Source organism: Pseudophryne corroboree, chromosome 1 (genome assembly GCF_028390025.1).
Source record: "Pseudophryne corroboree isolate aPseCor3 chromosome 1, aPseCor3.hap2, whole genome shotgun sequence".
NCBI classification, from domain to species: domain Eukaryota; kingdom Metazoa; phylum Chordata; class Amphibia; order Anura; family Myobatrachidae; genus Pseudophryne; species Pseudophryne corroboree.
This window is the reverse complement of record NC_086444.1, coordinates 668,265,416-668,409,594: the sequence shown is the minus strand read 5'-3', so window position 1 is coordinate 668,409,594 and position 144,179 is coordinate 668,265,416.

The window sequence follows — 144,179 nt, the reverse complement described above, 5'->3', positions numbered from 1 at the left end:
CTCACATTTATCAAAGTTGTGTGAGTTGTTTTATTGCAGACGCAGGGTTTTGTACACGTGTCTCGGACAAAGTACAGGACTGCGCACGCAGCATAAGAGACACGCACGGTCATGTGTGTACGCAAAGTGCGTATGAGTTGGACGCTAAGTACAAATTACACAATAGTGTTGTTTAGTTCAAAGGTAGGATAGTAGACATTTAATACAATAGCACATAACTATCAGATTTCAAAAGCAGGTTACTCTAAATTTAGTTAAAAAAACTGTATTGCCTCTGGGGTAAAGCTGCCTATCTGAATGAAAATATTTTCTGTACAGAAAAACCAAAGTGTATTTGAGTGAGCGAACGTAGGAGTGAGTGGATATTCGAACCCAGGGAATTCGGGATCCTGTTGTGTGGTACACTGAGTGAGTGGAGGCTTGGTGGCGTGAGGTGGCTGACTCACGTTAGTATAAGGTTTAATATGTAAGTCGTGAGGAGACTTACACAGGAGCATGGTAGGGAATTGTGAATTGTGTTGTGACCCATATAGTTTTTTTTGATACGCTCCGGCTGAGGTTTCGCAGCTTGTAATTCAATTCCAGTGGTCGTACGGCAGATAAATAACAAGTACCTATATGCTGTGCGATTGGACCGTGCGTTTGTGGGTGCGATATATAGCGCAACGTGATATCCTTTTTACAAGCTTTTGCATAAAATTGCGGTATCATTAGCGCTGTATAGAGCATACGCAAGCGTGATTTGTGTATAATAAAGTGCATAGGGAGTTTTCGCTGGTCTCTCTCAGGAAAATCTCCAACGACCGATACTTTACTGGAAAGGGTAAGTTATTCCTAAAAACTTCCAGTAAATATAGGTCAGATAGGGCCCTAGGTTGGGTACATTGCCTTCGCTATCGACAGTGTATGGTAGTACTGGCCAATGTGGGCGGTGAGCGGGTGAAGAGCGCTCAGAGAACTTTCACCGTCACCTTATATTGAGTATTTTGGTGTTTGTGGGAAAAGGCCCACAATTATGGGAGCCAGTTGCTCAAGTAAGGGACGTTTAACCAGGGTTCAGGTTGAAGAGCCGCGGCCCAGGGGGTCAGCGAAGTTTAAGGGAAAAAGTATTATGTGTGGGAAATATTGTCCACACACTGAAGACTTTTTGTCTGAATGGGAATGTATGACTGACAAAGATAGGGAACCATTCCCTAGGGTGGGCAGCTTTGAACCAGAGGTATTGCAGAACTTAAGGATAAGAATATGTCTGATAAAATCTCGAAAACAAAGGGTCAGACATACAAATTGTTTAAACCTGTGACAACAAGAGGGGTTGGTGAGTTTGATCCTAAGGTATTGCAGGTGGTATGTTTAACCAAAGTCATATAAGACAAGAATGGAAATATAAGTACTGTTTGAACTTGTAGCAACAATAAATAAGTTAAAAAAGAAGAAGAAGAGAGAATGCAAATACACCGCCATATGTAGATATGGAAGCAGTTACGGCCAGCATACAAACTATAGAAAATAATAAAAATATGAAAAATATGACTGTAACCTATATATGTACTAATGAATGTTGAAGTTTTATTTAGGAGGAGAAGGTGACCTGATCGTTTTCAGCCATTTCTCATGCACCCAGAGGAGTATCCAACCGGTAAAAGAAGAGCAGTAGCCTGTGGGGGAAGTTGCTGAGACCAGTGGAACAGGTAAGTATGGTATCATTCGTGTACATATATAGTAAACCCCCCCCCCCCCCCAAAAAAAAAAAAATCAAGAAAGTAACGTCAGAAATGGAGAAAAAACCTGTCCGCACATTAGTATTTGCCAGTAGGAAAGCGTACAGAGACAAGGTAACCCCTGGGTATTTCTTTCAGTTACCATATAAGAAGTTTTAATTGCTAGTAATGCCCCTAGTCAAGATGAGCTTGGAAATGTTTGTGAGACCATGTACAGACCCTTAATACGGGATGAGAAGGATTGAATGAAATACTTCGCATGACCTAGAAGCTTGTTAAACTTTTTTTTCCCTCTTGCAGTAATAGAAAACTCTCCATCTGGATAAGACCACTGGTAAACACTAATTCGGCAAATGGGAGGTGGCTGTCTCTGTGCAAATGGACAGGCTCAATAAGGCATTGAGTGTCAGGGTGCAGACTTCTTTGCAAAATTGGAAAGGTCACAGTAGCTAATCTTAGATAGTGTGCTATTGAACATCACCAGAATAGTGCTAGGCGCAGAGAACAACAGGTGGAGAGGTTGAGGACGGTAAGTATACTGGCACATACAGGAAAGACCCATCAGTCCAAACCCCAGATCCCTAAGGGTCAATAATATGTTACCCTTGTAGGAAGGAAGGGCATTTTTCCAGAGATTGTAGGAGTTGTAGGACACATAGTCAATATAGATCCCCTAGACAGAAAACACAAGCCACATTATTAAACACATAGACGGGACCAAGGGACATATAGTAAGGAATAATAAGCCATATAGAAAACATAGATTCGGCTAATGGGAAGAACAAAATAAATACAACATTACCCTTTGACAAAACTTGAAGACTAATGTCGCATTCTGCTGTTCTAGATGCATGTCCATCACAGGTAGAGGAAATTATCTCACAGATACCGGGTTCCCTATGAACTTAGGATGGACAGGACACTGGATTGATGGGTGGGATAGTCCCAGTAGAGATAAGACACACAGACATTTTTTAAGGGGAGTAAACCAAGTAGAGAATCATTTCCCCTTAGTGCCCAATCCAGTTGTCAAATTTTTATAAAATCTTCTTCACCTCTACAAACTCATCTGTCACCAACCTCTATTCTGTTTCTCTACAGATTTCCTCTTCATCTTTTGATAGGCTTACATTGATAGTGGCCTGTGGATAGGCCTATGATAGGCTTACATTGATAGTGTAAGACCAACACCCTACCAACTGAGCTAACCAGAACTCTCATAAATGTCCTAAAATTAATCAGATATTTAAGTCAATAAGCTACAATGTCCAAGGTACTAAACATGATATATTCTATGGGGTTTCATAAGCAAGTCATTAGAATACTTTACTACTAAAGTTATAAAACATATGCATTCAATATTTGAGGAAACAAAGAAAAAATAAAACTTTTTATTGGGTTTCACTAAAAAGTCCATTGGAAGACTTGACTATTGTTTTTAAAAGACATATGCTTTACTTAGTATAGAGCAATAAATCACATGCTGACTAGTAAAATAAAAAATGCTTGTGTTAGATTCCAACCTATGATAGGCTTACATTGATAGTGTAAGACCAACACCCTACCAACTGAGCTAACCAGAACTCTCATAAATATCTTAAAATTAATCAGATATTTAAGTCAATAAGCTACAATGTCCAAGGTACTAAACATGATATATTCTATGGGGTTTCATAAGCAAGTCATTAGAATACTTTACTACTAAAGTTATAAAACATATGCATTCAATATTTGAGGAAACAAAGAAAACATAAAGCTATTTATTGGGTTTCACTAAAAAGTCCATTGGAAGACTTGACTATTGTTTTTAAAAGACATATGCATTACTCAGTATAGAGCAATTAATCACATGCAGAATAGTAAACTAAAAACATGTTTACATTGTATTCAAACCTATGATAGGCATACCTTGTTAGTGTAAGACCTACACTCTACCAACTGAGCTAACCAGTCTGTACATAAGTGTCAACAAATTTGTCAGAGATTTATGTAAATAACCTACAATTTCCAATGTACTAATCATGATATATTCTATGGGGCGTCATAAGCAAGTCATTAGAATAATTTACTACTAAAGTTATGACATATGCATTCAATATTTGAGGAAACAAAGAAAAAATAAAGCTATTTATTGGGTTTCACTAAAAAGTCAATTGGAAGACTTGACTATTGTTTTTAAAAGACATATGCTTTACTTTGTATAGAGCAATAATTCACATGCAGAATAGTAAACTAAAAACATGTTTACATTGTATTCAATCCAATGATAGGCTAACATTGATAGTGTAAGACCAACACCCTACCAACTGAGCTAACCAGAATGCTCATAAATGTCCTAAAATTTATCAGAGATTTAAGTCAATAAGCTACAATGTCCAAGGTACTAAACATGATATATTCTATGGGGTTTCATAAGCAAGTCATTAGAATACTCTACTACTAAAGTTATAAAACATATGCATTCAATATTTGAGGAAACAAAGAAAAAATAAAGCTATTTATTGGGTTTCACTAAAAAGTCCATTGGAAAACTTGACTATTGTTTTTAAAAGACATATGCTTTACTTAGTATAGAGCAATAAATCACATGCTGACTAGTAAAATAAAAATGCTTGTGTTGGAATCCAACCTATGATAGGCTTACTTTGATAGTGTAAGACCAACACCCTACATCCAGAGCTAACCAGAATGCTCATAAACATCCTAAAATTAATCAGATATTGAAGTCAATAAGCTACAATGTCCAAGGAACTAAACATGATATATTCTATGGGGTTTCATAAGCAAGTCATTAAAATACTTTACCACTAAATTTATAAAACATATGCATTCAATATTTGAGGGAACAAAGAAAAAATAAAGCTATTTATTGGGTTTCACTAAAAAGTCCATTGGAAGACTTGACTATTGTTTTTAAAAGACATATGCTTTACTTTGTATAGAGCAATAAATCACATACATAATAGTAAACTAAAAAATGCTTGTGTTGGATTCCAACCTTTGATAGGCTTACATTGATAGTATAAAAGCAACACCCTACCAACTGAGCAAACCAGAATGCACATGTATGTCCTAAAATTTATCAGATATTTAAGTCAATAAGCTACAATGTCCAAGGTACTAAACATGATATATTCTATGGGGTTTCATAAGCAAGTCATTAGAATACTTTACTACTAAAGTTATAAAACATATGCATTCAATATTTGAGGAAACAAAGAAAAAATAAAGCTATTTATTGGGTTTCACTAAAAAGTCCATTGGAAGACTTGACTATTGTTTTTACAAGACATATGCATTACTCAGTATAGAGCAATTAATCACATGCAGAATAGTAAACTAAAAACATGTTTACATTGTATTCAAATCTATGATAGGCATACCTTGTTAGTGTAAGACCTACACTCTACCAACTGAGCTAACCAGTCTGTACATAAGTGTCAACTAATTTGTCAGAGATTTATGTAAATAACCTACAATTTCCAATGTACTAATCATGATATATTCTATGGGGCGTCATAAGCAAGTCATTAGAATAATTTACTACTAAAGTTATGACATATGCATTCAATATTTGAGGAAACAAAGAAAAAATAAAGCTATTTATTGGGTTTCACTAAAAAGTCAATTGGAAGACTTAACTATTGTTTTTAAAAGACATATGCTTTACTTTGTATAGAGCAATAATTCACATGCAGAATAGTAAACTATAAACATGTTTACATTGTATTCAATCCAATGATAGACTAACATTGATAGTGTAAGACCAACACCCTACCAACTGAGCTAACCAGAATGCTCATAAATGTCCTAAAATTTATCAGAGATTTAAGTCAATAAGCTACAATGTCCAAGGTACTAAATATGATATATTCTATGGGGTTTCATAAGCAAGTCATTAGAATACTTTACTACTAAAGTTATAAAACATATGCATTCAATATTTGAGTTAAAAAAGAAAAAAAAATCTATCTATTGGGTTTCACTAAAAAGTCCATTGGAAGACTTGAAGATTGTTTTTAAAAGACATATGCTTTACTCAGTATAGAGCAATAAATCACATGCTGACTAGTAAAATAAAAAATGCTTGTGTTGGATTCCAACCTATGATAGGCTTACATTGATAGTGTAAGACCAACACCATACCAACTGAGCTAACCAGAATGCTCATGAATGTCCTAAAATTTATCAGATATTTAAGTCAATAAGCTACAATGTCCAAGGTACTAAACATGATATATTTTATGGGGTTTCATAAGCAAGTCATTAGAATACTTTACTACTAAAGTTATAAAACATATGCATTCAATATTTGAGGAAACAAAGAAAAAATAAAGCTATTTATTGGGTTTCACTAAAAAGTCCATTGGAAGACTTGACTATTGTTTTTAAAAGACATATGCATTACTCAGTATAGAGCAATTAATCACATGCAGAATAGTAAACTAAAAACATGTTTACATTGTATTCAAACCTATGAGAGGCATACCTTGTTAGCGTAAGACCTACACTCTACCAACTGAGCTAACCAGTCTGCACATAAGTGTTAACTAATTTGTCAGAGATTTATGTAAATAACCTATAATTTCCAAGGTATGAATCATGATATATTCTATGGGGCATCATAAGCAAGTCATTAGAATAATTTACTACTAAAGTTATGACATATGCATTCAATATTTGAGTTAAAAAAGAAAAAAAAGCTATCTATTGGGTTTCACTAAAAAGTCCATTGGATGACTTGAAGATTGTTTTTAAAAGACATATGCTTTACTCAGTATAGAGCAATAAATCACATGCTGACTAGTAAACTAAAAAAATGCTTGTGGTGGATTCCAACCTATGATAGGCTTACATTGATAGTGTAAAACCAACACCCTACCAACTGAGCTAACCAGAATGCTCATGAATGTCCTAAAATTTATCAGATATTTAAGTCAAAAAGCTACAATGTCCAAGGTACTAAACATGATATATTCTATGGGGTTTCATAAGCAAGTCTTTAGAATACTTTACTACTAAAGTTATAAAACATATGCATTCAATATTTGAGGAAACAAAGAAAAAATAAAGCTTTTTATTGGGTTTCACTAAAAAGTCCATTGGAAGACTTGACTATTGTTTTTAAAAGCCATATGCATTACTCAGTATAGAGCAATAAATCACATGCATAATAGTAAAGTAAATACATGTTAACATTGTTTTCAAACCTATGACAGGCATACCTTGTTAGTGTAAGTCCTACACACTACCAACTGAGCTAACCAGTCTGCACATAACTATCATCAAATTTGTCAGAGATTTATGTAAATAACCTACAATTTCCAAGGTACTAATCATAATATATTATATGGGGCATCATAAGCAAGTCATTAGAATCATTTACTACTAAAGTTATGACATATGCATTCAATATTTGAGTTAAAAAAGAAAAAAAAATCTATCTATTGGGTTTCACTAAAAAGTCCATTGGAAGACTTGACGATTGTTTTTAAAAGACATATGCTTTACTCAGTATAGAGCAATAAATCACATGCTGACTAGTAAAATAAAAAATGCTTGTGTTGGATTCCAACCTATGATAGGCTTACATTGATAGTGTAAGACCAACACCATACCAACTGAGCTAACCAGAATGCTCATGAATGTCCTAAAATTTATCAGATATTTAAGTCAATAAGCTACAATGTCCAAGGTACTAAACATGATATATTCTATGGGGTTTCATAAGCAAGTCATTAGAATACTTTACTACTAAAGTTATAAAACATATGCATTCAATATTTGAGGAAACAAAGAAAAAATAAAGCTATTTATTGGGTTTCACTAAAAAGTCCATTGGAAGACTTGACTATTGTTTTTAAAAGACATATGCATTACTCAGTATAGAGCAATTAATCACATGCAGAATAGTAAACTAAAAACATGTTTACATTGTATTCAAACCTATGATAGGCATACCTTGTTAGCGTAAGACCTACACTCTACCAACTGAACTAACCAGTCTGCACATAAGTGTCAACTAATTTGTCAGAGATTTATGTAAATAACCTATAATTTCCAAGGTATGAATCATGATATATTCTATGGGGCATCATAACCAAGTCATTAGAATAATTTACTACTAAAGTTATGACATATGCATTCAATATTTGAGTTAAAAAAGAAAAAAAAAGCTATCTATTGGGTTTCACTAAAAAGTCCATTGGAAGACTTGACTATTGTTTTTAAAAGACATATGCTTTACTCAGTATAAAGCAATAAATCACATGCTGACTAGTAAAATAAAAAATGCTTGTGTTGGATTCCAACCTATGATAGGCTTACATTGATAGTGTAAGACCAACACCATACCAACTGAGCTAATCAGAATGCTCATGAATGTCCTAAAATTTATCAGATATTTAAGTCAATAAGCTACAATGTCCAAGGTACTAAACATGATATATTCTATGGGGTTTCATAAGCAAGTCATTAGAATACTTTACTACTAAAGTTATAAAACATATGCATTCAATATTTGAGGAAACAAAGAAAAAATAAAGCTTTTTATTGTGTTTCACTAAAAAGTCCATTGGAAGCTTGACTATTGTTTTTAAAAGACATATGCATTACTCAGTATAGAGCAATAAATCACATGCAGAATAGTAAACTAAATACATGTTAACATTGTATTCAAACTTATGACAAGCATACCTTGTTAGTGTAAGTCCTACACTCTACCAACTGAGCTAACCAGTCTGCACGTAAGTGTCTTCAAATTTGTCAGAGATTTATGTAAATAACCTACAATTTCCAAGGTACTAATCATAATATATTATATGGGGCATCTTCAGCAAGTCATTAGAATAATTTACTACTAAAGGTATGACATATGCATTCAATATTTGAGTTAAAAAAGAAAAAAAAATCTATCTATTGGGTTTCACTAAAAAGTTAATTGGAAGACTTGAAGATTGTTTTTAAAAGACATATGCTTTACTCAGTATAGAGCAATAAATCACATGCTGACTAGTAAAATAAAAAATGCTTGTGTTGGAGTCCAACCTATGATAGGCTTACATTGATAGTGTAAGACCAACACCCTACCAACTGAGCTAACCAGAATGCTCATGAATGTCCTAAAATTTATTAGATATTTAAGTCAATAAGCTACAATGTCCAAGGTACTAAATATGATACAGGTTGAGTATCCCTTATCCAAAATGCTTGGGACCAGAGGTGTTTTGGATATCGGATTTTTCCGTATTTTGGAATAATTGCATACCATGATGAGATATCATGGTGATGGGACCTAAATCTAAGCACAGAATGCATTTATGTTACATATACTCCTTATACACACAGCCTGAAGGTAATTATACCCAATATTTTTTATAACTTTGTGCATTAAACAAAGTGTGTCTACATTCACACAATTCATTTATGTTTCGTATACACCTAATACACACAGCCTAAAGGCCATTTAATACAATATTTTTAATAACTTTGTGTATTAAACAAAGATTGTGCACATTGAGCCATCAAAAAACAAAGGTTTCACTATCTCACTCTCACTCAAAAAAAGTCCGTATTTCGGAATCTTTGGATAAGGGATACTTAACCTGTATATTCTATGGGGTTTCATAAACAAGTCATCAGAATACTTTACTACTAAAGTTATAAAACATATGCATTCAATATTTGAGGAAACAAAGAAAAAATAAAGCTATTTATTGGGTTTCACTAAAAAGTCCATTGGAAGACTTGACTATTGTTTTTAAAAGACATATGCATTACTCAGTATAGAGCAATAAATCACATGCATAATAGTAAAGTAAATACATGTTAACATTGTATTCAAACCTATGACAGGCATACCTTGTTAGTGTAAGTCCTACACACTACCAACTGAGCTAACCAGTCTGCACATAACTATCATCAAATTTGTCAGAGATTTATGTAAATAACCTACAATTTCCAAGGTACTAATCATAATATATTATATGGGGCATCATAAGCAAGTCATTAGAATAATTTACTACTAAAGTTATGACATATGCATTCAATATTTGAGTTAAAAAAGAAAAAAAAATCTATCTATTGGGTTTCACTAAAAAGTCTATTGGAAGACTTGACGATTGTTTTTAAAAGACATATGCTTTACTCAGTATAGAGCAATAAACCACATGCTGACTAGTAAAATAAAAAATGCTTGTGTTGGATTCCAACCTATGATAGGCTTACATTGATAGTGTAAGACCAACACCATACCAACTGAGCTAACCAGAATGCTCATGAATGTCCTAAAATTTATCAGATATTTAAGTCAATAAGCTACAATGTCCAAGGTACTAAACATGATATATTCTATGGGGTTTCATAAGCAAGTCATTAGAATACTTTACTACTAAAGTTATAAAACATATGCATTCAATATTTGAGGAAACAAAGACAAAAATAAAGTTATTTATTGGGTTTCACTAAAAAGTCCATTGGAAGACTTGACTATTGTTTTTAAAAGACATATGCATTACTCAGTATAGAGCAATTAATCACATGCAGAATAGTAAACTAAAAACATGTTTACATTGTATTCAAACCTATGAGAGGCATACCTTGTTAGCGTAAGACCTACACTCTACCAACTGAGCTAACCAGTCTGCATATAAGTATCAACTAATTTGTCAGAGATTTATGTAAATAACCTATAATTTCCAAGGTATGAATCATGATATATTCTATGGGGCATCATAAGCAAGTCATTAGAATAATTTACTACTAAAGTTATGACATATGCATTCAATATTTGAGTTAAAAAAGAAAAAAAAGCTATCTATTGGGTTTCACTAAAAAGTCCATTGGATGACTTGAAGATTGTTTTTAAAAGACATATGCTTTACTCAGTATAGAGCAATAAATCACATGCTGACTAGTAAACTAAAAAAATGCTTGTGTTGGATTCCAACCTATGATAGGCTTACATTGATAGTGTAAAACCAACACCCTACCAACTGAGCTAACCAGAATGCTCATGAATGTCCTAAAATTTATCAGATATTTAAGTCAAAAAGCTACAATGTCCAAGGTACTAAACATGATATATTCTATGGGGTTTCATAAGCAAGTCTTTAGAATACTTTACTACTAAAGTTATAAAACATATGCATTCAATATTTGAGGAAACAAAGAAAAAATAAAGCTTTTTATTGCGTTTCACTAAAAAGTCCATTGGAAGACTTGACTATTGTTTTTAAAAGCCATATGCATTACTCAGTATAGAGCAATAAATCACATGCATAATAGTAAAGTAAATACATGTTAACATTGTATTCAAACCTATGACAGGCATACCTTGTTAGTGTAAGTCCTACACACTACCAACTGAGCTAACCAGTCTGCACATAACTATCATCAAATTTGTCAGAGATTTATGTAAATAACCTACAATTTCCAAGGTACTAATCATAATATATTATATGGGGCATCATAAGCAAGTCATTAGAATAATTTACTACTAAAGTTATGACATATGCATTCAATATTTGAGTTAAAAAAGAAAAAAAAATCTATCTATTGGGTTTCACTAAAAAGTCCATTGGAAGACTTGACGATTGTTTTTAAAAGACATATGCTTTACTCAGTATAGAGCAATAAATCACATGCTGACTAGTAAAATAAAAAATGCTTGTGTTGGATTCGAACCTATGATAGGCTTACATTGATAGTGTAAGACCAACACCTTACCAACTGAGCTAACCAGAATGCTCATGATTGTCCTAAAATTTATCAGATATTTAAGTCAATAAGCTACAATGTCCAAGGTACTAAACATGATATATTCTATGGGGTTTCATAAGCAAGTCATTAGAATACTTTACTACTAAAGTTATAAAACATATGCATTCAATATTTGAGGAAACAAAGAAAAAATAAAGCTTTTTATTGGGTTTCACTAAAAAGTCCATTGGAAGCTTGACTATTGTTTTTAAAAGACATATGCATTACTCAGTATAGAGCAATAAATCACATGCAGAATAGTAAACTAAATACATGTTAACATTGTATTCAAACCTATGACAAGCATACCTTGTTAGTGTAAGTCCTACACTCTACCAACTGAGCTAACCAGTCTGCACGTAAGTGCCTTCAAATTTGTCAGAGATTTATGTAAATAACCTACAATTTCCAAGGTACTAATCATTATATATTATATGGGGCATCTTCAGCAAGTCATTAGAATAATTTACTACTAAAGTTATGACATATGCATTCAATATTTGAGTTAAAAAAGAAAAAAAATCTATCTATTGGGTTTCACTAAAAAGTTAATTGGAAGACTTGAAGATTGTTTTTAAAAGACATATGCTTTACTCAGTATAGAGCAATAAATCACATGCTGACTAGTAAAATAAAAAATGCTTGTGTTGGAGTCCAACCTATGATAGGCTTACATTGATAGTATAAGACCAACACCCTACCAACTGAGCTAACCAGAATGCTCATGAATGTCCTAAAATTTATTAGATATTTAAGTCAATAAGCTACAATGTCCAAGGTACTAAACATGATACAGGTTGAGTATCCCTTATTCAAAATGCTTGGGACCAGAGGTGTTTTGGATATCGGATTTTTCCGTATTTTGGAATAATTGCATACCATGATGAGATATCATGGTGATGGGACCTAAATCTAAGCACAGAATGCATTTATGTTACATATACTCCTTATACACACAGCCTGAAGGTAATTATAGCCAATATTTTTTATAACTTTGTGCATTAAACAAAGTGTGTCTACATTCACACAATTCATTTATGTTTCGTATACACCTAATACACACAGCCTAAAGGCCATTTAATACAATATTTTTAATAACTTTGTGTATTAAACAAAGATTGTGCACATTGAGCCATCAAAAAACAAAGGTTTCACTATCTCACTCTCACTCAAAAAAAGTCCGTATTTCGGAATCTTTGGATAAGGGATACTTAACCTGTATATTCTATGGGGTTTCATAAACAAGTCATCAGAATACTTTACTACTAAAGTTATAAAACATATGCATTCAATATTTGAGGAAACAAAGAAAAAATAAAGCTATTTATTGGGTTTCACTAAAAAGTCCATTGGAAGACTTGACTATTGTTTTTAAAAGACATATGCATTACTCAGTATAGAGCAATAAATCACATGCATAATAGTAAAGTAAATACATGTTAACATTGTATTCAAACCTATGACAGGCATACCTTGTTAGTGTAAGTCCTACACACTACCAACTGAGCTAACCACTCTGCACATAACTATCATCAAATTTGTCAGAGATTTATGTAAATAACCTACAATTTCCAAGGTACTAATCATAATATATTATATGGGGCATCATAAGCAAGTCATTAGAATAATTTACTACTAAAGTTATGACATATGCATTCAATATTTGAGTTAAAAAAGAAAAAAAAATCTATCTATTGGGTTTCACTAAAAAGTCCATTGGAAGACTTGACGATTGTTTTTAAAAGACATATGCTTTACTCAGTATAGAGCAATAAACCACATGCTGACTAGTAAAATAAAAAATGCTTGTGTTGGATTCCAACCTATGATAGGCTTACATTGATAGTGTAAGACCAACACCATACCAACTGAGCTAACCAGAATGCTCATGAATGTCCTAAAATTTATCAGATATTTAAGTCAATAAGCTACAATGTCCAAGGTACTAAACATGATATATTCTATGGGGTTTCATAAGCAAGTCATTAGAATACTTTACTACTAAAGTTATAAAACATATGCATTCAATATTTGAGGAAACAAAGACAAAAATAAAGTTATTTATTGGGTTTCACTAAAAAGTCCATTGGAAGACTTGACTATTGTTTTTAAAAGACATATGCATTACTCAGTATAGAGCAATTAATCACATGCAGAATAGTAAACTAAAAACATGTTTACATTGTATTCAAACCTATGAGAGGCATACCTTGTTAGCGTAAGACCTACACTCTACCAACTGAGCTAACCAGTCTGCATATAAGTGTCAACTAATTTGTCAGAGATTTATGTAAATAACCTATAATTTCCAAGGTATGAAGCATGATATATTCTATGGGGCATCATAAGCAAGTCATTAGAATAATTTACTACTAAAGTTATGACATATGCATTCAATATTTGAGTTAAAAAAGAAAAAAAAGCTATCTATTGGGTTTCACTAAAAAGTCCATTGGATGACTTGAAGATTGTTTTTAAAAGACATATGCTTTACTCAGTATAGAGCAATAAATCACATGCTGACTAGTAAACTAAAAAAATGCTTGTGTTGGATTCCAACCTATGATAGGCTTACATTGATAGTGTAAAACCAACACCCTACCAACTGAGCTAACCAGAATGCTCATGAATGTCCTAAAATTTATCAGATATTTAAGTCAAAAAGCTACAATGTCCAAGGTACTAAACATGATATATTCTATGGGGTTTCATAAGCAAGTCTTTAGAATACTTTACTACTAAAGTTATAAAACATATGCATTCAATATTTGAGGAAACAAAGAAAAAATAAAGCTTTTTATTGGGTTTCACTAAAAAGTCCATTGGAAGACTTGACTATTGTTTTTAAAAGCCATATGCATTACTCAGTATAGAGCAATAAATCACATGCATAATAGTAAAGTAAATACATGTTAACATTGTATTCAAACCTATGACAGGCATACCTTGTTAGTGTAAGTCCTACACACTACCAACTGAGCTAACCAGTCTGCACATAACTATCATCAAATTTGTCAGAGATTTATGTAAATAACCTACAATTCCCAAGGTACTAATCATAATATATTATATGGGGCATCATAAGCAAGTCATTAGAATAATTTACTACTAAAGTTATGACATATGCATTCAATATTTGAGTTAAAAAAGAAAAAAAAATCTATCTATTGGGTTTCACTAAAAAGTCCATTGGAAGACTTGACGATTGTTTTTAAAAGACATATGCTTTACTCAGTATAGAGCAATAAATCACATGCTGACTAGTAAAATAAAAAATGCTTGTGTTGGATTCGAACCTATGATAGGCTTACATTGATAGTGTAAGACCAACACCTTACCAACTGAGCTAACCAGAATGCTCATGATTGTCCTAAAATTTATCAGATATTTAAGTCAATAAGCTACAATGTCCAAGGTACTAAACATGATATATTCTATGGGGTTTCATAAGCAAGTCATTAGAATACTTTACTACTAAAGTTATAAAACATATGCATTCAATATTTGAGGAAACAAAGAAAAAATAAAGCTTTTTATTGGGTTTCACTAAAAAGTCCATTGGAAGCTTGAGTATTGTTTTTAAAAGACATATGCATTACTCAGTATAGAGCAATAAATCACATGCAGAATAGTAAACTAAATACATGTTAACATTGTATTCAAACCTATGACAAGCATACCTTGTTAGTGTAAGTCCTACACTCTACCAACTGAGCTAACCAGTCTGCACGTAAGTGCCTTCAAATTTGTCAGAGATTTATGTAAATAACCTACAATTTCCAAGGTACTAATCATTATTTATTATATGGGGCATCTTCAGCAAGTCATTAGAATAATTTACTACTAAAGTTATGACATATGCATTCAATATTTGAGTTAAAAAAGAAAAAAAATCTATCTATTGGGTTTCACTAAAAAGTTAATTGGAAGACTTGAAGATTGTTTTTAAAAGACATATGCTTTACTCAGTATAGAGCAATAAATCACATGCTGACTAGTAAAATAAAAAATGCTTGTGTTGGAGTCCAACCTATGATAGGCTTACATTGATAGTGTAAGACCAACACCCTACCAACTGAGCTAACCAGAATGCTCATGAATGTCCTAAAATTTATTAGATATTTAAGTCAATAAGCTACAATGTCCAAGGTACTAAACATGATACAGGTTGAGTATCCCTTATTCAAAATGCTTGGGACCAGAGGTGTTTTGGATATCGGATTTTTCCGTATTTTGGAATAATTGCATACCATGATGAGATATCATGGTGATGGGACCTAAATCTAAGCACAGAATGCATTTATGTTACATATACTCCTTATACACACAGCCTGAAGGTAATTATAGCCAATATTTTTTATAACTTTGTGCATTAAACAAAGTGTGTCTACATTCACACAATTCATTTATGTTTCGTATACACCTAATACACACAGCCTAAAGGCCATTTAATACAATATTTTTAATAACTTTGTGTATTAAACAAAGATTGTGCACATTGAGCCATCAAAAAACAAAGGTTTCACTATCTCACTCTCACTCAAAAAAAGTCCGTATTTCGGAATCTTTGGATAAGGGATACTTAACCTGTATATTCTATGGGGTTTCATAAACAAGTCATTAGAATACTTTACTACTAAAGTTATAAAACATATGCATTCAATATTTGAGGAAACAAAGAAAAAATAAAGCTATTTATTGGGTTTCACTAAAAAGTCCATTGGAAGACTTGACTATTGTTTTTAAAAGACACATGCTTTACTCAGTATAGAGCAATAAATCACATGCTGACTAGTAAAATAAAAAATGCTTGTGTTGGATTCCAAACTATGATAGGCTTACATTGATAGTGTAAAACCAACACCCTACCAACTGAGCTAACCAGAATGCTCATGAATGTCATAAAATTTATCAGATATTTAAGTCAAAAAGCTACAATGTCCAAGGTACTAAACATGATATATTCTATGGGGTTTCATAAGCAAGTCTTTAGAATACTTTACTACTAAAGTTATAAAACATATGCATTCAATATTTGAGGAAACAAAGAAAAAATAAAGCTTTTTATTGGGTTTCACTAAAAAGTCCATTGGAAGACTTGACTATTGTTTTTAAAAGACATATGCATTACTCAGTATAGAGCAATAAATCACATGCATAATAGTAAAGTAAATACATGTTAACATTGTATTCAAACCTATGACAGGCATACCTTGTTAGTGTAAGTCCTACACACTACCAACTGAGCTAACCAGTCTGCACATAACTATCATCAAATGTCAGAGATTTATGTAAATAACCTATAATTTCCAAGGTATGAATCATGATATATTCTATGGGGCATCATAAGCAAGTCATTAGAATAATTTACTACTAAAGTTATGACATATGCATTCAATATTTGAGTTAAAAAAGAAAAAAAAAGCTATCTATTGGGTTTCACTAAAAAGTCCATTGGAAGACTTGACTATTGTTTTTAAAAGACATATGCTTTACTCAGTATAGAGCAATAAATCACATGCTGACTAGTAAAATAAAAAATGCTTGCGTTGGATTCCAACCTATGATAGCCTTATATTGATAGTGTAAGACCAACACCCTACCAACTGAGCTAACCAGAATGCTCACGACTGTCCTAAAATTTATCAGATATTTAAGTCAGTAAGCTACAATGTCCAAGGTACTAAACATGATATATTCTATGGGGTTTCATAAGCAAGTCATTAGAATACTTTACTACTAAAGTTATAAAACATATGCATTCAATATTTGAGGAAACAAAGAAAAAATAAAGCTTTTTATTGGGTTTCACTAAAAAGTCCATTGGAAGACTTGACTATTCTTTTTAAAAGACATACCGTATATACTCGAGTATAAGTCGACCCGAATATAAGCCGAGGCACCTAATTCTACCACAAAAACCTGGGAAAACTTATTGACTCGAGTATAAGCCTAGGGTGGGAAATGCAGCTCTAGCCGTACACAGCCATCAGTGCCAGATATGCCCTCATAGTGCCAGATATGCCCCCACAGTGCTGCCAGATATGCCCCCACAGTGCTGCCAGATATGCCCCCACAGTGCTGCCAGTTATGCCCCCACAGTGCTGCCAGATATGCCCCCACAGTGCTGCCAGATATGCCCCCACAGTGCTGCCAGATATGCCCCCACAGTGCTGCCAGATATGCCCCCACAGTGCTGCCAGATATGCCCCCACAGTGCTGCCAGATATGCCCCCACAGTGCTGCCAGATATGCCCCCACAGTGCTGCCAGATATGCCCCCACAGTGCTGCCAGATATGCCCCCACAGTGCTGCCAGATATGCCCCCACAGTGCTGCCAGATATGCCCCCACAGTGCTGCCAGATATGCCCCCACAGTGCTGCCAGTTATGCCCCCACAGTGCTGCCAGTTATGCCCCCACAGTGCTGCCAGATATGCCCCCACAGTGCTGCCAGATATGCCCCCACAGTGCTGCCAGATACGTTCCCTCCCCAAGTGCCAGGTATGCCCCACAGTGCTGTTACTTACCCCTCCGTCGATCCCGCGCTGTCTTCTGGAGGGACACGAAGCACACAGCGTGCGCGGCTCTCCTGTGTCCCTCCTGCATCTTCGGCGGCCGCGGCGGGTCTATTATAGGAAGTGCCGGTTCGTGATCAGAGGTCACGAACGGGTATTTCCTGTAATAGAACCGCCGCTGCTGCCGCCGGAGATGCAGGAGGGACACAGGAGCGCCGCGTGCTGTGCGCTCCATGTCCCTCCTTCACACTGCTCTGCCTCTGCCTGCACTGACTCGAGTATAAGCCGAGGTGGCTTTTTCAGCACAAAAAAAAGTGCTGAAAAAGTCGGCTTATACTCGAGTATATACGGTATGTATTACCCAGTATAGAGCAATAAATCACATGCAGAATAGTAAACTAAATACATGTTAACATTGTATTCAAACCTATGACAAGCATACCTTGTTAGTGTAAGTCCTACACTCTACCAACTGAGCTAACCAGTCTGCACGTAAGTGTCTTCAAATTTGTCAGAGATTTATGTAAATAACCTACAATTTCCAAGGTACTAATCATAATATATTATATGGGGCATCTTCAGCAAGTCATTAGAATAATTTACTACTAAAGTTATGACATATGCATTCAATATTTGAGTTAAAAAAGAAAAAAAAAATCTATCTATTGGGTTTCACTAAAAAGTTAATTGGAAGACTTGAAGATTGTTTTTAAAAGACATATGCTTTACTCAGTATAGAGCAATAAATCACATGCTGACTAGTAAAATAAAAAATGCTTGTGTTGGAGTCCAACCTATGATAGGCTTACATTGATAGTGTAAGACCAACACCCTACCAACTGAGCTAACCAGAATGCTCATGAATGTCCTAAAATTTATTAGATATTTAAGTCAATAAGCTACAATGTCCAAGGTACTAAACATGATACAGGTTGAGTATCCCTTATCCAAAATGCTTGGGACCAGAGGTGTTTTGGATATCGGATTTTTCCGTATTTTGGAATAATTGCATACCATGATGAGATATCATGGTGATGGGACCTAAATCTAAGCACAGAATGCATTTATGTTACATATACTCCTTATACACACAGCCTGAAGGTAATTATAGCCAATATTTTTTATAACTTTGTGCATTAAACAAAGTGTGTCTACATTCACACAATTCATTTATGTTTCATATACACCTAATACACACAGCCTAAAGGCCATTTAATACAATATTTTTAATAACTTTGTGTATTAAACAAAGACTGTGCACATTGAGCCATCAAAAATCAAAGGTTTCACTATCTCACTCTCACTCAAAAAAAGTCCGTATTTCGGAATATTTGGATAAGGGATACTTAACCTGTATATTCTATGGGGTTTCATAAGCAAGTCATTAGAATACTTTACTACTAAAGTTATAAAACATATGCATTCAATATTTGAGGAAACAAAGAAAAAATAAAGCTATTTATTGGGTTTCACTAAAAAGTCCATTGGAAGACTTGACTATTGTTTTTAAAAGACATATGCTTTACTCAGTATAGAGCAATAAATCACATGCTGACTAGTAAAATAAAAAAATGCTTGTGTTGGATTCCAACCTATGATAGGCTTACATTGATAGTGTAAAACCAACACCCTACCAACTGAGCTAACCAGAATGCTCATGAATGTGCTAAAATTTATCAGATATTTAAGTCAAAAAGCTACAATGTCCAAGGTACTAAACATGATACAGGTTGAGTATCCCTTATTCAAAATGCTTGGGACCAGAGGTGTTTTGGATATCGGATTTTTCCGTATTTTGGAATAATTGCATACCATGATGAGATATCATGGTGATGGGACCTAAATCTAAGCACAGAATGCATTTATGTTACATATACTCCTTATACACACAGCCTGAAGGTAATTATAGCCAATATTTTTTATAACTTTGTGCATTAAACAAAGTGTGTCTACATTCACACAATTCATTTATGTTTCGTATACACCTAATACACACAGCCTAAAGGCCATTTAATACAATATTTTTAATAACTTTGTGTATTAAACAAAGATTGTGCACATTGAGCCATCAAAAAACAAAGGTTTCACTATCTCACTCTCACTCAAAAAAAGTCCGTATTTCGGAATATTTGGATAAGGGATACTTAACCTGTATATTCTATGGGGTTTCATAAACAAGTCATTAGAATACTTTACTACTAAAGTTATAAAACATATGCATTCAATATTTGAGGAAACAAAGAAAAAATAAAGCTATTTATTGGGTTTCACTAAAAAGTCCATTGGAAGACTTGACTATTGTTTTTAAAAGACATATGCTTTACTCAGTATAGAGCAATAAATCACATGCTGACTAGTAAAATAAAAAAATGCTTGTGTTGGATTCCAACCTATGATAGGCTTACATTGATAGTGTAAAACCAACACCCTACCAACTGAGCTAACCAGAATGCTCATGAATGTCCTAAAATTTATCAGATATTTAAGTCAAAAAGCTACAATGTCCAAGGTACTAAACGTGATATATTCTATGGGGTTTCATAAGCAAGTCTTTAGAATACTTTACTACTAAAGTTATAAAACATATGCATTCAATATTTGAGGAAACAAAGAAAAAATAAAGCTTTTTATTGGGTTTCACTAAAAAGTCCATTGGAAGACTTGACTATTGTTTTTAAAAGACATATGCATTACTCAGTATAGAGCAATAAATCACATGCATAATAGTAAAGTAAATACATGTTAACATTGTATTCAAACCTATGACAGGCATACCTTGTTAGTGTAAGTCCTACACACTACCAACTGAGCTAACCAGTCTGCACATAACTATCATCAAATGTCAGAGATTTATGTAAATAACCTATAATTTCCAAGGTATGAATCATGATATATTCTATGGGGCATCATAAGCAAGTCATTAGAATAATTTACTACTAAAGTTATGACATATGCATTCAATATTTGAGTTAAAAAAGAAAAAAAAAGCTATCTATTGGGTTTCACTAAAAAGTCCATTGGAAGACTTGACTATTGTTTTTAAAAGACATATGCTTTACTCAGTATAGAGCAATAAATCACATGCTGACTAGTAAAATAAAAAATGCTTGCGTTGGATTCGAACCTATGATAGCCTTATATTGATAGTGTAAGACCAACACCCTACCAACTGAGCTAACCAGAATGCTCACGACTGTCCTAAAATTTATCAGATATTTAAGTCAGTAAGCTACAATGTCCAAGGTACTAAACATGATATATTCTATGGGGTTTCATAAGCAAGTCATTAGAATACTTTACTACTAAAGTTATAAAACATATGCATTCAATATTTGAGGAAACAAAGAAAAAATAAAGCTTTTTATTGGGTTTCACTAAAAAGTCCATTGGAAGACTTGACTATTGTTTTTAAAAGACATATGTATTACCCAGTATAGAGCAATAAATCACATGCAGAATAGTAAACTAAATACATGTTAACATTGTATTTAAACCTATGACAAGCATACCTTGCTAGTGTAAGTCCTACACTCTACCAACTGAGCTAACCAGTCTGCACGTAAGTGTCTTCAAATTTGTCAGAGATTTATGTAAATAACCTACAATTTCCAAGGTACTAATCATAATATATTATATGGGGCATTTTCAGCAAGTCATTAGAATAATTTACTACTAAAGTTATGACATATGCATTCAATATTTGAGTTAAAAAAGAAAAAAAAAATCTATCTATTGGGTTTCACTAAAAAGTTAATTGGAAGACTTGAAGATTGTTTTTAAAAGACATATGCTTTACTCAGTATAGAGCAATAAATCACATGCTGACTAGTAAAATAAAAAATGCTTGTGTTGGAGTCCAACCTATGATAGGCTTACATTGATAGTGTAAGACCAACACCCTACCAACTGAGCTAACCAGAATGCTCATGAATGTCCTAAAATTTATTAGATATTTAAGTCAATAAGCTACAATGTCCAAGGTACTAAACATGATACAGGTTGAGTATCCCTTATCCAAAATGCTTGGGACCAGAGGTGTTTTGGATATCGGATTTTTCCGTATTTTGGAATAATTGCATACCATGATGAGATATCATGGTGATGGGACCTAAATCTAAGCACAGAATGCATTTATGTTACATATACTCCTTATACACACAGCCTGAAGGTAATTATAGCCAATATTTTTTATAACTTTGTGCATTAAACAAAGTGTGTCTACATTCACACAATTCATTTATGTTTCATATACACCTAATACACACAGCCTAAAGGCCATTTAATACAATATTTTTAATAACTTTGTGTATTAAACAAAGACTGTGCACATTGAGCCATCAAAAATCAAAGGTTTCACTATCTCACTCTCACTCAAAAAAAGTCCGTATTTCGGAATATTTGGATAAGGGATACTTAACCTGTATATTCTATGGGGTTTCATAAACAAGTCATTAGAATACTTTACTACTAAAGTTATAAAACATATGCATTCAATATTTGAGGAAACAAAGAAAAAAATAAAGCTATTTATTGGGTTTCACTAAAAAGTCCATTGGAAGACTTGACTATTGTTTTTAAAAGACATATGCTTTACTCAGTATAGAGCAATAAATCACATGCTGACTAGTAAAATAAAAAAATGCTTGTGTTGGATTCCAACCTATGATAGGCTTACATTGATAGTGTAAAACCAACACCCTACCAACTGAGCTAACCAGAATGCTCATGAATGTGCTAAAATTTATCAGATATTTAAGTCAAAAAGCTACAATGTCCAAGGTACTAAACATGATACAGGTTGAGTATCCCTTATTCAAAATGCTTGGGACCAGAGGTGTTTTGGATATCGGATTTTTCCGTATTTTGGAATAATTGCATACCATGATGAGATATCATGGTGATGGGACCTAAATCTAAGCACAGAATGCATTTATGTTACATATACTCCTTATACACACAGCCTGAAGGTAATTATAGCCAATATTTTTTATAACTTTGTGCATTAAACAAAGTGTGTCTACATTCACACAATTCATTTATGTTTCGTATACACCTAATACACACAGCCTAAAGGCCATTTAATACAATATTTTTAATAACTTTGTGTATTAAACAAAGATTGTGCACATTGAGCCATCAAAAAACAAAGGTTTCACTATCTCACTCTCACTCAAAAAAAGTCCGTATTTCGGAATTTTTGGATAAGGGATACTTAACCTGTATATTCTATGGGGTTTCATAAACAAGTCATTAGAATACTTTACTACTAAAGTTATAAAACATATGCATTCAATATTTGAGGAAACAAAGAAAAAATAAAGCTATTTATTGGGTTTCACTAAAAAGTCCATTGGAAGACTTGACTATTGTTTTTAAAAGACATATGCTTTACTCAGTATAGAGCAATAAATCACATGCTGACTAGTAAAATAAAAAAATGCTTGTGTTGGATTCCAACCTATGATAGGCTTACATTGACAGTGTAAAACCAACACCCTACCAACTGAGCTAACCAGAATGCTCATGAATGTCCTAAAATTTATCAGATATTTAAGTCAAAAAGCTACAATGTCCAAGGTACTAAACGTGATATATTCTATGGGGTTTCATAAGCAAGTCTTTAGAATACTTTACTACTAAAGTTATAAAACATATGCATTCAATATTTGAGGAAACAAAGAAAAAATAAAGCTTTTTATTGGGTTTCACTAAAAAGTCCATTGGAAGACTTGACTATTGTTTTTAAAAGACATATGCATTACTCAGTATAGAGCAATAAATCACATGCATAATAGTAAAGTAAATACATGTTAACATTGTATTCAAACCTATGACAGGCATACCTTGTTAGTGTAAGTCCTACACACTACCAACTGAGCTAACCAGTCTGCACATAACTATCATCAAATGTCAGAGATTTATGTAAATAACCTATAATTTCCAAGGTATGAATCATGATATATTCTATGGGGCATCATAAGCAAGTCATTAGAATAATTTACTACTAAAGTTATGACATATGCATTCAATATTTGAGTTAAAAAAGAAAAAAAAAGCTATCTATTGGGTTTCACTAAAAAGTCCATTGGAAGACTTGACTATTGTTTTTAAAAGACATATGCTTTACTCAGTATAGAGCAATAAATCACATGCTGACTAGTAAAATAAAAAATGCTTGCGTTGGATTCCAACCTATGATAGCCTTATATTGATAGTGTAAGACCAACACCCTACCAACTGAGCTAACCAGAATGCTCACGACTGTCCTAAAATTTATCAGATATTTAAGTCAGTAAGCTACAATGTCCAAGGTACTAAACATGATATATTCTATGGGGTTTCATAAGCAAGTCATTAGAATACTTTACTACTAAAGTTATAAAACATATGCATTCAATATTTGAGGAAACAAAGAAAAAATAAAGCTTTTTATTGGGTTTCACTAAAAAGTCCATTGGAAGACTTGACTATTGTTTTTAAAAGACATATGTATTACCCAGTATAGAGCAATAAATCACATGCAGAATAGTAAACTAAATACATGTTAACATTGTATTCAAACCTATGACAAGCATACCTTGTTAGTGTAAGTCCTACACTCTACCAACTGAGCTAACCAGTCTGCACGTAAGTGTCTTCAAATTTGTCAGAGATTTATGTAAATAACCTACAATTTCCAAGGTACTAATCATAATATATTATATGGGGCATCTTCAGCAAGTCATTAGAATAATTTACTACTAAAGTTATGACATATGCATTCAATATTTGAGTTAAAAAAGAAAAAAAAAATCTATCTATTGGGTTTCACTAAAAAGTTAATTGGAAGACTTGAAGATTGTTTTTAAAAGACATATGCTTTACTCAGTATAGAGCAATAAATCACATGCTGACTAGTAAAATAAAAAATGCTTGTGTTGGAGTCCAACCTATGATAGGCTTACATTGATAGTGTAAGACCAACACCCTACCAACTGAGCTAACCAGAATGCTCATGAATGTCCTAAAATTTATTAGATATTTAAGTCAATAAGCTACAATGTCCAAGGTACTAAACATGATACAGGTTGAGTATCCCTTATCCAAAATGCTTGGGACCAGAGGTGTTTTGGATATCGGATTTTTCCGTATTTTGGAATAATTGCATACCATGATGAGATATCATGGTGATGGGACCTAAATCTAAGCACAGAATGCATTTATGTTACATATACTCCTTATACACACAGCCTGAAGGTAATTATAGCCAATATTTTTTATAACTTTGTGCATTAAACAAAGTGTGTCTACATTCACACAATTCATTTATGTTTCATATACACCTAATACACACAGCCTAAAGGCCATTTAATACAATATTTTTAATAACTTTGTGTATTAAACAAAGACTGTGCACATTGAGCCATCAAAAATCAAAGGTTTCACTATCTCACTCTCACTCAAAAAAAGTCCGTATTTCGGAATATTTGGATAAGGGATACTTAACCTGTATATTCTATGGGGTTTCATAAACAAGTCATTAGAATACTTTACTACTAAAGTTATAAAACATATGCATTCAATATTTGAGGAAACAAAGAAAAAATAAAGCTATTTATTGGGTTTCACTAAAAAGTCCATTGGAAGACTTGACTATTGTTTTTAAAAGACATATGCTTTACTCAGTATAGAGCAATAAATCACATGCTGACTAGTAAAATAAAAAAATGCTTGTGTTGGATTCCAACCTATGATAGGCTTACATTGATAGTGTAAAACCATCACCCTACCAACTGAGCTAACCAGAATGCTCATGAATGTGCTAAAATTTATCAGATATTTAAGTCAAAAAGCTACAATGTCCAAGGTACTAAACATGATACAGGTTGAGTATCCCTTATTCAAAATGCTTGGGACCAGAGGTGTTTTGGATATCGGATTTTTCCGTATTTTGGAATAATTGCATACCATGATGAGATATCATGGTGATGGGACCTAAATCTAAGCACAGAATGCATTTATGTTACATATACTCCTTATACACACAGCCTGAAGGTAATTATAGCCAATATTTTTTATAACTTTGTGCATTAAACAAAGTGTGTCTACATTCACACAATTCATTTATGTTTCGTATACACCTAATACACACAGCCTAAAGGCCATTTAATACAATATTTTTAATAACTTTGTGTATTAAACAAAGATTGTGCACATTGAGCCATCAAAAAACAAAGGTTTCACTATCTCACTCTCACTCAAAAAAAGTCCGTATTTCGGAATTTTTGGATAAGGGATACTTAACCTGTATATTCTATGGGGTTTCATAAACAAGTCATTAGAATACTTTACTACTAAAGTTATAAAACATATGCATTCAATATTTGAGGAAACAAAGAAAAAATAAAGCTATTTATTGGGTTTCACTAAAAAGTCCATTGGAAGACTTGACTATTGTTTTTAAAAGACATATGCTTTACTCAGTATAGAGCAATAAATCACATGCTGACTAGTAAAATAAAAAAATGCTTGTGTTGGATTCCAACCTATGATAGGCTTACATTGACAGTGTAAAACCAACACCCTACCAACTGAGCTAACCAGAATGCTCATGAATGTCCTAAAATTTATCAGATATTTAAGTCAAAAAGCTACAATGTCCAAGGTACTAAACGTGATATATTCTATGGGGTTTCATAAGCAAGTCTTTAGAATACTTTACTACTAAAGTTATAAAACATATGCATTCAATATTTGAGGAAACAAAGAAAAAATAAAGCTTTTTATTGGGTTTCACTAAAAAGTCCATTGGAAGACTTGACTATTGTTTTTAAAAGACATATGCATTACTCAGTATAGAGCAATAAATCACATGCATAATAGTAAAGTAAATACATGTTAACATTGTATTCAAACCTATGACAGGCATACCTTGTTAGTGTAAGTCCTACACACTACCAACTGAGCTAACCAGTCTGCACATAACTATCATCAAATGTCAGAGATTTATGTAAATAACCTATAATTTCCAAGGTATGAATCATGATATATTCTATGGGGCATCATAAGCAAGTCATTAGAATAATTTACTACTAAAGTTATGACATATGCATTCAATATTTGAGTTAAAAAAGAAAAAAAAAGCTATCTATTGGGTTTCACTAAAAAGTCCATTGGAAGACTTGACTATTGTTTTTAAAAGACATATGCTTTACTCAGTATAGAGCAATAAATCACATGCTGACTAGTAAAATAAAAAATGCTTGCGTTGGATTCCAACCTATGATAGCCTTATATTGATAGTGTAAGACCAACACCCTACCAACTGAGCTAACCAGAATGCTCACGACTGTCCTAAAATTTATCAGATATTTAAGTCAGTAAGCTACAATGTCCAAGGTACTAAACATGATATATTCTATGGGGTTTCATAAGCAAGTCATTAAAATACTTTACTACTAAAGTTATAAAACATATGCATTCAATATTTGAGGAAACAAAGAAAAAATAAAGCTTTTTATTTGGTTTCACTAAAAAGTCCATTGGAAGACTTGACTATTGTTTTTAAAAGACATATGTATTACCCAGTATAGAGCAATAAATCACATGCAGAATAGTAAACTAAATACATGTTAACATTGTATTCAAACCTATGACAGGCATACCTTGTTAGTGTAAGTCCTACACTCTACCAACTGAGCTAACCAGTCTGCACGTAAGTGTCTTCAAATTTGTCAGAGATTTATGTAAATAACCTACAATTTCCAAGGTACTAATCATAATATATTATATGGGGCATCTTCAGCAAGTCATTAGAATAATTTACTACTAAAGTTATGACATATGCATTCAATATTTGAGTTAAAAAAGAAACAAAAAATCTATCTATTGGGTTTCACTAAAAAGTTAATTGGAAGACTTGAAGATTGTTTTTAAAAGACATATGCTTTACTCAGTATAGAGCAATAAATCACATGCTGACTAGTAAAATAAAAAATGCTTGTGTTGGAGTCCAACCTATGATAGGCTTACATTGATAGTGTAAGACCAACACCCTACCAACTGAGCTAACCAGAATGCTCATGAATGTCCTAAAATTTATTAGATATTTAAGTCAATAAGCTACAATGTCCAAGGTACTAAACATGATACAGGTTGAGTATCCCTTATCCAAAATGCTTGGGACCAGAGGTGTTTTGGATATCGGATTTTTCCGTATTTTGGAATAATTGCATACCATGATGAGATATCATGGTGATGGGACCTAAATCTAAGCACAGAATGCATTTATGTTACATATACTCCTTATACACACAGCCTGAAGGTAATTATAGCCAATATTTTTTATAACTTTGTGCATTAAACAAAGTGTGTCTACATTCACACAATTCATTTATGTTTCATATACACCTAATACACACAGCCTAAAGGCCATTTAATACAATATTTTTAATAACTTTGTGTATTAAACAAAGACTGTGCACATTGAGCCATCAAAAATCAAAGGTTTCACTATCTCACTCTCACTCAAAAAAAGTCCGTATTTCGGAATATTTGGATAAGGGATACTTAACCTGTATATTCTATGGGGTTTCATAAACAAGTCATTAGAATACTTTACTACTAAAGTTATAAAACATATGCATTCAATATTTGAGGAAACAAAGAAAAAATAAAGCTATTTATTGGGTTTCACTAAAAAGTCCATTGGAAGACTTGACTATTGTTTTTAAAAGACATATGCTTTACTCAGTATAGGGCAATAAATCACATGCTGACTAGTAAAATAAAAAAATGCTTGTGTTGGATTCCAACCTATGATAGGCTTACATTGATAGTGTAAAACCAACACCCTACCAACTGAGCTAACCAGAATGCTCATGAATGTCCTAACATTTATCAGATATTTAAGTCAAAAAGCTACAATGTCCAAGGTACTAAACATGATATATTCTATGGGGTTTCATAAGCAAGTCTTTAGAATACTTTACTACTAAAGTTATAAAACATATGCATTCAATATTTGAGGAAACAAAGAAAAAATAAAGCTTTTTATTGGGTTTCACTAAAAAGTCCATTGGAAGACTTGACTATTGTTTTTAAAAGACATATGCATTACTCAGTATAGAGCAATAAATCACATGCATAATAGTAAAGTAAATACATGTTAACATTGTATTCAAACCTATGACAGGCATACCTTGTTAGTGTAAGTCCTACACACTACCAACTGAGCTAACCAGTCTGCACATAACTATCATCAAATGTCAGAGATTTATGTAAATAACCTACAATTTCCAAGGTACTAATCATAATATATTATATGGGGCATTATAAGCAAGTCATTAGAATAATTTACTACTAAAGTTATGACATATGCATTCAATATTTGAGTTAAAAAAGAAAAAAAAATCTATCTATTGGGTTTCACTAAAAAGTCCATTGGAAGACTTGACTATTGTTTTTAAAAGACATATGCATTACTCAGTATAGAGCAATAAATCACATGCTGACTAGTAAAATAAAAAAAATGCTTGTGTTGGATTCCAACCTATGATAGGCTTACATTGATAGTGTAAGACCAACACCATACCAACTGAGCTAACCAGAAAGCTCATGAATGTCCTAAAATTTATCAGATATTTAAGTCAATAAGCTACAATGTCCAAGGTACTAAACATGATATATTCTATGGGGTTTCATAAGCAAGTCATTAGAATACTTTACTACTAAAGTTATAAAACATATGCATTCAATATTTGAGGAAACAAAGAAAAAAAAAAGCTATTTATTGGGTTTCACTAAAAAGTCCATTGGAAGACTTGACTATTGTTTTTAAAAGACAGATGCATTACTCAGTATAGAGCAATTAATCACATGCAGAATAGTAAACTAAAAACATGTTTACATTGTATTCAAACCTATGATAGGCATACCTTGTTAGCGTAAGACCTACACTCTACCAACTGAGCTAACCAGTTTGCACATAAGTGTCAACTAATTTGTCAGAGATTTATGTAAATAACCTATAATTTCCATGGTATGAATCCTGATATATTCTATGGGGCATCATAAGCAAGTCATTAGAATAATTTACTACTAAAGTTATGACATATGCATTTAATATTTGAGTTAAAAAAGAAAAAAAAAGCTATCTATTGGGTTTCACTAAAAAGTCCATTGGAAGACTTGACTATTGTTTTTAAAAGACATATGCTTTACTCAGTATAGAGCAATAAATCGCATGCTGACTAGTAAAATAAAAAATGCTTGTGTTGGATTCCAACCTATGATAGCCTTATATTGATAGTGTAAGACCAACACCCTACCAACTGAGCTAACCAGAATGCTCACGAATGTCCTAAAATTTATCAGATATTTAAGTCAGTAAGCTACAATGTCCAAGGTACTAAACATGATATATTCTATGGGGTTTCATAAGCAAGTCATTAGAATACTTTACTACTAAAGTTATAAAACATATGCATTCAATATTTGAGGAAACAAAGAAAAAATAAAGCTTTTTATTGGGTTTCACTAAAAAGTCCATTGGAAGACTTGACTATTGTTTTTAAAAGACATATGCATTACTCAGTATAGAGCAATAAATCACATGCAGAATAGTAAACTAAATACATGTTAACATTGTATTCAAACCTATGACAAGCATACCTTGTTAGTGTAAGTCCTACACTCTACCAACTGAGCTAACCAGTCTGCACGTAAATGTCTTCAAATTTGTCAGAGATTTATGTAAATAACCTATAATTTCCAAGGTATGAATCATGATATATTCTATGGGGTTTCATAAACAAGTCATTAGAATACTTTACTACTAAAGTTATAAAACATATGCATTCAATATTTGAGGAAACAAAGAAAAAATAAAGCTATTTATTGGGTTTCACTAAAAAGTCCATTGGAAGACTTGACTATTGTTTTTAAAAGACATATGCTTTACTCAGTATAGAGCAATAAATCACATGCTGACTAGTAAACTAAAAAAATGCTTGTGTTGGATTCCAACCTATGATATGCTTACATTGATAGTGTAAAACCAACACCCTACCAACTGAGCTAACCAGAATGCTCATGAATGTCCTAAAATTTATCAGATATTTAAGTCAAAAAGCTACAATGTCCAAGTTACTAAACATGATATATTCTATGGGGTTTCATAAGCAAGTCTTTAGAATACTTTACTACTAAAGTTATAAAACATATGCATTCAATATTTGAGGAAACAAAGAAAAAATAAAGCTTTTTATTGGGTTTCACTGAAAAGTACATTGGAAGACTTGACTATTGTTTTTAAAAGCCATATGCATTACTCAGTATAGAGCAATAAATCACATGCATAATAGTAAAGTAAATACATGTTAACATTGTACTCAAACCTATGACAGGCATACCTTGTTAGTGGAAGTCCTACACACTACCAACTGAGCTAACCAGTCTGCACATAACTATCATCAAATTTGTCAGAGATTTATGTAAATAACCTACAATTTCCAAGGTACTAATCATAATATATTATATGGGGCATCATGAGCAAGTCATTAGAATAATTTACTACTAAAGTTATGACATATGCATTCAATATTTGAGTTAAAAAAGAAAAAAAAATCTATCTATTGGGTTTCACTAAAAAGTCCATTGGAAGACTTGACGATTGTTTTTAAAAGACATATGCTTTACTCAGTATAGAGCAATAAATCACATGCTGACTAGTAAAATAAAAAATGCTTGTGTTGGATTCCAACCTATGATAGGCTTACATTGATAGTGTAAGACCAACACCATACCAACTGAGCTAACCAGAATGCTCATGAATGTCCTAAAATTTATCAGATATTTAAGTCAATAAGCTACAATGTCCAAGGTACTAAACATGATATATTCTATGGGGTTTCATAAGCAAGTCATTAGAATACTTTACTACTAAAGTTATAAAACATATGCATTCAATATTTGAGGAAACAAAGACAAAAATAAAGTTATTTATTGGGTTTCACTAAAAAGTCCATTGGAAGACTTGACTATTGTTTTTAAAAGACATATGCATTACTCAGTATAGAGCAATTAATCACATGCAGAATAGTAAACTAAATACATGTTAACATTGTACTCAAACCTATGACAGGCATACCTTGTTAGTGGAAGTCCTACACACTACCAACTGAGCTAACCAGTCTGCACATAAGTGTCAACTAATTTGTCAGAGATTTATGTAAATAACCTATAATTTCCAAGGTATGAATCATGATATATTCTATGGGGCATCATAAGCAAGTCATTAGAATAATTTACTACTAAAGTTATGACATATGCATTCAATATTTGAGTTAAAAAAGAAAAAAAAGCTATCTATTGGGTTTCACTAAAAAGTCCATTGGATGACTTGAAGATTGTTTTTAAAAGACATATGCTTTACTCAGTATAGAGCAATAAATCACATGCTGACTAGTAAAATAAAAAATGCTTGTGTTGGAGTCGAACCTATGATAGGCTTACATTGATAGTGTAAGACCAACACCTTACCAACTGAGCTAACCAGAATGCTCATGAATGTCCTAAAATTTATCAGATATTTAAGTCAATAAGCTACAATGTCCAAGGTACTAAACATGATATATTCTATGGGGTTTCATAAGCAAGTCATTAGAATACTTTACTACTAAAGTTATAAAACATATGCATTCAATATTTGAGGAAACAAAGAAAAAATAAAGCTTTTTATTGGGTTTCACTAAAAAGTCCATTGGAAGCTTGACTATTGTTTTTAAAAGACATATGCATTACTCAGTATAGAGCAATAAATCACATGCAGAATAGTAAACTAAATACATGTTAACATTGTATTCAAACCTATGACAAGCATACCTTGTTAGTGTAAGTCCTACACTCTACCAACTGAGCTAACCAGTCTGCACGTAAGTGCCTTCAAATTTGTCAGAGATTTATGTAAATAACCTACAATTTCCAAGGTACTAATCATTATATATTATATGGGGCATCTTCAGCAAGTCATTAGAATAATTTACTACTAAAGTTATGACATATGCATTCAATATTTGAGTTAAAAAAGAAAAAAAATCTATCTATTGGGTTTCACTAAAAAGTTAATTGGAAGACTTGAAGATTGTTTTTAAAAGACATATGCTTTACTCAGTATAGAGCAATAAATCACATGCTGACTAGTAAAATAAAAAATGCTTGTGTTGGAGTCCAACCTATGATAGGCTTACATTGATAGTGTAAGACCAACACCCTACCAACTGAGCTAACCAGAATGCTCATGAGTGTCCTAAAATGTATTAGATATTTAAGTCAATAAGCTACAATGTCCAAGGTACTAAACATGATACAGGTTGAGTATCCCTTATTCAAAATGCTTGGGACCAGAGGTGTTTTGGATATCGGATTTTTCCGTATTTTGGAATAATTGCATACCATGATGAGATATCATGGTGATGGGACCTAAATCTAAGCACAGAATGCATTTATGTTACATATACTCCTTATACACACAGCCTGAAGGTAATTATAGCCAATATTTTTTATAACTTTGTGCATTAAACAAAGTGTGTCTACATTCACACAATTCATTTATGTTTCGTATACACCTAATACACACAGCCTAAAGGCCATTTAATACAATATTTTTAATAACTTTGTGTATTAAACAAAGATTGTGCACATTGAGCCATCAAAAAACAAAGGTTTCACTATCTCACTCTCACTCAAAAAAAGTTCGTATTTCGGAATATTTGGATAAGGGATACTTAACCTGTATATTCTATGGGGTTTCATAAACAAGTCATTAGAATACTTTACTACTAAAGTTATAAAACATATGCATTCAATATTTGAGGAAACAAAGAAAAAATAAAGCTATTTATTGGGTTTCACTAAAAAGTCCATTGGAAGACTTGACTATTGTTTTTAAAAGACATATGCTTTACTCAGTATAGAGCAATAAATCACATGCTGACTAGTAAAATAAAAACATGCTTGTGTTGGATTCCAACCTATGATAGGCTTACATTGATAGTGTAAAACCAACGCCCTACCAACTGAGCTAACCAGAATGCTCATGAATGTCCTAAAATTTATCAGATATTTAAGTCAAAAAGCTACAATGTCCAAGGTACTAAACATGATATATTCTATGGGGTTTCATAAGCAAGTCTTTAGAATACTTTACTACTAAAGTTATAAAACATATGCATTCAATATTTGAGGAAACAAAGAAAAAATAAAGCTTTTTATTGGGTTTCACTAAAAAGTCCATTGGAAGACTTGACATATTGTTTTTAAAAGACATATGCATTACTCAGTATAGAGCAATAAATCACATGCATAATAGTAAAGTAAATACATGTTAACATTGTATTCAAACCTATGACAGGCATACCTTGTTAGTGTAAGTCCTACACACTACCAACTGAGCTAACCAGTCTGCACATAACTATCATCAAATGTCAGAGATTTATGTAAATAACCTATAATTTCCAAGGTATGAATCATGATATATTCTATGGGGCATCATAAGCAAGTCATTAGAATAATTTACTACTAAAGTTATGACATATGCATTCAATATTTGAGTTAAAAAAGAAAAAAAAAGCTATCTATTGGGTTTCACTAAAAAGTCCATTGGAAGACTTGACTATTGTTTTTAAAAGACATATGCTTTACTCAGTATAGAGCAATAAATCACATGCTGACTAGTAAAATAAAAAATGCTTGCGTTGGATTCCAACCTATGATAGCCTTATATTGATAGTGTAAGACCAACACCCTACCAACTGAGCTAACCAGAATGCTCACGACTGTCGTAAAATTTATCAGATATTTAAGTCAGTAAGCTACAATGTCCAAGGTACTAAACATGATATATTCTATGGGGTTTCATAAGCAAGTCATTAGAATACTTTACTACTAAAGTTATAAAACATATGCATTCAATATTTGAGGAAACAAAGAAAAAATAAAGCTTTTTATTGGGTTTCACTAAAAAGTCCATTGGAAGACTTGACTATTGTTTTTAAAAGACATATGCATTACTCAGTATAGAGCAATAAATCACATGCAGAATAGTAAACTAAATACATGTTAACATTGTATTCAAACCTATGACAAGCATATCTTGTTAGTGTAAGTCCTACACTCTACCAACTGAGCTAACCAGTCTGCACGTAAATGTATTCAAATTTGTCAGAGATTTATGTAAATAACCTACAATTTCCAAGGTACTAATCATAATATATTATATGGGGCATCTTCAGCAAGTCATTAGAATAATTTACTACTAAAGATATGACATATGCATTCAATATTTGAGTTAAAAAAGAAAAAAAAATCTATCTATTGGGTTTCACTAAAAAGTCCATTGGAAGACTTGACTATTGTTTTTAAAAGACATATGCTTTACTCAGTATAGAGCAATAAACCACATGCTGACTAGTAAAATAAAAAATGCTTGTGTTGGATTCCAACCTATGATAGCCTTACATTGATAGTGTAAGACCAACACCCTACCAACTGAGCTAACCAGAATGCTCACAAATGTCTTAAAATTTATCAGATATTTAAGTCAATAAGCTACAATGTCCAAGGTACTAAACATGATTTATTCTATGGGGTTTCATAAGCAAGTCATTAGAATACTTTACTACTAAAGTTATAAAACATATGCATTCAATATTTGAGGAAACAAATAAAAAATAAAGCTATTTATTGGGTTTCACTAAAAAGTCCATTGGAAGACTTGACTATTGTTTTTAAAAGACATATGCTTTACTCAGTATAGAGCAATAAATCGCATGCTGACTAGTAAAATGAAAAACGTTTGTGTTGGATTCCATCCTATGATAGGCTTACATTGATAGTGTAAGACCAAAACCATACCAACTGAGCTAACTAGAACTCTCATAAACATCCTAACATTAATCAGATATTGAAGTCAATAAGCTACAATGTCCAAGGTACTAAACATGATATATTCTATGGGGTTTCATAAGCAAGTCATTAGAATACTTTACTACTAAAGTTATAAAACATATGCATTCAATATTTGAGGAAACAAAGAAAAAATAAAGCTATTTATTGGGTTTCACTAAAAAGTCCATTGGAAGACTTGACTATTGTTTTTAAAAGACATATGCATTACTCAGTAAAGAGCAATTAATCACATGCAGAATAGTAAACTAAAAACATGTTTACATTGTATTTAAACCTATGATAGGCAAACCTTGTTAGCATAAGACCTACACTCTACCAACTGAGCTAACCAGCCTGCACATAAGTATCATCAAATTTGTCAGAGATTTATGTAAATAACCTACACTTTCCAAGGTACGAATCATGATATATTCTATGGGGCATCATAAGCAAGTCATTAGAATAATTTACTACTAAAGTTATGACATATGCATTCAATATTTGAGTTAAAAAAGAAAAAAAAAGCTATCTATTGGGTTTCACTAAAAAGTCCATTGGAAGACTTGACTATTTTTTTTAAAAGACATATGCTTTACTCAGTATAGAGCAATAAACCACATGCTGACTAGTAAAATAAAAAATGCTTGTGTTGGATTCCAACCTATGATAGCCTTACATTGATAGTGTAAGACCAACACCCTACCAACTGAGCTAACCAGAATGCTCACAAATGTCTTAAAATTTATCAGATATTTAAGTCAATAAGCTACAATGTCCAAGGTACTAAACATGATTTATTCTATGGGGTTTCATAAGCAAGTCATTAGAATACTTTACTACTAAAGTTATAAAACATATGCATTCAATATTTGAGGAAACAAATAAAAAATAAAGCTATTTATTGGGTTTCACTAAAAAGTCCATTGGAAGACTTGACTATTGTTTTTAAAAGACATATGCTTTACTCAGTATAGAGCAATAAATCGCATGCTGACTAGTAAAATGAAAAACGTTTGTGTTGGATTCCATCCTATGATAGGCTTACATTGATAGTGTAAGACCAAAACCATACCAACTGAGCTAACTAGAACTCTCATAAACATCCTAACATTAATCAGATATTGAAGTCAATAAGCTACAATGTCCAAGGTACTAAACATGATATATTCTATGGGGTTTCATAAGCAAGTCATTAGAATACTTTACTACTAAAGTTATAAAACATATGCATTCAATATTTGAGGAAACAAAGAAAAAATAAAGCTATTTATTGGGTTTCACTAAAAAGTCCATTGGAAGACTTGACTATTGTTTTTAAAAGACATATGCATTACTCAGTAAAGAGCAATTAATCACATGCAGAATAGTAAACTAAAAACATGTTTACATTGTATTTAAACCTATGATAGGCAAACCTTGTTAGCATAAGACCTACACTCTACCAACTGAGCTAACCAGCCTGCACATAAGTATCATCAAATTTGTCAGAGATTTATGTAAATAACCTACACTTTCCAAGGTACGAATCATGATATATTCTATGGGGCATCATAAGCAAGTCATTAGAATAATTTACTACTAAAGTTATGACATATGCATTCAATATTTGAGTTAAAAAAGAAAAAAAAAGCTATCTATTGGGTTTCACTAAAAAGTCCATTGGAAGACTTGACTATTTTTTTTAAAAGACATATGCTTTACTCAGTATAGAGCAATAAACCACATGCTGACTAGTAAAATAAAAAATGCTTGTGTTGGACTCCAACCTATGATAGCCTTACATTGATAGTGTAAGACCAACACCCTACCAACTGAGCTAACCAGAATGCTCACGAATGTCTTAAAATTTATCAGATATTTAAGTCAATAAGCTACAATGTCCAAGGTACTAAACATGATTTATTCTATGGGGTTTTATAAGCAAGTCATTAGAATACTTTACTACTAAAGTTATAAAACATATGCATTCAATATTTGAGGAAACAAATAAAAAATAAAGCTATTTATTGGGTTTCACTAAAAAGTCCATTGGAAGACTTGACTATTGTTTTTAAAAGACATATGCTTTACTCAGTATAGAGCAATAAATCACATGCTGACTAGTAAAATGAAAAACGTTTGTGTTGGATTCCATCCTATGATAGGCTTACATTGATAGTGTAAGACCAAAACCATACCAACTGAGCTAACTAGAACTCTCATAAACATCCTAACATTAATCAGATATTGAAGTCAATAAGCTACAATGTCCAAGGTACTAAACATGATATATTATATGGGGTTTCATAAGCAAGTTATTGGAATACTTTACTACTAAAGTTATAAAACATATGCATTCAATATTTGAGGAAACAAAGAAAAAATAAAGCTATTTATTGGGTTTCACTAAAAAGTCCATTGGAAGACTTGACTATTGTTTTTAAAAGACATATGCTTTACTTTGTATAGAGCAATAAATCACATGAAGAATAGTAAACTAAAAAATGCTTGTGGTGGATTCCAACCTATGATAGGCTTACATTGATAGTGTAAAAGCAACACCCTACCAACTGAGCTAACCAGAATGCTCATGAATGTCCTAAAATTTATCAGATATTTAAGTCAATAAGCTACAATGTCCAAGGTACTAAACATGATATATTCTATGGGGTTTCATAAGCAAGTCATTAGAATACTTTACTACTAAAGTTATAAAACATATGCATTCAATATTTGAGGAAACAAAGAAAAAATAAAGCTATTTATTGGGTTTCACTAAAAAGTCCATTGGAAGACTTGACTATTGTTTTTAAAAGACATATGCTTTACTCAGTATAGAGCAATAAATCACATGCTGACTAGTAAAATAAAAAATGCTTGTGTTGGATTCCAACCTACAATAGGCTTACATCGATAGTGTAAAACCAACACCCTACCAACTGAGCTAACTAGAATGCTCATGAATGTCCTAAAATTTATCAGATATTTAAGTCAATAAGCTACAATGTCCAAGGTACTAAACATGATATATTCTATGGGGTTTCATAAGCAAGTCATTAGAATACTTTACTACTAACGTTATAAAACATATGCATTCAATATTTGAGGAAACAAAGAAAAAATAAAGCTATTTATTGGGTTTCACTAAAAAGTCCATTGGAAGACTTGACTATTGTTTTTAAAATACATATGCTTTACTTTGTATAGAGCAATAAATCACATGCTGACTAGTAAAATTAAAAACGTTTGTGTTGGATTCCATCCTATGATAGGCTTACATTGATAGTGTAAGACCAAAACCATACCAACTGAGCTAACTAGAACTCTCATAAACATCCTAACATTAATCAGATATTGAAGTCAATAAGCTACAATGTCCAAGGTACTAAACATGATATATTCTATGGGGTTTCATAAGCAAGTCATTAGAATACTTTACTACTAAAGTTATAAAACATATGCATTCAATATTTGAGGAAACAAAGAAAAAATAAAGCTATTTATTGGGTTTCACTAAAAAGTCCATTGGAAGACTTGACTATTGTTTTTAAAAGACATATGCATTACTCAGTAAAGAGCAATTAATCACATGCAGAATAGTAAACTAAAAACATGTTTACATTGTATTTAAACCTATGATAGGCAAACCTTGTTAGCATAAGACCTACACTCTACCAACTGAGCTAACCAGCCTGCACATAAGTATCATCAAATTTGTCAGAGATTTATGTAAATAACCTACACTTTCCAAGGTACGAATCATGATATATTCTATGGGGCATCATAAGCAAGTCATTAGAATAATTTACTACTAAAGTTATGACATATGCATTCAATATTTGAGTTAAAAAAGAAAAAAAAAGCTATCTATTGGGTTTCACTAAAAAGTCCATTGGAAGACTTGACTATTGTTTTTAAAAGACATATGCTTTACTCAGTATAGAGCAATAAATCGCATGCTGACTAGTAAAATAAAAAATGCTTGTGTTGGATTCCAACCTATGATAGCCTTATATTGATAGTGTAAGACCAACACCCTACCAACTGAGCTAACCAGAATGCTCACGAATGTCCTAAAATTTATCAGATATTTAAGTCAGTAAGCTACAATGTCCAAGGTACTAAACATGATATATTCTATGGGGTTTCATAAGCAAGTCATTAGAATACTTTACTACTAAAGTTATAAAACATATGCATTCAATATTTGAGGAAACAAAGAAAAAATAAAGCTTTTTATTGGGTTTCACTAAAAAGTCCATTGGAAGACTTGACTATTGTTTTTAAAAGACATATGCATTACTCAGTATAGAGCAATAAATCACATGCAGAATAGTAAACTAAATACATGTTAACATTGTATTCAAACCTATGACAAGCATACCTTGTTAGTGTAAGTCCTACACTCTACCAACTGAGCTAACCAGTCTGCACGTAAATGTCTTCAAATTTGTCAGAGATTTATGTAAATAACCTATAATTTCCAAGGTATGAATCATGATATATTCTATGGGGTTTCATAAACAAGTCATTAGAATACTTTACTACTAAAGTTATAAAACATATGCATTCAATATTTGAGGAAACAAAGAAAAAATAAAGCTATTTATTGGGTTTCACTAAAAAGTCCATTGGAAGACTTGACTATTGTTTTTAAAAGACATATGCTTTACTCAGTATAGAGCAATAAATCACATGCTGACTAGTAAACTAAAAAAATGCTTGTGTTGGATTCCAACCTATGATATGCTTACATTGATAGTGTAAAACCAACACCCTACCAACTGAGCTAACCAGAATGCTCATGAATGTCCTAAAATTTATCAGATATTTAAGTCAAAAAGCTACAATGTCCAAGTTACTAAACATGATATATTCTATGGGGTTTCATAAGCAAGTCTTTAGAATACTTTACTACTAAAGTTATAAAACATATGCATTCAATATTTGAGGAAACAAAGAAAAAATAAAGCTTTTTATTGGGTTTCACTGAAAAGTACATTGGAAGACTTGACTATTGTTTTTAAAAGCCATATGCATTACTCAGTATAGAGCAATAAATCACATGCATAATAGTAAAGTAAATACATGTTAACATTGTACTCAAACCTATGACAGGCATACCTTGTTAGTGGAAGTCCTACACACTACCAACTGAGCTAACCAGTCTGCACATAACTATCATCAAATTTGTCAGAGATTTATGTAAATAACCTACAATTTCCAAGGTACTAATCATAATATATTATATGGGGCATCATGAGCAAGTCATTAGAATAATTTACTACTAAAGTTATGACATATGCATTCAATATTTGAGTTAAAAAAGAAAAAAAAATCTATCTATTGGGTTTCACTAAAAAGTCCATTGGAAGACTTGACGATTGTTTTTAAAAGACATATGCTTTACTCAGTATAGAGCAATAAATCACATGCTGACTAGTAAAATAAAAAATGCTTGTGTTGGATTCCAACCTATGATAGGCTTACATTGATAGTGTAAGACCAACACCATACCAACTGAGCTAACCAGAATGCTCATGAATGTCCTAAAATTTATCAGATATTTAAGTCAATAAGCTACAATGTCCAAGGTACTAAACATGATATATTCTATGGGGTTTCATAAGCAAGTCATTAGAATACTTTACTACTAAAGTTATAAAACATATGCATTCAATATTTGAGGAAACAAAGACAAAAATAAAGTTATTTATTGGGTTTCACTAAAAAGTCCATTGGAAGACTTGACTATTGTTTTTAAAAGACATATGCATTACTCAGTATAGAGCAATTAATCACATGCAGAATAGTAAACTAAAAACATGTTTACATTGTATTCAAACCTATGAGAGGCATACTTTGTTAGCGTAAGACCTACACTCTACCAACTGAGCTAACCAGTCTGCACATAAGTGTCAACTAATTTGTCAGAGATTTATGTAAATAACCTATAATTTCCAAGGTATGAATCATGATATATTCTATGGGGCATCATAAGCAAGTCATTAGAATAATTTACTACTAAAGTTATGACATATGCATTCAATATTTGAGTTAAAAAAGAAAAAAAAGCTATCTATTGGGTTTCACTAAAAAGTCCATTGGATGACTTGAAGATTGTTTTTAAAAGACATATGCTTTACTCAGTATAGAGCAATAAATCACATGCTGACTAGTAAAATAAAAAATGCTTGTGTTGGAGTCGAACCTATGATAGGCTTACATTGATAGTGTAAGACCAACACCTTACCAACTGAGCTAACCAGAATGCTCATGAATGTCCTAAAATTTATCAGATATTTAAGTCAATAAGCTACAATGTCCAAGGTACTAAACATGATATATTCTATGGGGTTTCATAAGCAAGTCATTAGAATACTTTACTACTAAAGTTATAAAACATATGCATTCAATATTTGAGGAAACAAAGAAAAAATAAAGCTTTTTATTGGGTTTCACTAAAAAGTCCATTGGAAGCTTGACTATTGTTTTTAAAAGACATATGCATTACTCAGTATAGAGCAATAAATCACATGCAGAATAGTAAACTAAATACATGTTAACATTGTATTCAAACCTATGACAAGCATACCTTGTTAGTGTAAGTCCTACACTCTACCAACTGAGCTAACCAGTCTGCACGTAAGTGCCTTCAAATTTGTCAGAGATTTATGTAAATAACCTACAATTTCCAAGGTACTAATCATTATATATTATATGGGGCATCTTCAGCAAGTCATTAGAATAATTTACTACTAAAGTTATGACATATGCATTCAATATTTGAGTTAAAAAAGAAAAAAAATCTATCTATTGGGTTTCACTAAAAAGTTAATTGGAAGACTTGAAGATTGTTTTTAAAAGACATATGCTTTACTCAGTATAGAGCAATAAATCACATGCTGACTAGTAAAATAAAAAATGCTTGTGTTGGAGTCCAACCTATGATAGGCTTACATTGATAGTGTAAGACCAACACCCTACCAACTGAGCTAACCAGAATGCTCATGAGTGTCCTAAAATGTATTAGATATTTAAGTCAATAAGCTACAATGTCCAAGGTACTAAACATGATACAGGTTGAGTATCCCTTATTCAAAATGCTTGGGACCAGAGGTGTTTTGGATATCGGATTTTTCCGTATTTTGGAATAATTGCATACCATGATGAGATATCATGGTGATGGGACCTAAATCTAAGCACAGAATGCATTTATGTTACATATACTCCTTATACACACAGCCTGAAGGTAATTATAGCCAATATTTTTTATAACTTTGTGCATTAAACAAAGTGTGTCTACATTCACACAATTCATTTATGTTTCGTATACACCTAATACACACAGCCTAAAGGCCATTTAATACAATATTTTTAATAACTTTGTGTATTAAACAAAGATTGTGCACATTGAGCCATCAAAAAACAAAGGTTTCACTATCTCACTCTCACTCAAAAAAAGTTCGTATTTCGGAATATTTGGATAAGGGATACTTAACCTGTATATTCTATGGGGTTTCATAAACAAGTCATTAGAATACTTTACTACTAAAGTTATAAAACATATGCATTCAATATTTGAGGAAACAAAGAAAAAATAAAGCTATTTATTGGGTTTCACTAAAAAGTCCATTGGAAGACTTGACTATTGTTTTTAAAAGACATATGCTTTACTCAGTATAGAGCAATAAATCACATGCTGACTAGTAAAATAAAAACATGCTTGTGTTGGATTCCAACCTATGATAGGCTTACATTGATAGTGTAAAACCAACGCCCTACCAAATGAGCTAACCAGAATGCTCATGAATGTCCTAAAATTTATCAGATATTTAAGTCAAAAAGCTACAATGTCCAAGGTACTAAACATGATATATTCTATGGGGTTTCATAAGCAAGTCTTTAGAATACTTTACTACTAAAGTTATAAAACATATGCATTCAATATTTGAGGAAACAAAGAAAAAATAAAGCTTTTTATTGGGTTTCACTAAAAAGTCCATTGGAAGACTTGACATATTGTTTTTAAAAGACATATGCATTACTCAGTATAGAGCAATAAATCACATGCATAATAGTAAAGTAAATACATGTTAACATTGTATTCAAACCTATGACAGGCATACCTTGTTAGTGTAAGTCCTACACACTACCAACTGAGCTAACCAGTCTGCACATAACTATCATCAAATGTCAGAGATTTATGTAAATAACCTATAATTTCCAAGGTATGAATCATGATATATTCTATGGGGCATCATAAGCAAGTCATTAGAATAATTTACTACTAAAGTTATGACATATGCATTCAATATTTGAGTTAAAAAAGAAAAAAAAAGCTATCTATTGGGTTTCACTAAAAAGTCCATTGGAAGACTTGACTATTGTTTTTAAAAGACATATGCTTTACTCAGTATAGAGCAATAAATCACATGCTGACTAGTAAAATAAAAAATGCTTGCGTTGGATTCCAACCTATGATAGCCTTATATTGATAGTGTAAGACCAACACCCTACCAACTGAGCTAACCAGAATGCTCACGACTGTCCTAAAATTTATCAGATATTTAAGTCAGTAAGCTACAATGTCCAAGGTACTAAACATGATATATTCTATGGGGTTTCATAAGCAAGTCATTAGAATACTTTACTACTAAAGTTATAAAACATATGCATTCAATATTTGAGGAAACAAAGAAAAAATAAAGCTTTTTATTGGGTTTCACTAAAAAGTCCATTGGAAGACTTGACTATTGTTTTTAAAAGACATATGCATTACTCAGTATAGAGCAATAAATCACATGCAGAATAGTAAACTAAATACATGTTAACATTGTATTCAAACCTATGACAAGCATATCTTGTTAGTGTAAGTCCTACACTCTACCAACTGAGCTAACCAGTCTGCACGTAAATGTCTTCAAATTTGTCAGAGATTTATGTAAATAACCTACAATTTCCAAGGTACTAATCATAATATATTATATGGGGCATCTTCAGCAAGTCATTAGAATAATTTACTACTAAAGATATGACATATGCATTCAATATTTGAGTTAAAAAAGAAAAAAAAATCTATCTATTGGGTTTCACTAAAAAGTCCATTGGAAGACTTGACTATTGTTTTTAAAAGACATATGCTTTACTCAGTATAGAGCAATAAACCACATGCTGACTAGTAAAATAAAAAATGCTTGTGTTGGATTCCAACCTATGATAGCCTTACATTGATAGTGTAAGACCAACACCCTACCAACTGAGCTAACCAGAATGCTCACAAATGTCTTAAAATTTATCAGATATTTAAGTCAATAAGCTACAATGTCCAAGGTACTAAACATGATTTATTCTATGGGGTTTCATAAGCAAGTCATTAGAATACTTTACTACTAAAGTTATAAAACATATGCATTCAATATTTGAGGAAACAAATAAAAAATAAAGCTATTTATTGGGTTTCACTAAAAAGTCCATTGGAAGACTTGACTATTGTTTTTAAAAGACATATGCTTTACTCAGTATAGAGCAATAAATCGCATGCTGACTAGTAAAATGAAAAACGTTTGTGTTGGATTCCATCCTATGATAGGCTTACATTGATAGTGTAAGACCAAAACCATACCAACTGAGCTAACTAGAACTCTCATAAACATCCTAACATTAATCAGATATTGAAGTCAATAAGCTACAATGTCCAAGGTACTAAACATGATATATTCTATGGGGTTTCATAAGCAAGTCATTAGAATACTTTACTACTAAAGTTATAAAACATATGCATTCAATATTTGAGGAAACAAAGAAAAAATAAAGCTATTTATTGGGTTTCACTAAAAAGTCCATTGGAAGACTTGACTATTGTTTTTAAAAGACATATGCATTACTCAGTAAAGAGCAATTAATCACATGCAGAATAGTAAACTAAAAACATGTTTACATTGTATTTAAACCTATGATAGGCAAACCTTGTTAGCATAAGACCTACACTCTACCAACTGAGCTAACCAGCCTGCACATAAGTATCATCAAATTTGTCAGAGATTTATGTAAATAACCTACACTTTCCAAGGTACGAATCATGATATATTCTATGGGGCATCATAAGCAAGTCATTAGAATAATTTACTACTAAAGTTATGACATATGCATTCAATATTTGAGTTAAAAAAGAAAAAAAAAGCTATCTATTGGGTTTCACTAAAAAGTCCATTGGAAGACTTGACTATTTTTTTTAAAAGACATATGCTTTACTCAGTATAGAGCAATAAACCACATGCTGACTAGTAAAATAAAAAATGCTTGTGTTGGATTCCAACCTATGATAGCCTTACATTGATAGTGTAAGACCAACACCCTACCAACTGAGCTAACCAGAATGCTCACAAATGTCTTAAAATTTATCAGATATTTAAGTCAATAAGCTACAATGTCCAAGGTACTAAACATGATTTATTCTATGGGGTTTCATAAGCAAGTCATTAGAATACTTTACTACTAAAGTTATAAAACATATGCATTCAATATTTGAGGAAACAAATAAAAAATAAAGCTATTTATTGGGTTTCACTAAAAAGTCCATTGGAAGACTTGACTATTGTTTTTAAAAGACATATGCTTTACTCAGTATAGAGCAATAAATCGCATGCTGACTAGTAAAATGAAAAACGTTTGTGTTGGATTCCATCCTATGATAGGCTTACATTGATAGTGTAAGACCAAAACCATACCAACTGAGCTAACTAGAACTCTCATAAACATCCTAACATTAATCAGATATTGAAGTCAATAAGCTACAATGTCCAAGGTACTAAACATGATATATTCTATGGGGTTTCATAAGCAAGTCATTAGAATACTTTACTACTAAAGTTATAAAACATATGCATTCAATATTTGAGGAAACAAAGAAAAAATAAAGCTATTTATTGGGTTTCACTAAAAAGTCCATTGGAAGACTTGACTATTGTTTTTAAAAGACATATGCATTACTCAGTAAAGAGCAATTAATCACATGCAGAATAGTAAACTAAAAACATGTTTACATTGTATTTAAACCTATGATAGGCAAACCTTGTTAGCATAAGACCTACACTCTACCAACTGAGCTAACCAGCCTGCACATAAGTATCATCAAATTTGTCAGAGATTTATGTAAATAACCTACACTTTCCAAGGTACGAATCATGATATATTCTATGGGGCATCATAAGCAAGTCATTAGAATATTTTACTACTAAAGTTATGACATATGCATTCAATATTTGAGTTAAAAAAGAAAAAAAAAGCTATCTATTGGGTTTCACTAAAAAGTCCATTGGAAGACTTGACTATTTTTTTTAAAAGACATATGCTTTACTCAGTATAGAGCAATAAACCACATGCTGACTAGTAAAATAAAAAATGCTTGTGTTGGACTCCAACCTATGATAGCCTTACATTGATAGTGTAAGACCAACACCCTACCAACTGAGCTAACCAGAATGCTCACGAATGTCTTAAAATTTATCAGATATTTAAGTCAATAAGCTACAATGTCCAAGGTACTAAACATGATTTATTCTATGGGGTTTTATAAGCAAGTCATTAGAATACTTTACTACTAAAGTTATAAAACATATGCATTCAATATTTGAGGAAACAAATAAAAAATAAAGCTATTTATTGGGTTTCACTAAAAAGTCCATTGGAAGACTTGACTATTGTTTTTAAAAGACATATGCTTTACTCAGTATAGAGCAATAAATCACATGCTGACTAGTAAAATGAAAAACGTTTGTGTTGGATTCCATCCTATGATAGGCTTACATTGATAGTGTAAGACCAAAACCATACCAACTGAGCTAACTAGAACTCTCATAAACATCCTAACATTAATCAGATATTGAAGTCAATAAGCTACAATGTCCAAGGTACTAAACATGATATATTATATGGGGTTTCATAAGCAAGTTATTGGAATACTTTACTACTAAAGTTATAAAACATATGCATTCAATATTTGAGGAAACAAAGAAAAAATAAAGCTATTTATTGGGTTTCACTAAAAAGTCCATTGGAAGACTTGACTATTGTTTTTAAAAGACATATGCTTTACTTTGTATAGAGCAATAAATCACATGAAGAATAGTAAACTAAAAAATGCTTGTGGTGGATTCCAACCTATGATAGGCTTACATTGATAGTGTAAAAGCAACACCCTACCAACTGAGCTAACCAGAATGCTCATGAATGTCCTAAAATTTATCAGATATTTAAGTCAATAAGCTACAATGTCCAAGGTACTAAACATGATATATTCTATGGGGTTTCATAAGCAAGTCATTAGAATACTTTACTACTAAAGTTATAAAACATATGCATTCAATATTTGAGGAAACAAAGAAAAAATAAAGCTATTTATTGGGTTTCACTAAAAAGTCCATTGGAAGACTTGACTATTGTTTTTAAAAGACATATGCTTTACTCAGTATAGAGCAATAAATCACATGCTGACTAGTAAAATAAAAAATGCTTGTGTTGGATTCCAACCTACAATAGGCTTACATCGATAGTGTAAAACCAACACCCTACCAACTGAGCTAACTAGAATGCTCATGAATGTCCTAAAATTTATCAGATATTTAAGTCAATAAGCTACAATGTCCAAGGTACTAAACATGATATATTCTATGGGGTTTCATAAGCAAGTCATTAGAATACTTTACTACTAACGTTATAAAACATATGCATTCAATATTTGAGGAAACAAAGAAAAAATAAAGCTATTTATTGGGTTTCACTAAAAAGTCCATTGGAAGACTTGACTATTGTTTTTAAAATACATATGCTTTACTTTGTATAGAGCAATAAATCACATGCTGACTAGTAAAATTAAAAACGTTTGTGTTGGATTCCATCCTATGATAGGCTTACATTGATAGTGTAAGACCAAAACCATACCAACTGAGCTAACTAGAACTCTCATAAACATCCTAACATTAATCAGATATTGAAGTCAATAAGCTACAATGTCCAAGGTACTAAACATGATATATTCTATGGGGTTTCATAAGCAAGTCATTAGAATACTTTACTACTAAAGTTATAAAACATATGCATTCAATATTTGAGGAAACAAAGAAAAAATAAAGCTATTTATTGGGTTTCACTAAAAAGTCCATTGGAAGACTTGACTATTGTTTTTAAAAGACATATGCATTACTCAGTAAAGAGCAATTAATCACATGCAGAATAGTAAACTAAATACATGTTAACATTGTATTCAAACCTATGACAGGCATACTTTGTTAGTGTAAGTCCTACACTCTACCAACTGAGCTAACCAGCCTGCACATAAGTACCATCAAATTTGTCAGAGATTTATGTAAATAACCTACACTTTCCAAGGTACGAATCATGATATATTCTATGGGGCATCATAAGCAAGTCATTAGAATAATTTACTACTAAAGTTATGACATATGCATTCAATATTTGAGTTAAAAAAGAAAAAAAAAGCTATCTATTGGGTTTCACTAAAAAGTCCATTGGAAGACTTGACTATTGTTTTTAAAAGACATATGCATTACTCAGTAAAGAGCAATTAATCACATGCAGAATAGTAAACTAAAAACATGTTTACATTGTATTCAAACCTATGATAGTCAAACCTTGTTAGCATAAGACCTACACTCTACCAACTGAGCTAACCAGTCTGCACATAAGTGTCAACTGATTTGTCAGAGATTTATGTAAATAACCTACAATTTCCAAGGTACGAATCATGATATATTCTATGGGGCATCATAAGCAAGTCATTAGAATAATTTACTACTAAAGTTATGACATATGCATTCAATACTTGAGTTAAAAAAGAAAAAAAAAAGCTATCTATTGGGTTTCACTAAAAAGTCCATTGGAAGACTTGACTATTGTTTTTAAAAGACATATGCTTTACTCAGTATAGAGCAATAAATCACATGCTGTCTAGTAAAATAAAAAATGCTTGTGTTGGATTCCAACCTATGATAGCCTTACATTGATAGTGTAAGACCAACACCCTACCAACTGAGCTAACCAGAATGCTCACAAATGTCATAAAATTTATCAGATATTTAAGTCAATAAGCTACAATGTCCAAGGTACTAAACATGATATATTCTATGGGGTTTCATAAGCAAGTCATTAGAATACTTTACTACTAAAGTTATAAAACATATGCATTCAATATTTGAGGAAACAAAGAAAAAATAAAGCTATTTATTGGGTTTCATTAAAAAGTCCATTGGAAGACTTGACTATTGTTTTTAAAAGACATATGCTTTACTTTGTATAGAGCAATAAATCACATGCAGAATAGTAAACTAAAAAATGCTTGTGTTGGATTCCAACCTATGATAGGCTTACATTGATAGTGTAAAAGCAACACCCTACCAACTGAGCTAACCAGAATGCTCATGAATGTCCTAAAATGTATCAGATATTTAAGTGAATAAGCTACAATGTCCAAGGTACTAAACATGATATATTCTATGGGGTTTCATAAGCAAGTTATTGGAATACTTTACTACTAAAGTTATAAAACATATGCATTCAATATTTGAGGAAACAAAGAAATAATAAAGCTATTTATTGGGTTTCACTAAAAAGTCCATTGGAAGACTTGACTATTGTTTTTAAAAGACATATGCTTTACTTTGTATAGAGCAATAAATCACATGCAGAATAGTAAACTAAAAAATGCTTGTGTTGGATTCCAACCTATGATAGGCTTACATTGATAGTGTAAAAGCAACACCCTACCAACTGAGCTAACCAGAATGCTCATGAATGTCCTAAAATTTATCAGATATTTAAGTCAATAAGCTACAATGTCCAAGGTACTAAACATGATATATTCTATGGGGTTTCATAAGCAAGTCATTAGAATACTTTACTACTAAAGTTATAAAACATATGCATTCAATATTTGAGGAAACAAAGAAAAAATAAAGCTATTTATTGGGTTTCACTAAAAAGTCCATTGGAAGACTTGACTATTGTTTTTAAAAGACATATGCTTTACTCAGTATAGAGCAATAAATCACATGCTGACTAGTAAAATAAAAAATGCTTGTGTTGGATTCCAACCTACGATAGGCTTACATCGATAGTGTAAAACCAACACCCTACCAACTGAGCTATCCAGAATGCTCATGAATGTCCTAAAATTTATCAGATATTTAAGTCAATAAGCTACAATGTCCAAGGTACTAAACATGATATATTCTATGGGGTTTCATAAGCAAGTCATTAGAATACTTTACTACTAACGTTATAAAACATATGCATTCAATATTTGAGGAAACAAAGAAAAAATAAAGCTATTTATTGGGTTTCACTAAAAAGTCCATTGGAAGACTTGACTATTGTTTTTAAAATACATATGCTTTACTTTGTATAGAGCAATAAATCACATGCTGACTAGTAAAATTAAAAACGTTTGTGTTGGATTCCATCCTATGATAGGCTTACATTGATAGTGTAAGACCAAAACCATACCAACTGAGCTAACTAGAACTCTCATAAACATCCTAACATTAATCAGATATTGAAGTCAATAAGCTACAATGTCCAAGGTACTAAACATGATATATTCTATGAGGTTTCATAAGCAAGTCATTAGAATACTTTACTACTAAAGTTATAAAACATATGCATTCAATATTTGAGGAAACAAAGAAAAAATAAAGCTATTTATTGGGTTTCACTAAAAAGTCCATTGGAAGACTTGACTATTGTTTTTAAAAGACATATGCATTACTCAGTAAAGAGCAATTAATCACATGCAGAATAGTAAACTAAATACATGTTAACATTGTATTCAAACCTATGACAGGCATACTTTGTTAGTGTAAGTCCTACACTCTACCAACTGAGCTAACCAGCCTGCACATAAGTACCATCAAATTTGTCAGAGATTTATGTAAATAACCTACACTTTCCAAGGTACGAATCATGATATATTCTATGGGGCATCATAAGCAAGTCATTAGAATAATTTACTACTAAAGTTATGACATATGCATTCAATATTTGAGTTAAAAAAGAAAAAAAAAAGCTATCTATTGGGTTTCACTAAAAAGTCCATTGGAAGACTTGACTATTGTTTTTAAAAGACATATGCATTACTCAGTAAAGAGCAATTAATCACATGCAGAATAGTAAACTAAAAACATGTTTACATTGTATTCAAACCTATGATAGTCAAACCTTGTTAGCATAAGACCTACACTCTACCAACTGAGCTAACCAGTCTGCACATAAGTGTCAACTGATTTGTCAGAGATTTATGTAAATAACCTACAATTTCCAAGGTACGAATCATGATATATTCTATGGGGCATCATAAGCAAGTCATTAGAATATTTTACTACTAAAGTTATGACATATGCATTCAATATTTGAGTTAAAAAAGAAAAAAAAAGCTATCTATTGGGTTTCACTAAAAAGTCCATTGGAAGACTTGACTATTTTTTTTAAAAAACATGTGCTTTACTCAGTATAGAGCAATAAATCACATGCTGACTAGTAAAATAAAAAAAGCTTGTGTTGGATTCCAACCTATGATAGCCTTACATTGATAGTGTAAGACCAACATCCTACCAACTGAGCTAACCAGAATGCTCACAAATGTCATAAAATTTATCAGATATTTAAGTCAATAAGCTACAATGTCCAAGGTACTAAACATGATATATTCTATGGGGTTTCATAAGCAAGTCATTAGAATACTTTACTACTAAAGTTATAAAACATATGCATTCAATATTTGAGGAAACAAAGAAAAAATAAAGCTATTTATTGGGTTTCATTAAAAAGTCCATTGGAAGACTTGACTATTGTTTTTAAAAGACATATGCTTTACTTTGTATAGAGCTTTAAATCACATGCAGAATAGTAAACTAAAAAATGCTTGTGTTTGATTCCAACCTATGATAGACTTACATTGATAGTGTAAAAGCAACACCCTACCAACTGAGCTAACCAGAATGCTCATGAATGTCTTAAAATTTATCAGATATTTAAGTCAATAAGCTACAATGTCCAAGGTACTAAACATGATATATTCTATGGGGTTTCATAAGCAAGTCATTAGAATACTTTACTGCTAAAGTTATAAAACATATGCATTCAATATTTGAGGAAACAAAAAAAAATAAAGCTATTTATTGGGTTTCACTAAAAAGTCCATTGGAAGACTTGACTATTGTTTTTAAAAGACATATGCTTTACTCAGTATAGAGCAATAAATCACATGCTGACTAGTTAAATAAAAAATGCTTGTGTTGGATTCCAACCTATGATAGGCTTACATTGATAGTGTAAAACCAACACCCTACCAACTGAGCTAACCAGAATGCTCATGAATGTCCTAAAATTAATCAGAGATTTAAGTCAATAAGCTACAATGTCCAAGGTACTAAAAATAATATATATTCTATGGGGTTTCATAAGCAAGTCATTAGAATACTTTACTACTAAAGTTATAAAACATATGCATTCAATATTTGAGGAAACAAAGAAAAAATAAAGCTATTTATTGGGTTTCACTAAAAAGTCCATTGGAAGACTTGACTATTGTTTTTAAAAGACATATGCTTTACTTAGTATAGAGCAATAAATCACATGCTGACTAGTAAAATAAAAAATGCTTATGTTGGATTTCAACCTATGAAAGGATTACATTGATAGTGTAAGACCTACACTCTACCAACTGAGCTAACCAGAATGCTCATAAATTTCCTAAAATTTATCAGATATTTAAGTGAATAAGCTACAATGTCCAAGGTACTAAACATGATATATTCTATGGGGTTTCATAAGCAAGTCATTAGAATACTTTAATACTAAAGTTATAAAACATATGCATTCAATATTTGAGGAAACAAAGAAAAAATAAAGCTATTTATTGGGTTTCACTAAAAAGTCCATTGGAAGACTTGACTATTGTTTTTAAAAGACATATGCTTTACTTAGTATAGATCAAAAAATCACATGCTGACTAGTAAAATAAAAATGCTTGTGTTGGATTCCAACCTATGATTAGCTTAAGACCAACACCCTACGAACTGAGCTAACCAGAATTCTCATAAACATCCTAAAATTAATCAGATATTTAAGTCAAAAAGCTACAATGTCCAAGGTACTAAACATGATATATTCTATGGGGTTTCATAAGCAAGTCATTAGAATACTTTACTACTAAAGTTATAAAACATATGCATTCAATATTTGAGGAAACAAAGAAAAAATAAAGCTATTTATTGGGTTTCACTAAAAAGTCCATTGGAAGACTTGCTATTGTTTTTAAAAGACATATGCATTACTCAGTATAGAGCAATTAATCACATGCAGAATAGTAAACTAAAAACATGTTTACATTGTATTCAAACCTATTATAGGCATACCTTGTTAGTGTAAGACCAACACTCTACCAACTGAGCTAACCAGTCTGCACATAAGTGCCAACTAATTTGTCAGAGATTTATGTAAATAACCTTCAATTTCCAAGGTACTAATCATGATATATTCTATTGGGCGTCATAAGCAAGTCATTAGAATAATTTACTACTAAAGTTATGACATATGCATTCAATATTTGAGGAAACAAAGAAAAAATAAAGCTATTTATTGGGTTTCACTAAAAAGTCCATTGGAAGAATTGACTATTGTTTTTAAAAGACATATGCATTACTCTGTATAGAGCAATTAATCACATGCAGAAAAGTAAACTAAAAAATGCTTGTGTTGGATTCCAACCTATGATAGGCTTACATTGATAGTGTAAAAGAGACACCCTACAAACTGAGCTAAACAGAATGCTCATAACTGTCCTAAAATTTATCAGAGATTTAAGTCAATAAGCTACAATGTCCAAGGTACTAAACATGATATATTCTATGGGGTTTCATAAGCAAGTCATTAGAATACTTTACTACTAAAGTTATAAAACATATGCATTCAATATTTGAGGAAACAAAGAAAAAATAAAGCTATTTATTGGGTTTCACTAAAAAGTCCATTGGAAGACTTGACTATTGTTTTTAAAAGACATATGCTTTACTCAGTATAGAGCAATAAATCACATGCTGACTAGTAAAATGAAAAATGCTTGTGTTGGATTCCAACCTATGATAGGCTTACATTGATAGTGTAAAAAAAACACACTACCAACTGAGCTAACCAGAATGCTCATGAATGTCCTAAAATGTATCAGATATTTAAGTCAATAAGCTACAATGTCCAAGGTACTAAACATGATATATTCTATGGGGTTTCATAAGCAAGTCATTAGAATACTTTACTACTAAAGTTATAAAACATATACATTCAATATTTGTGGAAACAAAGAAAAAATAAAGCTATTTATTGGGTTTCACTAAAAAGTCCATTGGAAGACTTGACTATTGTTTTTAAAAGACATATGCTTTACTCAGTATAGAGCAATAAATCACATGCTGACTAGTAAAATGAAAAACGTTTGTGTTGGATTCCATCCTATGATAGGCTTACATTGATAGTGTAAGACCAAAACCATACCAACTGAGCTAACTAGAACTCTCATAAACATCCTAACATTAATCAGATATTGAAGTCAATAAGCTACAATGTCCAAGGTACTAAACATGATATATTATATGGGGTTTCATAAGCAAGTTATTGGAATACTTTACTACTAAAGTTATAAAACATGCATTCAATATTTGAGGAAACAAAGAAAAAATAAAGCTATTTATTGGGTTTCACTAAAAAGTCCATTGGAAGACTTGACTATTGTTTTTAAAAGACATATGCTTTACTTTGTATAGAGCAATAAATCACATGAAGAATAGTAAACTATAAAATGCTTGTGTTGGATTCCAACCTATGATAGCCTTACATTGATAGTGTAAGACCAACACCCTACCAACTGAGCTAACCAGAATGCTCACAAATGTCATAAAATTTATCAGATATTTAAGTCAATAAGCTACAATGTCCAAGGTACTAAACATGATATATTCTATGGGGTTTCATAAGCAAGTCATTAGAATACTTTACTACTAAAGTTATAAAACATATGCATTCAATATTTGAGGAAACAAAGAAAAAATAAAGCTATTTATTGGGTTTCATTAAAAAGTCCATTGGAAGACTTGACTATTGTTTTTAAAAGACATATGCTTTACTTTGTATAGAGCAATAAATCACATGCAGAATAGTAAACTAAAAAAATGCTTGTGTTGGATTCCAACCTATGATAGGCTTACATTGATAGTGTAAAAGCAACACCCTACCAACTGAGCTAACCAGAATGCTCATGAATGTCCTAAAATTTATCAGATATTTAAGTAAATAAGCTACAATGTCCAAGGTACTAAACATGATATATTCTATGGGGTTTCATAAGCAAGTTATTGGAATACTTTACTACTAAAGTTATAAAACATATGCATTCAATATTTGAGGAAACAAAGAAAAAATAAAGCTATTTATTGGGTTTCACTAAAAAGTCCATTGGAAGACTTGACTATTGTTTTTAAAAGACATATGCTTTACTTTGTATAGAGCAATAAATCACATGCAGAATAGTAAACTAAAAAATGCTTGTGTTGGATTCCAACCTATGATAGGCTTACATTGATAGTGTAAAAGCAACACCCTACCAACTGAGCTAACCAGAATGCTCATGAATGTCCTAAAATTTATCAGATATTTAAGTCAATAAGCTACAATGTCCAAGGTACTAAACATGATATATTCTATGGGGTTTCATAAGCAAGTCATTAGAATACTTTACTACTAAAGTTATAAAACATATGCATTCAATATTTGAGGAAACAAAGAAAAAATAAAGCTATTTATTGGGTTTCACTAAAAAGTCCATTGGAAGACTTGACTATTGTTTTTAAAATACATATGCTTTACTTTGTATAGAGCAATAAATCACATGCTGACTAGTAAAATTAAAAACGTTTGTGTTGGATTCCATCCTATGATAGGCTTACATTGATAGTGTAAGACCAAAACCATACCAACTGAGCTAACTAGAACTCTCATAAACATCCTAACATTAATCAGATATTGAAGTCAATAAGCTACAATGTCCAAGGTACTAAACATGATATATTCTATGAGGTTTCATAAGCAAGTCATTAGAATACTTTACTACTAAAGTTATAAAACATATGCATTCAATATTTGAGGAAACAAAGAAAAAATAAAGCTATTTATTGGGTTTCACTAAAAAGTCCATTGGAAGACTTGACTATTGTTTTTAAAAGACATATGCATTACTCAGTAAAGAGCAATTAATCACATGCAGAATAGTAAACTAAATACATGTTAACATTGTATTCAAACCTATGACAGGCATACTTTGTTAGTGTAAGTCCTACACTCTACCAACTGAGCTAACCAGCCTGCACATAAGTACCATCAAATTTGTCAGAGATTTATGTAAATAACCTACACTTTCCAAGGTACGAATCATGATATATTCTATGGGGCATCATAAGCAAGTCATTAGAATAATTTACTACTAAAGTTATGACATATGCATTCAATATTTGAGTTAAAAAAGAAAAAAAAAAGCTATCTATTGGGTTTCACTAAAAAGTCCATTGGAAGACTTGACTATTGTTTTTAAAAGACATATGCATTACTCAGTAAAGAGCAATTAATCACATGCAGAATAGTAAACTAAAAACATGTTTACATTGTATTCAAACCTATGATAGTCAAACCTTGTTAGCATAAGACCTACACTCTACCAACTGAGCTAACCAGTCTGCACATAAGTGTCAACTGATTTGTCAGAGATTTATGTAAATAACCTACAATTTCCAAGGTACGAATCATGATATATTCTATGGGGCATCATAAGCAAGTCATTAGAATAATTTACTACTAAAGTTATGACATATGCATTCAATACTTGAGTTAAAAAAGAAAAAAAAAAGCTATCTATTGGGTTTCACTAAAAAGTCCATTGGAAGACTTGACTATTGTTTTTAAAAGACATATGCTTTACTCAGTATAGAGCAATAAATCACATGCTGACTAGTAAAATAAAAAATGTTTGTGTTGGATTCCAACCTATGATAGCCTTACATTGATAGTGTAAGACCAACACCCTACCAACTGAGCTAACCAGAATGCTCACAAATGTCATAAAATTTATCAGATATTTAAGTCAATAAGCTACAATGTCCAAGGTACTAAACATGATATATTCTATGGGGTTTCATAAGCAAGTCATTAGAATACTTTACTACTAAAGTTATAAAACATATGCATTCAATATTTGAGGAAACAAAGAAAAAATAAAGCTATTTATTGGGTTTCATTAAAAAGTCCATTGGAAGACTTGACTATTGTTTTTAAAAGACATATGCTTTACTTTGTATAGAGCAATAAATCACATGCAGAATAGTAAACTAAAAAATGCTTGTGTTGGATTCCAACCTATGATAGGCTTACATTGATAGTGTAAAAGCAACACCCTACCAACTGAGCTAACCAGAATGCTCATGAATGTCCTAAAATTTATCAGATATTTAAGTGAATAAGCTACAATGTCCAAGGTACTAAACATGATATATTCTATGGGGTTTCATAAGCAAGTTATTGGAATACTTTACTACTAAAGTTATAAAACATATGCATTCAATATTTGAGGAAACAAAGAAAAAATAAAGCTATTTATTGGGTTTCACTAAAAAGTCCATTGGAAGACTTGACTATTGTTTTTAAAAGACATATGCTTTACTTTGTATAGAGCAATAAATCACATGCAGAATAGTAAACTAAAAAATGCTTGTGTTGGATTCCAACCTATGATAGGCTTACATTGATAGTGTAAAAGCAACACCCTACCAACTGAGCTAACCAGAATGCTCATGAATGTCCTAAAATTTATCAGATATTTAAGTCAATAAGCTACAATGTCCAAGGTACTAAACATGATATATTCTATGGGGTTTCATAAGCAAGTCATTAGAATACTTTACTACTAAAGTTATAAAACATATGCATTCAATATTTGAGGAAACAAAGAAAAAATAAAGCTATTTATTGGGTTTCACTAAAAAGTCCATTGGAAGACTTGACTATTGTTTTTAAAAGACATATGCATTACTCAGTAAAGAGCAATTAATCACATGCAGAATAGTAAACTAAAAACATGTTTACATTGTATTCAAACCTATGATAGGCAAACCTTGTTAGCATAAGACCTACACTCTACCAACTGATCTAAACAGTCTGCACATAAGTGTCAACTGATTTGTCAGAGATTTATGTAAATAACCTACAATTTCCAAGGTACGAATCATGATATATTCTATGGGGCATCATAAGCAAGTCATTAGAATATTTTACTACTAAAGTTATGACATATGCATTCAATATTTGAGTTAAAAAAGAAAAAAAAAAGCTATCTATTGGGTTTCACTAAAAAGTCCATTGGAAGACTTGACTATTGTTTTTAAAAGACATATGCTTTACTCAGTATAGAGCAATAAATCACATGCTGACTAGTAAAATAAAAAAAGCTTGTGTTGGATTCCAACCTATGATAGCCTTACATTGATAGTGTAAGACCAACATCCTACCAACTGAGCTAACCAGAATGCTCACAAATGTCATAAAATGTATCAGATATTTAAGTCAATAAGCTACAATGTCCAAGGTACTAAACATGATATATTCTATGGGGTTTCATAAGCAAGTCATTAGAATACTTTACTACTAAAGTTATAAAACATATGCATTCAATATTTGAGGAAACAAAGAAAAAATAAAGCTATTTATTGGGTTTCATTAAAAAGTCCATTGGAAGACTTGACTATTGTTTTTAAAAGACATATGCTTTACTTTGTATAGAGCTTTAAATCACATGCAGAATAGTAAACTAAAAAATGCTTGTGTTTGATTCCAACCTATGATAGACTTACATTGATAGTGTAAAAGCAACACCCTACCAACTGAGCTAACCAGAATGCTCATGAATGTCTTAAAATTTATCAGATATTTAAGTCAATAAGCTACAATGTCCAAGGTACTAAACATGATATATTCTATGGGGTTTCATAAGCAAGTCATTAGAATACTTTACTACTAAAGTTATAAAACATATGCATTCAATATTTGAGGAAACAAAGAAAAAATAAAGCTATTTATTGGGTTTCACTAAAAAGTCCATTGGAAGACTTGACTATTGTTTTTAAAAGACATATGCTTTACTCAGTATAGAGCAATAAATCACATGCTGACTAGTAAAATAAAAAATGCTTGTGTTGGATTCCAACTTATGATAGGCTTACATTGATAGTGTAAAACCAACACCCTACCAACTGAGCTAACCAGAATGCTCATGAATGTCCTAAAATTAATCAGAGATTTAAGTCAATAAGCTACAATGTCCAAGGTACTAAACATGATATATTCTATGGGGTTTCATAAGCAAGTCATTAGAATACTTTACTACTAAAGTTATAAAACATATGCATTCAATATTTGAGGAAACAAAGAAAAAATAAAGCTATTTATTGGGTTTCACTAAAAAGTCCATTGGAAGACTTGACTATTGTTTTTAAAAGACATATGCTTTACTTAGTATAGAGCAATAACTCACATGCTGACTTGTAAAATAAAAAATGCTTGTGTTGGATTCCAACCTATAATAGGCTTACATTGAAAGTGTAATACCAACACCCTACCAACTGAGCTAACCAGAAAGCTCATGAATGTCCCAAAATGAATCAAAGATTTAAGTCAATAAGCTACAATGTCCAAGGTACTAAAAATAATATATATTCTATGGGGTTTCATAAGCAAGTCATTAGAATACTTTACTACTAAAGTTATAAAACATATGCATTCAATATTTGAGGAAACAAAGAAAAAATAAAGCTATTTATTGGGTTTCACTAAAAAGTCCATTGGAAGACTTGACTATTGTTTTTAAAAGACATATGCTTTACTTAGTATAGAGCAATAAATCACATGCTGACTAGTAAAATAAAAAATGCTTATGTTGGATTTCAACCTATGAAAGGATTACATTGATAGTGTAAGACCTACACTCTACCAACTGAGCTAACCAGAATGCTCATAAATTTCCTAAAATTTATCAGATATTTAAGTGAATAAGCTACAATGTCCAAGGTACTAAACATGATATATTCTATGGGGTTTCATAAGCAAGTCATTAGAATACTTTAATACTAAAGTTATAAAACATATGCATTCAATATTTGAGGAAACAAAGAAAAAATAAAGCTATTTATTGGGTTTCACTAAAAAGTCCATTGGAAGACTTGACTATTGTTTTTAAAAGACATATGCTTTACTTAGTATAGATCAAAAAATCACATGCTGACTAGTAAAATAAAAATGCTTGTGTTGGATTCCAACCTATGATTAGCTTAAGACCAACACCCTACGAACTGAGCTAACCAGAATTCTCATAAACATCCTAAAATTAATCAGATATTTAAGTCAAAAAGCTACAATGTCCAAGGTACTAAACATGATATATTCTATGGGGTTTCATAAGCAAGTCATTAGAATACTTTACTACTAAAGTTATAAAACATATGCATTCAATATTTGAGGAAACAAAGAAAAAATAAAGCTATTTATTGGGTTTCACTAAAAAGTCCATTGGAAGACTTGCTATTGTTTTTAAAAGACATATGCATTACTCAGTATAGAGCAATTAATCACATGCAGAATAGTAAACTAAAAACATGTTTACATTGTATTCAAACCTATTATAGGCATACCTTGTTAGTGTAAGACCAACACTCTACCAACTGAGCTAACCAGTCTGCACATAAGTGCCAACTAATTTGTCAGAGATTTATGTAAATAACCTTCAATTTCCAAGGTACTAATCATGATATATTCTATTGGGCGTCATAAGCAAGTCATTAGAATAATTTACTACTAAAGTTATGACATATGCATTCAATATTTGAGGAAACAAAGAAAAAATAAAGCTATTTATTGGGTTTCACTAAAAAGTCCATTGGAAGAATTGACTATTGTTTTTAAAAGACATATGCATTACTCTGTATAGAGCAATTAATCACATGCAGAAAAGTAAACTAAAAAATGCTTGTGTTGGATTCCAACCTATGATAGGCTTACATTGATAGTGTAAAAGAGACACCCTACAAACTGAGCTAAACAGAATGCTCATAACTGTCCTAAAATTTATCAGAGATTTAAGTCAATAAGCTACAATGTCCAAGGTACTAAACATGATATATTCTATGGGGTTTCATAAGCAAGTCATTAGAATACTTTACTACTAAAGTTATAAAACATATACATTCAATATTTGTGGAAACAAAGAAAAAATAAAGCTATTTATTGGGTTTCACTAAAAAGTCCATTGGAAGACTTGACTATTGTTTTTAAAAAGACATATGCTTTACTCAGTATAGAGCAATAAATCACATGCTGACTAGTAAAATAAAAAATGATTGTGTTGGATTCCATCCTATGATAGGCTTACATTGATAGTGTAAGACCAACACCGTACCAACTGAGCTAACTAGAACTCTCACAAACATCCTAACATTAATCAGATATTTAAGTCAATAAGCTACAATGTCCAAGGTACTAAACATGATATATTCTATGGGGTTTCATAAGCAAGTCATTAGAATACTTTACTACTAAAGTTATAAAACATATGCATTCAATATTTGAGGAAACAAAGAAAAAATAAAGCTATTTATTGGGTTCCATTAAAAAGTCCATTGGAAGACTTGACTATTGTTTTTAAAAGACATATGCTTTACTCAGTATAGAGCAAAAAATCACATACTGACTAGTAAAATAAAAAATGATGGTGTTGGATTCCAACCTATGATAGCCTTACATTGATAGTGTAAGACCAACACCCTACCAACTGAGCTAACCAGAATGCTCACGAACGTCCTAAAATTTATCAGATATTTAAGTCAATAAGCTACAATGTCCAAGGTACTAAACATGATATATTCTATGGGGTTTCATAAGCAAGTCATTAGAATACTTTACTACTAAAGTTATAAAACATATGCATTCAATATTTGAGGAAACAAAGAAAAATAAAGCTATTTATTCGGTTTCACTAAAAAGTCCATTGGAAGACTTGACTATTGTTTTTAAAAGACATGCTTTACTTTGTATAGAGCAATAAATCACATGCAGAATAGTAAACTAAAAAATGCTTGTGTTGGATTCCAACCTATGATAGGCTTACATTGATAGTGTAAAAGCAACACCCTACCAACTGAGCTAACTAGAACTCTCATAAACATCCTAACATTAATCAGATATTTAAGTCAATAAGCTACAATGTCCAAGGTACTAAACATGATATATTCTATGGGGTTTTATAAGCAAGTCATTAGAATACTTTACTACTAAAGTTATAAAACATATGCATTCAATATTAGAGGAAACAAAGAAAAAATAAAGCTATTTATTGGGTTTCACTAAAAAGTCCATTGGAAGACTTGACTATTGTTTTTAAAAGACATATGCATTACTCAGTATAGAGCAATTAATTACATGCAGAATAGTAAACTAAAATCATGTTTACATTGTATTCAAACCTATGATAGGCAAACCTTGTTAGCGTAAGACCTACACTCTACCAACTGAGCTAACCAGTCTGCACTTAAGTGTCAACTAATTTGTCAGAGATTTATTTAAATAACCTACAATTTCCAAGGTACGAATCATGATATATTCTATGGGGCATCATAAGCAAGTCATTAGAATAATTTACTACTAAAGTTATGACATATGCATTCAATATTTGAGTTAAAAAATAAAAAATAAAGCTATTTATTGGGTTTCACTAAAAAGTCCATTGGAAGACTTGACTATTGTTTTTAAAAGACATATGCTTTACTCAGTATAGAGCAAAAAATCACATACTGACTAGTAAAATAAAAAATGCTTGTGTTGGATTCCAACCTATGATAGCCGTACATTGATAGTGTAAGACCAACACCCTACCAACTGAGCTAACCAGAATGCTCACGAACGTCCTAAAATTTATCAGATATTTAAGTCAATAAGCTACAATGTCCAAGGTACTAAACATGATATATTCTATGGGGTTTCATAAGCAAGTCATTATAATACTTTACTACTAAAGTCATAAAACATATGCATTCAATATTTGAGGAAACAAAGAAAAATAAAGCTATTTATTCGGTTTCACTAAAAAGTCCATTGGAAGACTTGACTATTGTTTTTAAAAGACATGCTTTACTTTGTATAGAGCAATAAATCACATGCAGAATAGTAAACTAAAAAATGCTTGTGTTGGATTCCAACCTATGATAGGCTTACATTGATAGTGTAAAAGCAACACCCTACCAACTGAGCTAACTAGAACTCTCATAAACATCCTAACATTAATCAGATATTTAAGTCAATAAGCTACAATGTCCAAGGTACTAAACATGATATATTCTATGGGGTTTTATAAGCAAGTCATTAGAATACTTTACTACTAAAGTTATAAAACATATGCATTCAATATTAGAGGAAACAAAGAAAAAATAAAGCTATTTATTGGGTTTCACTAAAAAGTCCATTGGAAGACTTGACTATTGTTTTTAAAAGACATATGCATTACTCAGTATAGAGCAATTAATTACATGCAGAATAGTAAACTAAAATCATGTTTACATTGTATTCAAACCTATGATAGGCAAACCTTGTTAGCGTAAGACCTACACTCTACCAACTGAGCTAACCAGAATGCTCATAAATGTCATGAAATTTATCATAGATTTAAGTCATTAAGCTACAATGTCCAAGGTACTAAACATGATATATTTTATTGGTTTCATAAGCAAGTCATTAGAATACTTTACTACTAAAGTTATAAAACATATGCATTCAATATTTGAGGAAACAAAAAAAAATAAAGCTATTTATTGGGTTTCACTAAATAGTCCATTGGAAGACTTGACTATTGTTTTTAAAAGACATATGCTTTACTTAGTATAGAGCAGTAAATCACATGCTGACTAGTAAAATTAATAATGCTATTGTTGGATTCCAACCTAAGATAGGGTTACATTGATAGTGTAAGACCAAAACCCTACCAACTGAGCTAACCAGAATTCTCTTAAACATCCTTAAATTAATCAGATATTTAAGTCAATAAGCTACAATGTCCAAGGTACTAAACATGATATATTCTATGGGGTTTTATAAGCAAGTCATTAGAAGATTTTACTACTAGAGTTATAAAACATATGCATTCAATATTTGAGGAAACAAAGAAAAAGTAAAGCTATTTATTGGGTTTCACTAAAAAGTCCATTGGAAGACTTGACTATTGTTTTTAAAAGACATATGCATTACTCAGTATAGCGCAATAAATCACATGCTGACTAGTTAACTAAAAAATGCTTGTGTTGGATTCCAACCTATGATAGGCTTACATTGATAGTGTAAGACCAACACCATACCAACTGAGCTAACCAGAATGCTCACGAACGTCGTTAAATTTATAAAATATTAAAGTCAATAAGCTACAATGTCCAAGGTACTAAACATGATATATTCTATGAGGTTTCAAAAGCAAGTCATTAGAATACTTTACTACTAAAGTTATAAAACGTATGCATTCAATATTTGAGGAAACAAAGAAAAAAAACTATTTATTGGGTTTCACTAAAAAGTTCATTGGAAGACTTGACTATTGTTTTTAAAAGACATATGCATTACTCAGTATAGAGCAATTAATCACATGCAGAATAGTAAACTAAAAACATGTTTACATTGTATTCAAAACTATGATAGGCATATCTTGTTAGTGTAAGTCCTACACTCTACCAACTGAGCTAACCTGTCTGCACATAAGTGTCATCAAATTTGTCTGAGATTTATGTAAATAACCTACAATTTCCAAGGTTCTAATCATGATATATTCTATGGGGAATAATAAGCAAGTCATTAGAATAATTTACTACTAAAGTTATAACACATGCATTCAATATTTGAGTTAAAAAAGAAAAAATAAAGCTATCTATTGGGTTTCACTAAAAAGTCCATTGGAAGACTTGACTATTGTTTTTAAAAGACATATGCTTTACTTTGTGTAGAGCAATAAATCACATGCAGAATAGTAAACTAAAAACATGTTTACATTGTATTCAAACCTATGATAGGTTTACATTGATAGTGTAAGACCAACACCCTACCAACTGAGCTAACCAGAATGCTCATAAATGTCCTAAAATTTATCAGAGATTTAAGTCAATAAGCTACAATGTCCAAGGTACTAAACATGATATATTCTATGGGGTTTCATAAGCAAGTCATTAGAATACTTTACTACTAAAGTTATAAAACATATGCATTCAATAATTGAGGAAACAAAGAAAAAAATAAAGCTATTTATTGGGATTCACTAAAAAGTCCATTGGAAGACTTGACTATTGTTTTTAAAAGACATATGCATTACTCAGTATAGAGCAATTAATCACATGCAGAATAGTAAACTAAAAACATGTTTACATTGTATTCAAACCTATGATAGGCATACCTTGTTAGTGTAAGACCAACACTCTACCAACTGAGCTAACCAGTCTGCACATAAGTGCCAACTAATTTGTCAGAGATTTATGTAAATAACCTTCAATTTCCAAGGTACTAATCATGATATATTCTATTGGGCGTCATAAGCAAGTCATTAGAATAATTTACTACTAAAGTTATGACATATGCATTCAATATTTGAGTTAAAAAAGGGGGAAAAAAGCTATCTATTGGGTTTCACTAAAAAGTCCATTGGAAGACTCTACTATTGTTTTTAAAAGACATATGCTTTACTCAGTATAGAGCAATAAATCACATGCTGACTAGTAAAATAAAAAATGTTTGTGTTGGATTCCATCCTATGATAGGCTTACATTGATAGTGTAAGACCAACACCGTACCAACTGAGCTAACTAAAACTCTCATAAACATCCTAACATTAATCAGATATTTAAGTCAATAAGCTATAATGTCCAAGGTACTAAACATGATATATTCTATGGGGTTTCATAAGCAAGTCATTAGAATACTTTACTACTAAAGTTATAAAACATATGCATTCAATATTTGAGGAAACAAAGAAAAAATAAAGCTATTTATTGGGTTTCACTAAAAAGTCCATTGGAAGACTTGACTATTGTTTTTAAAAGACATATGCATTACACAGCATAGAGCAATTAATCACATGCAGAATAGTAAACTAAAAAATGCTTGTGTTGGATTACAACCTATGATAGGCTTACGTTGATAGTGTAAAAGAGACACCCTACCAACTGAGCTAACCAGAATGCTCATGAATGTCCTAAAATTTATCAGATATTTAAGTCAATAAGCTACAATGTCCAAGGTACTAAACATGATATATTCTATGGGGTTTCATAAGCAAGTCATTAGAATACTTTACTACTAAAGTTATAAAACATATGCATTCAATATTTGAGGAAACAAAGAAAAAATAAAGCTATTTATTGGGTTTCACTAAAAAGACCATTGGAAGACTTGACTATTGTTTTTAAAAGACATATGCTTTACTCAGTATAGAGCAATAAATCACATGCTGACTAGTAAAATAAAAAATGCTTGTGTTGGATTCCAACCTATGAAAGGCTTACATTGATAGTGTAAAACCAACACCCTACCAACTGAGCTAACCAGAATGCTCATGAATGTCCTAAAATTATCAGATATTTAAGTCAATAAGCTACAATGTCCAAGGTACTAAACATGATATATTCTATGGGGTTTCATAAGCAAGTCATTAGAATACTTTACTACTAAAGTTATAAAACATATGCATTCAATATTTGAGGAAACAAAGAAAAAATAAAGCTATTTATTGGGTTTCACTAAACAGTCCATTGGAAGACTTGACTATTGTTTTTAAAAAGACATATGCTTAACTCAGTATAGAGCAATAAATCACATGCTGACTAGTAAAATAAAAAATTATTGTGTTGGATTCCATCCTATGATAGGCTTACATTGATAGTGTAAGACCAACACCGTACCAACTGAGCTAACTAGAACTCTCATAAACATCCTAACATTAATCAGATATTTAAGTCAATAAGCTACAATGTCCACGGTGCTAAACATGATATATTCTATGGGGTTTTATAAGCAAGTCATTAGAATACTTTACTACTAAAGTTATAAAACATATGCATTCAATATTAGAGGAAACAAAGAAAAAATAAAGCTATTTATTGGGTTTAACTAAAAAGTCAATTGGAAGACTTGACTATTGTTTTTAAAAGACATATGCATTACTCAGTATAGAGCAATTAATTACATGCAGAATAGTAAACTAAAATCATGTTTACATTGTATTCAAACCTATGATAGGAAAACCTTGTTAGCGTAAGACCTACACTCTACCAACTGAGCTAACCAGTCTGCACGTAAGTGTCATCTAATTTGTCAGAGATTTATGTAAATAACCTACAATTTCCAAGGTACGAATCATGATATATTCTATGGGGTTTCATAAGCAAGTCATTAGAATACTTTACTACTAAAGTTATAAAACATATGCATTCAATATTTGAGGAAACAAAGAAAAAATAAAGCTACTTATTGGGTTTCACTAAACAGTTCATTGGAAGACTTGACTATTGTTTTTAAAAAGACATATGCTTTACTCAGTATAGAGCAATAAATCACATGCTGACTAGTAAAATAAAAAATGATTGTGTTGGATTACAACCTATGATAGGCTTAAGTTGATAGTGTAAAAGAGACACCCTACCAACTGAGCTAACCAGAATGCTCATGAATGTCCTAAAATTTATCAGATATTTAAGTCAATAAGCTACAATGTCCAAGGTACTAAACATGATATATTCTATGGGGTTTCATAAGCAAGTCATTAGAATACTTTACTACTAAAGTTATAAAACATATGCATTCAATATTTGAGGATACAAAGAAAAAATAAAGCTATTTATTGGGTTTAACTAAAAAGACCATTGGAAGACTTGACTATTGTTTTTAAAAGACATATGCTTTACTCAGTATAGAGCAATAAATCACATGCTGACTAGTAAAATAAAAAATGCTTGTGTTGGATTTCAACCTATGATAGGCTTACATTGATAGTGTAAAACCAACACCCTACCAACTGAGCTAACCAGAATGCTCATGAATGTCCTAAAATTATCAGAGATTTAAGTCAATAAGCTACAATGTCCAAGGTACTAAACATGATATATTCTATGGGGTTTCATAAGCAAGTCATTAGAATACTTTACTACTAAAGTTATAAAACATATGCATTCAATATTTGAGGAAACAAAGAAAAAATAAAGCTATTTATTGGGTTTCACTAAAAAGTCCATTGGAAGACTTGACTATTGTTTTTAAAAGACATATGCATTACACAGTATAGAGCAATTAATCACATGCAGAATAGTAAACTAAAAAATGCTTGTGTTGGATTACAACCTATGATAGGCTTACGTTGATAGTGTAAAAGAGACACCCTACCAACTGAGCTAACCAGAATGCTCATGAATGTCCTAAAATTTATCAGATATTTAAGTCAATAAGCTACAATGTCCAAGGTACTAAACATGATATATTCTATGGGGTTTCATAAGCAAGTCATTAGAATACTTTACTACTAAAGTTATAAAACATATGCATTCAATATTTGAGGAAACAAAGAAAAAATAAAGCTATTTATTGGGTTTAACTAAAAAGACCATTGGAAGACTTGACTATTGTTTTTAAAAGACATATGCTTTACTCAGTATAGAGCAATAAATCACATGCTGACTAGTAAAATAAAAAATGCTTGTGTTGGATTCCAACCTATGATAGGCTTACATTGATAGTGTAAAACCAACACCCTACCAACTGAGCTAACCAGAATGCTCATGAATGTCCTAAAATTATCAGATATTTAAGTCAATAAGCTACAATGTCCACGGTACTAAACATGATATTTTCTATGGGGTTTCATAAGCAAGTCATTAGAATACTTTACTACTAAAGTTATAAAACATATGCATTCAATATTTGAGGAAACAAAGAAAAAATAAAGCTATTTATTGGGTTTCACTAAAAAGTCCATTGGAAGACTTGACTATTGTTTTTAAAAGACATATGCTTTACTCAGTATAGAGCAATAAATCACATGCTGACTAGTAAAATAAAAAATGTTTGTGTTGGATTCCATCCTATGATAGGCTTACATTGATAGTGTAAGACCAACACCGTACCAACTGAGCTAACTAGAACTCTCATAAACATCCTAACATTAATCAGATATTTAAGTCAATAAGCTACAATGTCCAAGGTACTAAACATGATATATTCTATGGGGTTTTATAAGCAAGTCATTAGAATACTTTACTACTAAAGTTATAAAACATATGCATTCAATATTAGAGGAAACAAAGAAAAAATAAAGCTATTTATTGGGTTTCACTAAAAAGTCCATTGGAAGACTTGACTATTGTTTTTAAAAGACATATGCATTACTCAGTATAGAGCAATTAATTACATGCAGAATAGTAAACTAAAATCATGTTTACATTGTATTCAAACCTATGATAGGCAAACCTTGTTAGCGTAAGACCTACACTCTACCAACTGAGCTAACCAGTCTGCACGTAAGTGTCATCTAATTTGTCAGAGATTTATGTAAATAACCTACAATTTCCAAGGTACGAATCATGATATATTCTATGGGGCATCATAAGCAAGTCATTAGAATAATTTACTACTAAAGTTATGACATATGCATTCAATATTTGAGTTAAAAAATAAAAAATAAAGCTATTTATTGGGTTTCACTAAAAAGTCCCATGGAAGACTTGACTATTGTTTTTAAAAGACATATGCTTTACTCAGTATAGAGCAATAAATCACATGCTGACTAGTAAAATAAAAAATGCTTGTGTTGGATTCCATCCTATGATAGGCTTACATTGATTGTGTAAAACCAACACACTACCAACTGAGCTAACCAGAATGCTCATGAATGTCTAAAATTTATCAGATATTTAAGTCAATAAGCTACAATGTCCAAGGTACTAAACATGATATTTTCTATGGGGTTTCATAAGCAAGTCATTAGAATACTTTACTACTAAAGTTATAAAACATATGCATTCAATATTTGAGGAAACAAAGAAAAAATAAAGCTATTTATTGGGTGTCACTAAAAAGTCCATTGGAAGACTTGACTATTGTTTTTAAAAGACATATGCTTTACTCAGTATAGAGCAATAAATCACATGCTGACTAGTAAAATAAAAAATGTTTGTGTTGGATTCCATCCTATGATAGGCTTACATTGATAGTGTAAGACCAACACCGTACCAACTGAGCTAACTAGAACTCTCATAAACATCCTAACATTAATCAGATATTTAAGTCAATAAGCTACAATGTCCAAGGTACTAAACATGATATATTCTATGGGGTTTTATAAGCAAGTCATTAGAATACTTTACTACTAAAGTTATAAAACATATGCATTCAATATTAGAGGAAACAAAGAAAAAATAAAGCTATTTATTGGGTTTCACTAAAAAGTCCATTGGAAGACTTGACTATTGTTTTTAAAAGACATATGCATTACTCAGTATAGAGCAATTAATTACATGCAGAATAGTAAACTAAAATCATGTTTACATTGTATTCAAACCTATGATAGGAAAACCTTGTTAGCGTAAGACCTACACTCTACCAACTGAGCTAACCAGTCTGCACGTAAGTGTCATCTAATTTGTCAGAGATTTATGTAAATAACCTACAATTTCCAAGGTACGAATCATGATATATTCTATGGGGTTTCATAAGCAAGTCATTAGAATACTTTACTACTAAAGTTATAAAACATATGCATTCAATATTTGAGGAAACAAAGAAAAAATAAAGCTATTTATTGGGTTTCACTAAAAAGACCATTGGAAGACTTGACTATTGTTTTTAAAAGACATATGCTTTACTCAGTATAGAGCAATACATCACATGCTGACTAGTAAAATAAAAAATGCTTGTGTTGGATTCCAACCTATGATAGGCTTACATTGATAGTGTAAAACCAACACCCTACCAACTGAGCTAACCAGAATGCTCATGAATGTCCTAAAATTATCAGATATTTAAGTCAATAAGCTACAATGTCCAAGGTACTAAACATGATATATTCTATGGGGTTTCATAAGCAAGTCATTAGAATACTTTACTACTAAAGTTATAAAACATATGCATTCAATATTTGAGGAAACAAAGAAAAAATAAAGCTATTTATTGGGTATCACTAAACAGTCCATTGGAAGACTTGACTATTGTTTTTAAAAAGACATATGCTTTACTCAGTATAGAGCAATAAATCACATGCTGACTAGTAAAATAAAAAATGATTGTGTTGGATTCAATCCTATGATAGGCTTACATTGATAGTGTAAGACCAACACCGTACCAACTGAGCTAACTAGAACTCTCACAAACATCCTAACATTAATCAGATATTTAAGTCAATAAGCTACAATGTCCAAGGTACTAAACATGATATATTCTATGGGGTTTCATAAGCAAGTCATTAGAATACTTTACTACTAAAGTTATAAAACATATGCATTCAATATTTGAGGAAACAAAGAAAAAATAAAGCTATTTATTTGGTTTCACTAAAAAGTCCATTGGAAGACTTGACTATTGTTTTTAAAAGACATATGCTTTACTCAGTATAGAGCAATAAATCACATGCTGACTAGTAAAATAAAAAATGCTTGTGTTGGATTCCAACCTATGATAGCCTTACATTGATAGTGTAAGACCAACATCCTACCAACTGAGCTAACCAGAATGCTTACGAACGTCCTAAAATTTATCAGATATTTAAGTCAATAAGCTACAATGTCCAAGGTACTAAACATGATATATTCTATGGGGTTTCATAAGCAAGTCATTAGAATACTTTACTACTAAAGTTATAAAACATATGCATTCAATATTTGAGGAAACAAAGAAAAATAAAGCTATTTATTGGGTTTCACTAAAAAGTCCATTGGAAGACTTGACTATTGTTTTTAAAAGACATATGCTTTACTTTGTATAGAGCAATAAATCACATGCAGAATAGTAAACTAAAAAATGCTTGTGTTGGATTCCAACCTATGATAGGCTTACATTGATAGTGTAAAAGCAACAACCTACCAACTGAGCTAACCAGAATGCTCATGAATGTCCTAAAATTTATCAGATATTTAAGTCAATAAGCTACAATGTCCAAGGTACTAAACATGATATATTCTATGGGGTTTCATAAGCAAGTCATTAGAATACTTTACTACTAAAGTTATAAAACATATGCATTCAATGTTTGAGGAAACAAAGAAAAAATAAAGCTATTTATTGGGTTTCACTAAAAAGTCCATTGGAAGACTTGACTATTGTTTTTAAAAGACATATGCTTTACTCAGTATACAGCAATAAATCACATGCTGACTAGTAAAATAAAAAATGTTTGTGTTGGATTCCATCCTATGATAGGCTTACATTGATAGTGTAAGAACAACACCGTACCAACTGAGCTAACTAGAACTCTCATAAACATTCTAACATTAATCAGATATTTAAGTCAATAAGCTACAATGTCCAAGGTACTAAACATGATATATTCTATGGGGTTTTATAAGCAAGTCATTAGAATACTTTACTACTAAAGTTATAAAACATATGCATTCAATATTAGAGGAAACAAAGAAAAAATAAAGCTATTTATTGGGTTTCACTAAAAAGTCCATTGGAAGACTTGACTATTGTTTTTAAAAGACATATGCATTACTCAGTATAGAGCAATTAATTACATGCAGAATAGTAAACTAAAATCATGTTTACATTGTATTCAAACCTATGATAGGCAAACCTTGTTAACGTAAGACCTACACTCTACCAACTGAGCTAACCAGTCTGCACGTAAGTGTCATCTAATTTGTCAGAGATTTATGTAAATAACCTACAATTTCCAAGGTACGAATCATGATATATTCTATGGGGCATCATAAGCAAGTCATTAGAATAATTTACTACTAAAGTTATGACATATGCATTCAATATTTGAGTTAAAAAATAAAAAATAAAGCTATTTATTGGGTTTCACTAAAAAGTCCCATGGAAGACTTGACTATTGTTTTTAAAAGACATATGCTTTACTCAGTATAGAGCAATAAATCACATGCTGACTAGTAAAATAAAAAATGCTTGTGTTGGATTCCATCCTATGATAGGCTTACATTGATTGTGTAAAACCAACACACTACCAACTGAGCTAACCAGAATGCTCATGAATGTCCTAAAATTTATTAGATATTTAAGTCAATAAGCTACAATGTCCAAGGTACTAAACATGATATTTTCTATGGGGTTTCATAAGCAAGTCATTAGAATACTTTACTACTAAAGTTATAAAACATATGCATTCAATATTTGAGGAAACAAAGAAAAAATAAAGCTATTTATTGGGTTTCACTAAAAAGTCCATTGGAAGACTTGACTACTGTTTTTAAAAGACATATGGTTTACTCAGTATAGAGCAATAAATCACATGCTGACTAGTAAAATAAAAAATGCTTGAGTTGGATTCCAACCTATGATAGCCTTACATTGATAGTGTAAGACCAACACCCTACCAACTGAGCTAACCAGAACGCTCACGAGTGTCCTAAAATTTATCAGATATTTAAGTCAATAAGCTACAATGTCCAAGGTACTAAACATGATATATTCTATGGGGTTTCATAAGCAAGTCATTAGAATACTTTACTACTAAAGTTATAAAACATATGCATTCAATATTTGAGGAAACAAAGAAAAAATAAAGCTATTTATTGGGTTTCACTAAAAAGTCCATTGGAAGACTTGACTATTGTTTTTAAAAGACATATGCATTACACAGCATAGAGCAATTAATCACATGCAGAATAGTAAACTAAAAAATGCTTGTGTTGGATTACAACCTATGATAGGCTTACGTTGATAGTGTAAAAGAGACACCCTACCAACTGAGCTAACCAGAATGCTCATGAATGTCCTAAAATTTATCAGATATTTAAGTCAATAAGCTACAATGTCCAAGGTACTAAACATGATATATTCTATGGGGTTTCATAAGCAAGTCATTAGAATACTTTACTACTAAAGTTATAAAACATATGCATTCAATATTAGAGGAAACAAAGAAAAAATAAAGCTATTTATTGGGTTTCACTAAAAAGTCCATTGGAAGACTTGACTATTGTTTTTAAAAGACATATGCATTACTCAGTATAGAGCAATTAATTACATGCAGAATAGTAAACTAAAATCATGTTTACATTGTATTCAAACCTATGATAGGCAAACCTTGTTAATGTAAGACCTACACTCTACCAACTGAGCTAACCAGTCTGCACGTAAGTGTCATCTAATTTGTCAGAGATTTATGTAAATAACCTACAATTTCCAAGGTACGAATCATGATATATTCTATGGGGCATCATAAGCAAGTCATTAGAATAATTTACTACTAAAGTTATGACATATGCATTCAATATTTGAGTTAAAAAATAAAAAATAAAGCTATTTATTGGGTTTCACTAAAAAGTCCCATGGAAGACTTGACTATTGTTTTTAAAAGACATATGCTTTACTCAGTATAGAGCAATAAATCACATGCTGACTAGTAAAATAAAAAATGCTTGTGTTGGATTCCATCCTATGATAGGCTTACATTGATTGTGTAAAACCAACACACTACCAACTGAGCTAACCAGAATGCTCATGAATGTCCTAAAATTTATTAGATATTTAAGTCAATAAGCTACAATGTCCAAGGTACTAAACATGATATTTTCTATGGGGTTTCATAAGCAAGTCATTAGAATACTTTACTACTAAAGTTATAAAACATATGCATTCAATATTTGAGGAAACAAAGAAAAAATAAAGCTATTTATTGGGTTTCACTAAAAAGTCCATTGGAAGACTTGACTACTGTTTTTAAAAGACATATGGTTTACTCAGTATAGAGCAATAAATCACATGCTGACTAGTAAAATAAAAAATGCTTGAGTTGGATTCCAACCTATGATAGCCTTACATTGATAGTGTAAGACCAACACCCTACCAACTGAGCTAACCAGAACGCTCACGAGTGTCCTAAAATTTATCAGATATTTAAGTCAATAAGCTACAATGTCCAAGGTACTAAACATGATATATTCTATGGGGTTTCATAAGCAAGTCATTAGAATACTTTACTACTAAAGTTATAAAACATATGCATTCAATATTTGAGGAAACAAAGAAAAAATAAAGCTATTTATTGGGTTTCACTAAAAAGTCCATTGGAAGACTTGACTATTGTTTTTAAAAGACATATGCATTACACAGCATAGAGCAATTAATCACATGCAGAATAGTAAACTAAAAAATGCTTGTGTTGGATTACAACCTATGATAGGCTTACGTTGATAGTGTAAAAGAGACACCCTACCAACTGAGCTAACCAGAATGCTCATGAATGTCCTAAAATTTATCAGATATTTAAGTCAATAAGCTACAATGTCCAAGGTACTAAACATGATATATTCTATGGGGTTTCATAAGCAAGTCATTAGAATACTTTACTACTAAAGTTATAAAACATATGCATTCAATATTTGAGGAAACAAAGAAAAAATAAAGCTATTTATTGGGTTTCACTAAAAAGACCATTGGAAGACTTGACTATTGTTTTTAAAAGACATATGCTTTACTCAGTATAGAGCAATAAATCACATGCTGACTAGTAAAATAAAAAATGCTTGTGTTGGATTCCAACCTATGATAGGCTTACATTGATAGTGTAAAACCAACACCCTACCAACTGAGCTAACCAGAATGCTCATGAATGTCCTAAAATTATCAGATATTTAAGTCAATAAGCTACAATGTCCAAGGTACTAAACATGATATATTCTATGGGGTTTCATAAGCAAGTCATTAGAATACTTTACTACTAAAGTTATAAAACATATGCATTCAATATTTGAGGAAACAAAGAAAAAATAAAGCTATTTATTGGGTTTCACTAAACAGTCCATTGGAAGACTTGACTATTGTTTTTAAAAAGACATATGCTTTACTCAGTATAGAGCAATAAATCACATGCTGACTAGTAAAATAAGAAATTATTGTGTTGGATTCCATCCTATGATAGGCTTACATTGATAGTGTAAGACCAACACCGTACCAACTGAGCTAACTAGAACTCTCACAAACATCCTAACATTAATCAGATATTTAAGTCAATAAGCTACAATGTCCAAGGTACTAAACATGATATATTCTATGGGGTTTCATAAGCAAGTCATTAGAATACTTTACTACTAAAGTTATAAAACATATGCATTCAATATTTGAGGAAACAAAGAAAAAATAAAGCTATTTATTTGGTTTCACTAAAAAGTCCATTGGAAGACTTGACTATTGTTTTTAAAAGACATATGCTTTACTCAGTATAGAGCAATAAATCACATGCTGACTAGTAAAATAAAAAATGCTTGTGTTGGATTCCAACCTATGATAGCCTTACATTGATAGTGTAAGACCAACATCCTACCAACTGAGCTAACCAGAATGCTTACGAACGTCCTAAAATTTATCAGATATTTAAGTCAATAAGCTACAATGTCCAAGGTACTAAACATGATATATTCTATGGGGTTTCATAAGCAAGTCATTAGAATACTTTACTACTAAAGTTATAAAACATATGCATTCAATATTTGAGGAAACAAAGAAAAATAAAGCTATTTATTGGGTTTCACTAAAAAGTCCATTGGAAGACTTGACTATTGTTTTTAAAAGACATATGCTTTACTTTGTATAGAGCAATAAATCACATGCAGAATAGTAAACTAAAAAATGCTTGTGTTGGATTCCAACCTATGATAGGCTTACATTGATAGTGTAAAAGCAACAACCTACCAACTGAGCTAACCAGAATGCTCATGAATGTCCTAAAATTTATCAGATATTTAAGTCAATAAGCTACAATGTCCAAGGTACTAAACATGATATATTCTATGGGGTTTCATAAGCAAGTCATTAGAATACTTTACTACTAAAGTTATAAAACATATGCATTCAATGTTTGAGGAAACAAAGAAAAAATAAAGCTATTTATTGGGTTTCACTAAAAAGTCCATTGGAAGACTTGACTATTGTTTTTAAAAGACATATGCTTTACTCAGTATACAGCAATAAATCACATGCTGACTAGTAAAATAAAAAATGTTTGTGTTGGATTCCATCCTATGATAGGCTTACATTGATAGTGTAAGAACAACACCGTACCAACTGAGCTAACTAGAACTCTCATAAACATCCTAACATTAATCAGATATTTAAGTCAATAAGCTACAATGTCCAAGGTACTAAACATGATATATTCTATGGGGTTTTATAAGCAAGTCATTAGAATACTTTACTACTAAAGTTATAAAACATATGCATTCAATATTAGAGGAAACAAAGAAAAAATAAAGCTATTTATTGGGTTTCACTAAAAAGTCCATTGGAAGACTTGACTATTGTTTTTAAAAGACATATGCATTACTCAGTATAGAGCAATTAATTACATGCAGAATAGTAAACTAAAATCATGTTTACATTGTATTCAAACCTATGATAGGCAAACCTTGTTAACGTAAGACCTACACTCTACCAACTGAGCTAACCAGTCTGCACGTAAGTGTCATCTAATTTGTCAGAGATTTATGTAAATAACCTACAATTTCCAAGGTACGAATCATGATATATTCTATGGGGCATCATAAGCAAGTCATTAGAATAATTTACTACTAAAGTTATGACATATGCATTCAATATTTGAGTTAAAAAATAAAAAATAAAGCTATTTATTGGGTTTCACTAAAAAGTCCCATGGAAGACTTGACTATTGTTTTTAAAAGACATATGCTTTACTCAGTATAGAGCAATAAATCACATGCTGACTAGTAAAATAAAAAATGCTTGTGTTGGATTCCATCCTATGATAGGCTTACATTGATTGTGTAAAACCAACACACTACCAACTGAGCTAACCAGAATGCTCATGAATGTCCTAAAATTTATTAGATATTTAAGTCAATAAGCTACAATGTCCAAGGTACTAAACATGATATTTTCTATGGGGTTTCATAAGCAAGTCATTAGAATACTTTACTACTAAAGTTATAAAACATATGCATTCAATATTTGAGGAAACAAAGAAAAAATAAAGCTATTTATTGGGTTTCACTAAAAAGTCCATTGGAAGACTTGACTACTGTTTTTAAAAGACATATGGTTTACTCAGTATAGAGCAATAAATCACATGCTGACTAGTAAAATAAAAAATGCTTGAGTTGGATTCCAACCTATGATAGCCTTACATTGATAGTGTAAGACCAACACCCTACCAACTGAGCTAACCAGAACGCTCACGAGTGTCCTAAAATTTATCAGATATTTAAGTCAATAAGCTACAATGTCCAAGGTACTAAACATGATATATTCTATGGGGTTTCATAAGCAAGTCATTAGAATACTTTACTACTAAAGTTATAAAACATATGCATTCAATATTTGAGGAAACAAAGAAAAAATAAAGCTATTTATTGGGTTTCACTAAAAAGACCATTGGAAGACTTGACTATTGTTTTTAAAAGACATATGCTTTACTCAGTATAGAGCAATAAATCACATGCTGACTAGTAAAATAAAAAATGCTTGTGTTGGATTCCAACCTATGATAGGCTTACATTGATAGTGTAAAACCAACACCCTACCAACTGAGCTAACCAGAATGCTCATGAATGTCCTAAAATTATCAGATATTTAAGTCAATAAGCTACAATGTCCAAGGTACTAAACATGATATATTCTATGGGGTTTCATAAGCAAGTCATTAGAATACTTTACTACTAAAGTTATAAAACATATGCATTCAATATTTGAGGAAACAAAGAAAAAATAAAGCTATTTATTGGGTTTCACTAAACAGTCCATTGGAAGACTTGACTATTGTTTTTAAAAAGACATATGCTTTACTCAGTATAGAGCAATAAATCACATGCTGACTAGTAAAATAAGAAATTATTGTGTTGGATTCCATCCTATGATAGGCTTACATTGATAGTGTAAGACCAACACCGTACCAACTGAGCTAACTAGAACTCTCACAAACATCCTAACATTAATCAGATATTTAAGTCAATAAGCTACAATGTCCAAGGTACTAAACATGATTTATTCTATTGGGTTTCATAAGCAAGTCATTAGAATACTTTACTACTAAAGTTATAAAACATATGCATTCAATGTTTGAGGAAACAAAGAAAAAATAAAGCTATTTATTGGGTTTCACTAAAAAGTCAATTGGAAGACTTGACTATTGTTTTTAAAAGACATATGCATTACTCAGTATAGAGCAATTAATTACATGCAGAATAGTAAACTAAAATCATGTTTACATTGTATTCAAACCTATGATAGGAAAACCTTGTTAGCGTAAGACCTACACTCTACCAACTGAGCTAACCAGTCTGCACGTAAGTGTCATCTAATTTGTCAGAGATTTATGTAAATAACCTACAATTTCCAAGGTACGAATCATGATATATTCTATGGGGTTTCATAAGCAAGTCATTAGAATACTTTACTACTAAAGTTATAAAACATATGCATTCAATATTTGAGGAAACAAAGAAAAAATAAAGCTATTTATTGGGTTTCACTAAACAGTTCATTGGAAGACTTGACTATTGTTTTTAAAAAGACATATGCTTTACTCAGTATAGAGCAATAAATCACATGCTGACTAGTAAAATAAAAAATGATTGTGTTGGATTACAACCTATGATAGGCTTAAGTTGATAGTGTAAAAGAGACACCCTACCAACTGAGCTAACCAGAATGCTCATGAATGTCCTAAAATTTATCAGATATTTAAGTCAATAAGCTACAATGTCCAAGGTACTAAACATGATATATTCTATGGGGTTTCATAAGCAAGTCATTAGAATACTTTACTACTAAAGTTATAAAACATATGCATTCAATATTTGAGGAAACAAAGAAAAAATAAAGCTATTTATTGGGTTTAACTAAAAAGACCATTGGAAGACTTGACTATTGTTTTTAAAAGACATATGCTTTACTCAGTATAGAGCAATAAATCACATGCTGACTAGTAAAATAAAAAATGCTTGTGTTGGATTTCAACCTATGATAGGCTTACATTGATAGTGTAAAACCAACACCCTACCAACTGAGCTAACCAGAATGCTCATGAATGTCCTAAAATTATCAGAGATTTAAGTCAATAAGCTACAATGTCCAAGGTACTAAACATGATATATTCTATGGGGTTTCATAAGCAAGTCATTAGAATACTTTACTACTAAAGTTATAAAACATATGCATTCAATATTTGAGGAAACAAAGAAAAAATAAAGCTATTTATTGGGTTTCACTAAAAAGTCCATTGGAAGACTTGACTATTGTTTTTAAAAGACATATGCATTACACAGTATAGAGCAATTAATCACATGCAGAATAGTAAACTAAAAAATGCTTGTGTTGGATTACAACCTATGATAGGCTTACGTTGATAGTGTAAAAGAGACACCCTACCAACTGAGCTAACCAGAATGCTCATGAATGTCCTAAAATTTATCAGATATTTAAGTCAATAAGCTACAATGTCCAAGGTACTAAACATGATATATTCTATGGGGTTTCATAAGCAAGTCATTAGAATACTTTACTACTAAAGTTATAAAACATATGCATTCAATATTTGAGGAAACAAAGAAAAAAATAAAGCTATTTATTGGGTTTAACTAAAAAGACCATTGGAAGACTTGACTATTGTTTTTAAAAGACATATGCTTTACTCAGTATAGAGCAATAAATCACATGCTGACTAGTAAAATAAAAAATGCTTGTGTTGGATTCCAACCTATGATAGGCTTACATTGATAGTGTAAAACCAACACCCTACCAACTGAGCTAACCAGAATGCTCATGAATGTCCTAAAATTATCAGATATTTAAGTCAATAAGCTACAATGTCCAAGGTACTAAACATGATATATTCTATGGGGTTTCATAAGCAAGTCATTAGAATACTTTACTACTAAAGTTATAAAACATATGCATTCAATATTTGAGGAAACAAAGAAAAAATAAAGCTATTTATTGGGTTTCACTAAACAGTCCATTGGAAGACTTGACTATTGTTTTTAAAAAGACATATGCTTTACTCAGTATAGAGCAATAAATCACATGCTGACTAGTAAAATAAAAAATGATTGTGTTGGATTCCATCCTATGATAGGCTTACATTGATAGTGTAAGACCAACACCGTACCAACTGAGCTAACTAGAACTCTCACAAACATCCTAACATTAATCAGATATTTAAGTCAATAAGCTACAATGTCCAAGGTACTAAACATGATATATTCTATGGGGTTTCATAAGCAAGTCATTAGAATACTTTACTACTAAAGTTATAAAACATATGCATTCAATGTTTGAGGAAACAAAGAAAAAATAAAGCTATTTATTGGGTTTCACTAAAAAGTCCATTGGAAGACTTGACTATTGTTTTTAAAAGACATATGCTTTACTCAGTATAGAGCAATAAATCACATGCTGACTAGTAAAATAAAAAATGTTTGTGTTGGATTCCATCCTATGATAGGCTTACATTGATAGTGTAAGACCAACACCGTACCAACTGAGCTAACTAGAACTCTCATAAACATCCTAACATTAATCAGATATTTAAGTCAATAAGCTACAATGTCCAAGGTACTAAACATGATATATTCTATGGGGTTTAATAAGCAAGTCATTAGAATACTTTACTACTAAAGTTATAAAACATATGCATTCAATATTAGAGGAAACAAAGAAAAAATAAAGCTATTTATTGGGTTTCACTAAAAAGTCCATTGGAAGACTTGACTATTGTTTTTAAAAGACATATGCATTACTCAGTATAGAGCAATTAATTACATGCAGAATAGTAAACTAAAATCATGTTTACATTGTATTCAAACCTATGATAGGCAAACCTTGTTAGCGTAAGACCTACACTCTACCAACTGAGCTAACCAGTCTGCACGTAAGTGTCATCTAATTTGTCAGAGATTTATGTAAATAACCTACAATTTCCAAGGTACGAATCATGATATATTCTATGGGGCATCATAAGCAAGTCATTAGAATAATTTACTACTAAAGTTATGACATATGCATTCAATATTTGAGTTAAAAAATAAAAAATAAAGCTATTTATTGGGTTTCACTAAAAAGTCCCATGGAAGACTTGACTATTGTTTTTAAAAGACATATGCTTTACTCAGTATAGAGCAATAAATCACATGCTGACTAGTAAAGTAAAAAATGCTTGTGTTGGATTCCATCCTATGATAGGCTTACATTGATTGTGTAAAACCAACACACTACCAACTGAGCTAACCAGAATGCTCATGAATGTCTAAAATTTATCAGATATTTAAGTCAATAAGCTACAATGTCCAAGGTACTAAACATGATATTTTCTATGGGGTTTCATAAGCAAGTCATTAGAATACTTTACTACTAAAGTTATAAAACATATGCATTCAATATTTGAGGAAACAAAGAAAAAATAAAGCTATTTATTGGGTTTCACTAAAAAGTCCATTGGAAGACTTGACTATTGTTTTTAAAAGACATATGCTTTACTCAGTATAGAGCAATAAATCACATGCTGACTAGTAAAATAAAAAATGTTTGTGTTGGATTCCATCCTATGATAGGCTTACATTGATAGTGTAAGACCAACACCGTACCAACTGAGCTAACTAGAACTCTCATAAACATCCTAACATTAATCAGATATTTAAGTCAATAAGCTACAATGTCCAAGGTACTAAACATGATATATTCTATGGGGTTTTATAAGCAAGTCATTAGAATACTTTACTACTAAAGTTATAAAACATATGCATTCAATATTAGAGGAAACAAAGAAAAAATAAAGCTATTTATTGGGTTTCACTAAAAAGTCCATTGGAAGACTTGACTATTGTTTTTAAAAGACATATGCATTACTCAGTATAGAGCAATTAATTACATGCAGAATAGTAAACTAAAATCATGTTTACATTGTATTCAAACCTATGATAGGAAAACCTTGTTAGCGTAAGACCTACACTCTACCAACTGAGCTAACCAGTCTGCACGTAAGTGTCATCTAATTTGTCAGAGATTTATGTAAATAACCTACAATTTCCAAGGTACGAATCATGATATATTCTATGGGGTTTCATAAGCAAGTCATTAGAATACTTTACTACTAAAGTTATAAAACATATGCATTCAATATTTGAGGAAACAAAGAAAAAATAAAGCTATTTATTGGGTTTCACTAAAAAGACCATTGGAAGACTTGACTATTGTTTTTAAAAGACATATGCTTTACTCAGTATAGAGCAATACATCACATGCTGACTAGTAAAATAAAAAATGCTTGTGTTGGATTCCAACCTATGATAGGCTTACATTGATAGTGTAAAACCAACACCCTACCAACTGAGCTAACCAGAATGCTCATGAATGTCCTAAAATTATCAGATATTTAAGTCAATAAGCTACAATGTCCAAGGTACTAAACATGATATATTCTATGGGGTTTCATAAGCAAGTCATTAGAATACTTTACTACTAAAGTTATAAAACATATGCATTCAATATTTGAGGAAACAAAGAAAAAATAAAGCTATTTATTGGGTATCACTAAACAGTCCATTGGAAGACTTGACTATTGTTTTTAAAAAGACATATGCTTTACTCAGTATAGAGCAATAAATCACATGCTGACTAGTAAAATAAAAAATGATTGTGTTGGATTCCATCCTATGATAGGCTTACATTGATAGTGTAAGACCAACACCGTACCAACTGAGCTAACTAGAACTCTCACAAACATCCTAACATTAATCAGATATTTAAGACAATAAGCTACAATGTCCAAGGTACTAAACATGATATATTCTATGGGGTTTCATAAGCAAGTCATTAGAATACTTTACTACTAAAGTTATAAAACATATGCATTCAATATTTGAGGAAACAAAGAAAAAATAAAGCTATTTATTGGGTTTCACTAAAAAGTCCTTTGGAAGACTTGACTATTGTTTTTAAAAGACATATGCTTTACTCAGTATAGAGCAATAAATCACATGCTGACTAGTAAAATAAAAAATGCTTGTGTTGGATTCCAACCTATGATAGCCTTACATTGATAGTGTAAGACCAACATCCTACCAACTGAGCTAACCAGAATGCTCACGAACGTCCTAAAATTTATCAGATATTTAAGTCAATAAGCTACAATGTCCAAGGTACTAAACATGATATATTCTATGGGGTTTCATAAGCAAGTCATTAGAATACTTTACTACTAAAGTTATAAAACATATGCATTCAATATTTGAGGAAACAAAGAAAAATAAAGCTATTTATTGGGTTTCACTAAAAAGTCAATTGGAAGACTTGACTATTGTTTTTAAAAGACATATGCTTTACTTTGTATAGAGCAATAAATCACATGCAGAATAGTAAACTAAAAAATGCTTATGTTGGATTCCAACCTATGATAGGCTTACATTGATAGTGTAAAAGCAACAACCTACCAACTGAGCTAACCAGAATGCTCATGAATGTCCTAAAATTTATCAGATATTTAAGTCAATAAGCTACAATGTCCAAGGTACTAAACATGATATATTCTATGGGGTTTCATAAGCAAGTCATTAGAATACTTTACTACTAAAGTTATAAAACATATGCATTCAATGTTTGAGGAAACAAAGAAAAAATAAAGCTATTTATTGGGTTTCACTAAAAAGTCCATTGGAAGACTTGACTATTGTTTTTAAAAGACATATGCTTTACTCAGTATACAGCAATAAATCACATGCTGACTAGTAAAATAAAAAATGTTTGTGTTGGATTCCATCCTATGATAGGCTTACATTGATAGTGTAAGAACAACACCGTACCAACTGAGCTAACTAGAACTCTCATAAACATCCTAACATTAATCAGATATTTAAGTCAATAAGCTACAATGTCCAAGGTACTAAACATGATATATTCTATGGGGTTTTATAAGCAAGTCATTAGAATACTTTACTACTAAAGTTATAAAACATATGCATTCAATATTAGAGGAAACAAAGAAAAAATAAAGCTATTTATTGGGTTTCACTAAAAAGTCCATTGGAAGACTTGACTATTGTTTTTAAAAGACATATGCATTACTCAGTATAGAGCAATTAATTACATGCAGAATAGTAAACTAAAATCATGTTTACATTGTATTCAAACCTATGATAGGCAAACCTTGTTAACGTAAGACCTACACTCTACCAACTGAGCTAACCAGTCTGCACGTAAGTGTCATCTAATTTGTCAGAGATTTATGTAAATAACCTACAATTTCCAAGGTACGAATCATGATATATTCTATGGGGCATCATAAGCAAGTCATTAGAATAATTTACTACTAAAGTTATGACATATGCATTCAATATTTGAGTTAAAAAATAAAAAATAAAGCTATTTATTGGGTTTCACTAAAAAGTCCCATGGAAGACTTGACTATTGTTTTTAAAAGACATATGCTTTACTCAGTATAGAGCAATAAATCACATGCTGACTAGTAAAGTAAAAAATGCTTGTGTTGGATTCCATCCTATGATAGGCTTACATTGATTGTGTAAAACCAACACACTACCAACTGAAGCTAACCAGTCTGCACGTAAGTGTCATCTAATTTGTCAGAGATTTATGTAAATAACCTACAATTTCCAAGGTACGAATCATGATATATTCTATGGGGCATCATAAGCAAGTCATTAGAATAATTTACTACTAAAGTTATGACATATGCATTCAATATTTGAGTTAAAAAATAAAAAATAAAGCTATTTATTGGGTTTCACTAAAAAGTCCCATGGAAGACTTGACTATTGTTTTTAAAAGACATATGCTTTACTCAGTATAGAGCAATAAATCACATGCTGACTAGTAAAATAAAAAATGCTTGTGTTGGATTCCATCCTATGATAGGCTTACATTGATAGTGTAAGACCAACACCGTACCAACTGAGCTAACTAGAACTCTCATAAACATCCTAACATTAATCAGATATTTAAGTCAATAAGCTACAATGTCCAAGGTACTAAACATGATATATTCTATGGGGTTTTATAAGCAAGTCATTAGAATACTTTACTACTAAAGTTATAAAACATATGCATTCAATATTAGAGGAAACAAAGAAAAAATAAAGCTATTTATTGGGTTTCACTAAAAAGTCCATTGGAAGACTTGACTATTGTTTTTAAAAGACATATGCATTACTCAGTATAGAGCAATTAATTACATGCAGAATAGTAAACTAAAATCATGTTTACATTGTATTCAAACCTATGATAGGAAAACCTTGTTAGCGTAAGACCTACACTCTACCAACTGAGCTAACCAGTCTGCACGTAAGTGTCATCTAATTTGTCAGAGATTTATGTAAATAACCTACAATTTCCAAGGTACGAATCATGATATATTCTATGGGGTTTCATAAGCAAGTCATTAGAATACTTTACTACTAAAGTTATAAAACATATGCATTCAATATTTGAGGAAACAAAGAAAAAATAAAGCTATTTATTGGGTTTCACTAAAAAGACCATTGGAAGACTTGACTATTGTTTTTAAAAGACATATGCTTTACTCAGTATAGAGCAATACATCACATGCTGACTAGTAAAATAAAAAATGCTTGTGTTGGATTCCAACCTATGATAGGCTTACATTGATAGTGTAAAACCAACACCCTACCAACTGAGCTAACCAGAATGCTCATGAATGTCCTAAAATTATCAGATATTTAAGTCAATAAGCTACAATGTCCAAGGTACTAAACATGATATATTCTATGGGGTTTCATAAGCAAGTCATTAGAATACTTTACTACTAAAGTTATAAAACATATGCATTCAATATTTGAGGAAACAAAGAAAAAATAAAGCTATTTATTGGGTATCACTAAACAGTCCATTGGAAGACTTGACTATTGTTTTTAAAAAGACATATGCTTTACTCAGTATAGAGCAATAAATCACATGCTGACTAGTAAAATAAAAAATGATTGTGTTGGATTCCATCCTATGATAGGCTTACATTGATAGTGTAAGACCAACACCGTACCAACTGAGCTAACTAGAACTCTCACAAACATCCTAACATTAATCAGATATTTAAGTCAATAAGCTACAATGTCCAAGGTACTAAACATGATATATTCTATGGGGTTTCATAAGCAAGTCATTAGAATACTTTACTACTAAAGTTATAAAACATATGCATTCAATATTTGAGGAAACAAAGAAAAAATAAAGCTATTTATTGGGTTTCACTAAAAAGTCCTTTGGAAGACTTGACTATTGTTTTTAAAAGACATATGCTTTACTCAGTATAGAGCAATAAATCACATGCTGACTAGTAAAATAAAAAATGCTTGTGTTGGATTCCAACCTATGATAGCCTTACATTGATAGTGTAAGACCAACATCCTACCAACTGAGCTAACCAGAATGCTCACGAACGTCCTAAAATTTATCAGATATTTAAGTCAATAAGCTACAATGTCCAAGGTACTAAACATGATATATTCTATGGGGTTTCATAAGCAAGTCATTAGAATACTTTACTACTAAAGTTATAAAACATATGCATTCAATATTTGAGGAAACAAAGAAAAATAAAGCTATTTATTGGGTTTCACTAAAAAGTCAATTGGAAGACTTGACTATTGTTTTTAAAAGACATATGCTTTACTTTGTATAGAGCAATAAATCACATGCAGAATAGTAAACTAAAAAATGCTTGTGTTGGATTCCAACCTATGATAGGCTTACATTGATAGTGTAAAAGCAACAACCTACCAACTGAGCTAACCAGAATGCTCATGAATGTCCTAAAATTTATCAGATATTTAAGTCAATAAGCTACAATGTCCAAGGTACTAAACATGATATATTCTATGGGGTTTCATAAGCAAGTCATTAGAATACTTTACTACTAAAGTTATAAAACATATGCATTCAATGTTTGAGGAAACAAAGAAAAAATAAAGCTATTTATTGGGTTTCACTAAAAAGTCCATTGGAAGACTTGACTATTGTTTTTAAAAGACATATGCTTTACTCAGTATACAGCAATAAATCACATGCTGACTAGTAAAATAAAAAATGTTTGTGTTGGATTCCATCCTATGATAGGCTTACATTGATAGTGTAAGAACAACACCGTACCAACTGAGCTAACTAGAACTCTCATAAACATCCTAACATTAATCAGATATTTAAGTCAATAAGCTACAATGTCCAAGGTACTAAACATGATATATTCTATGGGGTTTTATAAGCAAGTCATTAGAATACTTTACTACTAAAGTTATAAAACATATGCATTCAATATTAGAGGAAACAAAGAAAAAATAAAGCTATTTATTGGGTTTCACTAAAAAGTCCATTGGAAGACTTGACTATTGTTTTTAAAAGACATATGCATTACTCAGTATAGAGCAATTAATTACATGCAGAATAGTAAACTAAAATCATGTTTACATTGTATTCAAACCTATGATAGGCAAACCTTGTTAACGTAAGACCTACACTCTACCAACTGAGCTAACCAGTCTGCACGTAAGTGTCATCTAATTTGTCAGAGATTTATGTAAATAACCTACAATTTCCAAGGTACGAATCATGATATATTCTATGGGGCATCATAAGCAAGTCATTAGAATAATTTACTACTAAAGTTATGACATATGCATTCAATATTTGAGTTAAAAAATAAAAAATAAAGCTATTTATTGGGTTTCACTAAAAAGTCCCATGGAAGACTTGACTATTGTTTTTAAAAGACATATGCTTTACTCAGTATAGAGCAATAAATCACATGCTGACTAGTAAAATAAAAAATGCTTGTGTTGGATTCCATCCTATGATAGGCTTACATTGATTGTGTAAAACCAACACACTACCAACTGAGCTAACCAGAATGCTCATGAATGTCCTAAAATTTATTAGATATTTAAGTCAATAAGCTACAATGTCCAAGGTACTAAACATGATATTTTCTATGGGGTTTCATAAGCAAGTCATTAGAATACTTTACTACTAAAGTTATAAAACATATGCATTCAATATTTGAGGAAACAAAGAAAAAATAAAGCTATTTATTGGGTTTCACTAAAAAGTCCATTGGAAGACTTGACTACTGTTTTTAAAAGACATATGCTTTACTCAGTATAGAGCAATAAATCACATGCTGACTAGTAAAATAAAAAATGCTTGAGTTGGATTCCAACCTATGATAGCCTTACATTGATAGTGTAAGACCAACACCCTACCAACTGAGCTAACCAGAACGCTCACGAGTGTCCTAAAATTTATCAGATATTTAAGTCAATAAGCTACAATGTCCAAGGTACTAAACATGATATATTCTATGGGGTTTCATAAGCAAGTCATTAGAATACTTTACTACTAAAGTTATAAAACATATGCATTCAATATTTGAGGAAACAAAGAAAAAATAAAGCTATTTATTGGGTTTCACTAAAAAGTCCATTGGAAGACTTGACTATTGTTTTTAAAAGACATATGCTTTACTTTGTATAGAGCAATAAATCACATGCAGAATAGTCAACTAAAAAATGCTTGTGTTGGATTCCAACCTATGATAGGCTTACATCGATAGTGTAAAAGCAACACCCTACCAACTGAGCTAACCAGAATGCTCATGAATGTACTAAAATGTATCAGATATTTAAGTCAATAAGCTACAATGTCCAAGGTACTAAACATGATATATTCTATGGGGTTTCATAAGCAAGTCATTAGAATACTTTACTACTAAAGTTATAAAACATATGCATTCAATATTTGAGGAAACAAAGAAAAAATAAAGCTATTTATTGGGTTTCACTAAAAAGTCCATTGGAAGACTTGACTATTGTTTTTAAAAGACATATGCATTACACAGTATAGAGCAATTAATCACATGCAGAATAGTAAACTAAAAAATGCTTGTGTTGGATTCCAACCTATGATAGGCTTACGTTGATAGTGTAAAAGACACACCATACCAACTGAGCTAACCAGAATGCTCATGAATGTCCTAAAATTTATCAGATATTTAAGTCAATAAGCTACAATGTCCAAGGTACTAAACATGATATATTCTATGGGGTTTCATAAACAAGTCATTAGAATACTTTACTACTAAAGTTATAAAACATATGCATTCAATATTTGAGGAAACAAAGAAAAAATAAAGCTATTTATTGGGTTTCACTAAAAAGTCCATTGGAAGACTTGACTATTGTTTTTAAAAGACATATGCTTTACTTTGTATAGAGCAATAAATCACATGCAGAATAGTCAACTAAAAAATGCTTGTGTTGGATTCCAACCTATGATAGGCTTACATTGATAGTGTAAAAGCAACACCCTACCAACTGAGCTAACCAGAATTCTCATGAATGTCCTAAAATTTATCAGATATTTAAGTCAATAAGCTACAATGTCCAAGGTACTAAACATGATATATTCTATGGGGTTTCATAAGCAAGTCATTAGAATACTTTACTACTAAAGTTATAAAACATATGCATTCAATATTTGAGGAAACAAAGAAAAAATAAAGCTATTTATTGGGTTTCACTAAAAAGTCCATTGGAAGACTTGACTATTGTTTTTAAAAGACATATGCTTTACTCAGTATAGAGCAATAAATCATATGCTGACCAGTAAAATAAAAAATGCTTGTGTTGGATTCCAACCTATGATAGGCTTACATTGATAGTGTAAAACCAACACCCTACCAACTGAGCTAACCAGAATGCTCATGAATGTCCTAAAAGTTATCAGATATTTAAGTCAATAAGCTACAATGTCCAAGGTACTAAACATGATATATTCTATGGGGTTTCATAAACAAGTCATTAGAATACTTTACTACTAAAGTTATAAAACATATGCATTCAATATTTGAGGAAACAAAGAAAAAATAAAGCTATTTATTGGGTTTCACTAAAAAGTCCATTGGAAGACTTGACTATTGTTTTTAAAAGACATATGCTTTACTTTGTATAGAGCAATAAATCACATGCAGAATAGTCAACTAAAAAATGCTTGTGTTGGATTCCAACCTATGATAGGCTTACATTGATAGTGTAAAAGCAACACCCTACCAACTGAGCTAACCAGAATTCTCATGAATGTCCTAAAATTTATCAGATATTTAAGTCAATAAGCTACAATGTCCAAGGTACTAAACATGATATATTCTATGGGGTTTCATAAGCAAGTCATTAGAATACTTTACTACTAAAGTTATAAAACATATGCATTCAATATTTGAGGAAACAAAGAAAAAATAAAGCTATTTATTGGGTTTCACTAAAAAGTCCATTGGAAGACTTGACTATTGTTTTTAAAAGACATATGCTTTACTCAGTATAGAGCAATAAATCATATGCTGACCAGTAAAATAAAAAATGCTTGTGTTGGATTCCAACCTATGATAGGCTTACATTGATAGTGTAAAACCAACACCCTACCAACTGAGCTAACCAGAATGCTCATGAATGTCCTAAAAGTTATCAGATATTTAAGTCAATAAGCTACAATGTCCAAGGTACTAAACATGATATATTCTATGGGGTTTCATAAGCAAGTCATTAGAATACTTTACTACTAAATTTATAAAACATATGCATTCAATATTTGAGGAAACAAAGAAAAAATAAAGCTATTTATTGTGTTTCACTAAAAAGTCCATTGGAAGACTTGACTATTGTTTTTAAAAGACATATGCTTTACTCAGTATAGAGCAATAAATCACATGCTAACTAGTAAAATAAAAAATGCTTGTGTTGGATTCCAACCTATGATAGGCTTACATTGATAGTGTAAAACCAACACACTACCAACTGAGCTAACCAGAATGCTCATGAATGTCCTAAAAGTTATCAGATATTTAAGTCAATAAGCTACAATGTCCAAGGTACTAAACATGATATATTCTATGGGGTTTCATAAGCAAGTCATTAGAATACTTTACTACTAAAGTTATAAAACATATGCATTCAATATTTGAGGAAACAAAGAAAAAAATAAAGCTATTTATTGGGTTTCACTAAAAAGTCCATTGGAAGACTTGACTATTGTTTTTAAAAGACATATGCTTTACTTTGTATAGAGAAATAAATCACATGCAGAAAAGTAAACTAAAAAATGCTTGTGTTGGATTCCAAACTATGATAGGCTTACATTGATAGTGTAAAAGCAACACCCTACCAACTGAGCTAACCAGAATGCTCATGAATGTCCTAAAAGTTATCAGATATTTAAGTCAATAAGCTACAATGTCTAAGGTATTAAACATGATATATTCTATGGGGTTTCATAAGCAAGTCATTAGAATACTTTACTACTAAAGTTATAAAACATATGCATTCAATATTTGAGGAAACAAAGAAAAAATAAAGCTATTTATTGGGTTTCACTAAAAAGTCCATTGGAAGACTTGACTATTGTTTTTAAAAGACATATGCTTTACTCAGTATAGAGCAATAAATCACATGCTGACTAGTAAAATAAAAAATGCTTGTGTTGGATTCCAACCTATGATAGGCTTACATTGATAGTGTAAAACCAACACACTACCAACTGAGCTAACCAGAATGCTCATGAATGTCCTAAAAGTTATCAGATATTTAAGTCAATAAGCTACAATGTCCAAGGTACTAAACATGATATATTCTATGGGGTTTCATAAGCAAGTCATTAGAATACTTTACTACTAAAGTTATAAAACATATGCATTCAATATTTGAGGAAACAAAGAAAAAATAAAGCTATTTATTGGGTTTCACTAAAAAGTCCATTGGAAGACTTGACTATTGTTTTTAAAAGACATATGCTTTACTTTGTATAGAGCAATAAATCACATGCAGAATAGTCAACTAAAAAATGCTTGTGTTGGATTCCAACCTATGATAGGCTTACATCGATAGTGTAAAAGCAACACCCTACCAACTGAGCTAACCAGAATGCTCATGAATGTACTAAAATGTATAAGATATTTAAGTCAATAAGCTACAATGTCCAAGGTACTAAACATGATATATTCTATGGGGTTTCATAAGCAAGTCATTAGAATACTTTACTACTAAAGTTATAAAACATATGCATTCAATATTTGAGGAAACAAAGAAAAAATAAAGCTATTTATTGGGTTTCACTAAAAAGTCCATTGGAAGACTTGACTATTGTTTTTAAAAGACATATGCATTACACAGTATAGAGCAATTAATCACATGCAGAATAGTAAACTAAAAAATGCTTGTGTTGGATTCCAACCTATGATAGGCTTACGTTGATAGTGTAAAAGAGACACCCTACCAACTGAGCTAACCAGAATGCTCATGAATGTCCTAAAATTTATCAGATATTTAAGTCAATAAGCTACAATGTCCAAGGTACTAAACATGATATATTCTATGGGGTTTCATAAACAAGTCATTAGAATACTTTACTACTAAAGTTATAAAACATATGCATTCAATATTTGAGGAAACAAAGAAAAATTAAAGCTATTTATTGGGTTTCACTAAAAAGTCCATTGGAAGACTTGACTATTGTTTTTAAAAGACATATGCTTTACTTTGTATAGAGCAATAAATCACATGCAGAATAGTCAACTTAAAAATGCTTGTGTTGGATTCCAACCTATGATAGGCTTACATCGATAGTGTAAAAGCAACACCCTACCAACTGAGCTAACCAGAATGCTCATGAATGTACTAAAATGTATCAGATATTTAAGTCAATAAGCTACAATGTCCAAGGTACTAAACATGATATATTCTATGGGGTTTCATAAGCAAGTCATTAGAATACTTTACTACTAAAGTTATAAAACATATGCATTCAATATTTGAGGAAACAAAGAAAAAATAAAGCTATTTATTGGGTTTCACTAAAAAGTCCATTGGAAGACTTGACTATTGTTTTTAAAAGACATATGCATTACACAGTATAGAGCAATTAATCACATGCAGAATAGTAAACTAAAAAATGCTTGTGTTGGATTCCAACCTATGATAGTCTTACGTTGATAGTGTAAAAGACACACCCTACCAACTGAGCTAACCAGAATGCTCATGAATGTCCTAAAATTTATCAGATATTTAAGTCAATAAGCTACAATGTCCAAGGTACTAAACATGATATATTCTATGGGGTTTCATAAGCAAGTCATTAGAATACTTTACTACTAAAGTTATAAAACATATGCATTCAATATTTGAGGAAACAAAGAAAAAATAAAGCTATTTATTGGGTTTCACTAAAATGTCCATTGGAAGACTTGACTATTGTTTTTAAAAGACATATGCTTTACTCAGTATAGAGCAATAAATCACATGCTGACTAGTAAAATAAAAAATGCTTGTGTTGGATTCCAACCTATGATAGGCTTACATTGATAGTGTAAAACCAACACCCTACCAACTGAGCTAACCAGAATGCTCATGAATGTCCTAAAAGTTATCAGATATTTAAGTCAATAAGCTATAATGTCCAAGGTACTAAACATGATATATTCTATGGGGTTTCATAAGCAAGTCATTAGAATACTTTACTACTAAAGTTATAAAACATATGCATTCAATATTTGAGGAAACAAAGAAAAAATAAAGCTATTTATTGGGTTTCACTAAAAAGTCCATTGGAAGACTTGACTATTGTTTTTAAAAGACATATGCTTTACTCAGTATAGAGCAATAAATCACATGCTAACTAGTAAAATAAAAAATGCTTGTGTTTGATTCCAACCTATGATAGGCTTACATTGATAGTGTAAAACCAACACACTACCAACTGAGCTAACCAGAATGCTCATGAATGTCCTAAAAGTTATCAGATATTTAAGTCAATAAGCTACAATGTCCAAGGTACTAAACATTATATATTCTATGGGGTTTCATAAGCAAGTCATTAGAATACTTTACTACTAAAGTTATAAAACATATGCATTCAATATTTGAGGAAACAAAGAAAAAAATAAAGCTATTTATTGGGTTTCACTAAAAAGTCCATTGGAAGACTTGACTATTGTTTTTAAAAGACATATGCTTTACTTTGTATAGAGCAATAAATCACATGCAGAAAAGTAAACTAAAAAATGCTTGTGTTGGATTCCAAACTATGATAGGCTTACATTGATAGTGTAAAAGCAACACCCTACCAACTGAGCTAACCAGAATGCTCATGAATGTCCTAAAAGTTATCAGATATTTAAGTCAATAAGCTACAATGTCCAAGGTACTAAACATGATATATTCTATGGGGTTTCATAAGCAAGTCATTAGAATACTTTACTACTAAAGTTATAAAACATATGCATTCAATATTTGAGGAAACAAAGAAAAAATAAAGCTATTTATTGGGTTTCACTAAAAAGTCCATTGGAAGACTTGACTATTGTTTTTAAAAGACATATGCTTTACTCAGTATAGAGCAATAAATCACATGCTGACTAGTAAAATAAAAAATGCTTGTGTTGGATTCCAACCTATGATAGGCTTACATTGATAGTGTAAAACTAACACACTACCAACTGAGCTAACCAGAATGCTCATGAATGTCCTAAAAGTTATCAGATATTTAAGTCAATAAGCTACAATGTCCAAGGTACTAAACATGATATATTCTATGGGGTTTCATAAGCAAGTCATTAGTATACTTTACTACTAAAGTTATAAAACATATGCATTCAATATTTGAGGAAACAAAGAAAAAATAAAGCTATTTATTGGGTTTCACTAAAAAGTCCATTGGAAGACTTGACTATTGTTTTTAAAAGACATATTCTTTACTCAGTATAGAGCAATAAATCACATGCTGACTAGTAAAATAAAAAATGCTTGTGTTGGATTCCAACCTATGATAGCCTTACATTGATAGTGTAAGACCAACACCCTACCAACTGAGCTAACCAGAATGCTCACAAATGTCCTAAAATTTATCAGATATTTAAGTCAATAAGCTACAATGTCCAAGGTACTAAACATGATATATTCTATGTGGTTTCATAAGTAAGTCATTAGAATACTTTACTACTAAAGTTATAAAACATATGCATTCAATATTTGAGGAAACAAAGAAAAAATAAAGCTATTTATTGGGTTTCACTAAAAAGTCCATTGGAAGACTTGACTATTGTTTTTAAAAGACATATGCTTTACTTTGTATAGAGCAATAAATCACATGCAGAATAGTCAACTAAAAAATGCTTGTGTTGGATTCCAACCTATGATAGGCTTACATTGATAGTGTAAAAGCAACACCCTACCAACTAAGCTAACCAGAATGCTCATGAATGTCCTAAAAGTTATCAGATATTTAAGTCAATAAGCTACAATGTCCAAGGTACTAAACATGATATATTCTATGGGGTTTCATAAGCAAGTCATTAGAATACTTTACTACTAAAGTTATAAAACATATGCATTCAATATTTGAGGAAACAAAGAAAAAATAAAGCTATTTATTGGGTTTCACTAAAAAGTCCATTGGAAGACTTGACTATTGTTTTTAAAAGACATATGCTTTACTTTGTATAGAGCAATAAATCACATGCAGAATAGTCAACTAAAAAATGCTTGTGTTGGATTCCAACCTATGATAGGCTTACATTGATAGTGTAAAAGCAACACCCTACCAACTGAGCTAACCAGAATGCTCATGAATGTCCTAAAATTTATCAGATATTTAAGTCAATAAGCTACAATGTCCAAGGTACTAAACATGATATATTCTATGGGGTTTCATAAGCAAGTCATTAGAATACTTTACTACTAAAGTTATAAAACATATGCATTCAATATTTGAGGAAACAAAGAAAAAATAAAGCTATTTATTGGGTTTCACTAAAAAGTCCATTGGAAGACTTGACTATTGTTTTTAAAAGACATATGCTTTACTCAGTATAGAGCAATAAATCACATGCTGACTAGTAAAATAAAAATGCTTGTGTTGGATTCCAACCTATGATAGGCTTACATTGATAGTGTAAAACCAACACCCTACCAACTGAGCTAACCAGAATGCTCATTAATGTCCTAAAATGTATCAGATATTTAAGTCAATAAGCTACAATGTCCAAGGTACTAAACATGATATATTCTATGGGGTTTCATAAGCAAGTCATTGGAATACTTTACTACTAAAGTTATAAAACATATGCATTCAATATTTGAGGAAACAAAGAAAAAGTAAAGCTATTTATTGGGTTTCACTAAAAAGTCCATTGGAAGACTTGACTATTGTTTTTAAAAGACATATGCTTTACTCAGTATAGAGCAATAAATCACATGCTAACTAGTAAAATAAAAAAAGCTTGTGTTGGATTCCAACCTATGATAGGCTTACATTGATAGTGTAAAACCAACACACTACCAACTGAGCTAACCAGAATGCTCATGAATGTCCTAAAAGTTATCAGATATTTAAGTCAATAAGCTACAATGTCCAAGGTACTAAACATGATATATTCTATGGGGTTTCATAAGCAAGTCATTAGAATACTTTACTACTAAAGTTATAAAACATATGCATTCAATATTTGAGGAAACAAAGAAAAAATAAAGCTATTTATTGGGTTTCACTAAAAAGTCCATTGGAAGACTTGACTATTGTTTTTAAAAGACATATGCTTTACTCAGTATAGAGCAATAAATCACATGCTGACTAGTAAAATAAAAAATGCTTGTGTTGGATTCCAACCTATGATAGCCTTACATTGATAGTGTAAGACCAACACCCCACCAACTGAGCTAACCAGAATGCTCACGAATGTCCTAAAATTTATCAGATATTTAAGTCAATAAGCTACAATGTCCAAGGTACTAAACATGATATATTCTATGGGGTTTCATAAGCAAGTCATTAGAATACTTTACTACTAAAGTTATAAAACATATGCATTCAATATTTGAGGAAACAAAGAAAAAATAAAGCTATTTACTGGGTTTCACTAAAAAGTCCATTGGAAGACTTGACTATTGTTTTTAAAAGACATATGCTTTACTTTGTATAGAGCAATAAATCACATGCAGAATAGTCAACTATAAAATGCTTGTGTTGGATTCCAACCTATGATAGGCTTACATTGATAGTGTAAAAGCAACATCCTACCAACTGAGCTAACCAGAATGCTCATGAATGTCCTAAAATTTATCAGATATTTAAGTCAATAAGCTACAATGTCCAAGGTACTAAACATGATATATTCTATGGGGTTTCATAAGCAAGTCATTAGAATACTTTACTACTAAAGTTATAAAACATATGCATTCAATATTTGAGGAAACAAAGAAAAAATAAAGCTATTTATTGGGTTTCACTAAAAAGTCCATTGGAAGACTTGACTATTGTTTTTAAAAGACATATGCTTTACTCAGTATAGAGCAATAAATCACATGCTGACTAGTAAAATAAAAATGCTTGTGTTGGATTCCAACCTATGATAGGCTTACATTGATAGTGTAAAACCAACACCCTACCAACTGAGCTAACCAGAATGCTCATTAATGTCCTAAAATGTATCAGATATTTAAGTCAATAAGCTACAATGTCCAAGGTACTAAACATGATATATTCTATGGGGTTTCATAAGCAAGTCATTAGAATACTTTACTACTAAAGTTATAAAACATATGCATTCAATATTTGAGGAAACAAAGAAAAAAATAAAGCTATTTATTGGGTTTCACTAAAAAGTCCATTGGAAGACTTGACTATTGTTTTTAAAAGACATATGCTTTACTTTGTATAGAGCAATAAATCACATGCAGAAAAGTAAACTAAAAAATGCTTGTGTTGGATTCCAACCTATGATAGGCTTACATTGATAGTGTAAAAGCAACACCCTAACAACTGAGCTAACCAGAATGCTCATGAATGTCCTAAAAGTTATCAGATATTTAAGTCAATAAGCTACAATGTCCAAGGTACTAAACATGATATATTCTATGGGGTTTCATAAGCAAGTCATTAGAATACTTTACTACTAAAGTTATAAAACATATGCATTCAATATTTGAGGAAACAAAGAAAAAATAAAGCTATTTATTGGGTTTCACTAAAAAGTCCATTGGAAGACTTGACTATTGTTTTTAAAAGACATATGCTTTACTCAGTATAGAGCAATAAATCACATGCTGACTAGTAAAATAAAAAATGCTTGTGTTGGATTCCAACCTATGATAGGCTTACATTGATAGTGTAAAACCAACACACTACCAACTGAGCTAACCAGAATGCTCATGAATGTCCTAAAAGTTATCAGATATTTAAGTCAATAAGCTACAATGTCCAAGGTACTAAACATGATATATTCTATGGGGTTTCATAAGCAAGTCATTAGAATACTTTACTACTAAAGTTATAAAACATATGCATTCAATATTTGAGGAAACAAAGAAAAAATAAAGCTATTTATTGGGTTTCACTAAAAAGTCCATTGGAAGACTTGACTATTGTTTTTAAAAGACATATGCTTTACTCAGTATAGAGCAATAAATCACATGCTGACTAGTAAAATAAAAAATGCTTGTGTTGGATTCCAACCTATGATAGCCTTACATTGATAGTGTAAGACCAACACCCCACCAACTGAGCTAACCAGAATGCTCACGAATGTCCTAAAATTTATCAGATATTTAAGTCAATAAGCTACAATGTCCAAGGTACTAAACATGATATATTCTATGGGGTTTCATAAGCAAGTCATTAGAATACTTTACTACTAAAGTTATAAAACATATGCATTCAATATTTGAGGAAACAAAGAAAAAATAAAGCTATTTATTGGGTTTCACTAAAAAGTCCATTGGAAGACTTGACTATTGTTTTTAAAAGACATATGCTTTACTCAGTATAGAGCAATAAATCACATGCTGACTAGTAAAATAAAAAATGCTTGTGTTGGATTCCAACCTATGATAGGCTTACATTGATAGTGTAAAACCAACACACTACCAACTGAGCTAACCAGAATGCTCATGAATGTCCTAAAAGTTATCAGATATTTAAGTCAATAAGCTACAATGTCCAAGGTACTAAACATGATATATTCTATGGGGTTTCATAAGCAAGTCATTAGAATACTTTACTACCTTAGTTATAAAACATATGCATTCAATATTTGAGGAAACAAAGAAAAAATAAAGCTATTTATTGGGTTTCACTAAAAAGTCCATTGGAAGACTTGACTATTGTTTTTAAAAGACATATGCTTTACTCAGTATAGAGCAATAAATCACATGCTGACTAGTAAAATTAAAAATGCTTGTGTTGGATTCCAACCTATGATAGGCTTACATTGATAGTGTAAAACCAACACACTACCAACTGAGCTAACCAGAATGCTCATGAATGTCCTAAAAGTTATCAGATATTTAAGTCAATAAGCTACAATGTCCAAGGTACTAAACATGATATATTCTATGGGGTTTCATAAGCAAGTCATTAGAATACTTTACTACCTTAGTTATAAAACATATGCATTCAATATTTGAGGAAACAAAGAAAAAATAAAGCTATTTATTGGGTTTCACTAAAAAGTCCATTGGAAGACTTGACTACTGTTTTTAAAAGACATATGCTTTACTCAGTATAGAGCAATAAATCACATGCTGACTAGTAAAATAAAAAATGCTTGAGTTGGATTCCAACCTATGATAGCCTTACATTGATAGTGTAAGACCAACACCCTACCAACTGAGCTAACCAGAACGCTCACGAGTGTCCTAAAATTTATCAGATATTTAAGTCAATAAGCTACAATGTCCAAGGTACTAAACATGATATATTCTATGGGGTTTCATAAGCAAGTCATTAGAATACTTTACTACTAAAGTTATAAAACATATGCATTCAATATTTGAGGAAACAAAGAAAAAATAAAGCTATTTATTGGGTTTCACTAAAAAGTCCATTGGAAGACTTGACTATTGTTTTTAAAAGACATATGTTTTACTGAGTATAGAGCAATAAATCACATGCTGACTAGTAAAATAAAAAATGCTTGTGTTGGATTCCAACCTATGATAGCCTTACATTGATAGTGTAAGACCAACACCCTACCAACTGAGCTAACCAGAATGCTCACGAATGTCCTAAAATGTATTAGATATTTAAGTCAATAAGCTACAATGTCCAAGGTACTAAACATGATATATTCTATGGGGTTTCATAAGCAAGTCATTAGAATACTTTACTACTAAAGTTATAAAACATATGCATTCAATATTTGAGGAAACAAAGAAAAAATAAAGCTCTTTAATGGATTTCACTAAAAAGTCCATTGGAAGACTTGACTATTGTTGTTAAAAGACATATGCTTTACTTTGTATAGAGCAATAAATCACATGCAGAATAGTCAACTAAAAAATGCTTGTGTTGGATTCCAACCTATGATAGGCTTACATTGATAGTGTAAAACCAACACACTACCAACTGAGCTAACCAGAATGCTCATGAATGTCCTAAAAGTTATCAGATATTTAAGTCAATAAGCTACAATGTCCAAGGTACTAAACATGATATATTCTATGGGGTTTCATAAGCATGTCATTAGAATACTTTACTACCTTAGTTATAAAACATATGCATTCAATATTTGAGGAAACAAAGAAAAAATAAAGCTATTTATTGGGTTTCACTAAAAAGTCCATTGGAAGACTTGACTATTGTTTTTAAAAGACATATGCTTTACTCAGTATAGAGCAATAAATCACATGCTGACTAGTAAAATAAAAAATGCTTGTGTTGGATTCCAACCTATGATAGCCTTACATTGATAGTGTAAGACCAACACCCTACCAACTGAGCTAACCAGAATGCTCACGAATGTCCTAAAATGTATCAGATATTTAAGTCAATAAGCTACAATGTCCAAGGTACTAAACATGATATATTCTATGGGGTTTCATAAGCAAGTCATTAGAATACTTTACTACTAAAGTTATAAAACATATGCATTCAATATTTGAGGAAACAAAGAAAAAATAAAGCTCTTTATTGGGTTTCACTAAAAAGTCCATTGGAAGACTTGACTATTGTTGTTAAAAGACATATGCTTTACTTTGTATAGAGCAATAAATCACATGCAGAATAGTCAACTAAAAAATGCTTGTGTTGGATTCCAACCTATGATAGGCTTACATTGATAGTGTAAAAGCAACACCCTACCAACTGAGCTAACCAGAATGCTCACGAATGTCCTAAAATGTATCAGATATTTAAGTCAATAAGCTACAATGTCCAAGGTACTAAACATGATATATTCTATGGGGTTTCATAAGCAAGTCATTAGAATACTTTACTACTAAAGTTATAAAACATATGCATTCAATATTTGAGGAAACAAAGAAAAAATAAAGCTATTTATTGGGTTTCACTAAAAAGTCCATTGGAAGACTTGACTATTGTTTTTAAAAGACATATGCTTTACTCAGTATAGAGCAATAAATCACATGCTGACTAGTAAAATAGAAAATGCTTGTGTTGGATTCCAACCTATGATAGGCTTACATTGATAGTGTAAAACCAACACCCTACCAACTGAGCTAACCAGAATTCTCATGAATGTCCTAAAATGTATGAGATATTTAAGTCAATAAGCTACAATGTCCAAGGTACTAAACATGATATATTATATGGGGTTTCATAAGCAAGTCATTAGAATACTTTACTACTAAAGTTATAAAACATATGCATTCAATATTTGAGGAAACAAAGAAAAAATAAAGCTATTTATTGGGTTTCACTAAAAAGTCCATTGGAAGACTTAACTATTGTTGTTAAAAGACATATGCTTTACTTTGTATAGAGCAATAAATCACATGCAGAATAGTCAACTAAAAAATGCTTGTGTTGGATTCCAACCTATGATAGGCTTACATTGATAGTGTAAAAGCAACAACCTACCAACTTAGCTAACCAGAATGCTCATGAATGTCCTAAAATGTATTAGATATTTAAGTCAATAAGCTACAATGTCCAAGGTACTAAACATGATATATTCTATGGGGTTTCATAAGCAAGTCATTAGAATACTTTACTACTAAAGTTATAAAACATATGCATTCAATATTTGAGGAAACAAAGAAAAAATAAAGCTATTTATTGGGTTTCACTAAAAAGTCCATTGGAAGACTTGACTATTGTTTTTAAAAGACATATGCTTTACTTTGTATAGAGCAATAAATCACATGCTGACTAGTAAAATAAAAAATGCTTGTGTTGGATTCCAACCTATGATAGGCTTACATTGATAGTGTAAAACCAACACCCTACCAACTGAGCTAACCAGAATTCTCATGAATGTCCTAAAATGTATGAGATATTTAAGTCAATAAGCTACAATGTCCAAGGTACTAAACATGATATATTCTAAGGGGTTTCATAAGCAAGTCATTAGAATACTTTACTACTAAAGTTATAAAACATATGCATTCAATATTTGAGGAAACAAAGAAAAAATAAAGCTATTTATTGGGTTTCACTAAAAAGTCCATTGGAAGACTTGACTATTGTTTTTAAAAGACATATGCTTTACTTTGTATAGAGCAATAAATCACATGCTGACTAGTAAAATTAAAAACGTTTGTGTTGGATTCCATCCTATGATAGGCTTACATTGATAGTGTAAGACCAACACCATACTAACTGAGCTAACTAGAACTCTCATAAACATCCTAACATTAATCAGATATTGAAGTCAATAAGCTACAATGTCCAAGGTACTAAACATGATATATTATATTTGGTTTCATAAGCAAGTCATTAGAATACTTTACTACTAAAGTTATAAAACATATGCATTCAATATTTGAGGAAACAAAGAAAAAATAAAGCTATTTATTGGGTTTCACTAAAAAGTCCATTGGAAGACTTGACTATTGATTTTAAAAAGACATATGCTTTACTCAGTATAGAGCAATAAATCACATGCTGACTAGTAAAATAAAAAAATTATTGTGTTGGATTCCATCCTATGATAGGCTTACATTGATAGTGTAAGTCCAACACCGTACCAACTGAGCTAACTAGAACTCTCATAAACATCCTAACATTAATCAGATATTTAAGTCAATAAGCTACAATGTCCAAGGTACTAAACATGATATATTCTATGGGGTTTCATAAGCAAGTCATTAGAATACTTTACTACTAAAGTTATAAAACATATGCATTCAATATTTGAGGAAACAAAGAAAAAATAAAGCTCTTTATTGGGTTTCACTAAAAAGTCCATTGGAAGACTTGACTATTGTTGTTAAAAGACATATGCTTTACTTTGTATAGAGCAATAAATCACATGCAGAATAGTCAACTAAAAAATGCTTGTGTTGGATTCCAACCTATGATAGGCTTACATTGATAGTGTAAATGCAACACCCTACCAACTGAGCTAACCAGAATGCTCACGAATGTCCTAAAATTTATCAGATATTTAAGTCAATAAGCTACAATGTCCAAGGTACTAAACATGATATATTCTATGGGGTTTCATAAGCAAGTCATTAGAATACTTTACTACTAAAGTTATAAAACATATGCATTCAATATTTGAGGAAACAAAGAAAAAATAAAGCTATTTATTGGGTTTCACTAAAAAGTCCATTGGAAGACTTGACTATTGTTTTTAAAAGACATATGCTTTACTCAGTATAGAGCAATAAATCACATGCTGACTAGTAAAATAGAAAATGCTTGTGTTGGATTCCAACCTATGATAGGCTTACATTGATAGTGTAAAACCAACACCCTACCAACTGAGCTAACCAGAATTCTCATGAATGTCCTAAAATGTATGAGATATTTAAGTCAATAAGCTACAATGTCCAAGGTACTAAACATGATATATTCTATGGGGTTTCATAAGCAAGTCATTAGAATACTTTACTACTAAAGTTATAAAACATATGCATTCAATATTTGAGGAAACAAAGAAAAAATAAAGCTATTTATTGGGTTTCACTAAAAAGTCCATTGGAAGACTTGACTATTGTTTTTAAAAGACATATGCTTTACTCAGTATAGAGCAATAAATCACATGCTGACTAGTAAAATAAAAAATGCTTGTGTTGGATTCCAACCTATGATAGCCTTACATTGATAGTGTAAGACCAACACCCTACCAACTGAGCTAACCAGAATGCTCACGAATGTCCTAAAATGTATCAGATATTTAAGTCAATAAGCTACAATGTCCAAGGTACTAAACATGATATATTCTATGGGGTTTCATAAGCAAGTCATTAGAATAATTTACTACTAAAGTTATAAAACATATGCATTCAATATTTGAGGAAACAAAGAAAAAATAAAGCTATTTATTGGGTTTCACTAAAAAGTCCATTGGAAGACTTAACTATTGTTGTTAAAAGACATATGCTTTACTTTGTATAGAGCAATAAATCACATGCAGAATAGTCAACTAAAAAATGCTTGTGTTGGATTCCAACCTATGATAGGCTTACATTGATAGTGTAAAAGCAACACCCTACCAACTTAGCTAACCAGAATGCTCATGAATGTCCTAAAATGTATTAGATATTTAAGTCAATAAGCTACAATGTCCAAGGTACTAAACATGATATATTCTATGGGGTTTCATAAGCAAGTCATTAGAATACTTTACTACTAAAGTTATAAAACATATGCATTCAATATTTGAGGAAACAAAGAAAAAATAAAGCTATTTATTGGGTTTCACTAAAAAGTCCATTGGAAGACTTGACTATTGTTTTTAAAAGACATATGCTTTACTTTGTATAGAGCAATAAATCACATGCTGACTAGTAAAATAAAAAATGCTTGTGTTGGATTCCAACCTATGATAGGCTTACATTGATAGTGTAAAACCAACACCCTACCAACTGAGCTAACCAGAATTCTCATGAATGTCCTAAAATGTATGAGATATTTAAGTCAATAAGCTACAATGTCCAAGGTACTAAACATGATATATTCTATGGGGTTTCATAAGCAAGTCATTAGAATACTTTACTACTAAAGTTATAAAACATATGCATTCAATATTTGAGGAAACAAAGAAAAAATAAAGCTATTTATTGGGTTTCACTAAAAAGTCCATTGGAAGACTTGACTATTGTTTTTAAAAGACATATGCTTTACTTTGTATAGAGCAATAAATCACATGCTGACTAGTAAAATTAAAAACGTTTGTGTTGGATTCCATCCTATGATAGGCTTACATTGATAGTGTAAGACCAACACCATACTAACTGAGCTAACTAGAACTCTCATAAACATCCTAACATTAATCAGATATTGAAGTCAATAAGCTACAATGTCCAAGGTACTAAACATGATATATTATATTTGGTTTCATAAGCAAGTCATTAGAATACTTTACTACTAAAGTTATAAAACATATGCATTCAATATTTGAGGAAACAAAGAAAAAATAAAGCTATTTATTGGGTTTCACTAAAAAGTCCATTGGAAGACTTGACTATTGATTTTAAAAAGACATATGCTTTACTCAGTATAGAGCAATAAATCACATGCTGACTAGTAAAATAAAAAAATTATTGTGTTGGATTCCATCCTATGATAGGCTTACATTGATAGTGTAAGTCCAACACCGTACCAACTGAGCTAACTAGAACTCTCATAAACATCCTAACATTAATCAGATATTTAAGTCAATAAGCTACAATGTCCAAGGTACTAAACATGATATATTCTATGGGGTTTCATAAGCAAGTCATTAGAATACTTTACTACTAAAGTTATAAAACATATGCATTCAATATTTGAGGAAACAAAGAAAAAATAAAGCTATTTATTGGGTTTCACTAAAAAGTCCATTGGAAGACTTGACTATTGTTTTTAAAAGACATATGCATTACTCTGTATAGAGCAATTAATCACATGCAGAAAAGTAAACTAAAAAATGCTTGTGTTGGATTCCAACCTATGATAGGCTTACATTGATAGTGTAAAAGAGACACCCTACCAACTGAGCTAACCAGAATGCTCATAACTGTCCTAAAATGTATCAGATATTTAAGTCAATAAGCTACAATGTCCAAGGTACTAAACATGATATATTCTATGGGGCATCATAAGCAAGTCATTAGAATAATTTACTACTAAAGTTATGACATATGCATTCAATATTTGAGTTAAAAAAGAAAAAAAATCTATCTATTGGGTTTCACTAAAAAGTCCATTGGAAGACTTGACTATTGTTTTTAAAAGACATATGCTTTACTTTGTATAGAGCAATAAATCACATGCAGAATAGTAAACTTAAAAATGCTTGTGTTGGATTCCAACCTATGATAGGCTTACATTGATAGTGTAAAAGCAACACCCTACCAACTGAGCTAACCAGAATGCTCATGAATGTCCTAAAATTTATCAGATATTTAAGTCAATAAGCTACAATGTCCAAGGTACTAAACAAGATACATTCTATGGGGTTTCATAAGCAAGTCATTAGAATACTTTACTACTAAAGTTATAAAACATATGCATTCAATATTTGAGGAAACAAAGAAAAAATAAAGCTATTTATTGGGTTTCACTAAAAAGTCCATTGGAAGACTTGACTATTGTTTTTAAAAGACATATGCTTTACTTTGTATAGAGCAATAAATCACATGCTGACTAGTAAAATAAAAAAATGCTTGTGTTGGATTCCAACCTATGATAGGCTTACATTGATAGTGTAAAACCAACACCCTACCAACTGAGCTAACCAGAATTCTCATGAATGTCCTAAAATGTATGAGATATTTAAGTCAATAAGCTACAATGTCCAAGGTACTAAACATGATATATTCTATGGGGTTTCATAAGCAAGTCATTAGAATACTTTACTACTAAAGTTATAAAACATATGCATTCAATATTTGAGGAAACAAAGAAAAAATAAAGCTATTTATTGGGTTTCACTAAAAAGTCCATTGGAAGACTTAACTATTGTTGTTAAAAGACATATGCTTTACTTTGTATAGAGCAATAAATCACATGCAGAATAGTCAACTAAAAAATGCTTGTGTGGGATTCCAACCTATGATAGGCTTACATTGATAGTGTAAAAGCAACACCCTACCAACTTAGCTAACCAGAATGCTCATGAATGTCCTAAAATTTATTAGATATTTAAGTCAATAAGCTACAATGTCCAAGGTACTAAACATGATATATTCTATGGGGTTTCATAAGCAAGTCATTAGAATACTTTACTACTAAAGTTATAAAACATATGCATTCAATATTTGAGGAAACAAAGAAAAAATAAAGCTATTTATTGGGTTTCACTAAAAAGTCCATTGGAAGACTTGACTATTGTTTTTAAAAGACATATGCTTTACTTTGTATAGAGCAATAAATCACATGCTGACTAGTAAAATAAAAAAATGCTTGTGTTGGATTCCAACCTATGATAGGCTTACATTGATAGTGTAAAACCAACACCCTACCAACTGAGCTAACCAGAATTCTCATGAATGTCCTAAAATGTATGAGATATTTAAGTCAATAAGCTACAATGTCCAAGGTACTAAACATGATATATTCTATGGGGTTTCATAAGCAAGTCATTAGAATACTTTACTACTAAAGTTATAAAACATATGCATTCAATATTTGAGGAAACAAAGAAAAAATAAAGCTATTTATTGGGTTTCACTAAAAAGTCCATTGGAAGACTTGACTATTGTTTTTAAAAGACATATGCTTTACTTTGTATAGAGCAATAAATCACATGCTGACTAGTAAAATTAAAAACGTTTGTGTTGGATTCCATCCTATGATAGGCTTACATTGATAGTGTAAGACCAACACCATACCAACTGAGCTAACTAGAACTCTCATAAACATCCTAACATTAATCAGATATTGAAGTCAATAAGCTACAATGTCCAAGGTACTAAACATAATATATTATATGGGGTTTCATAAGCAAGTCATTAGAATACTTTACTACTAAAGTTATAAAACATATGCATTCAATATTTGAGGAAACAAAGAAAAAATAAAGCTATTTATTGGGTTTCACTAAAAAGTCCATTGGAAGACTTGACTATTGTTTTTAAAATACATATGCTTTACTTAGTATAGAGCAATAAATCACATGCTGACTAGTAAAATAAAAAATGCTTGTGTTGGATTCCAACCTATGATAGGCTTACATTGATAGTGTAAAACCAACACCCTACCAACTGAGCTAACCAGAATGCTCATGAATGTCCTAAAATTTATCAGATATTTAAGTCAATAAGCTACAATGTCCAAGGTACTAAACATGATATATTCTATGGGGTTTCATAAGCAAGTCATTAGAATACTTTACTACTAAAGTTATAAAACATATGCATTCAATATTTGAGGAAACAAAGAAAAAATAAAGCTATTTATTGGGTTTCACTAAAAAGTCCATTGGAAGACTTAACTATTGTTGTTACAAGACATATGCTTTACTTTGTATAGAGCAATAAATCACATGCAGAATAGTCAACTAAAAAATGCTTGTGTTGGATTCCAACCTATGATAGGCTTACATTGATAGTGTAAAAGCAACACCCTACCAACTTAGCTAACCAGAATGCTCATGAATGTCCTAAAATTTATTAGATATTTAAGTCAATAAGCTACAATGTCCAAGGTACTAAACATGATATATTCTATGGGGTTTCATAAGCAAGTCATTAGAATACTTTACTACTAAAGTTATAAAACATATGCATTCAATACTTGAGGAAACAAAGAAAAAATAAAGCTATTTATTGGGTTTCACTAAAAAGTCCATTGGAAGACTTGACTATTGTTTTTAAAAGACATATGCTTTACTTTGTATAGAGCAATAAATCACATGCTGACTAGTAAAATAAAAAAATGCTTGTGTTGGATTCCAACCTATGATAGGCTTACATTGATAGTGTAAAACCAACACCCTACCAACTGAGCTAACCAGAATTCTCATGAATGTCCTAAAATGTATGAGATATTTAAGTCAATAAGCTACAATGTCCAAGGTACTAAACATGATATATTCTATGGGGTTTCATAAGCAAGTCATTAGAATACTTTACTACTAAAGTTATAAAACATATGCATTCAATATTTGAGGAAACAAAGAAAAAATAAAGCTATTTATTGGGTTTCACTAAAAAGTCCATTGGAAGACTTGACTATTGTTTTTAAAAGGCATATGCTTTACTTTGTATAGAGCAATAAATCACATGCTGACTAGTAAAATTAAAAACGTTTGTGTTGGATTCCATCCTATGATAGGCTTACATTGATAGTGTAAGACCAACACCATACCAACTGAGCTAACTAGAACTCTCATAAACATCCTAACATTAATCAGATATTGAAGTCAATAAGCTACAATGTCCAAGGTACTAAACATAATATATTATATGGGGTTTCATAAGCAAGTCATTAGAATACTTTACTACTAAAGTTATAAAACATATGCATTCAATATTTGAGGAAACAAAGAAAAAATAAAGCTATTTATTGGGTTTCACTAAAAAGTCCATTGGAAGACTTGACTATTGTTTTTAAAAGACATATGCATTACTCTGTATAGAGCAATTAATCACATGCAGAAAAGTAAACTAAAAAATGCTTGTGTTGGATTCCAACCTATGATAGGCTTACATTGATAGTGTAAAAGAGACACCCTACCAACTGAGCTAACCAGAATGCTCGTAACTGTCCTAAAATTTATCAGATATTTAAGTCAATAAGCTACAATGTCCAAGGTACTAAACATGATATATTCTATGGGGCATCATAAGCAAGTCATTAGAATAATTTACTACTAAAGTTATGACATATGCATTCAATATTTGAGTTAAAAAAGAAAAAAAATCTATCTATTGGGTTTCACTAAAAAGTCCATTGGAAGACTTGACTATTGTTTTTAAAAGACATATGCTTTACTTTGTATAGAGCAATAAATCACATGCAGAATAGTAAACTTAAAAATGCTTGTGTTGGATTCCAACCTATGATAGGCTTACATTGATAGTGTAAAAGCAACACCCTACCAGCTGAGCTAACCAGAATGCTCATGAATGTCCTAAAATTTATCAGATATTTAAGTCAATAAGCTACAATGTCCAAGGTACTAAACATGATATATTCTATGGGGTTTCACAAGCAAGTCATTAGAATACTTTACTACTAAAGTTATAAAACATATGCATTCAATATTTGAGGAAACAAAGAAAAAATAAAGCTATTTATTGGGTTTCACTAAAAAGTCCATTGGAAGACTTGACGATTGTTTTTAAAATACATATGCTTTACTCAGTATAGAGCAATAAATCACATGCTGACTAGTAAAATAAAAAATGCTTGTGTTGGATTCCAACCTATGATAGGCTTACATTGATAGTGTAAAAGCAACACCCTACCAACTGAGCTAACCAGAATGCTCATGAATGTCCTAAAATTTATCAGATATTTAAGTCAATAAGCTACAATGTCCAAGGTACTAAACATGATACATTCTATGGGGTTTCATAAGCAATTCATTAGAATACTTTACTACTAAAGTTATAAAACATATGCATTCAATATTTGAGGAAACAAAGAAAAAATAAAGCTATTTATTGGGTTTCACTAAAAAGTCCATTGGAAGACTTGACTATTGTTTTTAAAAGACATATGCTTTACTCAGTATAGAGCAATAATTCACATGCTGACTAGTAAAATAAAAAATGTTTGTGTTGGATTCCATCCTATGATAGGCTTACATTGATAGTGTAAGACCAACACCGTACCAACTGAGCTAACTAGAACTCTCATAAACATCCTAACATTAATCAGATATTTAAGTCAATAAGCTACAATGTCCAAGGTACTAAACATGATATATTCTATGGGGTTTTATAAGCAAGTCATTAGAATACTTTACTACTAAAGTTATAAAACATATGCATTAAATATTAGAGGAAACAAAGAAAAAATAAAGCTATTTATTGGGTTTCACTAAAAAGTCCATTGGAAGACTTGACTATTGTTTTTAAAAGACATATGCTTTACTCAGTATAGAGCAATTAATTACATGCAGAATAGTAAACTAAAATCATGTTTACATTGTATTCAAACCTATGATAGCCAAACCTTGTTAGCGTAAGACCTACACTCTACCAACCGAGCAAACCAGTCTGCACATAAGTGTCAACTAATTTGTAAGAGATTTATGTAAATAACCTACAATTTCCAAGGTACGAATCATGTTATATTCTATGGGGCATCATAAGCAAGTCATTAGAATAATTTCCTACTAAAGTTATGACATATGCATTCAATATTTGAGTTAAAAAAAAAGCTATCTATTGGGTTTCACTAAAAAGTCCATTGGAAGACTTGACTATTGTTTTTAAAAGACATATGCTTTACTCAGTATAGAGCAATACATCACATGCTGACTAGTAAAATAAAAAATGCTTGTGTTGGATTCCAACCTATGATAGGCTTACATTGATAGTGTAAAACCAACAACCTACCAACTGAGCTAACCAGAATGCTCATGAATGTCCTAAAATGTATCAGATATTTAAGTCAATAAGCTACAATGTCCAAGGTACTAAACATGATATATTCTATGGGGTTTCATAAGCAAGTCATTAGAATACTTTACTACTAAAGTTATAAAACATATGCATTCAATATTTGAGGAAACAAAGAAAAAATAAAGCTATTTATTGGGTTTCACTAAAAAGTCCATTGGAAGACTTGACTATTGTTTTTAAAAGACATATGCTTTACTTTGTATAGAGCAATAAATCACATGCTGACTAGTAAAATTAAAAACGTTTGTGTTGGATTCCATCCTATGATAGGCTAACATTGATAGTGTAAGACCAACACCATACCAACTGAGCTAACTAGAACTCTCATAAACATCCTAACATTAATCAGATATTGAAGTCAATAAGCTACAATGTCCAAGGTACTAAACATGATATATTATATGGGGTTTTATAAGCAAGTCATTAGAATACTTTACTACTAAAGTTATAAAACATATGCATTCAATATTTGAGGAAACAAAGAAAAAATAAAGCTATTTATTGGGTTTCACTAAAAAGTCCATTGGAAGACTTGACTATTGTTTTTAAAAGACATATGCATTACTCAGTATAGAGCAATTAATCACATGCAGAATAGTAAACTAAAAACATGCTTACATTGTATTCAAACCTATGATAGGCAAACCTTGGTAGCATAAGACCTACACTCTACCAACTGAGCTAACCAGTCTGCACATAACAGTCAACTGATTTGTCAGAGATTTATGTAAATAACCTACAATTTCCAAGGTACGAATCATGATATATTCTATGGGGCATAATAAGCAAGTCATTAGAATAATTTACTACTAAAGTTATGACATATGCATTCAATATTTGAGTTAAAAAAGAAAAAAAAAAGCTATCTATTTGGTTTCACTAAAAAGTCCATTGGAAGACTTGACTATTGTTTTTAAAAGACATATGCTTTACTCAGTATAGAGCAATAAATCACATGCTGACTAGTAAAATAAAAAATGCTTGTGTTGGATTCCAACCTATGATAGCCTTACATTGATAGTGCAAGACCAACACCCTACCAACTGAGCTAACCAGAATGCTCACAAATGTCCTAAAATTTATCAGATATTTAAGTCAATAAGCTACAATGTCCAAGGTACTAAACATGATATATTCTATGGGGTTTCATAAGCAAGTCATTAGAATACTTTACTACTAAAGTTATAAAACATATGCATTCAATATTTGAGGAAACAAAGAAAAAATAAAGCTATTTATTGGGTTTCACTAAAAAGTCCATTGGAAGACTTGACTATTGTTTTTAAAAGACATATGCTTTACTTTGTATAGAGCAATAAATCACATGCTGACTAGTAAAATTAAAAACGTTTGTGTTGGATTCCATCCTATGATAGGCTTACATTGATAGTGTAAGACCAACACCGTACCAACTGAGCTAACTAGAACTCTCATAAACATCCTAACATTAATCAGATATTGAAGTCAATAAGCTACAATGTCCAAGGTACTAAACATGATATATTATATGGGGTTTCATAAGCAAGTCATTAGAATACTTTACTACTAAAGTTATAAAACATATGCATTCAATATTTGAGGAAACAAAGAAATAATAAAGCTATTTATTGGGTTTCACTAAAAAGTCCATTGGAAGACTTGACTATTGTTTTTAAAAGACATATGCATTACTCAGTATAGAGCAATTAATCACATGCAGAATAGTAAACTAAAAACATGTTTACATTGTATTCAAACCTATGATAGGCAAACCTTGTTAGCATAAGACCTACACTCTACCAACTGAGCTAACCAGTCTGCACATAACAGTCAACTGATTTGTCAGAGATTTATGTAAATAACCTACAATTTCCAAGGTACGAATCATGATATATTCTATGGGGCATCAAAAGCAAGTCATTAGAATAATTTACTACTAAAGTTATGACATATGCATTCAATATTTGAGTTAAAAAAGAAAAAAAAAAGCTATCTATTGGGTTTCACTAAAAAGTCCATTGAAGACTTGACTATTGTTTTTAAAAGACATATGCTTTACTCAGTATAGAGCAATAAATCACATGCTGACTAGTAAAATAAAAAATGCTTGTGTTGGATTCCAACCTATAATATCATTACATTGATAGTGTAAGACAAACACCCTACCAACTGAGCTAACCAGAATGCTCACAAATGTCCTAAAATTTATCGGATATTTAAGTCAATAAGCTACAATGTCCAAGGTACTAAACATGATATATTCTATGGGGTTTCATAAGCAAGTCATTAGAATACTTTACTACTAAAGTTATAAAACATATGCATTCAATATTTGAGGAAACAAAGAAAAAATAAAGCTATTTATTGGGTTTCACTAAAAAGTCCATTGGAAGACTTGACTATTGTTTTTAAAAGACATATGCTTTACTCAGTATAGAGCAATAAATCACATACTGACTAGTAAAATAAAAAATGTTTGTGTTGGATTCCATCCTATGATAGGCTTACATTGATAGTGTAATACCAACACCGTACCAACTGAGCTAACTAGTACTCTCATAAACATCCTAACATTAATCAGATATTTAAGTCAATAAGCTACAATGTCCAAGGTACTAAACATGATATATTCTATGGGGTTTCATAAGCAAGTCATTAGAATACTTTACTACTAAAGTTATAAAACATATGCATTCAATATTTGAGGAAACAAAGAAAAAATAAAGCTATTTATTGGGTTTCACTAAAAAGTCCATTGGAAGACTTGACTATTGTTATTAAAAGACATATGCATTACTCTGTATAGAGCAATTAATCACATGCAGAAAAGTAAACTAAATAATGTTTGTGTTAGATTCCAACCTATGATAGGCTTACGTTGATAGTGTAAAAGAGTCACCCTACCAACTGAGCTAACCAGAATGCTCATGAATGTCCTAAAATTTATCAGATATTTAAGTCAATAAGCTACAATGTCCAAGGTACTAAACATGATATATTCTATGGGGTTTCATAAGCAAGTCATTAGAATACTTTACTACTAAAGTTATAAAACATATGCATTCAATATTTGAGGAAACAAAGAAAAAATAAAGCTATTTATTGGGTTTCACTAAAATGTCCATTGGAAGACTTGACTATTGTTTTTAAAAGACATATGCTTTACTCAGTATAGAGCAATAAATCACATGCTGACTAGTAAAATAAAACATGCTTGTGTTGGATTCCAACCTACGATAGGCTTACATTGATAGTGTAAAACCAACACCCTACCAACTGAGCTAACCAAAATGCTCATGAATATCCTAAAATTTATCAGATATTTAAGTCAATAAGCTACAATGTCCAAGGTACTAAACATGATATATTCTATGGGGTTTCATAAGCAAGTCATTAGAATACTTTACTACTAAAGTTATAAAACATATGCATTCAATATTTGAGGAAACAAAGAAAAAATAAAGCTATTTATTGGGTTTCACTAAAAAGTCCATTGGAAGACTTGACTATTGTTTTTAAAAGACATATGCTTTACTTTGTATAGAGCAATAAATCACATGCAGAATAGTAAACTAAAAAATGCTTGTGTTGGATTCCAACCTATGACAGGCTTACGTTGATAGTGTAAAAGAGACACCCTACCAACTGAGCTAACCAGAATGCTCATGAATTTCCTAAAATTTATCAGATATTTAAGTCAATAAGCTACAATGTCCAAGGTTCTAAACATGATATATTCTATGGGGTTTCATAAGCAAGTCATTAGAATACTTTACTACTAAAGTTATAAAACATATGCATTTAATGTTTGAGGAAACAAAGAAAAAATAAAGCTATTTATTGGGTTTCACTAAAAAGTCCATTGGAAGACTTGACTATTGTTTTTAAAAGACATATGCTTTACTCAGTATAGAGCAATAAATCACATGCTGACTAGTAAAATAAAAAAAATTTGTGTTGGATTCCATCCTATGATAGGCTTACATTGATAGTGTAAGACCAACACCGTACCAACTGAGCTAACTAGAACTCTCATAAACATCCTAACATTAATCAGATATTTAAGTCAATAAGCTACAATGTCCAAGGTACTAAACATGATATATTCTATGGGGTTTTATAAGCAAGTCATTAGAATACTTTACTACTAAAGTTATAAAACATATGCATTCAATATTAGAGGAAACAAAGAAAAAATAAAGCTATTTATTGGGTTTCACTAAAAAGTCCATTGGAAGACTTGACTATTGTTTTTTAAAGACATATGCATTACTCAGTATAGAGCAATTAATTACATGCAGAATAGTAAACTAAAATCATGTTTACATTGTATTCAAACCTATGATAGCCAAACCTTGTTAGAGTAAGACCTACACTCTACCAACTGAGCTAACCAGTCTGCACGTAAGTGTCAACTAATTTGTAAGAGATTTATGTAAATAACCTACAATTTCCAAGGTACGAATCGTGATATATTCTATGGGGCATCATAAGCAAGTTATTAGAATAATTTCCTACTAAAGTTATGACATATGCATTCAATATTTGAGTTAAAAAAGAAAAAAAAAAGCTATCTATTGGGTTTCACAAAAAAGTCCATTGGAAGACTTGACTATTGTTTTTAAAAGACATATGCTTTACTCAGTATAGAGCAATAAATCACATGCTGACTAGTAAAATAAAAATGCTTGTGTTGGATTCCAACCTATGATAGCCTTACATTGATAGTGTTAGACCAACACCCGACCAACTGACCTAACCAGAATGCTCACGAATGTCCTAAAATGTATCAGGTATTTAAGTCAATAAGCTACAATGTCCAAGGTACTAAACATGATATATTCTATGGGGTTTCATAAGCAAGTCATTAGAATACTTTACTACTAAAGTTATAAAACATATGCATTCAATATTTGAGGAAACAAAGAAAAAATAAAGCTATTTATTGGGTTTCACTAAAAAGTCCATTGGAAGACTTGACTATTGTTTTTAAAAGACATATGCTTTACTTTGTATAGAGCAATAAATCACATGCAGAATAGTAAACTAAAAAATGCTTGTGTTGGATTCCAACCTATGATAGGCTTACGTTGATAGTGTAAAAGAGACACCCTACCAACTGAGCTAACCAGAATGCTCATGAATTTCCTAAAATGTATCAGATATTTAAGTCAATAAGCTACAATGTCCAAGGTACTAAACATGATATATTCTATGGGGTTTCATAAGCAAGTCATTAGAATACTTTACTACTAAAGTTATAAAACATATGCATTTAATGTTTGAGGAAACAAAGAAAAAATAAAGCTATTTATTGGGTTTCACTAAAAAGTCCATTGGAAGACTTGACTATTGTTTTTAAAAGACATATGCTTTACTCAGTATAGAGCAATAAATCACATGCTGACTAGTAAAATAAAACATTTTTGTGTTGGATTCCATCCTATGATAGGCTTACATTGATAGTGTAAGACCAACACCGTACCAACTGAGCTAACTAGAACTCTCATAAACATCCTAACATTAATCAGATATTTAAGTCAATAAGCTACAATGTCCAAGGTACTAAACATGATATATTCTATGGGGTTTTATAAGCAAGTCATTAGAATACTTTACTACTAAAGTTATAAAACATATGCATTCAATATTAGAGGAAACAAAGAAAAAATAAAGCTATTTATTGGGTTTCACTAAAAAGTCCATTGGAAGACTTGACTATTGTTTTTTAAAGACATATGCATTACTCAGTATAGAGCAATTAATTACATGCAGAATAGTAAACTAAAATCATGTTTACATTGTATTCAAACCTATGATAGCCAAACCTTGTTAGAGTAAGACCTACACTCTACCAACTGAGCTAACCAGTCTGCACATAAGTGTCAACTAATTTGTAAGAGATTTATGTAAATAACCTACAATTTCCAAGGTACGAATCGTGATATATTCTATGGGGCATCATAAGCAAGTCATTAGAATAATTTCCTACTAAAGTTATGACATATGCATTCAATATTTGAGTTAAAAAAGAAAAAAAAAAGCTATCTATTGGGTTTCACAAAAAAGTCCATTGGAAGACTTGACTATTGTTTTTAAAAGACATATGCTTTACTCAGTATAGAGCAATAAATCACATGCTGACTAGTAAAATAAAAATGCTTGTGTTGGATTCCAACCTATGATAGCCTTACATTGATAGTGTTAGACCAACACCCGACCAACTGACTTAACCAGAATGCTCACGAATGTCCTAAAATGTATCAGGTATTTAAGTCAATAAGCTACAATGTCCAAGGTACTAAACATGATATATTCTATGGGGTTTCATAAGCAAGTCATTAGAATACTTTACTACTAAAGTTATAAAACATATGCATTCAATATTTGAGGAAACAAAGAAAAAATAAAGCTATTTATTGGGTTTCACTAAAAAGTCCATTGGAAGACTTGACTATTGTTATTAAAAGACATATGCATTACTCTGTATAGAGCAATTAATCACATGCAGAAAAGTAAACTAAATAATGTTTGTGTTAGATTCCAACCTATGATAGGCTTACGTTGATAGTGTAAAAGAGTCACCCTACCAACTGAGCTAACCAGAATGCTCATGAATGTCCTAAAATTTATCAGATATTTAAGTCAATAAGCTACAATGTCCAAGGTACTAAACATGATATATTCTATGGGGTTTCATAAGCAAGTCATTAGAATACTTTACTACTAAAGTTATAAAACATATGCATTCAATATTTGAGGAAACAAAGAAAAAATAAAGCTATTTATTGGGTTTCACTAAAATGTCCATTGGAAGACTTGACTATTGTTTTTAAAAGACATATGCTTTACTCAGTATAGAGCAATAAATCACATGCTGACTAGTAAAATAAAACATGCTTGTGTTGGATTCCAACCTACGATAGGCTTACATTGATAGTGTAAAACCAACACCCTACCAACTGAGCTAACCAAAATGCTCATGAATATCCTAAAATTTATCAGATATTTAAGTCAATAAGCTACAATGTCCAAGGTACTAAACATGATATATTCTATGGGGTTTCATAAGCAAGTCATTAGAATACTTTACTACTAAAGTTATAAAACATATGCATTCAATATTTGAGGAAACAAAGAAAAAATAAAGCTATTTATTGGGTTTCACTAAAAAGTCCATTGGAAGACTTGACTATTGTTTTTAAAAGACATATGCTTTACTTTGTATAGAGCAATAAATCACATGCAGAATAGTAAACTAAAAAATGCTTGTGTTGGATTCCAACCTATGACAGGCTTACGTTGATAGTGTAAAAGAGACACCCTACCAACTGAGCTAACCAGAATGCTCATGAATTTCCTAAAATTTATCAGATATTTAAGTCAATAAGCTACAATGTCCAAGGTTCTAAACATGATATATTCTATGGGGTTTCATAAGCAAGTCATTAGAATACTTTACTACTAAAGTTATAAAACATATGCATTTAATGTTTGAGGAAACAAAGAAAAAATAAAGCTATTTATTGGGTTTCACTAAAAAGTCCATTGGAAGACTTGACTATTGTTTTTAAAAGACATATGCTTTACTCAGTATAGAGCAATAAATCACATGCTGACTAGTAAAATAAAAAAAAATTGTGTTGGATTCCATCCTATGATAGGCTTACATTGATAGTGTAAGACCAACACCGTACCAACTGAGCTAACTAGAACTCTCATAAACATCCTAACATTAATCAGATATTTAAGTCAATAAGCTACAATGTCCAAGGTACTAAACATGATATATTCTATGGGGTTTTATAAGCAAGTCATTAGAATACTTTACTACTAAAGTTATAAAACATATGCATTCAATATTAGAGGAAACAAAGAAAAAATAAAGCTATTTATTGGGTTTCACTAAAAAGTCCATTGGAAGACTTGACTATTGTTTTTTAAAGACATATGCATTACTCAGTATAGAGCAATTAATTACATGCAGAATAGTAAACTAAAATCATGTTTACATTGTATTCAAACCTATGATAGCCAAACCTTGTTAGAGTAAGACCTACACTCTACCAACTGAGCTAACCAGTCTGCACGTAAGTGTCAACTAATTTGTAAGAGATTTATGTAAATAACCTACAATTTCCAAGGTACGAATCGTGATATATTCTATGGGGCATCATAAGCAAGTTATTAGAATAATTTCCTACTAAAGTTATGACATATGCATTCAATATTTGAGTTAAAAAAGAAAAAAAAAAGCTATCTATTGGGTTTCACAAAAAAGTCCATTGGAAGACTTGACTATTGTTTTTAAAAGACATATGCTTTACTCAGTATAGAGCAATAAATCACATGCTGACTAGTAAAATAAAAATGCTTGTGTTGGATTCCAACCTATGATAGCCTTACATTGATAGTGTTAGACCAACACCCGACCAACTGACCTAACCAGAATGCTCACGAATGTCCTAAAATGTATCAGGTATTTAAGTCAATAAGCTACAATGTCCAAGGTACTAAACATGATATATTCTATGGGGTTTCATAAGCAAGTCATTAGAATACTTTACTACTAAAGTTATAAAACATATGCATTCAATATTTGAGGAAACAAAGAAAAAATAAAGCTATTTATTGGGTTTCACTAAAAAGTCCATTGGAAGACTTGACTATTGTTTTTAAAAGACATATGCTTTACTTTGTATAGAGCAATAAATCACATGCAGAATAGTAAACTAAAAAATGCTTGTGTTGGATTCCAACCTATGATAGGCTTACGTTGATAGTGTAAAAGAGACACCCTACCAACTGAGCTAACCAGAATGCTCATGAATTTCCTAAAATGTATCAGATATTTAAGTCAATAAGCTACAATGTCCAAGGTACTAAACATGATATATTCTATGGGGTTTCATAAGCAAGTCATTAGAATACTTTACTACTAAAGTTATAAAACATATGCATTTAATGTTTGAGGAAACAAAGAAAAAATAAAGCTATTTATTGGGTTTCACTAAAAAGTCCATTGGAAGACTTGACTATTGTTTTTAAAAGACATATGCTTTACTCAGTATAGAGCAATAAATCACATGCTGACTAGTAAAATAAAACATTTTTGTGTTGGATTCCATCCTATGATAGGCTTACATTGATAGTGTAAGACCAACACCGTACCAACTGAGCTAACTAGAACTCTCATAAACATCCTAACATTAATCAGATATTTAAGTCAATAAGCTACAATGTCCAAGGTACTAAACATGATATATTCTATGGGGTTTTATAAGCAAGTCATTAGAATACTTTACTACTAAAGTTATAAAACATATGCATTCAATATTAGAGGAAACAAAGAAAAAATAAAGCTATTTATTGGGTTTCACTAAAAAGTCCATTGGAAGACTTGACTATTGTTTTTTAAAGACATATGCATTACTCAGTATAGAGCAATTAATTACATGCAGAATAGTAAACTAAAATCATGTTTACATTGTATTCAAACCTATGATAGCCAAACCTTGTTAGAGTAAGACCTACACTCTACCAACTGAGCTAACCAGTCTGCACATAAGTGTCAACTAATTTGTAAGAGATTTATGTAAATAACCTACAATTTCCAAGGTACGAATCGTGATATATTCTATGGGGCATCATAAGCAAGTCATTAGAATAATTTCCTACTAAAGTTATGACATATGCATTCAATATTTGAGTTAAAAAAGAAAAAAAAAAGCTATCTATTGGGTTTCACAAAAAAGTCCATTGGAAGACTTGACTATTGTTTTTAAAAGACATATGCTTTACTCAGTATAGAGCAATAAATCACATGCTGACTAGTAAAATAAAAATGCTTGTGTTGGATTCCAACCTATGATAGCCTTACATTGATAGTGTTAGACCAACACCCGACCAACTGACTTAACCAGAATGCTCACGAATGTCCTAAAATGTATCAGGTATTTAAGTCAATAAGCTACAATGTCCAAGGTACTAAACATGATATATTCTATGGGGTTTCATAAGCAAGTCATTAGAATACTTTACTACTAAAGTTATAAAACATATGCATTCAATATTTGAGGAAACAAAGAAAAAATAAAGCTATTTATTGGGTTTCACTAAAAAGTCCATTGGAAGACTTGACTATTGTTATTAAAAGACATATGCATTACTCTGTATAGAGCAATTAATCACATGCAGAAAAGTAAACTAAATAATGTTTGTGTTAGATTCCAACCTATGATAGGCTTACGTTGATAGTGTAAAAGAGTCACCCTACCAACTGAGCTAACCAGAATGCTCATGAATGTCCTAAAATTTATCAGATATTTAAGTCAATAAGCTACAATGTCCAAGGTACTAAACATGATATATTCTATGGGGTTTCATAAGCAAGTCATTAGAATACTTTACTACTAAAGTTATAAAACATATGCATTCAATATTTGAGGAAACAAAGAAAAAATAAAGCTATTTATTGGGTTTCACTAAAATGTCCATTGGAAGACTTGACTATTGTTTTTAAAAGACATATGCTTTACTCAGTATAGAGCAATAAATCACATGCTGACTAGTAAAATAAAAAATGCTTGTGTTGGATTCCAACCTATGATAGGCTTACATTGATAGTGTAAAACCAACACCCTACCAACTGAGCTAACCAAAATGCTCATGAATATCCTAAAATTTATCAGATATTTAAGTCAATAAGCTACAATGTCCAAGGTACTAAACATGATATATTCTATGGGGTTTCATAAGCAAGTCATTAGAATACTTTACTACTAAAGTTATAAAACATATGCATTCAATATTTGAGGAAACAAAGAAAAAATAAAGCTATTTATTGGGTTTCACTAAAAAGTCCATTGGAAGACTTGACTATTGTTTTTAAAAGACATATGCTTTACTTTGCATAGAGCAATAAATCACATGCAGAATAGTAAACTAAAAAATGCTTGTGTTGGATTCCAACCTATGATAGGCTTACGTTGATAGTGTAAAAGAGACACCCTACCAACTGAGCTAACCAGAATGCTCATGAATTTCCTAAAATGTATCAGATATTTAAGTCAATAAGCTACAATGTCCAAGGTACTAAACATGATATATTCTATGGGGTTTCATAAGCAAGTCATTAGAATACTTTACTACTAAAGTTATAAAACATATGCATTTAATGTTTGAGGAAACAAAGAAAAAATAAAGCTATTTATTGGGTTTCACTAAAAAGTCCATTGGAAGACTTGACTATTGTTTTTAAAAGACATATGCTTTACTCAGTATAGAGCAATAAATCACATGCTGACTAGTAAAATAAAAAATGCTTGTGTTTGATTCCAACCTATGATAGCCTTACATTGATAGTGTAAGACCAACACCCTACCATCTGAACTAACCAGAATGCTCACGAACGTCCTAAAATTTATCAGATATTTAAGTCAATAAGCTACAATGTCCAAGGTACTAAACATGATATATTCTATGGGGTTTCATAAGCAAGTCATTAGAATACTTTACTACTAAAGTTATAAAACATATGCATTTAATGTTTGAGGAAACAAAGAAAAAATAAAGCTATTTATTGGGTTTCACTAAAAAGTCCATTGGAAGACTTGACTATTGTTTTTAAAAGACATATGCTTTACTCAGTATAGAGCAATAAATCACATGCTGACTAGTAAAATAAAAATTTTTTGTGTTGGATTCCATCCTATGATAGGCTTACATTGATAGTGTAAGACCAACACCGTACCAACTGAGCTAACTAGAACTCTCATAAACATCCTAACATTAATCAGATATTTAAGTCAATAAGCTACAATGTCCAAGGTACTAAACATGATATATTCTATGGGGTTTTATAAGCAAGTCATTAGAATACTTTACTACTAAAGTTATAAAACATATGCATTCAATATTAGAGGAAACAAAGAAAAAATAAAGCTATTTATTGGGTTTCACTAAAAAGTCCATTGGAAGACTTGACTATTGTTTTTTAAAGACATATGCATTACTCAGTATAGAGCAATTAATTACATGCAGAATAGTAAACTAAAATCATGTTTACATTGTATTCAAACCTATGATAGCCAAACCTTGTTAGAGTAAGACCTACACTCTACCAACTGAGCTAACCAGTCTGCACGTAAGTGTTAACTAATTTGTAAGAGATTTATGTAAATAACCTACAATTTCCAAGGTACGAATCGTGATATATTCTATGGGGCATCATAAGCAAGTCATTAGAATAATTTCCTACTAAAGTTATGACATATGCATTCAATATTTGAGTTAAAAAAGAAAAAAAAAAAGCTATCTATTGGGTTTCACAAAAAAAGTCCATTGGAAGACTTGACTATTGTTTTTAAAAGACATATGCTTTACTCAGTATAGAGCAATAAATCACATGCTGACTAGTAAAATAAAAATGCTTGTGTTGGATTCCAACCTATGATAGCCTTACATTGATAGTGTTAGACCAACACCCGACCAACTGACCTAACCAGAATGCTCACGAATGTCCTAAAATGTATCAGGTATTTAAGTCAATAAGCTACAATGTCCAAGGTACTAAACATGATATATTCTATGGGGTTTCATAAGCAAGTCATTAGAATACTTTACTACTAAAGTTATAAAACATATGCATTCAATATTTGAGGAAACAAAGAAAAAATAAAGCTATCTATTGGGTTTCACTAAAAAGTCCATTGGAAGACTTGACTATTGTTTTTAATAGACATATGCTTTACTTTGTATAGAGCAATAAATCACATGCAATATAGTCAACTAAAAAATGCTTGTGTTGGATTCCAACCTATGATAGGCTTACATTGATAGTGTAAAAGCAACACCCTACCAACTGAGCTAACCAGAATGCTCATGAATGTCCTAAAATTTATCAGATATTTAAGTCAATAAGCTACAATCTCCAAGGTACTAAACATGATATATTCTATGGGGTTTCATAAGCAAGTCATTAGAATACTTTACTACTAAAGTTATAAAACATATGCATTCAATATTTGAGGAAACAAAGAAAAAATAAAGCTATTTATTGGGTTTCACTAAAAAGTCCATTGGAAGACTTGACTATTGTTTTTAAAAGACATATGCTTTACTCAGTATAGAGCAATAAATCACATGCTGACTAGTAAAATAAAAAATGCTTGTGTTGGATTCCAACCTATGATAGGCTTACATTAATAGTGTAAAACCAACACCATACCAACTGAGCTAACCAGAATGCTCATGAATGTCCTAAAATTTATCAGATATTTAAGTCAATAAGCTACAATGTCCAAGGTACTAAACATGATATATTCTATGGGGTTTCATAAGCAAGTCATTAGAATACTTTACTACTAAAGTTATAAAACATATGCATTTAATGTTTGAGGAAACAAAGAAAAAATAAAGCTATTTATTGGGTTTCACTAAAAAGTCCATTGGAAGACTTGACTATTGTTTTTAAAAGACATATGCTTTACTCATTATAGAGCAATAAATCACATGCTGACTAGTAAAATAAAAAATGCTTGTGTTTGATTCCAACCTATGATAGCCTTACATTGATAGTGTAAGACCAACACCCTACCATCTGAACTAACCAGAATGCTCACGAACGTCCTAAAATTTATCAGATATTTAAGTCAATAAGCTACAATGTCCAAGGTACTAAACATAATATATTCTATGGGGTTTCATAAGCAAGTCATTAGAATACTTTACTACTAACGTTATAAAACATATGCATTCAATATTTGAGGAAACAAAGAAAAAATAAAGCTATTTATTGGGTTTCACTAAAAAGTCCATTGGAAGACTTGACTATTGTTTTTAAAAGACATATGCTTTACTTTGTATAGAGCAATAAATCACATGCAGAATAGTAAACTAAAAAATGCTTGTGTTGGATTCCAACCTATGATAGGCTTACGTTGATAGTGTAAAAGAGACACCCTACCAACTGAGCTAACCAGAATGCTCATGAATTTCCTAAAATTTATCAGATATTTAAGTCAATAAGCTACAATGTCCAAGGTACTAAACATGATATATTCTATGGGGTTTCATAAGCAAGTCATTAGAATACTTTACTACTAAAGTTATAAAACATATGCATTTAATGTTTGAGGAAACAAAGAAAAAATAAAGCTATTTATTGGGTTTCACTAAAAAGTCCATTGGAAGACTTGACTATTGTTTTTAAAAGACATATGCTTTACTCAGTATAGAGCAATAAATCACATGCTGACTAGTAAAATAAAAAAAAATTGTGTTGGATTCCATCCTATGATAGGCTTACATTGATAGTGTAAGACCAACACCGTACCAACTGAGCTAACTAGAACTCTCATAAACATCCTAACATTAATCAGATATTTAAGTCAATAAGCTACAATGTCCAAGGTACTAAACATGATATATTCTATGGGGTTTTATAAGCAAGTCATTAGAATACTTTACTACTAAAGTTATAAAACATATGCATTCAATATTAGAGGAAACAAAGAAAAAATAAAGCTATTTATTGGGTTTCACTAAAAAGTCCATTGGAAGACTTGACTATTGTTTTTTAAAGACATATGCATTACTCAGTATAGAGCAATTAATTACATGCAGAATAGTAAACTAAAATCATGTTTACATTGTATTCAAACCTATGATAGCCAAACCTTGTTAGAGTAAGACCTACACTCTACCAACTGAGCTAACCAGTCTGCACGTAAGTGTCAACTAATTTGTAAGAGATTTATGTAAATAACCTACAATTTCCAAGGTACGAATCGTGATATATTCTATGGGGCATCATAAGCAAGTCATTAGAATAATTTCCTACTAAAGTTATGACATATGCATTCAATATTTGAGTTAAAAAAGAAAAAAAAAAGCTATCTATTGGGTTTCACAAAAAAGTCCATTGGAAGACTTGACTATTGTTTTTAAAAGACATATGCTTTACTCAGTATAGAGCAATAAATCACACGCTGACTAGTAAAATAAAAATGCTTGTGTTGGATTCCAACCTATGATAGCCTTACATTGATAGTGTTAGACCAACACCCGACCAACTGACCTAACCAGAATGCTCACGAATGTCCTAAAATGTATCAGGTATTTAAGTCAATAAGCTACAATGTCCAAGGTACTAAACATGATATATTCTATGGGGTTTCATAAGCAAGTCATTAGAATACTTTACTACTAAAGTTATAAAACATATGCATTCAATATTTGAGGAAACAAAGAAAAAATAAAGCTATTTATTGGGTTTCACTAAAATGTCCATTGGAAGACTTGACTATTGTTTTTAAAAGACATATGCTTTACTCAGTATAGAGCAATAAATCACATGCTGACTAGTAAAATAAAAAATGCTTGTGTTGGATTCCAACCTATGATAGGCTTACATTGATAGTGTAAAACCAACACCCTACCAACTGAGCTAACCAAAATGCTCATGAATATCCTAAAATTTATCAGATATTTAAGTCAATAAGCTACAATGTCCAAGGTACTAAACATGATATATTCTATGGGGTTTCATAAGCAAGTCATTAGAATACTTTACTACTAAAGTTATAAAACATATGCATTCAATATTTGAGGAAACAAAGAAAAAATAAAGCTATTTATTGGGTTTCACTAAAAAGTCCATTGGAAGACTTGACTATTGTTTTTAAAAGACATATGCTTTACTTTGTATAGAGCAATAAATCACATGCAGAATAGTAAACTAAAAAATGCTTGTGTTGGATTCCAACCTATGATAGGCTTACGTTGATAGTGTAAAAGAGACACCCTACCAACTGAGCTAACCAGAATGCTCATGAATTTCCTAAAATTTATCAGATATTTAAGTCAATAAGCTACAATGTCCAAGGTACTAAACATGATATATTCTATGGGGTTTCATAAGCAAGTCATTAGAATACTTTACTACTAAAGTTATAAAACATATGCATTTAATGTTTGAGGAAACAAAGAAAAAATAAAGCTATTTATTGGGTTTCACTAAAAAGTCCATTGGAAGACTTGACTATTGTTTTTAAAAGACATATGCTTTACTCAGTATAGAGCAATAAATCACATGCTGACTAGTAAAATAAAAAATTTTTGTGTTGGATTCCATCCTATGATAGGCTTACATTGATAGTGTAAGACCAACACCGTACCAACTGAGCAAACTAGAACTCTCATAAACATCCTAACATTAATCAGATATTTAAGTCAATAAGCTACAATGTCCAAGGTACTAAACATGATATATTCTATGGGGTTTTATAAGCAAGTCATTAGAATACTTTACTACTAAAGTTATAAAACATATGCATTCAATATTAGAGGAAACAAAGAAAAAATAAAGCTATTTATTGGGTTTCACTAAAAAGTCCATTGGAAGACTTGACTATTGTTTTTTAAAGACATATGCATTACTCAGTATAGAGCAATTAATTACATGCAGAATAGTAAACTAAAATCATGTTTACATTGTATTCAAACCTATGATAGCCAAACCTTGTTAGAGTAAGACCTACACTCTACCAACTGAGCTAACCAGTCTGCACGTAAGTGTCAACTAATTTGTAAGAGATTTATGTAAATAACCTACAATTTCCAAGGTACGAATCGTGATATATTCTATGGGGCATCATAAGCAAGTCATTAGAATAATTTCCTACTAAAGTTATGACATATGCATTCAATATTTGAGTTAAAAAAGAAAAAAAAAAGCTATCTATTGGGTTTCACAAAAAAGTCCATTGGAAGACTTGATTATTGTTTTTAAAAGACATATGCTTTACTCAGTATAGAGCAATAAATCACATGCTGACTAGTAAAATAAAAATGCTTGTGTTGGATTCCAACCTATGATAGCCTTACATTGATAGTGTAAGACCAACACCCTACCAACTGACCTAACCAGAATGCTCACAAATGTCCTAAAATTTATCAGATATTTAAGTCAATAAGCTACAATGTCCAAGGTACTAAACATGATATATTCTATGGGGTTTCATAAGCAAGTCATTAGAATACTTTACTACTAAAGTTATAAAACATATGCATTCAATATTTGAGGAAACAAAGAAAAAATAAAGCTATCTATTGGGTTTCACCAAAAAGTCCATTGGAAGACTTCACTATTGTTTTTAAAAGACATATGCTTTACTTTGTATAGAGCAATAAATCACATGCAGAATAGTAAAATAAAAAATGCTTGTGTTGGATTCCAACCTATGATAGGCTTACATTGATAGTGTAAAAGAGACACCCTACCAACTGAGCTAACCAGAATGCTCATGAATGTCCTAAAATTTATCAGATATTTAAGTCAATAAGCTACAATGTCCAAGGTACTAAACATGATATATTCTATGGGGTTTCATAAGCAAGTCATTAGAATACTTTACTACTAAAGTTATAAAACATATGCATTCAATATTTGAGGAAACAAAGAAAAAATAAAGCTATTTATTGGGTTTCACTAAAAAGTCCATTGGAAGACTTGACTATTGTTTTTAAAAGACATATGCTTTACTTTGTATAGAGCAATAAATCACATGCTGACTAGTAAAATTAAAAACGTTTGTGTTGGATTCCATCCTATGATAGGCTTACATTGATAGTGTAAGACCAACACCGTACCAACTGAGCTAACTAGAACTCTCATAAACATCCTAACATTAATCAGATATTGAAGTCAATAAGCTACAATGTCCAAGGTACTAAACATGATATATTATATGGGGTTTCATAAGCAAGTCATTAGAATACTTTACTACTAAAGTTATAAAACATATGCATTCAATATTTGAGGAAACAAAGAAATAATAAAGCTATTTATTGGGTTTCACTAAAAAGTCCATTGGAAGACTTGACTATTGTTTTTAAAAGACATATGCATTACTCAGTATAGAGCAATTAATCACATGCAGAATAGTAAACTAAAAACATGTTTACATTGTATTCAAACCTATGATAGGCAAACCTTGTTAGCATAAGACCTACACTCTACCAACTGAGCTAACCAGTCTGCACATAACAGTCAACTGATTTGTCAGAGATTTATGTAAATAACCTACAATTTCCAAGGTACGAATCATGATATATTCTATGGGGCATCAAAAGCAAGTCATTAGAATAATTTACTACTAAAGTTATGACATATGCATTCAATATTTGAGTTAAAAAAGAAAAAAAAAAGCTATCTATTGGGTTTCACTAAAAAGTCCATTGGAAGACTTGACTATTGTTTTTAAAAAACATATGCTTTACTCAGTATAGAGCAATAAATCACATGCTGACTAGTAAAATAAAAAATGCTTGTGTTGGATTCCAACCTATAATATCATTACATTGATAGTGTAAGACAAACACCCTACCAACTGAGCTAACCAGAATGCTCACAAATGTCCTAAAATTTATCGGATATTTAAGTCAATAAGCTACAATGTCCAAGGTACTAAACATGATATATTCTATGGGGTTTCATAAGCAAGTCATTAGAATACTTTACTACTAAAGTTATAAAACATATGCATTCAATATTTGAGGAAACAAAGAAAAAATAAAGCTATTTATTGGGTTTCACTAAAAAGTCCATTGGAAGACTTGACTATTGTTTTTAAAAGACATATGCTTTACTCAGTATAGAGCAATAAATCACATGCTGACTAGTAAAATAAAAAATGTTTGTGTTGGATTCCATCCTATGATAGGCTTACATTGATAGTGTAATACCAACACCGTACCAACTGAGCTAACTAGTACTCTCATAAACATCCTAACATTAATCAGATATTTAAGTCAATAAGCTACAATGTCCAAGGTACTAAACATGATATATTCTATGGGGTTTCATAAGCAAGTCATTAGAATACTTTACTACTAAAGTTATAAAACATATGCATTCAATATTTGAGGAAACAAAGAAAAAATAAAGCTATTTATTGGGTTTCACTAAAATGTCCATTGGAAGACTTGACTATTGTTTTTAAAAGACATATGCTTTACTCAGTATAGAGCAATAAATCACATGCTGACTAGTAAAATAAAAAATGCTTGTGTTGGATTCCAACCTATGATAGGCTTACATTGATAGTGTAAAACCAACACCCTACCAACTGAGCTAACCAAAATGCTCATGAATATCCTAAAATTTATCAAATATTTAAGTCAATAAGCTACAATGTCCAAGGTACTAAACATGATATATTCTATGGGGTTTCATAAGCAAGTCATTAGAATACTTTACTACTAAAGTTATAAAACATATGCATTCAATATTTGAGGAAACAAAGAAAAAATAAAGCTATTTATTGGGTTTCACTAAAAAGTCCATTGGAAGACTTGACTATTGTTTTTAAAAGACATATGCTTTACTTTGTATAGAGCAATAAATCACATGCAGAATAGTAAACTAAAAAATGCTTGTGTTGGATTCCAACCTATGATAGGCTTACGTTGATAGTGTAAAAGAGACACCCTACCAACTGAGCTAACCAGAATGCTCATGAATTTCCTAAAATTTATCAGATATTTAAGTCAATAAGCTACAATGTCCAAGGTACTAAACATGATATATTCTATGGGGTTTCATAAGCAAGTCATTAGAATACTTTACTACTAAAATTATAAAACATATGCATTCAATATTTGAGGAAACAAAGAAAAAATTAAAGCTATTTATTGGGTTTCACTAAAAAGTCCATTGGAAGACTTGACTATTGTTTTTAAAAGACATATGCTTTACTCAGTATAGAGCAATAAATCACATGCTGACTAGTAAAATAAAAAATGCTTGTGTTTGATTCCAACCTATGATAGCCTTACATTGATAGTGTAAGACCAACACCCTACCATCTGAACTAACCAGAATGCTCACGAACGTCCTAAAATTTATCAGATATTTAAGTCAATAAGCTACAATGTCCAAGGTACTAAACATGATATATTCTATGGGGTTTCATAAGCAAGTCATTAGAATACTTTACTACTAAAGTTATAAAACATATGCATTCAATATTTGAGGAAACAAAGAAAAAATAAAGCTATTTATTGGGTTTCACTAAAAAGTCCATTGGAAGACTTGACTATTGTTTTTAAAAGACATATGCTTTACTTTGTATAGAGCAATAAATCACATGCAGAATAGTAAACTAAAAAATGCTTGTGTTGGATTCCAACCTATGATAGGCTTACGTTGATAGTGTAAAAGAGACACCCTACCAACTGAGCTAACCAGAATGCTCATGAATTTCCTAAAATTTATAAGATATTTAAGTCAATAAGCTACAATGTCCAAGGTACTAAACATGATATATTCTATGGGGTTTCATAAGCAAGTCATTAGAATACTTTACTACTAAAGTTATAAAACATATGCATTTAATGTTTGAGGAAACAAAGAAAAAATAAAGCTATTTATTGGGTTTCACTAAAAAGTCCATTGGAAGACTTGACTATTGTTTTTAAAAGACATATGCTTTACTCAGTATAGAGCAATAAATCACATGCTGACTAGTAAAATAAAAAAATTTTGTGTTGGATTCCATCCTATGATAGGCTTACATTGATAGTGTAAGACCAACACCGTACCAACTGAGCTAACTAGAACTCTCATAAACATCCTAACATTAATCAGATATTTAAGTCAATAAGCTACAATGTCCAAGGTACTAAACATGATATATTCTATGGGGTTTTATAAGCAAGTCATTAGAATACTTTACTACTAAAGTTATAAAACATATGCATTCAATATTAGAGGAAACAAAGAAAAAATAAAGCTATTTATTGGGTTTCACTAAAAAGTCCATTGGAAGACTTGACTATTGTTTTTTAAAGACTTATGCATTACTCAGTATAGAGCAATTAATTACATGCAGAATAGTAAACTAAAATCATGTTTACATTGTATTCAAACCTATGATAGCCAAACCTTGTTAGAGTAAGACCTACACTCTACCAACTGAGCTAACCAGTCTGCACGTAAGTGTCAACTAATTTGTAAGAGATTTATGTAAATAACCTACAATTTCCAAGGTACGAATCGTGATATATTCTATGGGGCATCATAAGCAAGTCATTAGAATAATTTCCTACTAAAGTTATGACATATGCATTCAATATTTGAGTTAAAAAAGAAAAAAAAAAGCTATCTATTGGGTTTCACAAAAAAGTCCATTGGAAGACTTGACTATTGTTTTTAAAAGACATATGCTTTACTCAGTATAGAGCAATAAATCACATGCTGACTAGTAAAATAAAAATGCTTGTGTTGGATTCCAACCTATGATAGCCTTACATTGATAGTGTTAGACCAACACCCGACCAACTGACCTAACCAGAATGCTCACGAATGTCCTAAAATGTATCAGGTATTTAAGTCAATAAGCTACAATGTCCAAGGTACTAAACATGATATATTCTATGGGGTTTCATAAGCAAGTCATTAGAATACTTTACTACTAAAGTTATAAAACATATGCATTCAATATTTGAGGAAACAAAGAAAAAATAAAGCTATCTATTGGGTTTCACTAAAAAGTCCATTGGAAGACTTGACTATTGTTTTTAATAGACATATGCTTTACTTTGTATAGAGAAATAAATCACATGCAATATAGTCAACTAAAAAATGCTTGTGTTGGATTCCAACCTATGATAGGCTTACATTGATAGTGTTAGACCAACACCCGACCAACTGACCTAACCAGAATGCTCACGAATGTCCTAAAATGTATCAGGTATTTAAGTCAATAAGCTACAATGTCCAAGGTACTAAACATGATATATTCTATGGGGTTTCATAAGCAAGTCATTAGAATACTTTACTACTAAAGTTATAAAACATATGCATTCAATATTTGAGGAAACAAAGAAAAAATAAAGCTATTTATTGGGTTTCACTAAAAAGTCCATTGGAAGACTTGACTATTGTTTTTAAAAGACATATGCTTTACTCAGTATAGAGCAATAAATCACATGCTGACTAGTAAAATAAAAAATGCTTGTGTTGGATTCCAACCTATGATAGGCTTACATTAATAGTGTAAAACCAACACCCTACCAACTGAGCTAACCAGAATGCTCATGAATGTCCTAAAATTTATCAGATATTTAAGTCAATAAGCTACAATGTCCAAGGTACTAAACATGATATATTCTATGGGGTTTCATAAGCAAGTCATTAGAATACTTTACTACTAAAGTTATAAAACATATGCATTTAATGTTTGAGGAAACAAAGAAAAAATAAAGCTATTTATTGGGTTTCACTAAAAAGTCCATTGGAAGACTTGACTATTGTTTTTAAAAGACATATGCTTTACTCATTATAGAGCAATAAATCACATGCTGACTAGTAAAATAAAAAATGCTTGTGTTTGATTCCAACCTATGATAGCCTTACATTGATAGTGTGAGACCAACACCCTACCATCTGAACTAACCAGAATGCTCACGAACGTCCTAAAATTTATCAGATATTTAAGTCAATAAGCTACAATGTCCAAGGTACTAAACATGATATATTCTATGGGGTTTCATAAGCAAGTCATTAGAATACTTTACTACTAAAGTTATAAAACATATGCATTCAATATTTGAGGAAACAAAGAAAAAATAAAGCTATTTATTGGGTTTCACTAAAAAGTCCATTGGAAGACTTGACTATTGTTTTTAAAAGACATATGCTTTACTTTGTATAGAGCAATAAATCACATGCAGAATAGTAAACTAAAAAATGCTTGTGTTGGATTCCAACCTATGATAGGCTTACGTTGATAGTGTAAAAGAGACACCCTACCAACTGAGCTAACCAGAATGCTCATGAATTTCCTAAAATTTATCAGATATTTAAGTCAATAAGCTACAATGTCCAAGGTACTAAACATGATATATTCTATGGGGTTTCATAAGCAAGTCATTAGAATACTTTACTACTAAAGTTATAAAACATATGCATTTAATGTTTGAGGAAACAAAGAAAAAATAAAGCTATTTATTGGGTTTCACTAAAAAGTCCATTGGAAGACTTGACTATTGTTTTTAAAAGACATATGCTTTACTCAGTATAGAGCAATAAATCACATGCTGACTAGTAAAATAAAAAAAATTTGTGTTGGATTCCATCCTATGATAGGCTTACATTGATAGTGTAAGACCAACACCGTACCAACTGAGCTAACTAGAACTCTCATAAACATCCTAACATTAATCAGATATTTAAGTCAATAAGCTACAATGTCCAAGGTACTAAACATGATATATTCTATGGGGTTTTATAAGCAAGTCATTAGAATACTTTACTACTAAAGTTATAAAACATATGCATTCAATATTAGAGGAAACAAAGAAAAAATAAAGCTATTTATTGGGTTTCACTAAAAAGTCCATTGGAAGACTTGACTATTGTTTTTTAAAGACATATGCATTACTCAGTATAGAGCAATTAATTACATGCAGAATAGTAAACTAAAATCATGTTTACATTGTATTCAAACCTATGATAGCCAAACCTTGTTAGAGTAAGACCTACACTCTACCAACTGAGCTAACCAGTCTGCACGTAAGTGTCAACTAATTTGTAAGAGATTTATGTAAATAACCTACAATTTCCAAGGTACGAATCGTGATATATTCTATGGGGCATCATAAGCAAGTCATTAGAATAATTTCCTACTAAAGTTATGACATATGCATTCAATATTTGAGTTAAAAAAGAAAAAAAAAGCTATCTATTGGGTTTCACAAAAAAGTCCATTGGAAGACTTGACTATTGTTTTTAAAAGACATATGCTTTACTCAGTATAGAGCAATAAATCACATGCTGACTAGTAAAATAAAAATGCTTGTGTTGGATTCCAACCTATGATAGCCTTACATTGATAGTGTTAGACCAACACCCGACCAACTGACCTAACCAGAATGCTCATGAATGTCCTAAAATGTATCAGGTATTTAAGTCAATAAGCTACTATGTCCAAGGTACTAAACATGATATATTCTATGGGGTTTCATAAGCAAGTCATTAGAATACTTTACTACTAAAGTTATAAAACATATGCATTCAATATTTGAGGAAACAAAGAAAAAATAAAGCTATTTATTGGGTTTCACTAAAAAGTCCATTGGAAGACTTGACTATTGTTATTAAAAGACATATGCATTACTCTGTATAGAGCAATTAATCACATGCAGAAAAGTAAACTAAATAATGTTTGTGTTAGATTCCAACCTATGATAGGCATACGTTGATAGTGTAAAAGAGTCACCCTACCAACTGAGCTAACCAGAATGCTCATGAATGTCCTAAAATTTATCAGATATTTAAGTCAATAAGCTACAATGTCCAAGGTACTAAACATGATATATTCTATGGGGTTTCATAAGCAAGTCATTAGAATACTTTACTACTAAAGTTATAAAACATATGCATTCAATATTTGAGGAAACAAAGAAAAAATAAAGCTATTTATTGGGTTTCACTAAAAAGTCCATTGGAAGACTTGACTATTGTTTTTAAAAGACATATGCTTTACTTTGTATAGAGCAATAAATCACATGCAGAATAGTAAACTAAAAAATGCTTGTGTTGGATTCCAACCTATGATAGGCTTACGTTGATAGTGTAAAAGAGACACCCTACCAACTGAGCTAACCAGAATGCTCATGAATTTCCTAAAATTTATCAGATATTTAAGTCAATAAGCTACAATGTCCAAGGTACTAAACATGATATATTCTATGGGGTTTCATAAGCAAGTCATTAGAATACTTTACTACTAAAGTTATAAAACATATGCATTTAATGTTTGAGGAAACAAAGAAAAAATAAAGCTATTTATTGGGTTTCACTAAAAAGTCCATTGGAAGACTTGACTATTGTTTTTAAAAGACATATGCTTTACTCAGTATAGAGCAATAAATCACATGCTGACTAGTAAAATAAAAAAAAATTGTGTTGGATTCCATCCTATGATAGGCTTACATTGATAGTGTAAGACCAACACCGTACCAACTGAGCTAACTAGAACTCTCATAAACATCCTAACATTAATCAGATATTTAAGTCAATAAGCTACAATGTCCAAGGTACTAAACATGATATATTCTATGGGGTTTTATAAGCAAGTCATTAGAATACTTTACTACTAAAGTTATAAAACATATGCATTCAATATTAGAGGAAACAAAGAAAAAATAAAGCTATTTATTGGGTTTCACTAAAAAGTCCATTGGAAGACTTGACTATTGTTTTTTAAAGACATATGCATTACTCAGTATAGAGCAATTAATTACATGCAGAATAGTAAACTAAAATCATGTTTACATTGTATTCAAACCTATGATAGCCAAACCTTGTTAGAGTAAGACCTACACTCTACCAACTGAGCTAACCAGTCTGCACGTAAGTGTCAACTAATTTGTAAGAGATTTATGTAAATAACCTACAATTTCCAAGGTACGAATCCTGATATATTCTATGGGGCATCATAAGCAAGTCATTAGAATAATTTCCTACTAAAGTTATGACATATGCATTCAATATTTGAGTTAAAAAAGAAAAAAAAAAGCTATCTATTGGGTTTCACAAAAAAGTCCATTGGAAGACTTGACTATTGTTTTTAAAAGACATATGCTTTACTCAGTATAGAGCAATAAATCACATGCTGACTAGTAAAATAAAAATGCTTGTGTTGGATTCCAACCTATGATAGCCTTACATTGATAGTGTAAGACCAACACCCTACCAACTGACCTAACCAGAATGCTCACAAATGTCCTAAAATTTATCAGATATTTAAGTCAATAAGCTACAATGTCCAAGGTACTAAACATGATATATTCTATGGGGTTTCATAAGCAAGTCATTAGAATACTTTACTACTAAAGTTATAAAACATATGCATTCAATATTTGAGGAAACAAAGAAAAAATAAAGCTATCTATTGGGTTTCACCAAAAAGTCCATTGGAAGACTTCACTATTGTTTTTAAAAGACATATGCTTTACTTTGTATAGAGCAATAAATCACATGCAGAATAGTAAACTAAAAAATGCTTGTGTTGGATTCCAACCTATGATAGGCTTACATTGATAGTGTAAAAGAGACACCCTACCAACTGAGCTAACCAGAATGCTCATGAATGTCCTAAAATTTATCAGATATTTAAGTCAATAAGCTAAAATGTCCAAGGTACTAAACATGATATATTCTATGGGGTTTCATAAGCAAGTCATTAGAATACTTTACTACTAAAGTTATAAAACATATGCATTCAATATTTGAGGAAACAAAGAAAAAATAAAGCTATCTATTGGGTTTCACCAAAAAGTCCATTGGAAGACTTCACTATTGTTTTTAAAAGACATATGCTTTACTTTGTATAGAGCAATAAATCACATGCAGAATAGTAAACTAAAAAATGCTTGTGTTGGATTCCAACCTATGATAGGCTTACATTGATAGTGTAAAAGAGACACCCTACCAACTGAGCTAACCAGAATGCTCATGAATGTCCTAAAATTTATCAGATATTTAAGTCAATAAGCTAAAATGTCCAAGGTACTAAACATGATATATTCTATGGGGTTTCATAAGCAAGTCATTAGAATACTTTACTACTAAAGTTATAAAACATATGCATTCAATATTTGAGGAAACAAAGAAAAAATAAAGCTATCTATTGGGTTTCACCAAAAAGTCCATTGGAAGACTTCACTATTGTTTTTAAAAGACATATGCTTTACTTTGTATAGAGCAATAAATCACATGCAGAATAGTAAACTAAAAAATGCTTGTGTTGGATTCCAACCTATGATAGGCTTACATTGATAGTGTAAAAGAGACACCCTACCAACTGAGCTAACCAGAATGCTCATGAATGTCCTAAAATTTATCAGATATTTAAGTCAATAAGCTAAAATGTCCAAGGTACTAAACATGATATATTCTATGGGGTTTCATAAGCAAGTCATTAGAATACTTTACTACTAAAGTTATAAAACATATGCATTCAATATTTGAGGAAACAAAGAAAAAATAAAGCTATTTATTGGGTTTCACTAAAAAGTCCATTGGAAGACTTGACTATTGTTTTTAAAAGACATATGCTTTACTTTGTATAGAGCAATAAATCACATGCAGAATAGTAAACTAAAAAATGCTTGTGTTGGATTCCAACCTATGATAGGCTTACGTTGATAGTGTAAAAGAGACACCCTACCAACTGAGCTAACCAGAATGCTCATGAATTTCCTAAAATTTATCAGATATTTAAGTCAATAAGCTACAATGTCCAAGGTACTAAACATGATATATTCTATGGGGTTTCATAAGCAAGTCATTAGAATACTTTACTACTAAAATTATAAAACATATGCATTCAATGTTTGAGGAAACAAAGAAAAAATAAAGCTATTTATTGGGTTTCACTAAAAAGTCCATTGGAAGACTTGACTATTGTTTTTAAAAGACATATGCTTTACTCAGTATAGAGCAATAAATCACATGCTGACTAGTAAAATAAAAAATGCTTGTGTTTGATTCCAACCTATGATAGCCTTACATTGATAGTGTAAGACCAACACCCTACCATCTGAACTAACCAGAATGCTCACGAACGTCCTAAAATTTATCAGATATTTAAGTCAATAAGCTACAATGTCCAAGGTACTAAACATGATATATTCTATGGGGTTTCATAAGCAAGTCATTAGAATACTTTACTACTAAAGTTATAAAACATATGCATTCAATATTTGAGGAAACAAAGAAAAAATAAAGCTATTTATTGGGTTTCACTAAAAAGTCCATTGGAAGACTTGACTATTGTTTTTAAAAGACATATGCTTTACTTTGTATAGAGCAATAAATCACATGCAGAATAGTAAACTAAAAAATGCTTGTGTTGGATTCCAACCTATGATAGGCTTACGTTGATAGTGTAAAAGAGACACCCTACCAACTGAGCTAACCAGAATGCTCATGAATTTCCTAAAATTTATAAGATATTTAAGTCAATAAGCTACAATGTCCAAGGTACTAAACATGATATATTCTATGGGGTTTCATAAGCAAGTCATTAGAATACTTTACTACTAAAGTTATAAAACATATGCATTTAATGTTTGAGGAAACAAAGAAAAAATAAAGCTATTTATTGGGTTTCACTAAAAAGTCCATTGGAAGACTTGACTATTGTTTTTAAAAGACATATGCTTTACTCAGTATAGAGCAATAAATCACATGCTGACTAGTAAAATAAAAAATTTTTGTGTTGGATTCCATCCTATGATAGGCTTACATTGATAGTGTAAGACCAACACCGTACCAACTGAGCTAACTAGAACTCTCATAAACATCCTAACATTAATCAGATATTTAAGTCAATAAGCTACAATGTCCAAGGTACTAAACATGATATATTCTATGGGGTTTTATAAGCAAGTCATTAGAATACTTTACTACTAAAGTTATAAAACATATGCATTCAATATTAGAGGAAACAAAGAAAAAATAAAGCTATTTATTGGGTTTCACTAAAAAGTCCATTGGAAGACTTGACTATTGTTTTTTAAAGACATATGCATTACTCAGTATAGAGCAATTAATTACATGCAGAATAGTAAACTAAAATCATGTTTACATTGTATTCAAACCTATGATAGCCAAACCTTGTTAGAGTAAGACCTACACTCTACCAACTGAGCTAACCAGTCTGCACGTTAGTGTCAACTAATTTGTAAGAGATTTATGTAAATAACCTACAATTTCCAAGGTACGAATCGTGATATATTCTATGGGGCATCATAAGCAAGTCATTAGAATAATTTCCTACTAAAGTTATGACATATGCATTCAATATTTGAGTTAAAAAAGAAAAAAAAAGCTATCTATTGGGTTTCACAAAAAAGTCCATTGGAAGACTTGACTATTGTTTTTAAAAGACATATGCTTTACTCAGTATAGAGCAATAAATCACATGCTGACTAGTAAAATAAAAATGCTTGTGTTGGATTCCAACCTATGATAGCCTTACATTGATAGTGTTAGACCAACACCCGACCAACTGACCTAACCAGAATGCTCATGAATGTCCTAAAATGTATCAGGTATTTAAGTCAATAAGCTACAATGTCCAAGGTACTAAACATGATATATTCTATGGGGTTTCATAAGCAAGTCATTAGAATACTTTACTACTAAAGTTATAAAACATATGCATTCAATATTTGAGGAAACAAAGAAAAAATAAAGCTATTTATTGGGTTTCACTAAAAAGTCCATTGGAAGACTTGACTATTGTTATTAAAAGACATATGCATTACTCTGTATAGAGCAATTAATCACATGCAGAAAAGTAAACTAAATAATGTTTGTGTTAGATTCCAACCTATGATAGGCATACGTTGATAGTGTAAAAGAGTCACCCTACCAACTGAGCTAACCAGAATGCTCATGAATGTCCTAAAATTTATCAGATATTTAAGTCAATAAGCTACAATGTCCAAGGTACTAAACATGATATATTCTATGGGGTTTCATAAGCAAGTCATTAGAATACTTTACTACTAAAGTTATAAAACATATGCATTCAATATTTGAGGAAACAAAGAAAAAATAAAGCTATTTATTGGGTTTCACTAAAAAGTCCATTGGAAGACTTGACTATTGTTTTTAAAAGACATATGCTTTACTTTGTATAGAGCAATAAATCACATGCAGAATAGTAAACTAAAAAATGCTTGTGTTGGATTCCAACCTATGATAGGCTTACGTTGATAGTGTAAAAGAGACACCCTACCAACTGAGCTAACCAGAATGCTCATGAATTTCCTAAAATTTATCAGATATTTAAGTCAATAAGCTACAATGTCCAAGGTACTAAACATGATATATTCTATGGGGTTTCATAAGCAAGTCATTAGAATACTTTACTACTAAAGTTATAAAACATATGCATTTAATGTTTGAGGAAACAAAGAAAAAATAAAGCTATTTATTGGGTTTCACTAAAAAGTCCATTGGAAGACTTGACTATTGTTTTTAAAAGACATATGCTTTACTCAGTATAGAGCAATAAATCACATGCTGACTAGTAAAATAAAAAAAAATTGTGTTGGATTCCATCCTATGATAGGCTTACATTGATAGTGTAAGACCAACACCGTACCAACTGAGCTAACTAGAACTCTCATAAACATCCTAACATTAATCAGATATTTAAGTCAATAAGCTACAATGTCCAAGGTACTAAACATGATATATTCTATGGGGTTTTATAAGCAAGTCATTAGAATACTTTACTACTAAAGTTATAAAACATATGCATTCAATATTAGAGGAAACAAAGAAAAAATAAAGCTATTTATTGGGTTTCACTAAAAAGTCCATTGGAA